This window comes from Lampetra fluviatilis, chromosome 1, assembly GCF_964198595.1.
Source record: "Lampetra fluviatilis chromosome 1, kcLamFluv1.1, whole genome shotgun sequence".
In the NCBI taxonomy this organism is placed as follows: Eukaryota; Metazoa; Chordata; class Hyperoartia; order Petromyzontiformes; family Petromyzontidae; genus Lampetra; species Lampetra fluviatilis.
This window is the reverse complement of record NC_136275.1, coordinates 2,828,832-2,973,010: the sequence shown is the minus strand read 5'-3', so window position 1 is coordinate 2,973,010 and position 144,179 is coordinate 2,828,832. Positions and strand designations below refer to the sequence as shown.

Sequence of the window (144,179 nt, the reverse complement as noted above, 5' to 3'; positions counted from 1 at the left end):
CCGTCATCTCGTTCCATGTGTTCTGCTGCGGCTGTCCGGCTAGTGCCGGAGGTTGGGAGCGAGAGCCTGGGCCCTATCCCCTACCCCTCTGACCCCAGACCACCTGCCCTATCTCCCACTTGCCCTCTCCTGACCCATTCGTCCCGCCCGCCGCCGCACCCGCGCACCGTAGGAGGTGTCGACGGTGTCGCGCACGAGCACGGTGAGTGCCGCCAGGCACTCGGCCCACGCCTGGCGGCAAACTTCGAGGAGCTCGAACGCCGCTCGGCTCTCGGGGTTCTGCACCAGCACCTGGCTCGCGGAGAGAATCTGGAGTGGGGGAACAGCGACGAAAACAAATGAACGATAGCCCCCAGGGCGAACGCGGTGGGCGTTCTCCCCCAGGGCGACTTCTTCACCAAGCCACAGCCTCTTTTTGGAGTCTCAGAAAAATGTGCGATGACCGGAGGAGAAAGTGACCGTGGGTGTGGTACCTGTTGCACGGTGGACTGGATGCAGTCGTCGAGGTGAGAGCACCTGATGCCAAGAGGCTCCGTCTCCGCCACGTGACGCAGCAGCCGGCAAACCTGCAAGCCGCACATTTCCGGTGAACGGGCCATCGTTAAATGTCACCGGTGGACGAGATGTCATTATACCTGGTGGATAAGCCATCATTATTCCTCGTGGATCCTGCAGAACACGAATCGCCGCGATCTGATGAGGTGTTAAAATGTATAGTTTAAAAGAACGATCTATTTTTACCATTGTAAAAATCGAATCAAGGGTATGACTAGTGCATACATGCACACATATGCTCTAGGAATCGAAAGTGCTTCATTTAATTCTTGCACAGACAATCTATCATGGGACCTTTTTTGCAAGTAACAAAGTATGAAAAATAAGGCAAATCGGTTTCAAAGGCAATTCATGTATAATCAGAGCATGTTTGTTTGCATGTTCGTCACAATTACCGTGTGCGCGGTTAATGCAGTACTTGATTGCTAGCAAAAAGATTCCTATTTGGTGTTTGAACATCTTAACACCTCCTCTGTTTTATTGCCAGGCAGGGCATAAACCTATTACGCTTGAAAACCCGGCGAAGTCCCCACTCAGCTCCACACCAATTAGGGGAGTTAGTGCCTGGAATGAGGAAGAGGGGGGAGCGATTGAAGTTCCACCCGGCCCACAGAAGCCATGGCGAAGCGAGTATCTGTCAGGCGAGCCGGCAGCGATGGATCCCCATCGTATTTGGGATATTTCACCGAAACGATGGCAATGAAAAAAAACGCAACCGCCAACACGGCAGAGGTCGCAACCGGGTACCCGATACCCGTACCCTACCCGATACCCGGCTACCCGTACCCGGCGTACCCGTTTGCGACCCTGGTGCGGCCGGTTACGGGTACGGGTAGACCGTGAGTCACTGGTGAGTAACCGTTTGTCACTCATTTCCCAACGTCTTGTCTCTTCTCACAATTCAAGTTCCTAGAATCAACCCACCCGCGCCTGCAACATGGCTTCATCCCAGAGGTCGCAATCAGGTACCCGATACCCGTACCCTACCCGTACCCGGCCAGGTACGGGTACGGCTGGGTACGGGTACCCGTTTGCCGACCGCTCAACGAGGGCTCCGGAGCAAGTCGGGGGGGGCGGAGAGGGGGGGGGCGGGCAGCGAGAATTTCAATTTGCCATGGATTGACGGTGGCCGAAACAGGAATTATAATCAGATCGATGGCAACTGAGACCGAGATGTGCAGACGGGCGCACGCCGGCTCGTCCCAGCGTCCCCACCGGCCTTGCCTCGCGAAACCAGCGTCTGGCGACCGTGCCCCGTGACCCCCGCGAGGGAAACCGGGTCGGTCAGGTCCCTGACGGATGGCGATTGTGATCGCGCTGGCCCTTGTCGACGAGACCGTGAGAATCGCACGCGAGGGAGAGAGACATTACGCAATGGCCGCGTACTCATTCGAAGCCGAGATACGCTCAGCTTTGAACGAGTACCTGGCGCAATGTGTGAATACGAGCACTGGGGAGAAAAAGACGGCCGGGCCGGGCGTGATGCTGGCCACCCCCTCGTGTACCGTGCCGCCAGGCCATCGTAAGGTGCTACTCGTTAACAGCACTCTTAAAGGCTTCACGGGGAATCGTTGTCTTCGTTTGTATACGAGCCCACACGCGAATGCGGGTCTCCGTGCGAATGAATACGGATCTAGGGCGTGACCCGAAAGATGCGGGCACGTGAGCGCGACGACGATGATGTTGTGCGATGGCGAGGTGAGCGAGCGAGGTGAGCGAGCGAGCACCTCGGAGAGGGCCTCCTGCCGCTCGGAGAGGCTGGCGGCCAGCTCGCGCACGGCGCCTGCGTGGCCCGTGGCGGCCTCCTCGGGCAGGCGAGCCAGGGTGCGCTCCCCCGGCCGTGATGACAGCAGACGCATGGCGCCCGCCACGGCCGCCACCTGCAGCTGGGACGGCGGCGGGAGGCCGGACACGGGCGGGAGAGACCGGGGGGGCACGGCGCGCCGGTTCAGACGAGGGACGCACGCAAGCGCAGCCGTGTCAGTCACAATACCACCCCCTCATTCTGCCGCGTCTGCTATGAGCACGGTTGGCCAGGTACGGTGCGAAAGAAGTTCAATGCGCATACAACAACAATACGCACCCCGTGCCCTTTAACAAAACCAGACCTTGGACGCACATTCTAAAGAGTCGGTGCTCACTTGATACAGCAATCGTGCTGTGACGGTTCCACCTGACGAAACGTCGTGATTTTATTTTATTTTACTTTTTATTAATTTCAATTTTTTACCTACGTGACTTTACCGAAAAAACCTAAGAATATGCTCACCTCCTGTGTATTTTTTTTTTAAGAACTTAAAACATTGCCTGTTCAGCCTGGCTTTCACAGACGACAATTGAAGAATCGTTGATCAAATCTGTGGTTGCAGCTCAACGCAATCGCTACTTTAATAAAGGCGCCTTTAAATGAATGAAGTTTGATTGCTCCTGGTTACAGAACCTCAGGCAGTGGTGGAAATTCAAGCTTGCACTCCATTGTTCAGTTTATCGGTGGTGTCATGGGAGGCGCGGAAAAGCGTTACAAAATATCTTCATCAAAAGTAGCAGAAACCTGTGACCGAAATTACACGTTGTTGCGAAAGCTGGCGAAACGTCGCTTTGCGCCTTTGCACCCAGAAGCAACTTCCAATTTGGCTATCGAGAGGGCGGTGACCCGGCCTGGAAAGAGCGAGAAATGTTCACGCTCGGTTAGTTGCGATTACTCACCAAATTACTGTACAATTTCAAATCATCACGCGACTCCTTGTGCGTCATTGTGCCGTCATCGCCAGACTCAGAAGCCAGAGCAAATTCCCGCTCGCATAAGCACAGAGGCAGTGTTTGTATATCCAGATTGTAGCCGGCGGTAGGAATTACATGTTCCCCTGCCGGGTCCGAGTACATCCATGGCACAACCACTGTTGGACTTCCCCCACCAGGCGGTGTCTATTTTGTCGACCTCGGAGGAATGATGGGACGAGTTTAACCTCCAACCAGGATTTCGAACTCACCGCCCTTCTACCACCCCGACAACAGAAACCAGTGCTACGAACTGTGCTACGAGCACGGCTAACATCAGCGGCGAGCAATGGCCGAGCCGGTCCATGAGCCCCCTCCTTCACCGACCCGTACTGACCAGCATGGTGAAGTATGGTCAAACAATCCCCCCCCCCCACCCACGATCGACACGGCGTGGAGAGGCATTCATCCAGCAGTGGATTGATAGAGGGCCTGTGGTGCATGCAGACGGGTATGACGCGTGCATGTTTGTGCATCTGCCATTGTGTTCGTATTTCTGGCCTTGCAAGCCCTACTTCTAAGTGACAGACTCCTTATTTTATTCATACAAAACCCTATTTTTATTCATATAAAAAAGCTTGTTTTTACAACAGTCTGCAAGCTTCTGCCCTCACGGAAATTAGTGAGTCTTAATAATAAGTATCGTCTTACTTGGAACCAGGCTGGAATATTACATGACAATGACATTTTCTTGAAAAGGGTGTAAGGAATGCACGGGTTTAACGCATGCCACGGATTACAGCAAAATCATTTACAAGCTTCTCGTTTAAGCCAACGTGGTGGATTTTTTTTTCTCTGTTAATTTACCGCGTGCGCTTTTCATTAAAGATCAATCGTCCCGTTCTGCGGCGGCGTTCTCAGAATACAACGCAAGCGTGTGCGAGCATCGTCAAAATCTCCGTCGTTAAATTGATATAAACGGGCTCGATAATTTTCCCGGAATGAGCCAATCTAGGACCGAGCGGTCCCAAGGCGCTCCCTAATGGCGTGAGTCACCGCCACCGCCGCCGCCACCACCACAGCCGCCGTCGTGTTAAGCGCTCCTTGCGATGTGGACATTTTTCCTGCGGCGGTGACGGCGACGCACGGCTGGGGCCAAACCTGTCTCTTGAGCTGATCCAGAGTCTGGCACGCGGCGATGAGAGTCAGCTCCATCTCGTGGCCGCGCTGGAACTGCTCCAGGGGAACCTGCAACGGCGGGGTCAGAGTCAGTCGGACGAAGACGGTGGTAGTCGCGTCGTCGCGCTTTTCGGATGCGCTTCCGCGCCCGTCTGGAATGCTCTCCCTTCGATATGAGGAAGCCACTGGAGCCGTGCACTTTTAAATAATTTAGATTGATAAAAAAAACTTATTTCGAACTGCTTGTTGTTGTGCTTAGTTTGTTGTCATTCGCCCGCACCTCTGATTAGCACTGTTGGTTACATGCGGTGCGAAAGGAGTTGAACAAATCTACATCATGGGACCTCCTTTTCCAATACCAAAATATGAGAATAGGGTTTTCCCCTTTTATCTGCCAACAAAACAGGTGTTAAGTTGTTAAAACACCAAACTGAAACCTTTTACAAGGAATCATGTCTGCATTAGCCACAATACTTGTGGTCAGAATGCAAAAAAAAACATTCTCTGATAATATACTGTTCGCATGGTCTTTTAAACTGATTGGTCCACACCAGAGACAGCTTTATTTACACCTACATACACTGTAACCTAGGCTTGCCAGAATCAGAATGTCTATTTATCCTGAAGGAATCCAGTGAGCTATAAAGTTTTTTTTTTCCACTGTCCAGATCATAAACCGACTGGGACATTATCGTGGGATGACGATCTCACAAGACCAGACGAGGGGAGATCGACATCTACATTCTATCATCTTGAGCGGTGGATTATTGTGGTGGATTATTATGCAACATGACGCCCTTGCAAATTAAATGCTCCATCTCAAGAGAATGTCCCGGTGAAATATTTATCTTGCAAAATTAACTCATGTTACATAATCGCTTAGGTTTACCACCTACGTTCAAATAAACTAAGGGACGTGTTCGCGTAAGGCGCGCTATTCGACCGGCCATTGCAATATCAATGTCCCCGGCGAAGACTTTCACAGATTTTCCAGGAGAGCCTCCTCGAAAGGAGGACGTCTTGGGGAGACCGGCACGGGGGTGAAGTGTACGGTTTATTTTGCTTAACGAGTCGCGAAAGCTACAGAGTGCAGGAAAGACCCCATTTGTATATGTAGGGGTGTCAGGGGAAGGATTCCCACCAATAGGAGGGTTAGTGGGAGGGGTTATCGAGGAGATATAAGGGGAGAACGGGCGGGAAGAAGGGGCCTTTGGCGGGAACGAGATTGGGACGGCTGGGGACAGGTGTGGATGGGAGAAAAGGATTAAAAGACGAAACCCCTGCAATCTTGTGTCGGCTCTCCTTTACATATACGTCAACCTGGGGGTCACCAAAATGCCAAAGAAATGACGTCGCACGAAGCGCAACGACGAAGCGAATAGAAACCAGCGCGAAAACCAACCGCATTTATGGAAGAAACAGAAAAAGGCGCGCCAACACGAACGGACGTTAAAGTCAAGTTAAAGTATAAACGTCTTCGCTGCAAGTGCAACGGATCCGCTCTATTTCCGAGCCCGCTACCCGATGAAGCTCAAAGCTGTCCGAGCGACGCGTCGCCTCGCGTTGGCGACGCGAGTTGGTCGCGAGGGGACCTTTAACCGGTTGGAATTTGATCGACACTTTTGGCAACGACTCTGCGAGGACGACACAACGGGTCGGTCGGTCGGGCGGCGGAGGAGGAGGAGGAGGGGGGGTTCACGACAACGACTATTTTTTTAGGCCAGGAACTACGACGCGGTCCCCTCGAAACCGACGGCGAGCCCTCGGCGCTCACCGCTTGCTCGACGGCCCCGGCGATCGCGTCGACGCGGACCTGCGCCTCCGCCCACAGCCGCAGCAGCCGGTCGCGGTGCTCGCCGCTCACGCACGCCGCCTCCGTGAAGTCGCGGACGCCGCTCTGCGCCGGGCCCAGCAGCAGCAGCAGCCGCGCGCGCTCCAGATGCCTCGCTTGCAGGCGGCCCTCGCGCAGGCCCTCCACGTGCGTCTGTCGGCCGGCCGCGGGGAGCGAGGGAGGCAGGGTTAGTGTGACAACGGCAGCCGGAGGTGCGATCGCGAGCGCCGGGGGGAATCGCGAGGTTGGATCGGTATTTAACCGGATAGGAATTGCGCCAGTGGCGCGGTACCGTGGCAGAGGAAACGAATCTCGGTGAAAAGGTTCAATTCTGTTTGTGACCAGCTTCTGTTTGCCACCCGAGTTCATTATCCCAGGGCTGTACACAAAGGTGGAGGGGCAGGGGGTAAGTTACTCCCAGGTCTCACTTCTAAGGAGGCTTCAGAAAGAGCCGAGGGGATGGCGCACGTGGTGTCCGCGTACATCATTTTACACTTGGCCTCCAGAAAAGCTTTTTAGCAAACCCTGCATCGTACACCCAGAACCCACACAGCCAGGGCCACTTTGTGGGTAGTCTACGGCAACTCTCTAAGTCCGGGCAAATTTCCACGGGCCGGGCCCAGCCCCAGCCGCGATCCCCCCCTGCCCCCCCCCCCCCCTCCACGCGTGCTGGTGTCGAGCAGGGCAACGCTCTGCTCCGCGACTCCTCCGCGAGGCCGTCGCATAGCGGCCTACGCCGACCTTGACCGCGTCCACGGCGCCGCACAGCCAGGGAAGAGCTTCGTCGCGAGCGTCCTCCTCCCTCCGGGCCCCGTCTGTCGCAGCCTGCCCGGGGACGCCGGCCCACGTGCCGGGGCCCGACCCCGTCACCGACGGCGCCGACGCGGGCCGCTCCTCGTCCCGCCGGAGCGTGGGGCCCCACGGAGGGGAGCCGGGTGGGCTCGTCGCCACGGCGGGGGACAACGACGCAGCCGTGCCGTCGGGCAAGAGCTGTGGGAGTCCGTGGCCAAGCGTGCCAGTCGGAGGAGGTGCGGGGGAAGGACAAACTGAAGACAACAAGAAGCAGTTCTAAAGAAATGGAGTTTGTCGATCTAAATGATTTTACGAATATCGGAAGGAAGAAGGTTTCAGACGGCCGCAGCAGCTCGCCTGAATGCGCGCGCGATGCGGTGGCCGTCTTTGTTGGACGGTTTGCCAAAAGCCGCTGCTGCTGCTGCTGCTGCGGCGAGGATGACCGTGAGAGTTCGCGTGACGATGGTTGATGCTCCTTGACGACATCAGCAAGGTACCGTGGTTCTCTTTGTGGCGAGCACTTTGCGTGTAATGAGCGCGACCGGAAGCCAACGCAGCTCAGCGGGCACTGAACGGACACGGTCGGATCTTTGCAGCACGGCCAATTAGTCGATGCAGCTTGGGATCTCCTCCCATCAGTATGCTAATGACAGGACCGTTAAGGGTTAGGATTTGCATTGATTGCAGTGCTTAATTCCACAGCGTTTCGAAGCACGCGTCACGTTAGAATGCGATTTGGATGATAATAATAATGATGATGAATAATTTTCGCTGGTGACTGGGTAAATACACCTTTGGAGTTAAAAGGCGCACGAATGCGACTGTGGATGAAGAACAGGCTAATTGAATGTGGCAACGAGCGCTGTGAAGCGTTCCAATCAGCGGCCGAGCCAACAGGGATGCAGGATTCATCTTCTTGGTTCTTTCGGTAAAGTCACGTAGAATGGAAATAATAAAAGAATAAAAATAAAACATAATAAAATAATTCTCACGACGTTTTGGCCACAACGCAAGCAGCCGTCCTCAGGTGAAGAACAGGTCTGTCGAGAAGACTCTGTCTGTTCTTCACCTGAGGACGGCTGCTTGCGTTGTGGCCGAAACGTCGTGAGAATTATTTTATTATGTTTAATTTTTTTTATTTTATTATCTCCATTCTACGTGACTTTACCGAAAGAACCAAGAAGATGAATCCCTGCAGTCACGAACGCTTTAAATCGACATTTAGGGATGCAGGATCCTTGTACGCTCCCTCGGGCCCTTCCGCTGCTCCGTCTTTCATCGTCCTCGCGACTAAACTGAAGCGGCGACGATTCATCCCTGGGCCGTGCAGCCCACCGCGAAAGCCCGAGTATGCTTGTCACGTCCCGAAATATGCACATGTGCATATATATGCGCTCGGGCTACTTAACGAAAATCGTTTCTGAAGAAAGTGCGGTCTTGTATGGAACTCACCGTGGTGCCGGTGGGGCCGCGGTTCCCGCCGCCGCCACCGCCGCCTGCCGCGTGGGTCGTCTCGGCGGCGACGATGTCGACCACTCGGCACGTGGCTGAGCGCACGCGGCCCAGCACGCGCTCTCGCGCCGCCCGCGCATCCCCGCAGCCGCCGTGCGACAGCAGCGTCTGCGAGCGACGAGCGCCACCGGGTCATTGCAAACACAATTTTTTTTTTACTTGCATAGCAAAGTAATTGGATTTTTTCATTTGCTATACAGCCAGATAATACGACAAATCGCTCAACTTTAGCCACCCAGTCGTTCGTAAAAGTCGAAGGCGGTATAGTACTACGGTAATAGAGCAAGTGCAGTATCACTGAACCGGAATTGATAGCTCGAAAGCATTTAGCGCGGGGCCCTTGAAAGTGCGGGGCCCGTAGCTACTACATATGTAGCTACTACACATGTAGCTACTACATTAGTAGCTACTACTACACATGTAGTAGTAGCTACCAGAGGTGTGGACTCGAGTCATGTGACTTGGACTCGAGTCAGACTCGAGTCATGAATTTGATGACTTGCGACTCGACTTGGACTTGCATAACAATGACTTTGTCCCACCTATGAGATGTGGACTCGAGTCATGTGACTTGGACTCGAGTCAGACTCGAGTCATGAATTTGATGACTTGCGACTCGACTTGGACTTGCATAACAATGACTTTGTCCCACCTCTGGTAGCTACTACACATGTAGCTACTTTTGCTCCTAGGATAATCCGGCGCTGCGGTTGCAGCGCGCGCAGCAGGCAACCGCACTTGCCTTGCACGCAGCAGGCAAGCGCACTTGCCTTGCACGCAGAAGGCAAGCGCACTTGCCTTGCACGCAGCGAGCATCATCATGGGGGCCTTCTCCAGCACATCCCGAGCGACTCCGATCCGCGCCGCCTGCCGCGCGTCCTTGAGATCCTGAGCGCCGGCGAGGAGGGAACGATTCTCACGAGTGAACGCCCCCCCCCCCCACGGCCCCCCCCCCCCCGACCCCGCAAGCCAGGAGAGCACGCCTGTTGTTGTGCGCACGTACGCTTGGATTTCTTTCGCGCCGTACGTAGCCGAAACCCGAGGCGCAACAAACTGACCGCAAGTGTTTTGGACCGTGCTCATCTCTGTCGGTCAGTCTTGAGCTCGTGGCGGAAATTCCACATTACAATTGCAGGGACAATTCATGGAACGGCCTGACAGCAGCGCTACCGATTTAACCGAGTGTAGGGAGGCGAAAAGTTGACCCTTGACAGGGATTTATGATCTGCCCACCGCAGGCCAAGTGCCACGCTGCCAACCAAGATTAAAATAATCATGCCATCATGGCCGATACAGTATATGCCACCACACCTTGCCAACTCTCCCTTCTGCGAGAAGCATCCTGCAGCTCCTAAACAGTAGAGACACGACCTCTGAGATAGCACATCTGGTGTTAGGCTGCCAAAATTTCGGAGACAGACGTCGATCATCATCATCACTATCATCATCGGTTAAGGTCAATCCACTGCTGGATGAAGGCCTCCCCAATACACCGTCTACTCTCATGATCTTGCCATGCATCAATCCATTCAGCACCAGCACACGAACTGCATAGATCCCTAATGGGGCGAAAGCAAATTGTGACTACGACGAATATGATTGCGATGATGATGATGATGTAGGAGATGATGATGATGTAGGTGTAGGTGATGATCATGATGTCGGAGATGATGATGATGATGATGTAGGTGATGATCATGATGTCGGAAATGATAATTACGATGATGTAGGTGATGATCATGATGTCGGAGATGATGATGATGATGTCGGTGATGATCATGATGTCGGAGATGATGATGATGATGTAGGTGATGATCATGATGTCGGAGATGATTATGATGATGTAGGTGATGATCATGATGTCAGAGATGATGATTACGATGATGTAGGTGATGATCATGATGTCGGAGATGATGATGATGATGTAGGTGATGATAATGATGTCGGAGATGATGATCATGATGATGTAGGTGATGATCATGATGTCGGAGATGATGATGATGATGTAGGTGATGATCATGATGTCGGAGATGATGATTATGATGATGTAGGTGATGATGATGATGTCGGAGATGATGATTATGATGATGTAGGTGATGATCATGATGTCGGAGGTGATTATGATGATGTAGGTGATGATGGTGTGAGAGGCACACCCTCTCCCGCTCGGCCGAGAGGTTGACGAAGGGCTCGATGGCTTCGGTGAAGTCGTTGAAGGCCAGCACCATCTCCGCAGGGCTCTCTGCACTCTCCAGGCCCTCCAGACTCTGCAGCACCTGCACCCAGCCACGCCGCGGTGAGACACCCTCGCCACGGCGTGTCGGCCACGCCACAGCGCCACCGCTCCCCAATGACAGGTGCACACAAGACAAAGATAAAGATCCCCCATATAACCTTAACAGACTGTAGGGGCAAGTGCTGTTAGCGAGCACCTATGAAGGCCAGAACGGTACACGAGGGGGTGGGTGGCCAGCACCACGCCCGACCGCCTTTGTCTCCCCAGTGGCGATGTTTACACACCGCACCAGGTACTCATTTGAGGCTGAGTCTACCTAGGGGAGGCCCAGGACCGGTTCAGATAATCGTTACCGGTGTTGGCCGTGAGCAGGAATCGAACCCGTGTCGCCGGGTTCATAGCGCAGCGTAGCGCTAACCGCTACACCACCGCTCCCCACTGCAGCACCTGCACCCAGCCACGCCGCGGTGAGACACCCTCGCCACGGCGTGTCGGCCACGCCACAGCGCCACCGCTCCCCACTGACAGGCGCGCACACGCACACACACACGCACACACGCAGGCGCTCGCACCTGATTGCGGAATCCGACGATGTGCTTAATGGCGGCGCGGTCGGCCAGGAGCAGGGTGCGTGCCACGGAGGAGAGCAGCAGGCGGGCCGCTCGCGCCAGCCCGGGCTGCTCCGGCGCGGCGTCCGGGAGCCCTGACCTCTGACCTCGATCCGAAGAAGGGTCGTCCTCCTTCTCCTGCCCTCCGGGGACACCTGCGCCCATCAGCTCCGCGATCCTCCTTCCTGCGAGCGCGCGCGCCCGAGACGCCGCCGAAACAAACTCCATCGGACACGAACCTCGCGGATAAACGACCGACGATTATGAGCGTACACTGGGGAGGGGGCCTTGCTTTACATGCCCATTCAATTCACCGCTGGATGAGGGCTCCGCGTAGGTGGTCTCCATTAGGAGATGCCACACGTGCCCTTGGCCGCAGACAGACGGGCTAATTGATGCGCGTCACTGGAAACTAATTTTACGTTGATTACCCGCGAAAAAATCCCGCCCATCCAAAATCGGTGGGGAAAAGAAAAAAAATCAAATAACAATCCGATCGTTTTTCTGCCAAGCGTGAGAAGCAGCTGCCTCTCCACCAACGCGAGCCTTTGGCCCCGATGCTCAGCAGCCACCGCTGCGTGGCGCCGAGGTATCAAATCAAATCGTCAGCGCATTTAGCGTTTGAGCCGCGGTCACGGCGCAAGGCTGAGCTCATTGTAAAACGTTGAAATTTGGACCACGAGCACCGGGCACACACGGCCCTTCAACGTCTGCTGCGACGCAGACGGCACGCGGTCGTTGCGTTTCATACGCCCTCAGTATTAGCCAGGACGGCCGCAGGGTTCGAACCATCACCTACCTCTGCAACAAGCCGACGCGTGAAATCGTCACTGCCCCACGTGTCCCCCCCCCCGTGACCCCCACGTGCCACCTCCCCCATGTCCCGCCGCCTCTGAACCCCGCCCCCCCCCACCTCACAGTGTCCCACCGTCCCCTCCCCCCCCACTTCCCCTCCCCTGTCCCCCCCCCCACTCCCCCCCCCACCCCGTCCCTCCCCACTTCCCCCCCAACCCGTCCCTCCCCACTTCCCCCCCAACCCGTCCCCCCCTCACTTCCCCCCCCCCACTTCCCCCCCCACCCCCCCCACTTCCCCCCCCACCCCGTCCCCCCTCCACCCCCGTGTCCCCCGCCCCCACCCCAGCCCCCAACCGCCGCGTCTCCCCGTACCCGCCCCGCGGACATCGGCACTGGCCCGCAGTGCGGCCGGCTCCAGCTCGTGTTCCTGGGCGGCCAGCAGCTCCCCGAGGCGGGCGAAGCGCTCCACGGCGTGCAGGAGGTCGCGCCCGGCACGCGCCGCCCTTGCCGCCTCTGACGCCGCCGCCGCCGCCGCCGGCGGCCCGGCTGCCCAGCGCCGGGCCGCCTGCCAGCTGACGAGGGTCGTGGTCTGCGGGGAGCGAGTTGCGTTGGCCGTTAAAGCGCGGACTTGTAAACGATGTTTATTTTTGGCCAGGTGAGGCCCGCTGAGGGGCCGTCCGTAAATGACGTCTGGCGATTTTGGAAGATTTTTGATCCCCCCCCCTCCCCCCCCCATCGTCAGGCGGCGTCACAAAAAGTCAGACCCCCCCCCTCCTCAAATGACGTCACAAAGCTCTGCCCCCCCCAAAAAAAAATGCTTCAAATCGCTTTAAACTATTGTCATTGTAGTGCGTATTTAATGTGGCGCTGCACTCTGATGTTGTAGGAAAAAAACATTTATTTTAAAAAAGTCTATTTAATTAAGTAGAACGTGTTGTCTATATTTATTTAAAGTTGCACATTTTGATGTGACGTCACATTTCTCACCCCCCCCCCCTCGTCCCCCCTAGGTGCGTGACGTCATTTATGGATGGCCCCTGAGCTACGTGTGTGGATCCATTTTTCAGGAGCGACCTGGCTATCACAAGTGAAGTGGCCTATCATCATCACACGTGGACATTTATATCGGACGAATTTCTCTAAAAGCGTGATGTTGATTCTAAACGTGGAGGGGAAAAATCGGAGGACCCGGAGGAAAAATCCACGCGACCACCTGGAAAGAAAGAGACATGCACACTCCAAATATACAGCAGCAGGTGTCAGGGTCGGGATCGAAGCCACGACCTCCTGTACACCAGGCGAGGTCGTTAACATCTCCTAGCCACCGTGATGATGATAAGAGAGACACACAAACTCCAAACATACAGCAGCAGGCGTCAGGGTCGTAATCGAACCCACGACCTCCTGCATACCAGGCGAGGTAGTTAACATCTCGCCACCGCCAGCGGTAGTGAATAGTGGGTGAGTGGGTGAGGGGGAGGTCCTAATCCATGGAGGTGCTGCCGCAGGGTTCTAGAGCTGTCGCGCTGGCTTTGCGATCCCCAAGTCACCGGTTCTACCGTCCGGCGCGGCAGTTGAAAGTTTCTTGAATCTCCCCAGGCACCTTTGTCCATCAAGCCAGTCGTGTAAACTGTCAACTGGGTTCGTCCTCGGGCAGATGATCGGCAGATCACGAGTAAGCGGGGAGTGTAAAGTGTTCGGTTTGTTTTTTTTCACCAAGGGGGCGAGGATTGCTGCTTTTTTTATTATTCCCATTGGATAATTTGCGTGCAATTCCCACGTGTTCCAAGATGTCCTGGCCAGTGTGAAATATTAGCCCAAATGCCATTCTGGAGGGGCTCTCTAAAGTGCTCCCTCTAGCGGAGCCACCACCCCCCCCACCCCCCACCCACCCTTGCGTGCCTGCAGTGGCGCGAGCGAGCGATTTCAGCGCTAGCGCCTTTAACTTCGCGGCGCCGAGTCTCCTGCAGGACGTGCCGCACCCTTCGCAGGGCTGCCCGCTTCTGGCAAAGCGAGCGCCACACGGCCGCAAGCTCCGATTGCGGTTCTCGGGCGCGGGTGGTGGGGGAGGGGGGTCAACTTTTCCCCGGCCATTCCTCCGAGGCTGATTGAAACAAAGTAGCAGCTTTCCCCGAGACCTGTGCATGGCATAGGAATGCGGAATATTTGAGCCCCCTGACGTTGACAACGGCCAGCAGAAGAGACTGCTGTTCCATCGCTCGGTTAGCGCAGGGAGACACCTGAACTCTGTGTGACCTTGCTATGTGTGAGTCTCTCTCTGCTTGTCTCTGTGTGTCTCTCTCTCAAATTTAGCAATCTTTGGAGGAACGTGATCAACCAGGTGGGGTGTTGACTGTTGTGTTGGCCGACTCTCTGTGTTGTATCGCATTATATTTCCAAGTTTACTACGTTTGTTTTCTCATTAATTTGTACCTGACGATGGTTGCTTGTGTTGCAATCGCAACGTCGTATTCTATTATTTAATTGAATTTCTTTCCACGTGACTTTACCGAAAAGAACCAAAGAGTAATTCCGGCGGTCACGAAAGCGTCGAATCTACTTTGACCTTACACACTTAGTCCACACAAAAGGGACCAACGCAAAAAAATATCTGACGCGTGGTCGGCTTGTAAAATGAAAGAGATGTCTATTTCACCCACCAGGGAACCCATATTTTGGTCACAGCACCCTCCCCTTCACCCCCCCAACACCGGGTCGTGAGAGAGGCAAGCAGCTGTCTACGCCGCGTCAAAGAAGGCGCGGATTTTACGGGCCTGAATGCCAGCCATTCCCCTGGCCTCGTCACACCGAGGCAGCAGTGGAAGGATCAAGGCAGGGCCTGGTCACGTGCGCGATCCCCTTACAGCGGCTAAAACCGGACGTGCCGCTCGCCCGTGTGAGTGTGTGTGAATCTAGGACACGTGGCGTTGTGGTGGTAGTCTCTGAAAGTGCTTGTTGCAGTGGTTAGAGCCTGGCGACACGAGTTTGATTTCTTGCCAGGTGAAATATGAGCGGTGAGCGATATCCAAAACTGACGCTAAGTCTCCCCGCGTTTCGCCGACCCACACTGTCCGGTGTGGTGAAGTATGGTCAAACATCTGACCTTTGAGAAATAACAACAAAAATGTAGACATTTGTAAATAACACTGTGTGCGGTCCTGAGAGGAATACATATAGTATACGCTACATTTTGGAAAATAGCTTTTCATAGCACAAAGGCCAGAGATGAGAAGATGCTAAGAGTTGCAAACTTTACACAATGGGGCCTTGAAAAAAAAAACATTTATGATGACGAATTTTTTTATTGACATATGGATAGTTACACTAACAGTCGCAACTAAGTACCAGACATACACCGTCCAGCAGACGATGACCTCCTCTCTCCAGCATGGAGAGAGGAGGTCATCGTCAGCATGGAGAGATGTTCTCATCTGACAGTGGACTGACAAAGCTACCGGTAAGATCACGACTAACGGGCTTAGTGTTATCAAATTATCAGAGGAGGCAGGTGGTATTGGTAATTTCATATTTGTACTCTCGTGTTTAGCACGCAATCAGATTAATGTCACGGAGCGATGCATCGGTTGATTACATTTTCATGATTACTCTAACCTTTTATTTTCTGAGCTTGTCGGCGGCTGGGTCTGAACGCAAGAACAGCTGCTGCTCATCCAAGCGCAGATCACGTTACGAAACGATGCGAACTTAGCGGAGTGCCGTGACTTCCCCAACTAATAAACATGCGTTTAAGAAAAAAAAATATGACCTTACTTTTGAAAATAACCGATTAAAGCGTGACGTTATGGGAGACAATTACTCTATTGCTCCATGGAGTAATCAGCAAATTATGAATGTCCTAAACAAACTCTCTCAACACTTATATACAGCAGTGCTGGTATGTAAGCCTCTAATTGGACACCATAATACGTCAAGTTCTATCCACTGCTGTATTAAATACTTCCCCACCATCTCGCATGGTCTAGTCACGCTGTACTGAATCTCGCTCCCACACGTGAACTAAAATTCCATCGCTCCGTCTCCGCGACGGGCGTCCTCCCGTTTGCAATCCCACCCTTGGCTAGGAGGAGTTCGAAGGGATTTGATGGACGAGAGCAGCGGCGACCCACGGAGGGAACTCTGTCCGAGAGGGCGTCCTCCGCGGAGATGGAGTGACCAGACTCGCTCTTGCACAGGAGCACGATTGATTGTTGAACCTTGATCTATATTTTTAAAAGGGCTTGGAGAAGACGTCATCCAGCTGCTGCTGCTGCTGCTGATGATGATCAAGTCGACTTTGCATGAGGAGTGGGACTTCCACGGTGCCTTCTCTCTGTGCGCATGCAAAAACGACCGTGCGGAGATTCATTTGCGCGAATGTTTTTTGCGAACATCGTGAACCGGTGTTGCTAACACAACGGAGACACCCCGATACCGTGGTTGTAGAAGTATCCACTGCCGCAAGCGTTTAGCACCGCAACACCGCAGCACCGCAACACCACCACCGCCACGTCCACGCAACTTGTGTCAATGAAAATAGCTGCGCCCTAAAATTGGACGGACGTTCTTGCAAGTTCTTCGCATCTGCGGGTCGGTTTTCAGAAATGATCCCCCCGGGCCTCCCAGAATGCCGAGAGGACGGGAGTGGTCTTGCGTACGCGCGGAGTTTGCGGTACGGCGACGGCGTCCAACTTCGCGAGCCCCTCCTGCACCTCGTCACTTTCACGAGTGGATTCAACATTCAGGAGAAGGGGCGCGAGATGCCGCGCCTCCACATCGGGAATAGACAAATGCGGTTCGGCCCCATCGGCCTTCCCGGTAAACGTGCCAACGTCCCGTGTTTGCCGTGGGCTACGTTGTATGCACGTTGAACTTCTTTCAACACAAAGAGCAGTTCGAAGGAAACGAGTGTGGCTGTCCAGGGCTATGTCGAAGGAAGCAAGCAAACTGTGCACCGCTTTCTTTGGACAAATACACATTTGTAATAACACGTGGAGACGCAAGCCTCACAACAACTAGTGGAGTTTGAACGATCATTAATTATGGTTGATCAGTTATTGGGGTCCAAAATGTGTGGAACTTTCAAAGCAAGTCAAAGTGTCGTCCCTGAGTCTATCCTCATCTCAATAGAGCATGGCCCTTGAGCCCGTGGTGGAAATTCCACATTTCTCTGACAGGGTCAGCATTTGGGACAGGATGACGACTATTGGCTTCACACAAAAGCGCTACTGAGTTTAGCTGCCGCGCATGAACAACAAAACAAAAGTCACAAGCTGGCTGAACAATCTGCCGGGAAATTTACAGCCGTAACTTTCACTCAGTCGCGAATATCAATCCGTGCCAACTGAATGAAGAAAACTGAACGGCTCTAAAACATTGATTATAATAACGCGCCCATGCCTCCTGGTCTGACTCCTAAAAGGTGCAAATCACTCGATCAATCGCAAACGCCGCTCAGCCGCCACGGTGAGCGCTCAGCGTACGTGGAGGTGACACCTCAAGCGCTTGCCCCCAACAAGCAAGCTCGTTGTCACCAAATATACAATCAACTCGGCAGCAGCTGCAGCAACTAAACTGCCAATTCCACACAAAACCAGCTGACAAATTCAGCCGGCGACCTCACCTGGAAAGGCGAAGGGAGTTTCTACTCACAAAGACAAAGATCCCCCGTATAGCCTGCACAGACTGTTGGGGCAAGTGCTGTTAGCGAGCACCTATGAAGGCCGGCACGGCACACCAAGGGGGGGGGTAAGCCAGCCACCACGAGCCGGTCGCCTTTGTCTCCCCAGTCGCGATGTTTACGCACCGCACCAGGTACTCATTTGAGGCCGAGTCGACCTAGGGGAGGCCGAGGACCGGTTCAGATAATCGTCACCGGTGTTGATAGTCTGAGTCGACCTAGGGGAGGCCCAGGACCGGTTCAGATAATCGTCACTGGTGTTGGAATCGAACTCGGGTGGCCAGGTTCGTAGTGCAACGCGCTACCGCTACTTAGAAAGGTGTGTGGGGTGGGGTGTGGTGTGAGCGTCACACACACACGGGGGGGGGGGTGGGGGTGGTGTGGGGGGGGGGTGCGCTCGAGGATAATCTGTGAGGGTCCAGGTGGAGCCACAAGGGGGGAGCCTCACCTGCGCCATCAACAGGGTGAGGATGTGCTCCACCGAACGCGTCTGCACCTCCTCCTCCTCCTCCATGGCCCCGTCTGCCTCTCGCGTCCTGGCTCCGGGCTCCTCTCGCCTCCCGTCGTGGGGTGAGCGGGTGGGGGGGGTGGTGATTGTGGGGTGGGAGGGAGGGGGGGTGAGGGGGGGGTGGTGGGGGGGTGAGGGGGGGGGTGAGCGGGGGGGGTGATTGTGGGGGGGCTCAACGGAGCCATGGGGCTGGGGGTGCCGAGCCCTGGCAACTGAAGTCTCACCACCACCCCCCACCACCCCCACCACCCCCACCACCCCCACCACCCCCCACCACCCCCACCACCCCCCACCACCCCCCACCACCCCCCCACCACCCCCACCACCCCCACCACCCCCACCACCACTGTCACTACCGCCGCCACCCCCACCACCCCCACCCCCACCACCCCCACCACCCCCACCACCCCCACCACCCCCCACCACCCCCACCACCCCCACCACCCCCACCACCCCCCCACCACCCCCACCACCCCCACCACCCCCACCACCACCACCACCCCCACCACCACTGTCACTACCGCCGCCTGTCTAACCCGAGGCCGCTAGAGGGCGCTGTCACTGCCCGGCGTGAGAAGCGAAGAGATGACTGACGGAGCGGGGGGGGGGGTATGAAGAGGGTTTCGGTGGGGAGGGGATAGTGGCTGGGTTGTGATTGGCAGATGTTAGCAAACAGCACGGGTTGGAGTTATCGTGTAATTGGCTCGTACGGTGATGGGAATTAGTCCAATTAGTGGCAATTTGTCATATTAGCGGTCGGGTGATGGTTGGGACTGATTAGCTAATGCGGGTTCACGGTTGGGTTTAGGGGCATTGGTGAGATTCGCATTTGCGTGCGTCCTACCGTGTACACAACAAGGTGGGGGTCCCCTACCGCCTCTCCCTCCCCGTGCCAGGCAGCGCCTCGACATCTGGGGTTCGTCTCGCGATGTCACGGGCGCAGCAGCAGCAAGGGCAGCAGCAGCAAGGGCAGCAGCAGCAAGGGCAGCAGCAGCAAGGGCAGCAGCAGCAGCAAGGGCAGCAGCAGCAAGGGCAGCAGCAGCAAGGGCAGCAGCAGCAGCAATGGCAGCAGCAGCAAGGGCAGCAGCAGCAGCAAGGGCAGCAGCAGCAGCAAGGGCAGCAGCGAGGGCAGCAGCGAGGGCAGCAGCGAGGGCAGCAGGAACAAGAGCAGCAGCAGCAAGAGCAGCAGCAGCAAGGGCAACAGCAGCAAGGGCAGCAGCAGCAAGGGCAACAGCAGCAAGGGCAGCAGCGAGGGCAGCAGGAGCAAGAGCAGCAGCGAGGGCAGCAGCAGCAGCAAGGGCAGCAGCAGCAAGGGCAGCAGCAAGGGCAGCAGCAGCAAGGGCAGCAGCGCACACGGGAGCCCCGTTCCTTCCGTTCGTTCGTCTCAGCCATTAAGCCCCAACTCGGTGATATCCCCCCCCCCCCCCCCCACGTGGCTTTGCTCACATCCATTGCAACGAACCCTTCCCCAGTACCCATGCCACGCGCCGCCCAAAAAAAATTACTCAATGCATTTAAAATTCAGTTGGCGGCAAGCAGGCTAAGGGGCCGTCCATAAATGACGTCACGCACCTAGAGGGGGGGGGGGGGTCAGACATTTGTGACGATGTGTGACGAGGGGGTCGGGTTTTAGAAATGTGACGTCACATCAAAATGCGCAACTTTAAATAAATATAGACAACACGTTCTACTTAATTAAATAGACTTTTAATAAATGTTTTCTCCGACAACATCAGAGTGCAGCGGCACATTAAATACGCACTGCTATGACAATAATTTCAAGCGATTTGAAGCATGTTTTTTTTTGGGGGGGGGGGGCAGAGCTTTGTGACGTCATATTTGAGGAGGGGTCTGACTTTTTGTGACGCCGTGTGACGATGAGGGTGGGGGGTAAAAAATCGTCCAAAATCTTGTTACGTCATTTATGGACGGCCCCTATTCGGAGCGCGCAGATCTTTTCAGGCCCAGATCCCACACCCCCCCTCTCCCCACCTCCCGTGCGGGCTCTGTTAGCGAGTTGACGAGTCGGAGGGGGGGGGTCACAGTGCCACTCTGGGGCCACTCGAGTAGGAGTAGCTGCAGGTGATGACGGGCGCGGCAGTGTCGGTACACGTGGTGGCTGCACACGTGGTGGATCCGGAGAGACAACGGTTCTCCCCCCCTGGACGGCTGGGTGAAAGTGGTGGCTTGGTGGCGAGATGGTGGTGGTGGGGAGATGGTGGTGGTGATGGTGGTTGGTGGGGAGATGGTGGTGGTGGGGAGATGGTGGTGGTGGTGGTTGGTGGTGGTGGTGATGGTGGAGATGGTGGTTGGTGGGGAGATGGTGGTTGGTGGTGATGGTGATGGTGGTGGTTGGTGGGGAGATGGTGGTTGGTGGTGATGGTGGTTGGTGGTGGTGGTGATGGTGGAGATGGTGGTTGGTGGGGAGATGGTGGTGGTGGGGAGATGGTGGTGGTGGTGGTTGGTGGTGGTGATGGTGGAGATGGTGGTTGGTGGGGAAATGGTGATGATGGTGGTTGGTGGTGGTGGTGATGGTGGTGATGGTGGTTGATGGTGGTGGTGGTTACAACCCCGGGGCAGTGTGCAAACTTTTCAGAGTTGAAATTTGAGAAGGAGCGAGGCATTGGCACTGCAGGAAGTAGCATACTGGAGGTGATTAATTACCTCCCAATGTGTTGTACGGATAGGGGCAAAACATGCCAAGTTTGGGCCCATTGTGAAAATAAAATACCATGTGTGCAATGAGACTCAACTGGGCGCGTTCATTGATAAAGGGAAAGAGGCGAATGAATGGGAGAATGCGTGGTTATATGGGACAAGTATGTGCTTTGCAGCCATTGTGCTCACCCATTTACTGGACGAGCGCCCGCCAAAAACCCTCTGTCCAAGGCAATCCAAAGAATGAACTTAGACCGACTACAATTGTACGTTGACCTCGGCCGTGCAGCAGCGAAGGCTCAGACGCACGACGCGACCCGTGGTTGGAAGTGCGCAAAGAGGCGCCGGGAGTGACTCGAGACGGGATGGGGGTGAGGGCAGTGCCGGATTATATCCTAGTAGCAAAAGTAGTTTCTACATGTACTACACTAGTAGCTACTACATGTGTTACTACATGAGCTACTAACATATGTAGTCGCTACGGACCCCGCACTTTCAAGGGCCCCGCGCTAAATGCTTTCAAGCTATCAATTCCGGTTCAGTGATTCTGCACTTGCTCTATTACTACAGCACTATACCGCCTTCAACTTTTACGAACGACTGGGTGTTTAAGGTTAGCGATATGTCGTATTATCTGGCTGTATAGCAAATGAAAAAACACAATTATTTTACTATGCAAGTAAATATATATTTTATTTAGGGCATCAGCTACTCGTGCACGGCATGCAGCGAGACGGATGTTGTTTTGTTGTTGTTTGTTTGTTACTTCGCACGGTCTCTTATAGAGATGACGATGGCTTGTGGAGGGCCTTCGTCTGCAAGTGAAAGTTTGATCTCTACATTGGGTCAAACTTAGCATCTCTTAATGTTCGACGGCTTGTGCATCAGATCTTATTTATTCACGATGCACTTACAAAAAAATCCGCAGACTACCTGCTGGATCTCCTCTCTGTTTCGAAGAACAAATGTGACATAAGGTCTTCGCTTATTTAGCAGCTTCACATTCTTTATTGCCGTACAAATACTGGAGGAAGGGCCTTTGCTATTGATGCCCCCAGGGTCTGGAATGCGATCGCCAATAAACTGCAACTTGGATCACTACCTGTGAGATCTTCACTCAAAACTGCTCTGCAGGAGTTGAACACCCCTTAGCTACCACTGCTATTCAGTGGCCTGAAATCAATTGTTTCGCTCCGGATGACCGCTGCAAAGTATGATCTTGTGTTTTGATTATAGTGTGCTGACCTTAAAGGTGCATTGAACATTTGTGATACTCCTACTGATGCTCCTGCTGTTATGGAGTGACTCATGCTGCCAGCTATGGCTGCAACGTTTGGTAGTACATGTTGTTTATGTCGTTTATTGTAAAATATAAATCACCGTTCCTATGACCACTGTCACATTGCTTTTATAGCTTTATTTTGGTGAATTCGAAAACGTTTTGGTTTAGCCATATTTGTTTGTTGTAGTACAGAGTTAGACTGATAACTTTAATTAAAATTGTCTTGTGGTTGTTATTGTTTGACTTGCACCCCATTGGGATGTTTGCACACAGCGTTGATATACTATGCTTTTTCTGGAAGATTTTGCTGTTTTTTCCTGGATTTTTCTGTTTGCGCGTAGTCACTTTTAGATGTTCTTGTTCATGGTTTTGTTTGTTGCGGTTGCACCCGATTCAAGTGCCGAATGGCTCACAGGGCTATACCAAATAAATTAAACTGAAAACTGAATATCGTGGAGAGCGAAGGAGGCAGTGAGTCATAGGCAGAGGGGGGAAGTGAAGATCTTGAGCCTGGGGGGAAAGGAGAGTGCGTGGGGGGAGAGTGCATGGGGGGGGGGGTGCAGTGAGATGAGAGGGTAGAGGTAGGAGAGTGTGTGGAGGGGAGTAGAGTGAGATGAGAGGGGAGAGGTAGGAGAGTGAGTGGAGGGGAGTAGAGTGAGATGAGAGAGTAGATGTAGGAGAGTGTGTGGAGGGGAGCAGAGTGAGATGAGAGGGGAGAGGTAGGAGAGTGCGTGAAGGGGAGTAGAGTGAGATGGGAGGGGAGAGGTAGGAGAGTGCGTGGAGGGGAGTAGAGTGAGATGAGAGGGTAGAGGTATGAGAGTGTGTGGAGGGGAGTATAGTGAGATGAGAGGGGAGAGGTAGGAGAGTGTGTGGAGGGGAGTAGAGTGAGATGAGAGGGGAGAGGTAGGAGAGTGAGTGGAGGGGAGTAGAGTGAGATGAGAGAGTAGATGTAGGAGAGTGTGTGGAGGGGAGCAGAGTGAGATGAGAGGGGAGAGGTAGGAGAGTGCGTGAAGGGGAGTAGAGTGAGATGGGAGGGGAGAGGTAGGAGAGTGCGTGGAGGGGAGTAGAGTGAGATGAGAGGGTAGAGGTATGAGAGTGTGTGGAGGGGAGTAGAGTGAGATGAGAGTGGAGAGGTAGGAGAGTGCGTGGAGGGGAGTAGAGTGAGATGAGAGGGGAGAGGTAGGAGAGTGCGTGAAGGGGAGTAGAGTGAGATGAGAGGGGAGAGGTAGGAGAGTGCGTGGAGGGGAGTAGAGTGAGATGAGAGGGGAGAGGTAGGAGAGTGCGTGGAGGGGAGTAGAGTGAGATGAGAGGGGAGAGGTAGGAGAGTGAGTGGAGTGGAGTAGTTAGATGAGAGGGGAGAGGAGGGGAGTAGAGTGAGATTAGACTTTTGACTTTTAAACAACTTTTATTGCCGCCAGCAGCAACAGCACTGGAGGCGATTTCGATATGAAATACACAAAGTCACCAGCAAACAAATGAAAATAAAGGTAGGAGAGTGAGTGGAGGGGAGTTATTAGATGAGAGGAGAGAGTGAGTAGAGGGGAGTAGAGTGAGATGAGAGGAGAGAGTGAGTAGAGGGGAGTAGAGTGAGATGAGAGGGGAGAGTGAGTGGAGGGGAGTAGAGTGAGATGAGAGGGGAGATGGAGGCGAGTCCACGTATTTGGGGTGGCGCATTCGGTGAAAGTTCGGGCTCGAGTCCAAACTGCACACTAAGCCCACCGTGCTATTTAATTTTAATTAAAGCCATAGCAAGACACACAGCACATTCGCAATACTTACAGAGCGTTCATGTAAAATTGTGAATTTGAGATGCTTAAATTACCATCGGCACATCGCCCACCTCAATTCCCTCTCATCTTCACCATTTTCTTTCAAACATTTATTTCCTAGACATCAAAGTCACAGAAATGTGGTTAAGTATACTGTACACCCATACCCAACTCCCACTTTCAAGTGCAGGGGGGAAGGGAGGGGGTCTTATAATCCGGGAGACGAAGCATTATCTGCGTCTTGCGTTCAGTGTGTGTTGTCCCTTCCCCCTGTACCTCCGATTCGCACGCGTTGGCTACGTACGGTGCGAAAGAAGGTCCGCGTGCACACACGTGCACACACGTGCACACACGTGCACACACGTGCACACACGTGCACACACGTGCACACACGTGCACACACGTGCACACACGTGCACACACGTGCACACACGTGCACACACGTGCACACACGTGCACACACGTGCACACACGTGCGATCACAAGTCCGTGGGACTCACAGGGCTTCAGAGTCGGGGGGTTATCATCATCATCATCAACGTCATCATCATCAACATCATCACCCCCAAGGGAAAGCTGCCCCGATCCGGGTTGTGAGAGTGGGGGGAGTAGCTCTGAAGGAGCAGCAGAAGTGAGTGTGTGTGTGTGGGGGTGTTATCGAGGGGAAGAAAGAGAGAGTGAGTGAGCGAGAGAGTGAGCGAGAGGTGGGGGTTTTACATAAAGCAAAGTTTAAAAAAACAATTACGAAATGATGAACGAAGCAAAGTGCCGACTACACCGAGCATCTTCTTGTTTCCACTGATCGTAAAAAAAGGAGTGAGTGTGTTGTGTGTGGGGGGTGTAGTAGAGTGGGAGAGAGAGAGGAGGAACGTTGCGAGAGAGTTGGGCCGAGGAGGGGTGGAGCGTGCTTGGAAGGGGGGCGAGGCTGCGAATGGGAAACGCAGCGCCACGCATGCAGAAGTTACGTGGTGGTTGTGGTATCAACACCATTGGCATCGGCAGCGGCAGCAGCATCATCATCGCCAGCAGCAGCAGCGGCGCCGGAGGGCTCGCGTCCTACGAGAATACTCAGCGTGAGTTTCCACATTCACCGGTGCTGATGTGTCTCTCTCCCCTCGCTCTCAAAACCGATGTGTCTATCTTTTTTTACGATCAGAGGAAACAAGAAGATGCTCGGTGTAGTCGGCATTTTTCTTCGTTCATCATTTCGTAATATTTTTTTTAAACTTTGCTTTATGTAAACCCCCACCTCTCGCTCGCTCTCTCTCTCGCTCACTCTCTCGTTCTGCACGCAGTTCTTCTCGCAGTCCGACGGCCTCCGACGTGTAGCTCATTCCTCGCTCTCAAAACCGATGTGTCTCTCTCAAAACCGACGTGTCTCTCTCCCCTCGCTCTCACAACCGACGTTTCTCTTTTTTTTTACGATCAGAGGAAGCAAGAAGATGCTCGGTGTAGTCGGCACTTTGCTTCGTTCATCATTTAGTTTTTTAAATCTTTGCTTTATGTAACCCCCCCCCCCCCCTCTATGCCCCCCCTCTCTCTCGCTCTCTTTTTTTCACGTCTTTTTTGTACTACTACAAGTGATGCATCTGCACGCAGCCCTTATCGCAGTCCAACGGCCTCCGACGGGTAGCTCATATCTGCATGCAGAGCTCCCCGTTCACCTGCCACCGAGCACACGGCCTCCTCCATCGCCCACTGCTCCTTGAAGGCCGGCACGGCGTGGGTCAGCCACACATGGCGGAACTCCAGCCCACACACCCTGGGGCTCCGACCAGAGCGCGGAAGATGCCCAGGCTGCTGGCCGGACGTTTCCCCTCCAGGGCCACCTTCCTTGCCCTGTATATGGCGAGCTTGGCGTAGCCGACGAGCACGTTGACCAGCCCCTGAATATGTTGGGATCCGTCGCCCTTCGGGTATCCAAAGATGAGGACCGTCAGGGAGAAGTGGAGGCTGAACCTTAGGAGGATGTTTCTCAGGACCTTGAACAACAAGTCCAGGCTCTTGCACTCCACGTATTGGTGCGCCACCGTCTCCACTTTACCGCAGGACCGGCACTCCGGGGACGTGTTGGTGAAGCGCGCCAGGGAGGCGTTGGTGGTGACGGTGCCGCGGGCGATGCTCCAGCTGAGGTCACCGATGCGGTTGTACGTCGGGCTGGAGTAGAGTTGCCCCCAGCGAGGCCTCTCCGGAGAGATGCAGGGCAGAGCTCTCCTCCAGGCATGGTCCTTGTGGTTCCTCAGGGTGTCCTGTTGGTGAAACGGGACCATGCAGGAGTAGAGCACCTTCCTCTTTACATTTGCGATGGCCACCTCCGGTAGGTCTCCCAGCCGGCACAGGTTGTGATCCGCCTTCGCTTGTCGGCATTGGCGATGCGGTGGCACGACGGAGAGCTCCTTCACTCTCGTCTATGTGCCTATCTCACATGGCCCCACCGCGTTCGCCCTGAATTTTTCATCGTTGTACATTTACTGAACGTTTCTTTGCGTTTTCGCATTTTTTGATGGCCCGGGACACTCTCGTAAACGAGACTCATCCTTGATGGTCTCTACGAATTCCTCACCTGGCTAACCAAACATTGTGAACGTGGACACACGTGCCATCCAGCTGCTGCATCCATCCATCAACTCAAAATCTCCCATTAACTCTCTCCCTTTCTCTCTCTGGCACGCTCTGCCTCCACCCCTCCACCTCTCCCCGTCTCCAAGCTTCCTCCACCGACCAGGGGAACCGGCCCGCCTGGGTTTCATTTGCAGTATCTGGCAGAGCCGCCGGGGCCCACCACGTGTCATTGCGGGCGAGGCCGTGACGCCAGCCGAGCAGTAGCAGCAGCAGACACACAGAGAGAGAGAGGGCGGCGGAGAGGGGTGGAGAGAGAAACTCATTGTGTTCAACACTCCACGCGCGGCGTCGTTTCGCATCAAGCGTGAAGTGAAGTGAGCGACGCGGCTGCTAACCGAACGGGAACGTGTTCACAGAGAGTTCACCTGGAGTTGGCACGTGTTCCACCTGCAGGTGACACGTGTTTCACCTGTAATTGTTTGGGGCTCGTGTCCTGTCGACTCTGTTTCCTGTTTACATAAAAAAAAACACAGTCGAGTTTGTACTCGCTTCATGCGGAAGATGCATTCGAAAATAAAGGGTAAAACCATGAACTAAACTTTTTTTATTTTCCCAGGTAAGGTCCAGTGAGCCGTGTAGTTCCTTTTCAGAAGCGACCCGGCCACAAATGATTGCTCAACGAAGTGGCTTATCGCGTGGACATTTATTGCAGCCAAATACTCTAAAGTCTGAAGGCACGTTTCTTAAAAAAATAACACGAAACGAAACCGCACGAGGAGACAGCTGCCTGCCGAGTAGCACACACGCAGCACACACGCAGCACACACACAGTACACACACAGTACACAGCACACACACAGTACACACACAGTACACACACAGCACACACGCAGCACACACACACGCAGCACACACACAGTACACACACAGTACACACACACAGTACACACACAGCACACACTGCACATACACAGTACACACACACAGTACACACACACAGTACACACACACGGCACACACACGGTACACACACGGCACACACACAGTGCACACACACAGCGCACACACATAGTGCGCACACACAGCGCACACACACAGCACACACGCAGTACACACGCAGCACACACACACAGCACACACACACAGTACACGCACACAGTACACGCACAGCGCACGCACAGCGCACGCACACAGCACACACACAGTACACACGCAGCACACACGCAGCACACACGCAGCACACACACACACAGTCCATACACAGTACACACACAGTACACACACACAGCGCACACGCACAGCACACACACAGTACGTACACAATGTTGTCCCACGTCTGACCGCATAGCCGCACATGAGTGAATTCAAACCGCGTACTTTAAAGTAAATCTTTTTTTTTTTGGTAGAAACAGGTTAAGCCACGTGTACGTGAATTCTCACAAACCGAACCCGCCTAAAGCGAGGGCAACCTGTAATTAGGGGTCGGCACGGTTTGAACCGACTCAAACTGGTTTCAAATTGAGCAATCCAAACCAAACCAGCGACGACTGAACCAAACCAAACCAAAACCAAACCAAACTAAGCTAAACCAAACCTCTTAAGTTGGCTTGAACCAAACTAGTTTGAGCCGGTTCCACCCTGTCCGAGCCAAACCGAGTCGGTTTTCGTAGCCCCAAACCAAACCGAACCAGTTCAAACAGAGCCAAACCAAACCGATTTGGTTCGGTTCAAACCGCGGTTTGGTGGTTTGAGCCAAACCGTGCCGACCCCTAGCTGTAATAGACCGGTTTGAGCCAAACCGTGCCGACCCCTAGCTGTAATAGACCGGTTTGAGCCAAACCGTGCCGACCCCTAGCTGTAATAGACCGGTTTGAGCCAAACCGTGCCGACCCCTAGCTGTAATAGACCGGTTTGAGCCAAACCGTGCCGACCCCTAGCTGTAATAGACCGGTTTGAGCCAAACCGTGCCGACCCCTAGCTGTAATAGACCGGTTTGAGCCAAACCGTGCCGACCCCTAGCTGTAATAGACCGGTTTGAGCCAAACCGTGCCGACCCCTAGCTGTAATAGACCGGTTTGAGCCAAACCGTGCCGACCCCTAGCTGTAATAGACCGGTTTGAGCCAAACCGTGCCGACCCCTAGCTGTAATAGACCGGTTTGAGCCAAACCGTGCCGACCCCTAGCTGTAATAGACCGGTTGCCATTCTGTGCACGTGTAATGGCTCTTCGCGTCAATCGACTGCTGGACGAGTGCCTCTTGCACGCCGTGCAGAGTCTGGGGGACTTGTTTGACCATACTTCACCGCGCTGGTCATTGCGGGTTGGCGAAGACCACGAGCGTGAACCCTCGGGAGCATTGAAGTTGAGTACAACGTCGCGTTGGGTGCTCCACTGCCCTCTGCTGCCCACACCGTAGCCCGGCCGCCCTGTCTCGTCTCATGGGATTCACTCCAAAACGCGAGGACTCACCAGGCTCGCTCAAGTCCCTGGATTGGCTTCTGATATTTGGTGAGATCTGGTCAGTTTTGTTGCCAGATGGAAGGGTAAAAAACCAATTATCATATTTTTTACTGGCAAATGAGGTTCCAATGGTGTAAATGCTTTACCCCGAGCTCTCATACTCTGATGGTGCATTGTCTTTGTGTTGTGCGCCTTTTGGCGTCATCTGATCCAACTCATGTGAGACTAGGCTCTAAGGAAAGCTGTCTCGGGTGTGGACCAATCAACTTCAAGGACAGTGCATACATTATCAGAGTTATGTTTGCATTATGACTGCAGGTATTGTGGTCTATGCAAACATGACTCCTTGTAAAAAAGGAGTCAGTTTTGTTGCCAGATGGAAGGGTAAAAAACCAATTGTCGTATTTTTTACTGGCAAATGAGGTTCCAATGGTGTACGTGCAGAACTGTTCACCCGTTTTAAATGTCAATCTTCTCCGAGCAACCCGTGGTGTGTGACCTGCATCCGTTCGACCAAGTGGGGGCCACCTTGTCCACAGTCAAGTGCTGCCCTCTCTGCTCTGTAGGAGGGCCACGACCCGAAACGACGGCTTATTTACGTTCTCATTATTAGGCAGGCATCGATGACGAATGTAGCGAGAGGGGTGTGTTTAGATTTTCGCCCGCGTGTGTGGATAAGATCTGCTTGCCGAGAGTTGAACGTGTGCGTGTGAGGGCTGCTGTATGCTCCCACAACGACATTTGACACCTCCCCCCCCCGTGGGTCACAGGTAAACACAGGTGTGGCTGAACCTGCTGGCCCTGCGTAGAAAGGACTTTCAACTGTTGGAAAAGCTACGCCCGGTGGGTTTAAAAACGATCAATAACAATTTTTTTTTATTTTACCAGGTAAGGCCCACTGAGCTATGTAGCTCTTTTTAAATTCTTTATATTAAGTGCACTTGCTTGCTTGCTTGCGCGCTTACGACCGTGCAAATCTTTCGGTCGTTTTTTAACCCACTTCCCGTGATCCAATCGAGCTGACATTTTGCACACAGACTCGTTGTGCGTGACAATTTATTTTCGTGAAAATTTTTTTCCAGAATTTTACACTTTATAGGAATTTTTTTTTTATATTTAATTACCAATTGCTTAATGGTGGCAGGCAATTATCTGACCCATAGGTGGCAGCTATCTTAAGCCAGAGGACGAGAGGACTCTAGCCGCCACGCATATAAAGGATTTATAGTTGAAAACTTTGTTTTTACGGGTTAATTTTTTCAGAAGTGACCTGGCCACAAATGATAGCTCGACGAAGTGGCTTGTCGCGTGGAAATGTCTAGCAGCCAAATGCTTTAAGTGCGTGATGTTGATTCTAAATGTGGAGGGGAAAAAACCTGAGGACCTGGAAAAAATATCCACACGACCACGGGGAGAACATGCAAACTCCAAATAGACATCAGGTGTCAGGGTGGGGATCGAACCCCTGAACTCCTGCATACCAGGCGAGGTAGTTAACAGCTCGCCACTGTGAGTTGGGGGTTGTGTAGGATTTAATATAATAATAATAATATATGTGTGTGTGTATAAAAATATAACTTTAACCGTGTTTGCAAAAATGCAGGCTCACGAGAGATGGTGGTGATGGTTTAAGGGGAGGGCCTTGATCCCGCAGTGGATTGATCATAACCGATGATGTTAAAAGTTAACGTGAACTAAAACACTGCGATGAAATAAACAAACTTCGAGTAGAACCGATCCCATCGCCGCGGATATTATTGACACCGGCCTTATCCAAAAGAAAACATAAGCTCAGTTTTTTTTTTGTGGAAACAGCTCTTTGGAGCGGAGAAAAAGAAAATAACCCTGCGGTGCATTTATCTTCACAACGCAGATCCTGCACCAGTCATCAACGCTCACGCACCGTGACCCAAGAGCACCGCCCTTCACCACCCTCCCTGTGCTGCCAGCTCGCGTACCACCCAGCTCCTTATAGCAACGGCGGGGCTAAGTTCCCCCCCACCTTTTTAAGTCATCACAATACAACTTAGCGATGGGCGTCGCAGCCTATCCCCGTGCACGCGGCGGGTGAGAGCCGGAGCAAAATGTGTGGCAGGCAGAAGCAGATTTCGCTTGCCGTTCAAAGTCTTTTCAACGTTGTCCGTGCAGCTATTGCAATGCCTCCTTTTAAACGGGGGTCAGTCACGCTGCGGGTTTGTCTGCTTCCCCACCCTTCTCCGTGCTGCCCCAATCTGCCCTCCCTCTCTCCCCTCCCTCCCTCAGGTTCGTGAGACGGCGGGAGGAGGGCTGAGTGAGGCCGAGCGGCGGTGTGGGCGGGGGAGGGCCGCCGCGACGAGCCCCTCCGCATGGCGGTGAGCCTGAGCGGCCGCCTGCGCCGCCTCTGCCGGGGCAGCGGCCGCGTGCTCGCCCTGGTGGTCGCGGCCTCCGTGCTGTGGCTGCTGTTCGACATGGCCGCGCTGCGCGTCTCCTTCGCCGGCTCCGAGTATTCCAAGTCGGAGAAGAGGATCCTGGGGGACCGGGACTCCCTGGACGAGCGCGCCAGGCGCCACCCGCGCTTCGGCTTCCTCCGCGCCGCGGGGGGCGCCGCCTCGACGCGGGCCGCACCCGTGCCCGGGGCGGACGAGCCGCGGCCCAACTTGGTCGACAAACGCTTCGGCCGCAGGAGGGGGGCCCCCGACCCCGCCAAAGGAAACGCGAGCCGCCCTCGCGAGCCTCCCGCGGCGGTGGCGAAATTGGAAAAGAGGCTCGTCGTGGCCCAGCGTGCCGGCGCGAACGAGGACGCGGCGGGGCGGCCCGGCGTCGTCGCCGCCGCGGCGCCCGCGAGCGCCGCTCCCCCGCGCCCGTCGTTCCGCGCGAGCCCGGGCCCTCCGCTTCCCGAGGCCGGCGCGGGCGCGAAGGCGGCGGAGATCCGCGCGGCGGGGGCGAGATCCGCCCCGCCGATAGAGACGGCCAGGCCGGAGGAGCCACGGGGGGCTCCGATCGCGCGAGCCGCGGCGGCCGTGGACGCCCAGCGGGGCGAGGCTCCGGCGAACGCGACTCCGCCGGTGGCGGCCGGACACGAGGCCGACGGAGGTCGACCGGAGCGCGTCGCGAACGGAGCGGCGAAGCAAACGAAGTCGGCGGGGAAGATTGCGAACGGAGGCGGCGTCGGAGAAAGTCGAATTGGGCGCGCGACGTCAAAGCTCATTATTGACGCACCGGGCGATGGGGGGGTCAAGTCACACGATGTGCCAAAAGCGCACCGTGTCGCCAATAAATCCGCCGACGCAGCTGGCGCGTTGACGACCGACCGCGCGCAGGACGCCGGCGTTGCTCGTGGCTTGAACTTGACCGCGACGGCAAAGCGTTCCGCAAATATGAAGAGCGCCACCCCGCCGCTCGCACGCCGGACCCGCCTAACGAACGGAGCCGTCGAAAGGTTGCTTACCGCTCCGCCGCTGCGGAGGAACGATTCGCGTTCGCCGGAGCTCAACCGGGCAAGTCGTGACGCCGCCAGCCCGGGCCGGGCGGCCGCCGGCCCACTCCACCGCGGGCACGCGGCGTCGGCCAACGGCACGAGCCGCGCCGCCGTGCCGGAGGGGCCACGGCACCGCCTGCTGGCGCTGGACGCCACGCTGTCCCCCCGGGACCCCCACGCGCCGGGCCAGTTTGGGAACGGAGTGACGGTGCGGCCCGAAGACCAGGAGCTCGCTGACCGGAGGTGGAGGGAGGGCGCCTTCAACGTGTTCGTCAGCGATCAGATCCCCCTGGACCGGGCACTGCCGGACTCGAGACCCCCAGCGTGAGCTTGTGCCTTTTCACGGACAAAGACAAAGATCCCCCGCGTAGCCTTTAGCAGACTGTTGGGGCAAGTGCTGTTAGCGAGGACCTATGAAGGCCGGCACGGCACACGAGGGTGTGGGTGGCCAGCACAGTTACAATTGGATGTGATGTGCCAGGTGCAGGAATGGTTTCCGATCGCCCGTAGACTGCAGACAATATGTGACTAGTAGCCACAGCCATAAGTGAGAGGAATACTGGATATGTCGTGCCATTTGTGAGATTAAGCGCTGGTTTTACCCGCAGAGGGTATTTGAAAAGTGCATTTGCAACGATAATTCAGGATGTTTAGCCACAACATGAACGGCCCAGTTCCACGACCAACTTGACATTCGTATGAAAAGTGAAATGTTGAGGGCACAAGTAAATAACGCACGCCAACTCCACGGGTTAGCATGATCCAACTTTTACCGTGTTGCTATGTCAGCGGTAATGATATTGGAATGGAAAGAAAATATTAATTACGGAAAAATGTCACAAAAAATCTGGTTAGAGTTCACTTAATTTTTTCACGAAGGCATGTTTTCTCAGAGCCCCCTAAGGGATCGTCCGAAACTCTCGGCAATCGAGGTTCGTCCCTCCTCGCGGACAGACCTCCACATCCCGTCATGTTTTGCTGGTCAGACGCTGCGAATTCTACAGCCGCGGGGCTTAATTTCACCCGCTGTCTGTCCACGTCAGAAATGTTTACCCGCGCCTGTTGTTTATGTTTATTGAGTTTTTTGAGCCAGCTGGCCATGATTGGTCAAGGACACCACGGCGCTCCACGCTCGCCATCCGTTATACCCGGCACACCACGTCCAGTACTCCCTTCGCCATAGCCTTGGCTACTCTGCGGTCCCGCTCTCTATGCCTACTCCAGTCTACAAGCGACACGGGCACGCTGTCGCCCTGGCACGCCGACCGGAGGTCACCGGTTCGATCTCCCGGCGTGGCCTTTTATTAAATGCCTCCACAACTCCGCCTAGTAGTGCACGTGGGTAAGTCACAGTTGATCGGCAGGCCATGTGTGGTGGGTTAAAGCGTGGGTGCCTCCCACCCATTGACCAGCATGGCAGAGCAATCTAGATTTTATTAAACAATTTTTACAAATTTCACCAGTTAAGGCACACTGAGCTATTGACACTTTTTGCAGAAGCGACCTGGCCCCAAATCATAGCTCAACTAAGTGGCTTACCATCACGTGGAAAATTATAGCAGCCGAATAAGTAACTTTCTGGACGGGCCCCCTGGAGTTCCCTCTAATGGGGGAGTCCCTTCCGCCAGCCAGTGTGTACGTACGTACACACGTCGACCGTGCTAATCGGTGGAGCGAGCAAGCATTCGCGGGGCCGCACCGTTACCGTGTCTTTTTACGTGCGCGGTACCGGTGACGTCTGATGAGAACTCCGTCGCCGTCCAGGTGCGCGGATCAGATGGTGCCCGACGCGCTGCCGGCGGTCAGCGTCATCATCTGCTTCATCGACGAGGCGTGGAGCACCCTCCTGCGCTCCGTGCACAGCGTCCTCAACCGATCGCCGCCGGGCCTCCTCCGCGAGCTCATCCTGGTGGACGACTTCAGCACCAAGGGTGACCGCCATCTCCCCCCACCCCCTCCTCACGGTGGCTAGGAGATGTTAACTACCTCGCCTGGTATACAGGAAGTCGTGGGTTCGATTCTGACCCTGACGCCTGTTGCTGTATATTTGGAGTTTGTGTGTCTCTCATCATCATCACGGTGGCTAGGAGATGTTAACTGCCTCGCCTGGTATGCAGGAGGTCGTGGGTTCGATTCCGACCTTGACGCCTGCTGTTGTATATTTGGAGTTTGTGTGTCTCTCATCATCATCATCACGGTGGCTAGGAGATGTTAGCTACCTCGCCTGGTATAGAGGAGGTAGTAGGTTCGATTCCGACCCTGACGCCTGTTGCTGTATATTTTGAGTTTGTGTGTCTCTCATCATCATCATCATCACGGTTGTAGTAGATGTTAACTACCTCACCTGGTATGCAGGAGGTCGTGGGTTCGATTCCGACCCTGACGCCTGCGGTATATTTGGAGTTTACTTGTTCTCTCTCTCCGTGGTCATGTGGATTTTTCTCCGGGTCCTCTGGTTTTAGAATCAACATGTATTTGGCTGCTATACATTTGTCACGTGATAAGCCACTTCGTTTAGCTGTCATTTGTGGCCAGGTCGCTTCTGAAAAAAGAGCTACATAGCTCAGTGAGGCCTTTCCTGGTAAAATAACAAATAGTTTAGTTGAGATTTTCCTGTGAATAGACTCACCCACCTCCCCCCACCCCGTCGTAAGAATCTGGAATTTTTCCACCGCTCGTTCGGGGCTGTAATCGGGAGGTGAGCACCGGCCTCGCTGCTCGTTTGAGAGAGAGGAAGTCTCTTCGCGGATTTTTTTTTACTTTGACGGCCGCGAGTCGGCGAGATGCGCCATCTGTGTCGCGGCGCGAGATGCCACTCGGAGGGAAGTGCCCAAGAGCATTGTACTACTTGCCTGTGGCCGTCTCTCATGGAATGCCTGGGCAGGCGTTCATCCAGCAGTGGATAAATCGTGGCTGACGATGGCGACGGATAGTTCAGTCGTGGGCGGCGGCAGTGGTAACCTTTGTGCCTCGCGGCAAGAAGGGCCTGGGTTCGATCTCCCGACTCGGACGCCTTTCGCTGTGTGTGGAGCTTGTTTGTAGCGTGTTCTCCTCCCCGAGTTCTGCATGGGTTCCCCTCCGGGTTCTTCAGTTTCGTAGCAAAAAAAAAAAGAAAAATCAAACACCCCAGCAACCTGCAAATCACGCAATTGGGATTACACACTTAGCAACATTGCCCCCTATTGTGAAAACTTGGCAGGACCCTCCTGAAACAAACATCTTTGAGATGCAGTGTTGCTTTCCCGGGTTAACAAGCTCGCCAACAGTAATACAATCTAGAGGGGCATATCAGAATCGGAATATTCATTCATTCTGGAGGAATCCCATGAGCTTATTGAAGCTCTTTTTCACAGACGTCTATTTAATTGATGGGCTGTTTGCGCTGCTCCAGCTGGTTCACTTGACGTATTAACCGCTCCAGTGTGCCGCGCATGCACTGTACCGCCTTTGAGGTTAAAACTTATTTGCGGTGCGTCTCCTAAAGCCGCTCGAGCTCGCGGGGGGGTGGGGGGGGGGTGTCGCAGCGGATGCTTGAACCATTCTCGCGATTTATTTTATCACCGCATCTTCACGTGCGGTAGCTGAAGTAACAGATCCTGTGCCCAGAGCCGATGTCTTTCCGTTCGTAGGGCAACAGTCGAGGAAACACATTCGCAGTTTGCGCTTCTACGCCAACCTGCCAACGCATCGTCCGATGCGTCGTTGAGTAGGATTATCGCTGCTACAACAGCTCCCGATGGTGCCATGGGGAAAAGGGGCCAGGGCTCTGACTAAATAACAATTCCTGGGGAGGGGGGGCATCCATCCATCCAGCAGTGGATTGACAAAGGGCTGAATGAGATGGTTGTTATTATTTCTACAAATAACCGGACGCTGCCACCCCACCCCACAGAGCACCTCAAGGAGAAGCTGGACAAGTACTTGGCGGACTTCCCGAAAGTCCGTCTGCTGCGACTCACCGAGCGGCACGGACTCATCCGAGCCAGGCTGGTCGGCTCCGCTGTTTCCACTGGTACCCACCCACAGCCGCAACAAAGACGGAGACACACCCCCCCCATCTCCCCCCCACTCTCCCCCCCCATCTCCCCCCCACTCCCCCCCCCCCCCCCCGTATAGCCAATGACGGACTCTTGGGGCAAGTGTTGTTAAAGTGAGCACCTATGAAGGAAGGCCAGCACGGCACGCGAGGGGGTGGGTGGCCAGCACCACGCCCGACCTTCTTTGTCTCCCCAGCGGTGATGTTTACACGTCGCACCACAGGTACTCGTTTGAGGTTTAGTCGACCTAGGGGAGGCCCAGGATCGCTTCAGATAATTGTCACTGGTGATGGCCGTGAGCGGGAATCGAACTCGGGTCGCCGGGTTTAAAGCGCAGCGTGCTAACCACCGTGCCACCGCTCCAGGCTCATAAAGATAAAGATCCGCCCTATAGCCTAAACAGACTGTTGGGGCAAGTGCTGTTAGCGAGCACCTATGAAGGCCGCCACGGCACACGAGGGGGTGGGTGGCCAGCACCACGCCCAACCTCCTTTGTCTCCCCAGTGGCGATGTTTGCATGTCGCAACAGGTACTCGTTTGATTATAATCGCCATTGGTGTTGACCTTTAGCAGGAATCGAACCCGTATCGCCGGGTTTAAAGCACACCATGCTAACCACCGCGCCACCACTCCCCACACACACGCACGCACACAAACACGAGTCTGCATGGGCGTTAACACGGGTCTATGAGCTGCGCCTGTCATTTTTAGAAAAAATTCGACAGCGGCGGCCATGTGCAGTCACTTTCCTACACTTTCAACCGTCATCACTCTTGACTCGTAAAACCTCGGTCCTCACACTTATGAAACATGTCGGTGCATGACCCTGTAGACCAAAACTACCGATCCCCGCTATGGCTTTGCCCGCGACCGCCGGAGTGCATCGTCTGCTGTACACGCTGCCGCAAACAATCCGCCGCCGTGTGACTCCTTTGGCGAATTCGGGCGAGAAAATAATTTCGGGAAACAAATCTGGAGGCGCCAGCGTCGACCACGACGCTCGCTTCGCTTGATCCGCACCCACGGTTAGCGCGGTTGGCTACGTACGGTGCAAAAGAAGTTCAGCATACGCACGCACGCACATCACAAACCTCTCCAACCTTGGTTGCACTCAAAGGACCCGTCGATGGCTACACTGCACATTACAGCTCCATAAGATGACCAGGTCACCCCCCAACTATTCTGTTCCTGCGTATGGCGATATGCTTCAGGAGCTGAATAGATGCCAATGTTGGGGGTCTGCTCGCCACGACAGGGCTTTGGGAGAGTGAGTTTCGTGTAGTTTTTGCTATCCCTCCTCCATTGAAGGAGCGCAGACTACAGTGATTTATTATTCGGTCCACAGTGTGGGTTGTGTGGCCTTTCATTTTCCATTCGTGTGGATGTGCGCTCTGATGCGGGGTTGATGGTTACACCACCGGTGTCTTTGAGGAATGTCAGAGCCGGGAGGTGCGATGTTTGGGTCTCATACGAGGTGTTTATTCTGGATGTCTGCCGTTGTTTGCTCTCTGTTCGCCAATTGCCAAACATGCTTATTTAAATCCAGAGGCGTTGGCGGGCGGGTCCCTCTCATGTCATGCGGTCTTCTTTCAAAGGGGTAACGCCTTGCTAATGAGCTTCGGAGGAAAAAAAAAAACTCGCCTACTTCAGGATTTTCTCCTTTTAAACGCAACTGGACAAACATTGATTCAGAACATGTATTGTCTGGGTATTGGTCACGTGTAGTTCTGCAGAAGCTGCATCTGTTATGTATGTATGCTGGACTTCTTCCGCACCCTAAATAGCTAACTGTGCAAATCGCTGGCGCCGAGGGGAAGGACAACAAACTTAAAACAAAAAGCAGTCTTAAAGAAATTAGTTTTTAATCTGAAAAATTTTGAAAGTGCGTGGCTCCAGTGGCTTCCTAACATCAGAAGGAAGAGCGTCCCAAGTGGCCAGCCAAAATCCACCGCTTGTGACGATGGCCGTAGTTCGCGTGACGATGGCTTATGCGCCCTTGGCAACGTACCGCGTTTCATATCGTGGCCGGCACTTTGCGCGCGAGTGACGAGCTGTCGTCGCCGCGCCCGTCTGCCGGGTGGCGCGTGCGAGCGCAGGCGACATCCTGCTGTTCCTCGACTCGCACGTGGAGTGCAACGTGGGCTGGCTCGAGCCGCTCGTGGCCAGGATCCACGCCAACCGCAGCCGCGTGGCGTGCCCCGTCATCGAGGTGATCAACGAGAAGGACATGAGGTACGAGCTCCACGAAAACGACATTCGTCGTACACACCACCACCCCCACTCCCACCCCCCCCCCCCCCCCCCGTTCGCTCACGATTAAACTGTCCGTGGAAACGTCCGACATCGATCGCATCGCCCGCCCGTCTTGCACAGCTACCAGCACGTCACGGACTTCCTGCGAGGGGTGTTCGAGTGGCCGCTGAACTTTGGCTGGAGGGCGACGCCGGTCGACGTCGTGGCGGCGCTTGGCCTGAAGAGAGAGGACCCCTTCCCGTGAGTGCTCGCAGAACGCACGCGTGGAGCAAGCGCCGTGAGTAGCGAGCGGCACCTAGGAAGGCCGCCACTGCGGCACACTGAGGGGGTGGGGTGGCCAGCACCACGCCCGGGGCGCAGTTGTCTCCCCGGTGGCGACGATTTTACACGCCCGTACCAAAAGTACTCATTTCAGGCTGAGTCGACCTAGGGGAGGCCCAGGACCAGTTGGAATCATCGTCACTGGCGTTGGTGGCTGCGAGCGGGAATCGAGGAATGGAACTCGTGTCGCCGGGTTGACCGGAGTTTGCGTGACGGCCTATGCCCCTTGACGAGATCGGCAACGTCTCGATTTCAGACGGGAGAAGGGCGCTTTTTAAATCCTTTATATTAAGTTCACTTGCTTGCGCGCTTACGACCGTGCAAATCTTTCGGTCGTTTTTTTAACCCACTTCCCGTGATCCAATCGAGCTGACATTTTCCACACAGACTCGTTGTGCGTGACAATTAATTTTCGTGAAAAAAAAATTCAAAAATTTTACACTTTTTAGGGAATTTTTTTTTATATTGAATTACCAATTGCTTAATGGTGGCAGGCAATCATCTGACACATAGGTGGCAGCCATCTCAAGCCAGAGGACGAGAGGACTCTAGCCGCCACGCATATAAAAGATTTATAGTGAAAAACTTAGTTTTACGGGTTAATTTTTTATGTTTTTGTGGGGTGGGTGATTTGATGTCCCTGTGCAATAAGCTGGGGAAGATTTTCGCGTCCCACATGAGCGGCGGTGTTTCCTCGTGGTGGCCACGAGAGGGCGGCCGTGGAACGCCGCGTGAACTCCGGGGACTAACCCCACCACCAACACCGTGTCCCCGTGCCCTTCCCTGCGTGCGTGGCAGGTGTCCTGTGATGGCAGGGGGTCTCTTTGCCATCGACAAGCGCTATTTTTACGAGCTGGGCACCTACGACCCTGGCCTCGAGGTGTGGGGAGGCGAGAATCTTGAGCTCTCCTTCAAGGTATTTGGGGCTCCGTGACAACAACAACAACAAAGTTTGTTTCCGGAAAGGGAGATCTGTTTGTGGGATAATTTTCGTCGGCCATGGTTGATCCGCTGCTGAATGAAGGACTTCCCCCCCTCCCCCCCCTCAGCTTCTGCCATATCTTGTGATCCTGCAGTATAATACAACAACAACAACAACTGACATTCACCACGGAGTGGCGGTGACGTCACCGCGGCGCTTGTGCCAGGCTACGTGCACTTTAAGTGTCGAACGCCCGCTGGCAGGAGATCGGAGGGATAGACCCAGGTGCCGTGGGTTGACTGCCTTAGATGACTGGCAGATGCACCAGCTGTATAATAAGCCAGCCAGCATCTGCACACGCGAGCTGATTCATCGCTCCGTCTCCACAAGGACGGGCCCCTCGAGCTATTTCCATTCCTCGGCTCAGATGCGTCTCCGTTCTTGACAATTGGCAAGTGAATATTTTATGGCGGAAAATTTAATTTCCCCCCCCCCCCCCACCAAAAAAAACTGTAATGACACGTACACAACAGGGGATCAAAAGTCAACAGCGAAACAAATGACTGAGCATTTACATAGCTAAGTGGATTAAAATAATTGTCATGAAGAATAACACATTGCGATTACTCTTGACATTCGTTCGGGTTCATAAATATGATAATAGCTGCTCCAGCTAACCGGAAACGTTCACTCTCCGAGGGGATATTTCCGGCAGCGTACATCGCATCCGAGCGTGTTCCGTGGACTCGTAACACGCTCGGATGCAACCAAGCGTGCGTCGGAGGGCATAACGGCGCTGCCGCGTGCACGCAACGAGCGTGACCTGCGGCAAAACGTGCGAACAAACGCGCTCTGCCAATCCACGCATCGCCTTTGAAACTGATGGGCCCTGCACCAGAGACAGCCTTCCTTATGGCCTCGCCTCGCCAGTGTTAGACCAGAGAAGGCCAAGAAAGTCCCCAACATCTTCTTGGTTCTTTCGGTAAAGTCACGTAGAAGGGAAATAATAAAATAATAAAAATAAAACATAATAAAATAATTCTCACGACGTTTCGGCCACAACGCAATTAGCCCAGCAGATACATAAATAGAAGACCGTGCACCACTCAACCTCCCCACCCCCACCCCCCCACCGTATTTCAGGTGTGGATGTGCGGCGGCGAGATCGAGATCGTGCCGTGCTCGCGCGTGGGCCACGTGTACCGGGCGGACAACCCCTACCCGTTCCCCGGCGGCGACAAGGTGGCCACGGTGCAGAGGAACCTGCGGCGGGTGGCCGACGTGTGGCTCGACGAGTACGCGGAGATCTTCTACGGCCGCGGCTACGGCAACGCGCTGCGCTCACGCGGCGGTGCCGGCGGCGGCGGCGGCGTGCTGCCCGAGGGCGAGTTCGCCGCTCGCTTCGTCCGCAGCTCCGTGGGGGACGTGGAGCCGCAGAGGCGGCTGCGCGAGGCCCTCGGCTGCCGGAGCTTCGGCTGGTACCTGGAGAACGTCTACGCGGACCTGCGAGCGCCGCTCGTGCAGGCCGACGGATGGGTGCGCGCGCCACCGACGGACGCTTCTGCGTCTTTTACCTCCCCCTCCCCCCCACCCCACCCCTCCTACCTCTACCACCCCGATACAAATACAAAGATCAACAACAACAATCGCCATTCGCCACTAAGTGGCGGTGATGTCACCACGACGCTTGTGCCAGGCCATGTGCACCTTGAGGCCACGTGAAGTGTCGAACGCCCGCTGGCAGAGAGGTCACGGGGCAGACCCAGGTGCCACGGGTCGACTGATAAAGATCGCAAGCACACACTCACTCACTTTCACACACACACTCACTCACTTTCACACACACACTCACTCACTTTCACACACACACTCACTCACTTTCACACACACACCCATTCACTTTCACACACACACCCACTCACTTTCACACACACACTCACTCACTTTCACACACAAAGACAAAGATCCCCGCCGTATAGCCTTCAACAGACCGTTGGGGCAAGTGCTGTTTGCGAGCAAGGCACACGACGGGGTGGGGTGGCCAGCACCACACCCGGCCGCCTTTGTCTCCCCAGTGGCGATGTTTTTACACATCACAAGGTACTCATTTGAGGCCGAGTCGACCTAGGGGAGGCCCAGGACCGGTTTAGATGAGCGTCACTGGCTGTTGGCCGTCAGCAGGAATCGAACTCGGGTCACCGGGTTTGTAGCGCAGCGTAGCGCGATTGGCAACACCACCACTTCCCCCCCCCCCCCCCCGATACGCTCGGTTCTCTTCCCACTCCTTTACAGAGGCCGCAGGGCCCAGAATCTCCCAGCAGCAGCAGCAAGTCCTGCGCTGTTGGTGATGGCGGTCACATCATCCGTTGCCGACGTTCCCATATCAATCCTTTGTGATCTGCTGCCATGCTGCAATACCAGTTATTCATCCAGCAAAGACTCGCCAAGAAGGGCCTTCCTGAGAAGAGTCAAGTCTTTCTTGAGTTAGTAAAGCACTACTACGTTTAGGAGCAGAGGCACAGTGGTTAGCACACTGCGCTATGAGCCTGGCGATCCGAGTTCGATTCCCCGGCCGCGGTCAACGTCGGGGACGAGCGACGTCTGAACCAGTCTCGGAATCCCCATTCACCAACCTCCACGTCCCTGGACGCTCGTGTGCGGACGAAAACCCCCACGTGACCAATATGGCATAGGTGGGGGGAGAGGCCTTCTAATGTTTGGGAATAATGTATTATTATTATTATCATTACGAAGTAGGCTCCTCAATATATCGAGTATTCCAGGACGCAGGAGAAAATAGCAGGCTGGGCGCCAGGCCGGCAGACCAGCTGGCTGGCCGGACACGTCCAAAAGACGACGTACATTTTTCTTCTCGGTTCTTTCGGTAAAGTCACGTAGAAGGGAAGTAATAAAATAATAAAACATAATAAAAGCATTCTCACAAAGTGAAACATAATAAAATCATTCTCACAAAGTGAGAATGATTTTATCATGTTTTATTTGTATTTTTCTTACTCACTTTGTGAGAATTATTTTATTATGTTTTATTTTTTTTTATTTTATTACTTCTCTTCTACGTGACTTTACCGAAAGAACCAAGAAGATAAATCCCTACAGTCACGAAAGCTTTAAATCGAAACGTTGCCCATTGCTAGTACGTAAGCGAGGATGTTTCCCCCCCTCCCCCCTTTCATTGTGGACTTTGGTGATGAAAACAAGCGAAGAGGTTTGTTGGCACTTCACATTGTACTCCTTTTGGAGAGCATCCTCGTGCGTCGGCTGGCATGCTCGGGCTAATTACTGCCATGCGGCTCAATTGCGGAAATGAAAATCGGCCCTCTGCACCCTCCGATTGCGATGGTAAGGCCGCCGTGATTAACTGCCGTGATTATCGCTCGTCACGCTCGGGGGGGAGGGGGGTTTCACCGTTTCTCTTTTGACAGGTGTGGAACGAGGGATCTAATCAGTGCCTGACAGTCATCAATAATAGCATTGAAGTGCACCTGTGCATTCAGACTGGTGGGGTGTCGAAGGTAAGAGCAACACGGTGAACTTGAAACTATGCGAGAAGAATTTCGATTTAAAGCTTTCGTGACTGCAGGGATTCATCTTTTTGGTTCTTTCGGGTAAAGTCACGTAGAAGGGAAATAATAAAATAATAAAAATAAAACATAAAATAATTCTCACGACGTTTCGGCCACAACGCAAGCAGCCGTCCTCAGGTGAAGAACAAGTCTGTCGGAAAGACAGCGTCTGAATGACACACCTGTTCTTCACCTGAGGACGGCTGCTTGCGTTGTGGCCGAAACGTCGTGAGAATTATTTTATTATGTTTCATTTTTATTATTTTATTACTTCCCTTCTACGTGACTTTACCGAAAGAACCAAGAAGATGAATCCCTGCAGTCACGAAAGATTTAAATCGAAATATACGAGTAGAGTCATCAAAGTGCTTTCTGATATGCAGAAAAACCTTTGATTGCGAGTAACTTGGTCTGCGAGTGTTTTGCAAGACCAGCAACATTTTAAAATAAATATGAAGTTGATAAACGAGCGAGGTATTGCACTACGAGTAGTTACGTGTATACGCTTTGGCTGCCGAGCGTCACGTGATCACAACTGATATACGAGTGCTTTGATTACAAACACGTTTCCGGAACGAATTATGCTCGCAATCCAAGGTTTTACTGTATAGTTGATTTGGTTGTTACGTAAAGTTAAATAATCAATTATATATCCATCCTTTTGTGGGATGTGTAAACACTGCTTGTAGGTATGTATGTTGAACTTATTTTGCCACCGTACGTTGCCAACCGCGCTAATCAGTCTGCCACAGAAATGTGGAATTTTAATTCTTGGGAAGAGGCCAACAACATAGCTGAACTTCGCAGCATGTTTATTTTGGCAGCATCGTGCCCTAATTGTATGCTGTGCGGAATTATGCATTTTACTGGGTGGAAACGGCATCTATTTCCATGCTTTTGATTATTGCAAACAATGGGTGATAATAAGAAATCATTTCGCGTTATTCGCCATTCAGTGAGCAGCATCTGACGGAAAATATCGCCTCTTGCGTCGGGTTTAAAGACACCGGTTCCGAAATCAAATTATTTTCCCATTAAACATAACAAAGGTCGAATTAATGCGATGTTGCTTCGCACCGTAGGTAAACACCGAGGCCTAACGGGCCCACGTAACGAGGCCGTTACATTATTTCACCTAAGAGTCGCATGTTAACGACGCGTCGTAACCTTCCAGTTAATAGCCGCACTCTTTCCCAGCTGCAGCAGTTTAACTACACGTGGTGGCAGCAGCTGCGGCAGGATGGGCTGTGCGTGGCGGCGTTGGGGGACCCTGCCACCGTGGGGCTGGTGGGCTGCCGGCCGGCCAGCGAGCCTCAGGCCTGGCTGCACTCACGCAACGAGCAGCCTCTGGTAAAAGCTCCCGACGATTACACCCCCGAGCTCTCATACTCTGACGGTGCATTGTCGTTGAGTTGTGCGCTTTTTGGCGTCATCTGGTCCAACACCATGTGAGAATAGGCTCTAAGGAAAGCTGTCTCGGGTGTGGACCAATCAACTTCAAGGATAGTGCACATACATTATCAGAGTTATGTTTTTTGTTTGCATTATGACTGCATTTTTTTTTACTGGCAAATGAGGTTCCAATGGTGTAAATGCTTAGCCCTAGCTCTCATACTCTGATGGTCTATTGTCTTTGAGTTGTGCGCCTTTTGGCGTCATCTGGTCCAACACCATGTGAGACTAGGCTCTAAGGAAAGCTGTCTCGGGTGTGGACCAATCAACTTCAAGGACGGTGCACATACATTATCAGAGTTATGTTTTTTGTTTGCATTGTGACTGCAGGTATTGTGGTCTATGCAAACATGACTCCTCGTAAAAAAGGTGTCAGTTGTGTTGTCAGATAGAAGGGTAAAATCCAATTATCATATTTTTTACTGGCAAATGAGGTTCCAATGGTATAAATGCTTACCCCGAACTCTCATACTCTAATGGTGCATTGTCTTTGAGTTGTGCGCCTTTTGGCGTCATCTGGTTCAACACCATGAGAGACTAGGCTCTAAGGAAAGCTGTCTCGGGTGTGGACCAATCAACTTCAAGCACAGTGCATACATTATCAGAGTTATGTTTTTGTTTGCATTATGACTGCAGGTATTGTGGTCTATGCAAACATGACTCCTCGTAAAAAAAGGTGTCAGTTGTGTTGCCAGATAGAAGGGTAAAAAAACAATTATCCGATCGTTACCTTGTTTATACGCCGTGGTCATCCAGAACAGACCGTAACAACGTGTAACGACGCAATGCCCGATCCATGAATACGAAGGAGACATTGCGGCGATGGTAACACTCCTCGACTCGTGATGCGGTCATCTGGGCTTGATCACCTGAATGTGAAATTGCAGTTGTTACTCTGCATCTACATCAGCCATACGAAAGAAGAAGACTGCTCCTGATGATCGCTACCCCCTACCTTATATTCACTGATCCTGACGATCGTTACCCCAGTAGGTTAAAGAGCCCGGACAGGCCCCCCCTCGTTCGTTCCCGAAATTTTTAGGCGCGTTGCGTTGCGCGTGTTCCGCGTTTTTTTTTCTCACCTTTTGAAATTCCCCGCTAGTATTCTGGGTTCTTTAATGGCAATAAAAAATGTTTGTGTGTGTATATATATAACAAACACACACTCTTTGGGAAGGGTCGTGTGAAAAGATAGGCCTCTAAACCAGGGGGGTTGTTGTGTCACGGGGGAGGGAGCTTAATTAAATTGGTTCCTGTCTGTACTGCGGAGATACCAACACCCTCCATATAAATGAGGTTCAGGGCTGCTAAACGAAACTTTTTTAACTACTTTAAGTATTTTTTATTTTATTTTACCAAAAAAGGCCCACTCAACGATGTAGCTCTTTTTCAGAAGCATCCTGGCCACAAATGATAGCTCAACAAAGTGGCTTATCACGTGGACATTTAAAGCAGCCAAATACTCCGAACGCAGGTTTGTAAATGTGGAGGGAAACACACTGGAGGACCCGGGCAAAAATCCACGCGATCACGGGAAGAACATGTAAACTCAAAATATACAGGCGTCAAGATCGGAATATAACCCATGACCTCCTGGATACCTGGCGCGGCCGTGGCACCGTGGCTACTGATCGTGCCCCACGCTTGCTTGAGCGGGGGGTGGGGGGAGATGCTTTGACAGTGACTTATAACGTTTATACGGTAAACAAATTTTGTTTTTACAGGCTTCATTAAAACCGTTTTCTTTTTGTATTCTGCTGGCCAGGCGAAGCACATTGTGAAGGCGTCCGTCAGAGAGTCTCTGTGCCTGGCGCAAGATGGGAAAGGCCTGAAGCTCGGCTCCTGCGACGTCCAGAACGCCTACCAAAAGTGGAACTTCGGCAGATATTTCGAGTAGCCCCAAGCGCTCAAGCGTTGTTGGAACGTCTCCTATCCCGTTACTTGATGGCTCATTGCCAGCAATATAAAAAAAACTAGAGACCAGCATGCCGGGGACAGTTTCCCCAGAGCTTCGCTACAAATGTCGTATAGTTTTACAATTATGGTGACGTCGGGCCCCAAAGACTGACATATTATGGCTACAGTGTAGCTCTAATGTAAACACTAATTCCAGCGGGCGTTCGTAGTTAATGAATGCCTTTGCTCCTGATGCATTCTTTGAAATTGCCACACAAGACCACTGACTGAGGTTGGCAAATTGGGCTTGAACACGTAGTCGTGAACGTTTCACGAAATGGGTGTGGGAAGATGGAACAGCAATCATTTAATTTAATTCGCGGGAATGCGGCGAGCGTTTTTGTAAATAGTGTAATCAAAGGGAATAGCAGTGTAGTTTGTCACAGAAGGCAGTGGTGTTCTTCATTTTGTAAACATTTATTCTCGCCGATGTTTCAAGTAGTAGTAACGCAAAATTTAAGAAAGGTAAACAATTTTTGTAGTGTTCCAGAGGATTCTCTGTGTGTTCTTCCGTTTGTCCGTTGTGCGCGGTTCCCAGGATCCTTTAACTTAACATGGTGCATTGTTTTTGAAATGTAAACGAGTTGCCCGCTGTCGTGAATGATGAGGTGGGGATGCGATTGGGTCTTCCGATGGCGGGCTCGTCAATTTGGCATGGCGTGAAATTCCTTGGGTGGGGGAAGAAACTGGAAAAGAATAAATAAATAAACCCGTAAGAAAGTATGTTGTACGATGTTGATATTGATGTTAAATTAAGTATAAGATTGAGCTACAAGACGCATAAAATGTAACGCCGACTCGAATGAACAATTTCACATTTTTATTTCCCCCCCCCCAACCCTCCACACACAAAATACACAGTGTACATTTCTGTCTCTCTAGGAACTCGTTACTCGCCCGCTAGTTTAAGTGAACACTATGTCCATATTTTGACCCTGTTGAATAACCTCATCAACTCATAGGTGAATGAAAATTGCAAAGAAAGTCAAAAGTGAATGGGGGGTGGGTGGCTGGGTGGGGCAGACGGAGGGTTAAGCACCATGGTTAAGGGTTATAGGTTGGACTCTGGTTATTATTTGATTGGCTAATGTGGTTCAGAGGTTTTGAGGTGGGGGGGGGGCTTCGGGATCTAATTGGCCAATGGAGCCAATGCCCGCTGAATGTGGACATCGCTATTTTTGGTCGCTGTTGGCGTCGTCACGGTATCCTCCTGTGCACGTTGAACGTCTTTCGCACCGTACGTAGCCAACCGCGCGGCGATTCGGGGGTGTCGGGTGGTGGGGGCGGTGGGTAAGGGAAGGACAACAATCATCCACCGAGCACAAAAGTCACTTTCCGGTGCCGACAGAGGCACCCCCTTGCCCAGGGATGCAACCCCCACCCCCCTCCCCCCAGTCCTCCACCCCCCTCCCCCCAGTCCTCCACCCCCCTCCCCCCAGTCCTCCACGCCCCTCCCCCCAGTCCTCCACCCCCCTCCCCCCAGTCCTCCACCCCCCTCCCCCCAGTCCTCCACCCCCCTCCCCCCAGTCCTCCACCCCCCTCCCCCCAGTCCTCCACCCCCCTCCCCCCAGTCCTCCACCCCCCTCCCCCCAGTCCTCCACCCCCCTCCCCCCAGTCCTCCACCCCCCTCCCCCCAGTCCTCCACCCCCTCCCCCCAGTCCTCCACCCCCCTCCCCCCAGTCCTCCACCCCCCTCCCCCCAGTCCTCCACCTCCCTCCCCCCAGTCCTCCACCCCCCTCCCCCCAGTCCTCCACCCCCCTCCCCCCAGTCCTCCACCCCCTCCCCCCAGTCCTCCACCCCCCTCCCCCCAGTCCTCCACCCCCCTCCCCCCAGTCCTCCACCCCCCTCCCCCCAGTCCTCCACCCCCCCCGCGCGTCCGAGCGGGTGGTCCACGTCATCAAGTCGAATTAAAAGGTGGGGGGGGGGGGTGGGGGGGGGAACGTTCTTTAAAAAAAAAAACCGTTAAAACAAACTGCCGTTTCACATCGTATACATATCCTAAACTCCTCCTAATCGTAGTGCAAGTAAACATTGAAATTGGTTTATAATCAAATATATAATTATATACTTTAATCGATGAGCACTTTTTCAACACCGCCACGAACTAATTTTTTGGCGAAATCCACACGCTAAACTTTCTCTTGAAACTGCTGCACACATTTTTTCGCTCTACCTTACTGCCATTTCGATATCGCAACGCCTCTCATTCGCGACTCGACTCCGTTGTCGTAAAAAGCTGTATTTTGAGACGTACATTTCCTTTTAAAATGCATTATTTGCAAGAAAAAAATGCAAAGAACGGTAAACATGAAAATATGACGCGCGCACGCACACTCGCACAGCAAGGGCATCGGTGCAGTGCCTACAATTAAAAACGACGCCGTCATTCATTGCCTTGGACAATTGAAACGTTTTAGAAACTTTGCACCAGAACCCTCGCGATCACCCCCCCCCCTCCCACCCTTCCCTCCGCCACCACGCGCGCGCCATAGCCGCTGGGGGTGAACTGGGCTGTGCGCAGGCAGGGGACACGCACAGAGGTGGCAGGGCGAGGGCCCAATGCTTCTGAAGAGCCACTCGAGTCATTGGCCGTGACCTCCGCGGCTGGCGAGGTGTCCGATTGCTTCAAAGTGTTGAGGGGATTCGGTCACTGAGCGTGATCTCCTTGCTGCTTTGGAGTGGGGTATTGGTGTTGTACAAATGACGGTCTTGGCCCATTTCCAAATGTGAATAACTATCCATAATAGGAACGATTCTGGCTTATACCTAAGAGGTTGATGGCTCGAAATAACAGCTTTCCATTTGCTTAGTTTCTAGAATGGATTGCAAGCGGCTGGCAAATTACAAAGTTCAAGCCAATTCCCTAGTTACAACAAACCATCGTTTGTCAATTATTTTCATCGCTTGCGAAAGAATGTAAACTAGACAACGCCGCAACAAATAGTGTGCTGTTTCTAGACTACAAATATCCGAAATCAACCATTCATGTCATGCCAAATAAATTAATTGCTTTGACAACGTGAATTCAGCTATAACCATTAACTGAAATATAAAAAATAATCCTTTGATGTTGCTTGCTCTTAACAGAATGCTCTTCAGTCAAAGAAAGAACCATTCCTCAATTCAATATTGAATTATAAATTAGTCCTTCATCCTTCAAGAATAAACCGTACAAAAGCCTAATGCAGATATTTTGACTGGTGCCACAAACCAAATTATACAAACTCCGAGTGTACCTTTTACACAATGGGACACAAAGCGAAAGCCTTGCCCACTCGTGCTGCGCTCGAGAGGAAAAAAATAAAAAGTGCACGCGGACAGCCGAGCAATTTCCCCGCAAGAGTCGATCTCTTGCGATACTGCACTGCCAGTACCTGAACTGCCGTAGTGAACACCGCACACCAACGCATCATCGTTGTGCCCACCAGCACCACACCACCACCAACCTCTTTCCCCCCAGGAGTCTGCGCGTCTCGCCATGCCCGGCCTGCGCAATCCTCGCGGCCGATGCGAACCCCGGCCAGGAGTCGCGCCTGCCGCAATTGTTGTGGTTGATGCACGCTGCCCTGCGAGTTCCAGCTTAGGCTGGGGTAGGAGGTTGCCCGCTCCACTCCCCATCACTCGGGGGGAGGGGGGGGGGAGACCTACACCCCCAGTGTCACGTTGCGGAGAAGCCACTGTTGCGAGCGGCCGCTGTTGCAGTCGCTGATCGTGGGCGCCTGGCGGTCTTCCTCGCCGGCCTTGTCCAGACACTGGTTGCTGTTCACGTGACGTAGCGTCATCTTCTGTAAAAGCGACAGTGGCAGAGGTTGAGGTGATGGGGGTTTCTCAAATGTGTTTTTCTTCAGTCGGCACCTCTTAAATGTGAAGTCTCTAGTGGTTGCGCTACTAAGAGACTGGTCCATGCCATAGGAAGGTGTAATGTCCAACACTGGTTCTGGTCCACCGGTAGCAACTAGCACCACCAAACACAGTCTGACGTTTTGAATGAATACTTTGAAAGAAAAACACTTTATGAATAATTGACACTTCATATGCAATGGTAGGGCATAATTAGCATTTTTGGAGTCAGCCTATTCCTGCTCAGATGATGGAATGGTGCTGATCACCATTGGGAGGACAGAGCCAGAGGTCCTTCCCACGCACCTCCGATTAGCACGGTTGGCCACGTATGGTGCGAATGAAGTTCAACATGCAGTACATACAAAATCCACGGTTCCATGGTGGGTGTCAGTATCTCCATAGGACAATCACTGTTGACTTCTCACAAAGTGGTACACAATTTTATCGACCCCCAGAGAGATGCAAGGCTGTTGACCCTCAACCGTAATTAGAACTCATGAGACCCCTGCCACAGTGCCAGCCAGCCAGATATAAGGAATGCACGAGATAACAAAGATCACCGATTTTGTAACAAGAAACATGAACTGAAGCAGCAGCATAAGAAGCATCAAAGTTGAAAATTACCAACAAATTACTCAATCATCGCCCCATTCCAGCGAAAACTTTCAGAACCCTCCTGAAAAAAAACGTCATGATATTCAGCGAGGCTTCTATGGACAAGCATCATCTATGTCAGTGTGAAATCTCTCCCGGTAGAGGGCCCTCTCGAACAGCCTAGCCTCCAGTGGGAGCCCAAGGTCGGACCCCTTTTGCATTCTAGGACCTTGCACGCAATACCTCTCCACCGACAATCTCACGGCGAGTCTCATGTTCCATTACAGTTTCTCTTCCGACAGCTGCAAACACGAAGAGGTCACGTGTGCTCACATCAATAGGAGACGTACGACTCCTGGCAAAGTGCACTTGGCTGATATATATTTTTTTTATTCTGCCAGTTTGTCACGATGTTTCGTACAAAGTTACTTGGGAGATGTTGACAAATGGCCCTCTGGCCATGAATCTGGTTAGGAATGTGGAAACGGTGGTAAAATATTCTGCAGGGACGAGGCATTTTTTTTTGTTAAGGGGAGATGTGTTTTTATTTTTAATGATTTATGAAAGCAGATAAATATAAGAACCTACGTGCATAAGAATGCACGTGTATCCGTGTTGGCAAGACTGTGAAGACAGTCTTTGTTTTCACCCATAGCAATGCTAATCGTGTTGCATGCAAGAAGAAGCTGTGTATAATTAATTATGACCTGCAAAAAATTGGCAGCAAAAAAAAGCAATACCTAACAAGCCGCTGGCTGGAAGTGGAGCTCAGCCAATGAATCATATCGTCCCCCAAAATCACAAAGATGCAAAAATGACATTCAAATGAAGCCAAACTCGAAAGTGAGCGGGGCTGATTAATTCACACCGCAGGCCCACGGGAGCGAGGCGGAAGGAGGCCGGCACGCACCTCGCGGTCGTAGTGCCACAGCTGGTTTCCCTTGAGGTGGTGGCACTTGAGCATCATGACGGGGCCACTGAGCCGCGACACGTCCAGGCACAGGTCGTCCGAGCGCAGCTCCTGCTCCGCCGTGTACGAGAACACCTGCGGCAGCGGCCGGGGGGGCAGCAGAGGGCATTGTCGTGATAACGACGTGGGAGTTCATTTGTTTGGGCGGCAGGCGCTCACCACACGCGGGGGCTGGTTTGAGTCACAAAATGAAGATGATAATGATGACACAGGGGTGTGCCATCACAAATTCACGTGTGCGGAATGAGTTGAGGGAAAGGGGACTGTGTGTGTGTGTGAGAGAGAGAAAGAAAGAGAGGCGACGCGGGAGTTGGTTGACCTCGATCTGTACCCCCTGGTGATCCGGGCTGGTCCTGAATTTTATGCTTCAAATTATTGCCACATTATCAGCACCAACGTGGCATACCAAGAATTGCTATGGCTTTTTTGTTTGCCGTAATTTTGTTCCTGCGAAATTTCATTGACAGCTCCACGAAGTCGTTTCTAACACGGATAGGGTGACGCATATCACACGTTTACAAATACTCCAAACCAAACAGCTGCTTAAGAAGCGCTTCATACGGATCATTATTGGAAACGATGGAATTTTTGTTTTTACAGACTGAAAAGTTCTCATAATTGACAGTAACCCTCCCCCCCACTATAAGTGATCACATTATGCGTTGTTTCACATAACCGTTGTCGATTAATCAGGGAACACATTTTATTGCAATTGTAATGCTTGGCATATGCATGAACGCACACATGGTGAAAACGGACTACTAATAGGGTTACTTTCCTTTTTTCTGGCAACAAAACTGACACCTTTTGCAAGGAATCATGTTTACATGGTCGATCACCATATGAGACTAGGCTCTAAAGAAAGCTGTCTCTGGTGTGGACCAATCAGTTTCAAGGACAATGCATAAATGATCAGAGTATTGTTTTTTGTTTGCATTTGACTGCAAGTATTGTGGTTAATGTAAACATGATTCCTTGAAAAAGGTGTCAGTTTTGTTGCCAGAAAAAAAGGGGAAAACCCCTATTAGTATATTTTGGTACTGGCAAAGGAGGTCCCATAATGAAAACGGACTACTTTGCGATGTGGTAGCGAACTTTACTTGCACAGCGCGCACCACCGCAAAATCCCTCCACCGTGTGGAGGGATTTGCCTCCACGTGGAGGAGAGAGGCAGCTCCCTATGGCTCCATCGTCAGATGAAGAGGCAGGCGATCCTGTTGCCCCCGTTGTCTGCATGACTCCACCAATGCTCACCCCAAGAGGCCTAGAATCAGCAAGGTATTCAATGATCTCTGGTAGGTGCTGTCTAATGATTTGAATATATTACGAGTTAAAATGTATTCAACTTATAATCATATGCATTTCTGCACAATTTATGCCATTTTCCCCCCCGAAATGTCGGCTAGGAATGCAACCTCTCATTTTAACATGATGTCTATGGGGAATTAAGAGTTCGTTTTAAGTAATTTACAGTTAAATCGCATTTTCCCAGGAACGCATTTCGAATGTATAGCGGGGGATTGCTGTACTAAAAACCAAAAATGTAGCATGAATATTAATATATTAAACACAATGCACCTAATTAATGAGTGAGAGGTTGGCTTCAAAATAAGGTTCACAACTTCCACAGATGAACAGCTTTCAGCCTTTCCAAATGCCGCAAAAGGCTGCCATGGTTTCAGCTAACGGGACCGCCAGCACATCGCTACGGAGCTTCTGGGAAATTCGTTCGTCTTTGACGTTTTGTGCGATCATGACGGCACCACTCCGTCGGAAAAGTCTGCCATTCATTTGAAGGTCGGAACACGGCAAGGACATCCCCGTTCCTGTGGATCGGCCTCACGTGCTCAATCAAACAAACACCAAAAGGCATGTGAATGAAAGGCAGAACTCTCTCCCCAACGGGGTCGTTATACAAACGAGAGCCACACAGATTACGTGCGGTGTCTTTTAATTCGTAGGCTTTCACGACAAAAATAGCACCGTGATTCATAATTCGTTGCTTTTTGTCTTAGATCGTCGTGTAGGTAAAATGTCAATTTGTAACGATAACCCCTCCACCACCCGATGGAGCTCATCGAAACAAACTGTCGCGCCGTGGGGGCAAACGCGCACATCGATTTTGTTCATCGAAGACGCGAGAAAGGTGAGCTTCCGTTAACAACTGAGGATGCTGGTTGTATTCACCAGCGAAACGTCATACAAACATCGTCATACAAACATCGTCATACAAACATCGTCATACAAACATCGTCATACAAACATCGTCATACAAACATCGTCATACAAACATCGTCATACAAACATCGTCATACAAACATCGTCATACAAACATCGTCATACAAACATCGTCATACAAACATCGTCATACAAACATCGTCATACAAACATCGTCAAGAAATGCTGTTTGCTTTTCAACAATCCGCACCTCCAATTAGCACGGTTGGCAATGTACGGCGCAAAAGACGTTCAACATACATGCGCACACATACGTTCCGATTTTTGCTGATAAACCAAATCAACTGGCATATTTTGCAGACGTGACAGCGTGATTTGATTGTTTCTCTCAAGTGGTGGGGGGAGGGGGGGGTTACAGTAAAAAAGAAAAACATTACATTTTCCCTACACGACGATCTCACCCAAAAATAAACTAATGATGAATAACGTTTGATATTTGCTGGTTGAGCACATGGGGTTGATCCACTAGACAGCACTGCTGCTGTTGGTGTGCTGACAAATACATGACTTTTCTGACGGAGTCATTACAGAATGATCACACGACAGGGCAACCCCGTGGTGATGTGTTTGGTTGGTTCCGTTCGCCGAAGCCATGGCAGACATTAAACGGCATGTGTCAACGCTGAAAGCTTCGTGTCTATTCATGGGAGTTGGGAATTGTATTTTGAAGCCAACGTGTGTGTAATGTCTGGTATCAGATGTGCTTCTGTGGCTGCCTGGAATGCTCTTTCTTCTGATATTAGCAAGCCACTGGAGCTATCCACTTGAAAACTCATTTCTTTAGGACTGCTTTTTACGTTTAGTTTGTTGTCCTTCCCCGCACCTCTGATTTGCACGGCTGGTTACGTTCGGTGCGAAAGAAGTTCAACATACATACACAGATTGTTAAGGTCTCCAGATATTAATTCTAGATTTGAAGCTTTCGTGACTGCAAGGATTCATATTCTTAGGTTTTTTTCGGTAAAGTCACGTAGGTAAAAAATTAAAATTAATAAAAGTAAAATAAAAATAAAATAAAAATCACGACGTTTCAGCGGCAACACAAGCTTCCGTCTTCAGGTGGAACCGTCACAGCACGATAGCTGTATCAAGTGAGAGCCTCCAGATATTACTGTTTACATGATAGTGCATGGCCTCTGTGCCTGTGAATACAGTAAATATGTTGAACTTCTTTCGCACCGTACGTAGCCGATCGCACCGGAACGTAGCTAACCGCGCTAATCAGTATACGGGATAATCCATGTATAGATACCACCATTGATTTTTAATGACCATCTTTCCGTTTCTTCTCAACAGTCGATTGAATGTTGTGAAAGCGATGGACGCTGTGGCTAACAATGGAGAGCGTTAAAATATTTACCGAGTGCATTGAGATTGGGGGGAGGGGCGTGGAGAGGCTTTGAAATTATTTGTACGTATTCTGCCTACGGCTTTTGCCGGCTACGATGTCGGTGAGTGGATCACCCCGGACGGCATTAATGCGGGTAAATTATGCCGAGTTAAACAAAACAAAAAATATGTCAAAGGGCCTGGAAAACAAACAGCTTGGATTAAGAAGAATTTGTTTTGTTTTATTAAATTCCGTACTCGGTTGTTAGAGCAATGGATGTCACTGGAGACAAAAAACAGTAAACAGAACCATTTAATTTCAACACGCAATGGTCTCCCCTTTTGAAATGCAAGGAACCTCAGCGACACATTTTAATCAAATCGCCCAATATTAATAGGAATGTGATTAATTATCGTCTCCATTTTTTTCGCTCGTCTTATTTCAATTACTAATCTGCTCGGCTTCAAGCGAGAGATGAAAACACCAACACGACCTTCACGAAGGCAACGAGCGAATCGACCAGAGTGTGCCGCGGGGAAAGAGGTTTGCGTGGCGTGTGCAACGTAGCGACGAGCAGCCCGCGAGGGCAATGCTGCGTTTGCGCCGGTGCAGCTCAGATGCCGGGTTCGGATTCCAGGTAGCCGAGCGAGCTGAAAGGCGGTCGATTGAATGGACTCGGCCTCTGGTGTTGATGGATGAACAAGAACTACGCAAAATAGTACTTTATTTTGTGTATCCCCCCCCCTCCCCCCGTGGTGATTAGTATTATATTTACGATTAAATTTAGATTTAAAGCTTTCGTGACTGCAGGGATTCTTCATCTTCTTGGTTCTTTCGGTAAAGTTACGTAGAAGGGAAATAATAAAATAAAATAAAAAAGTATTTTATTATGTTTTACTTTTATTATTTTATTATTTCCCTTCTACGTGACTTTACCGAAAGAACCAAGAAGATATTTACGATTGTTTACCCAGGAAAGCCTCAGAGTCTCAATACTCTTTTTCAGGAGGGTCCGGCTTTGTTTTCGCAGCGGAAGGCTGCGTTTGCAATGCGTAAATTATATTCTTAGGTTTTTTCGGTAAAGTCACGTAGGTAAAAACATTAAAATTAATAAAAGTAAAATAAAATAAAAATCACGACGTTTCGGAGGCAACACAAGCTTCCGTCTTCAGGTGGAACCGTCACAGCCACGACAGCTGTATCAAGTAAATGAGAGATTTCAGGAGCTACCACTCCGTTTATATAATGGTTGGAGAGGGGGGAAGGGCCAAGTACAGCACACTTTTTATTCATATGCAATCTCTCATTTACTTGATACAGCTGTCGTGGCTGTGACAGTTCCACCTGAAGACGGAAGCTTGTGTTGCCTCCGAAACGTCGTGATTTTTATTTTATTTTACTTTCATTAATTTTAATGTTTTTACCTACGTGACTTTACCGAAAAAACCTAAGAATATGAATCCTTGCAGTCACGAAAGCTTCCAATCTAGAATTAATGCGTAAATTGTCAGGCATTTAAAATAAAAAAATTGGACCATGACCCTGGCTCGCAACGAGGCCCTACCCGTCCTCGGATGATGTCGAATTCATCGTAGTCAAATTATTTCAACGCATGCTTCTCAATGTGGAGGGAAAAACCGGAGGACCTGGAGACTAATCCACACGACCACCAAAGGGAGAACTTGCAAACTCCATAAATACAGGGTCAGGAATGAACCCATGACGACCTCCTGCACACCAGGCGAGGGAGATAAAAACTCGCCACTGTGGCACCCCAGCATGGCCAAATCGGTGTGGAATTGTATGAACATGTTAATTTCCATGCCAAATACCGGTAATAAACTGCCTTTCCTCCAACACATAAATGAGTTTGTGTTCTATTGAGAGCAGTCGGTCTGTGTAACAAGGCGCCAGTGAGTAAAGCTGCAGACTCTTACCTGGTTCCCACCCATGCCATGACAATTGAAGATTCCAACTTTCTCATTTTCCTTCCTTCCCATGTTATCCAAGCACTGGTTTGTCTCCATGTTCCTGATCTGGATACAAAAAAAAAACAAAAAGAACCGCAAAGTATATTTTTCATAAACTTATCACATTAGATTACGATTTAAAGCTTTCGTGACTGCAGGGATTCATTTTCTTGGTTCTTTCGGTAAAGTCACGTAGAATGGAAATAATAAAATAATAAAAATAAAACATATTAAAATAATTCTTAGGTGGAGAGCAGGTCTGTCGAGTAGACAGCGTCATTCAGACGCTGTCTTTCCGACAGACCTGCTCTCCACTTGAGGACGGCTGCTTGCGTTGTGGCCGAAACGTCGTGAGAATTATTTTATTATGTTTTATTTTTATTATTTTATTATTATTCCATTCTACGTGACTTTACCGAAAGAACCAAGAAGATTATCACATTAGGGTAACCACACCATTGTCAACAAACCAGGAAATTGCGTTTTATATTTCATCCACATTCGTATGGCGTTTGAAAAATGCAGCTGGCTGCAATTGTATTGTTAATTTTGTAAGCCATTCCATGTCACCCAGGGGAGGTGGGGGGGGCAGGGGTAGCCGGGTGGAGAGCACTTGTGCCACCAGGACACGTGTAAATTTGACGGTCATCGGTGGTTTTTATTTATTGCACGCAGCTCTGACAGAATGCGAGCGTAGAAGCAGGTCACGAAGTTTGCGGCCGCGCATTTTTTTTTAAACGCGCTCATTTAAGCATGTCCTGAATGAAAAGCACGGCGATGTTGCCAAACGTATTACATTTGGGCGTTTTTATGTGAACCACTGTACGAGTTTCCGTTGTTCGCAATGTACCGGCGATACGGATTTTAATTCAGTCGGACAGGACAGGCCGGTAATTAAATCCAACAAAGTAATGGCTTAGACGGCCAGGTCACCCCGTGACATCGCTAAACATAAAACTCGCTTTGATCCACAAAAGTGACCTAAAAAAAAAAACCTTCTCCAGGAATCAAGTTGCGAGCCACTGATCCAGAAAACGTGGCCTCGTGTTCTTACAGCTTAAGTGCAAGCGTACACGGCCTGAGAATAAATAAGTAAATGGACGATTAGGTTCACCGCTGCTACCAGAATTGTATTACTCGGGGTGCAGCTTTAGTCGAGGGACAAGTTCACCGACCAGTAAAACCCAACCCCGCAGGGACCCCCCCCCACCCCCCCCGGTGGCGCTCCGTTATTCAGCGAGCGTTCCCCTCTCGCCCCATGCCCCCGACCCCGCCGAACCGACGCTTTCACTCGCACGGTCACTGAAGCAGCACCACATATCTCAAATCTCAAGTACATGTAACGGCAGTGCGAGTAGTTCAAAGGTGGCTGGAAGTCCCCGCTGGCGAGGGTGGGGGGGGGGAGGGCCTTTTAAACCCGAGCTCACCACGGAAGCCGTTCCCGCGGGAGGCCGGGCGGGAGGCCGGGCGGGCGGGCCGACACACACCGCCACCCCGCTGAGTAGCGCCGTCCGCGATGACCTCCGCGCATGTGATGCAGCACCCGCTCGTGACATCTCGCACATCAAGGCATCGTCGGCTGCCACGGCTTGCACCCACCCCCCCTCCCCCCCCTTTTCACCCACACTCTTGGCCACTTTGCCCAAACTCCTGAATCCATAACCTGCTGTCAAAGTCCTCCTATATCAATTATATCAAGTGCACGTCCATTAAATTGCCCTCAGCTGCTCCCTCTGCGATAGCTCCGACCATACGTAATTTATAATCTCCTTGCATTTGTTATCCATTCCTGCCACTGCTCTCTGTTTGTTCCACTTATCATGTGAAGCTCGCTTATTTACTATCTGCCGCCTTCACTCCCCTATCAAAAGGCAATGTCACGAGAGCCGTGACGAAATGTGGGGGGGAGGGGGGGGCTAGAGGTTGGGGGTGGGGGGGGGGCTCATGCTGATAGTGTTTGAGGCAAAAGTGAGTCAGGCTGTGTTGTTTGAATTTGGCTGCAGAGTTATTCCCCCCCCCGCCCTCTCCATCCATCCCTCCACCTCTGCTTTGTACCGTTATGTTCATGACGTGAAAGCAAGGCCTATTAAATTGGGAGATTTACTCACTGGCAAATGCCGCTCGGTCTATCAGCCGTCGGGTCTTCGAGACAGGCAGCACTCTCAAGCATTCACAAGCATTGGGCACGTGAGCAACACCTGGAGATGGACGGCTATGGAAGCCGAGAGTGTGTATTATTACGCTGGGTCATCAAGCAGTCACAATTGGTACGGCATGCCAACGAATGGCAGCTGTGAGATCCCAGTAAGCTGAGAGACCACAGCCAAGCATTGGTTGCCTATGAAACGTTGAAAAAGCAAACATGATGGTAATTATGGTTTCGTTTCCTACCAACAAGGTCATAAAAATTATAATACTCAGATTGATGCTCCTGCTGTTATGGAGTGACTCATGCAGCCAGTTATGGCTGCAAGGTTTTGGTAGTACATGTTGTTTATGTCATTTATTGTGAAAATTCCGTCACAGTTCCTATGATCACTGTTTCATTGCTTTCATGGCTTTATTTTGGTGATTTCGAAAAGTGTATTGGTTTAGCCATGTTTGTTTGTTGTAGTACAGAGTTAGACTGATGGCCTTAATCTAAGTTGCCTTGTGGTTGTTATTGTTGTTTGACTTGCATCCCACTGGGATTTTTGCACACAGCGTTGGTGTACGGTGTTTTTTTCCTGCAATATTTTGCTGTCTTTTCTTGGATTTTCTGTTTGCACTCAGTCACATAGTCACTTTAAGATGTTTTTGTTCATGTTTTTGTTTGTTGCGGTTGCACCCGATTCAAGAACCGAATGGCTCACAGGGCTATACCTAATAAATGACCTTGAACTTGAATAAAATAAATACACAATACACCACTGCTCAAAGTCAAAAGTCATCACCTTTGGCAGCCCCGAGCCAACAGTGGAAATCTCACATTCCCATGGTTGAGTTTATTGTGTCGATCAGACAACACTGTTGACTCTACATGAAAGGGAGTCATTTTACGAGCACCAAAAAGGATCAAGGGCCGAATCAATCCCCAACTGGGATTGGAAAGGGTAACCTTGTGATTGTGAATTATTCGCAGCACCCTCTGGCCTGGATTATCCATTATTGTTAATAAACACTAAGTAGCTTAATTGAGATGATTCCATTTATTATAGCACGTAATAAATGGTACAAATAATAAACTCGCCCATAATTGGGGCCACATTCGTGAGTTGAGATCCATTCAAATGTTAAGAATTGCCACTCCAAGTGACGCATCCTAATGAATCCTTCTAGGGATTGTCTCATGCGGATAGTAATTTTATCACTCATTGCTTCCAAAAAAAAAACAATTTAATTGACCTTCTCCTAATTACAATTAGGGTTAAGATGTATTAAGAGTGGTATTTAAAGTCGCATTAATCATTTGTAAATCTAAATGCACAACAGAGAGAGCCATATCTGTGAGCCACAGCAGAAATTGATGAATGCAAAATTAATTTTACCTCACGTGACAAACGGCTGTTGTAAATAAACAGCTTATGTGTTTCATGCAGCGTCGCATCAGTCATTACTTAACGGGTCAGAAGACAATTAACTGAAAGGCAAGGTCCCGTAAAATATTCAAGCCTTTTCACATTGATTTACTGAAATATTGTACGCCTGAAAAATCTTATTAGGGTCTGATTCATTCTCTTCTTCGACTGGTACTAAATCGATTATAACCCGTTTCCCACTTCTCAAATGGCCGGTAATCTCAGCTTGATTAATATTTAATATCTTCTGGTAGCGTGTGTCTGTGGGCCTACGTAACAAGGGGCTATTTTCATCATTTGCTGTGTCCTGCCGTGATGAGGGCCAGTGCGGGCGAGTAATTGAAATATTGGATGCTTCATTACACTACAAAGCGTTCTGCCCATCAATCATGATGAGCTTCTTCTAATAACAGAACCCAACATGAAACAGTTCCCTCACGGGATGGAGTTATTATTATTCTTGATTTTTTTTACGTTTGCTTTTATACATAACATTAGTTCATTCAATTACTTAAGTCTCATGAAACAATAAAACATTTAAATGCTGCCCAAGCTCTCCGGGGGAGATCGCAATTTCTCCCTTGGTCGCGCATGTACAGGGAGCGCATTATTTTTCCCCGCGTGTAAAACAGGTTAATAACCCTCCTCGGGATTTAATACGGGGGCCGGCAGCAAGTGAGATACACCGTTGCGCTTGGGACACACGTGGCGTTGCGCACAATGTGGATGTATGGCGTGTGCTTCTCTCCTTAATAATTCATGCGCTCTCCACCTTAATGTGGGTACTGTATAATGCGGAGGCGAGTTGTCAATAGTGGCACTGTGGGCTTAATCAGGCGGCTGCGATGGGTGTGTTGCGTGTGCAAGATGCGGTGGCTGGTAGTGGGATGGGCACCCAGAGGTCACCAAATAAGAGATACGTATGTGTGTATGTTGAACTTCTTTCGCCAGATGGCGAATGAGGGCCTTGGCGGTAGACTGCGTGGCAGTTGTGGGAGACGGCAGGAGGCAAGCGATGAACATGGCACCAATGCGATTGGTTGTGATGGCCAGTTGACCTGGGGGCACCACATTTACAAGATGTTAACTACCCTCACCCAATATGCAGGAGGTCATGGGTTAGATCCCGACCCTGATGCCTATATATTTGGAGTTTGCATGTTCTGCCCGTGGTCGCGTGAATTTTTCTCCGGGTGCTCTGGTTTTCCCCTCCACATTTAGACACATGCATTGAAAGTATTTGGCTGCTATAAACTTCCACATAAGGGACTTATCGTTGAGCTATCATTTGCGGCCAGGTCGCTTTTAAAAAAGAAATAGATGAGTCAGTGGGCCTTACCTGGTAATATAGAAATAGTTTTATAGTTTAGTTTGATCTAAACTGAGTGCACATATTGCAGGTCATAATAATAATATTTGCACTTACAAAGTGCTTGTTTAATATGCCTCATCGACGCAATCTCAAGACATTTCGATTTAAAGCTTTCGTGACTGCAGGTATTCATCTTCTTGGTTCTTTCGGTAAAGTCACGTAGAATGGGAATAATAAAATAATAAAAATAAAACATAATAAAATTATTCTCACGACGTTTCGGCCACAACGCAAGCAGCCGTCCTCAGGTGAAGAACAGGTTTGTCGAGAAGACAGAGTCATTCAGACTCTGTCTTTCAGACTCTGTCTTCTCGACATACCTCTTCTTCACCTGAGGACGGCTGCTTGTGTTGTGGCTGAAACGTCGTTAATCCAGCAAAACTTGGGAACAGGTCTGTCGAGAAGACAGAGTCATTCAGACTCTGTCTTTCAGACTCTGTCTTCTCGACAGACCTGTTCTTCACCTGAGGACGGCCGCTTGCGTTGTGGCCGAAACGTCGTGAGAATTATTTTATTATCTTTTATTTTTATTATTTTATTATTTCCATTCTACGTGACTTTACCGAAAGAACCAAGAAGATGAATCTCAAGACGCTCGAAGGGGCAGCCCACCAGTAGCAGCTGGCCCCTGTCCAGCGACGCAAGGCGACTCAGCACTGGCCTTCTTCGTCTGTTAGTTGGGAGCGATGATTTCTTGCCGCTGTGTAAAATCCCCATTGAGTTAGTCCATGAGCCCAGCTCATTTCACTTGTCGGTAACACCAGAGGTGGCAAAACGCAAGTGCTTCCAAAACGTAAGTGGTTCCATAATCCACAAGTGGTTTTACAGTGTTTTTGCGTGGGCCAAGAACGGTCAAATAATGCGATAACCATTTTGAAACGGGTCGGCAAGAAAACAATTAAAATCTCATCGGCCGTGCAAATCGGCGAGACTGAAATATTTTCACTCCAGGCAGGCACCGATTCATGCACTGGCCCACGGGTATTTTTTTCGTTTGTTAATCCAGCAAAACTTGGGACCATGAACGCCAGCGCACACGACAGCCTCCTCGTCGTTTCGAATGGCATTATCGGGGGTGGGGGGGGGGGGGGAGGTATTCGTTCTTTCAGGTCCGCGGTGAAGCAGCGGCAATCGCGTAAAGTACCTCGCCCAGGGAGTAGTAGTGCCGTGGGATCTGAGAGTCCGGGTACACGTTCTCCAGGTACCACGAGAAGGGCATGCACTTGAGCCGCTCCCTCAGGGCCTTCCGTGCCGAGACGTCGCCATATTCCACCTTTGTGACGCCTAGGAAACCGCGTGGAGAGTGAACGGCGTGGCGTGGTCGCAGAATGTGTTGTGCGAATGCATCGGTGACGGAATACTTGCCGTTTAATTCTTAATGGCGGGCAGGGGGACGGGTGAATAGCAATGCGGCGATAGATGGACACGGGCTATTGATCTTCAATGTACAACTCCAAAATACCGAGCCTCACAGTCATTTAAATTCAAATACACGAGGATGAATTTCTGTAGCTTTCTTTGCTGTTCTGGAGATTTATCACCAAGTGCATTTCAAAATGCATTATGCATGAGCCTGGAAGCGACATTACTCTGATGCACACTCAAGCGCCACCACAGACTGCGACCCTAACAGCCAACACTGCATCATGGCTGCCTGCAGTGAACAACTATGCATGTGGTGCTGTGTTTCCACATCATTAAGATTAACTGGTTTGCACTTTAGATGCCACCTTCTGTTTGGTTAAAGCTCGCACTCGTGTCAACGTGGGCCGGGTTCTTAAATCTCGGCGTGGAAATTTCACGCTCCTTTTGCCAGCGCGAAAGAAGCGCAATGACTGACGGCTCGGCTAGCGATCCGGAATCAGAATCTTTATTTCGCCTTGGAGAAATCCGACTAGCTGTAAAGCTCTTTTTTCTCACAGATGGCCAGTAGGGGCGGGTCAGAATATAGCCGCGCAGAAGCACTACGTACGACAAGGGAATGCACAGCGCGGGAATCATGTATCCGTATATTTCGCGGCTGTTTGCCAAATTTTTTTCCCTGCACTCTGGAAGTTCCCTCTCGCATTCATCTTTTGTTCGAATTGAAAAGTAAGAATTTGTGCATTTTGCGCGTGCATGTCTTTCGGGACGAAGAAAAGGCTGCACATGCTGCACATTAATCTGAGTAAAGGGGGGGGGGGAAAGACACACGCATTTCATTCGTTAACAGGATGAGACATTGTGTTCCGCAAAGCGACAACCAAACTGTTTGCAAACAATGGAGATTACTCAGTGCAGCAGGCAGCCACTGTGCTGGTGCGAATGAAATATTAATCAAAGCACCGCAGGTAACATGCCACACCACTGCTTGAAAGGCCGATTGTCAATAGAAATATGGGATTTCTGCACCAAATTCTTATCCGCCTATTGCCGCCAAAGGATTTAGTTTTGAAATATAAAGTCATCTGCACACATCAAAACACTCACGCCGCGGGATATATCAGCTGCAAACAGAAACGATTTAATGTGGAAGAACCAATAATCTCATCAACCTAAAATTACGTGGCTAATTGGAGAAATGGCATTGCTGCAAATCTTTGAAGTTGCTTAACTTAGCGTTCGCATGCAACACATTGCTTCTCCAAGTCAACCAACCAATTGAATTGCCCTGTAACCTTCGGGCAGTTATTGTGGTTCCAAAGAGACCACACGCGTCAAGGTTCAATATTTCTTCTGCGAGTTTACTGCCTGCACTGACACTCCACATGCACACACACGCACTTTACGAGCCTTTAAAGATGTGCTGATCCTGACCCCAGTTAAAAACAACCAAGGCAATTCTAACACAACCGATTAGCTGGTCTGCACCTTGCACAGGTTAATATGAAAAAATACACGGGCTAAATGCATTACATAACCTTATTCCTTTCAAGATTTAAGCTAATGATCAAATACATACTTACGTGCCAACACGGTTACTCTCATTCTGAAATAGATTAAAAAAGCGAGGACAGGCATTTGCAGGCATTTAACATTCACCACAATCAGAATCTTTATTGAATCTCGATTTGAAGTTTTCGTGACTGCAGGAATCCATACTCTTTGGTCCTTTCGGTAAAGCCACGTGACTTTACCGAAAGGGAGGCAGCGTATAAAATAGAATCTTGATTTATGCTGGAGGAATCCGATGAGCCATGGAAGCTCTTCACCGGAAGACAAGCGAGAAAGAACACGCGGAAAAATCACCCGCGGGAAACGCCATCAAAAGAGTCTCACCGGGAGAGATGACGTAAAAGAACCCCTTGAACTCATCCATCCACACCTCGGCCAGACGCCGGTTGTTCTTGTTGATCACCTGTCCCGTGCCGCCGGGGAAGGTGTACGGCGTGGCCTTGCGGAACACGTGGCCCACGTGCGAGCACGTGACGATCTCCAGCGAGCCGCCACACTGCCAGATCTGTGCCGCCACGCGCACGCACGCACGCAAGCACCAACCACCCCGCCTCGTGACATGACCTCGCTTAAAGGGAGGCAGCGTATAAAAGCTCAGTGGGGAGTGGGGAGTGGGGGGGGTCTATCAAGATGGGAATCAAGCCCCCAGGTTGCCCGTCTCCGCTCTCTTGTGTTGTCACGAGATGGGGGAGGTGGGGACGGGGCAGCTCAGAGAGTGGCCGCACCGTGGAACGCGTCTGAACACCGAGTCACCGACAAACCGGGCAGCGGCCAGATGCGGAGTGGTAATAGTCGGGGGTTAGGGGGGGGGGGCAGACAGCGCTGTCTCTCAGAGGTTGCAAACGGGGTTCGATTCCTTACCCGTACCCGTACCCAGGGTCGCAAATGGGTACCCGTACCCTACCCGAAATGAGTGACAAACGGTTATTCACCAGTGACTCAAGGCCTACCCGTACCCGTACCCGGCCGCACCAGGGTCGCAAATGGGTACCCGGGTACCTGGGTATCGGGTAGGGTACGGGTATCGGGTACCCGATTGCAACCTCTGCTGTCTCCTCTTAAAGGCGGGGGAGGGGGGCATGTGAGAGGACTATGTAGAGTTTTAACCGACCCAGTAGGGCCACTTTGTTTCAGAATCAGAAGATGTATTTACACCGGAGGAATCCGATGAGCTACAAAGCTCTTTTCCACAGATGCCCAGTAGGGACGGGTCAGAACTTTACAAACAACGAACAATACAAAAACACGAAAGGAGTTCAAAGTATTAGAAAGGTTAACAAATCGCTTAAAAAAATATACAAATGAAACTAAACATTTTTTCTTTCTTACCAGGTAAAGCCCTCGAAGCTATTATCTTATTTTTTCGAAGTGACCTGGCCACAAATATTAGCTCAACGAAGTGGCTTATCACGTGGACATTTATAGCAGCCAAATACTCGAATGGGGGAGGGGGGGGGGCAAATGTTAAAACAAATCGAGTCATCGTACTCAGAGCGAGACAACACGGTACGATTCGCTTACGAGGTGTCCTCAATACAACCACGGCTCAAGACGCAATTCAATGAAGGGGAAATTGAGGGCTGGCAATGAGTGAGAGTTTGATCAAAGGGGATGAAATGGGAGATCTGTCTTTTATCCCAGTAGCTCTACCGTGCAAATATAAGCGGTTCTTGAAAGATCAGAACGTACACGGAGACACCACTTAATTTGTTTGGCAGGAGAAGTGTAAAAACCTAGTTCTAGACCAGCCCTAGCTACCCCATGAAAACGGAGTAAAACAGATTCTCTTGCACTATCCATGAGAATTATCCACATTTCTACTCAAAACCCAAGTTCTACCAACACCTGTGCAACAATATCAGCATCTCATTGGCCAACAGCCGCTAGATCACAAAGAACAACTCACATCGCATGTACCAGCAAAGAAAAGTTGGCGAATACGTCACTATGAAAATCACTAAACTTTTAAAACGGCATTAAATTACAGCCGCGCATAAATACCCTCTTTATAAGGGCACTCGCAAACACTTGCGATTCAATAAAAACCGACCTTTTTTAATTCTCTCTGCCTCTCAGAACCTACGACGCACAGTTTAACTACTAATTGCATCAACAAGCAAAAGTAAATTGCAAAATGTCAAGTCAATACAGTATTTTACCTTAAGGCCTGCCTTAAGCAACCGGTGATCTTTTAAAATAAACACTTATTGATCGAATTCTTCATTGACTGATACAGCAGCCCATAAACATTGACTCAACGCTGCAACATTGCCGCGGTAAAAAGGGTTTATTTTAATTGGTCTGTGACCTTTTTAATCCTCAACGGTTTTAGAACAATATGCAATGAAATCCGCACCGCCGGGGATTCTGCCCCATGCAACCTGAACCCCGGGCAGACCTCCATCAGCGGACTCGGGGAGCGAGCGTAAGACCCATCACGTGGCGAAAGCGGAAAAACGCAAATGCCTTCACGGTGACCTTATTTCGATTGCGCGCGTGTATTTTTTTCACTCTCGAATTCAAAGCATTGTTTTCACTCCGCCGGAACATAACAGCATTAAAGATTAATAACCATCCCGCAAGTAAGACGCAGTTACCATCTGGGCTAAACAAAAAAAACGCTTGATTTCATTTCGGCGCCGGGCCAAGAATGAAGAGGCCGCTCTCCCCCGAAGAGTTTCCCCGCGGCCAAAGCGGCAGCAGCCTGCGCCTTCCACAGGAACGGTGGCGCAGAGCTGGCGTGCCGCTGGCCACTGCCACTCTCCGCATGCACGTTCGTATTTAGTTCAAGTTCAAGTTAAAGTTAATTTATTAAGGTGTGAGCCATTCGGCTCTTGAATCGGGTGCAACCGCAACAAACAAAAAACTAAAACATGAACAAAAAACATCTTAAAGTGAATATGTGACTAAGTGCAAACAGAAAATCCAAGAAAAGACAGCTAAATATTGCAGAAAAAAATCACCGTACACCAACGCTGTGTGCAAAAATCCCTGGCCGGCTGACGGTAGCAGCAACTGACAAGAGGTATCATTTAAAACGTATTATCCATTCACTTTAGGAAAACAGGGCCACCCTATGCCATGTCCCTCGCGGGGTGGGGTGGGGGTGGGGGAGTTTGACCATACTTCACCACCACGCTGCTCAGGGAGGCACTCATCACCGGTTCAGGGATCACTCCTCGTTCATGTTGAAGCCCTCGCCAGGAATAAGTCAGGACAGGGAGTTTATCGCGCAGTGCGCAAACCACCGCCGGCGCAGCTCTCTCTCTCGCGCCGTTCAGAAGTACGCCCCGCGAGTCAAACCAGTGCCTTCGCGTCACAAGAGCGCTGGGACCACATGAGTAACTCCCCGTGGAGACTGAAATTAAATGTATCCTGGGTTAAGGATAATGAATATGGGCAACAAATAACGGTGAACTGCAGTGATTCTTTGCATGACCTGTCATAAAAAAATACCTCCCTTCCAAGAGCTGCCGTCTCAATCTGCAGGCGACAAGCCCTTTCTGACAGCTTAAAAGCAAGCGATGTCAATTTCCCTCTCAGAAACAATGCAGCGGCATCGTTGGGAAGTGGACCACTGACACGTTAGAAGCATCCACTCAAGGAGTGGCCTGAAGGAATGGCAATCGGATGTTATGCATTCAGGCAGCGCTATGGAAGAGAAAAAAAAGACAGCAATAATTGGTGGTTGACATTAAAACAGATAAACAAATACTATGACTTTCAAGGGCAAACGGTAAATCCCCATGGAGGCGGTTCGAGCGGCTTTGCAATTACCTGCGTGAAAACAACCAGGGATTTCTGGTAAAGGCAAGTGGCAACCAGCGAAGGCAAAGCGTAATCAAGTGTGCCGCGCTTTATAAACTCCACGGCTCTCCGCGCTGCACCTGGGGGACTCGGCGTCATCAGGCCCGCCGCTAGCCTGCCACCCTCGCCGCTGCGCGCGGCAGAAGACGAGGCTTCGAACGCAACGTCCCTGCGTGCCCTTCAGCCTCCCTCCAGGCCCGCAGAGAGCAGCCGAGGGCTGGCTCGGCACGCGGCGGCATCGCTGGCCACTGGGGCGCGCGCGGGCGGCCAAGCTGCGATGACCGTGAGCAGGGCAGCCGCCCGCAGCCCGCCGCACGAACAAGTCTCCACGCGGTTAAATTTCGCATTAAAGCTTCTTTCGTGACTGCAGGGATTCATCTTCTTGGTTCTTTCGGTAAAGTCACGTAGAATTGAAATAATAAAATAATAAAAATAAAACTTCATAAAATAATTCTCACGACGTTTCGGCCACAACGCAAGCAGCTGTCCTCAGGTGGAGAACAGGTCTGTCGACAGACGTGTCAGTGGATCTGTTCTCCACCTGAGGACGGCTGCTTACGTAATATGTTATTTTATTTTAATTTATAATTTTATTTTTAGACGTGACTTAACCGAAAAGAACCAAAGAATAATTCCTGCAGTCACGAAAGCTCCTAAATTAAGATTGCTTACGTGACTTTACCGAAAGAACCAAGAAGATGAACCCCTGCAGTCACGGAAGCTTTAAATCGAAACTGTGTGACCGTTTCACTCCACGTACAAATTGGCTTCATAGCTACAAATGAGGTGTACAGAATATATGTGCAGATAATGTAAAGCATGTAAATTCCAAGCCGATAATTGTTGTTGTTTTTCTTTTATATTGACAAAGACATTACCTTTCAATACACGCCATTCTGTAAGTAATGAGTACAAATGGACTTTCTAAGGTTGACTGCACAAGTATAATTTACTAAAGTGCCTGTTTATCATTTGTTTCTTTCGGTTAAGTCACGTGACTTAACCGAAAGAAACAAATAATAATTCCTGCAGTCACGAAAGTTCTAAAATTAAGATTGCCTGTTTATCCATTTAATTTGAGAATCTTTAACCTCATTATCCTAAAATACTTAGCATGTTTCCTTCACAATAAATTATTTTTTCTCCAAGTTATTAACTTATTTGTCCAATAACAATTTCAAGTGAACACTACTTAGTTGTTTTCATATATATATACAAAGATCCCCCATATAGCCTAAACAGAATGTAGGAGCAAGTGCTGTTAGTGAGTACCTATAAAGGCCGGCACAGCACACAAACACCACGCCGGGCCGCCTTTGGCCTACCGAGTGGTTATGTGTATATCTGAGGCTGAGTCGACCTAAGGGAGGCCCAGGACCAGTTCAGATAATCGTCACTGGTGTTGGCCGTGAGCGGGAATCGAACCCGGGTGGACGGGTTCGTAGCGCAGCGGCTAACTGCGACACTTACCGCTCCCCACACATACACACCCACACGGTAAGCGGGATGGGAAATGGCTTTGCATGCCACTCCGTTCGCTTTACGCTTGACCAGCTTTGCAGTCCAATAATGCTGCGTCCCACGCCCAGATAAAATGAACAAACTTGGCTGCTTTTTCTTCTTCGTAAATCAGACTTGCCAAGTGCACTTTCCGTTGATGGACACCTGAAAGTATACGGCGTAAGTGTGGACACTTTCGCACGTCGTCTATAAAAGCCATCTGAAGCCAACATCTTTGTTCCACTGAAGTAAAGATTTGTTCATGTGTACAAATTACTGCGTAAACCCCCCCCCCCACAACCCCAGCCCGCGAGGTGCATTTTAAACTGTCCGAGTGCATTTGAAAACAAAGTGCCTGTTGCGGAAGCACTGACCCTGAAAGACATTTCAAGGTTCTCTCCTCCCCAGATGTCCATGCCAGGATCGTAGGTGCCAATCTCCTGAAAGTAGTCACGGTCGATGGCAAACAGCCCTCCTGCCATGGTCGGGGTCCTGAACGCGCCCGCAACAGAACACACAAAACACGCACGCACCCACGCACGCACGCACACACGAGCGCGAGCGCAACAGAGATGATATGTCACTGCAGTAAGCATCACGGTGAATCAAACACGCATTTACCACCGCTCACCTGTCGAGTGCCCAAATGGCATCCTCAAAACCGTGAGATCAAATCCAGGTTTGGGAACTGACTCGGACCATCATCCTCCTCGGGAGTAAAATTCAACGAGTAATATTTTGCGAGAAGTTAACGGTGCGTTTTTCATGGCAATGTAGAATTTCGATGTAAAGCTTTCGTGACTGCAGGGATTCGTCTTCTTGGTTCTTTCGGTGAAGTCACGTAGAAGGGAAATAATAAAATAATAAAAATTAAACGTAATATCAAATCGATGTAAAGCTTTCGTGACTGCAGGGATTCATCTTCTTGGTTCTTTCGGTGAAGTCACGTAGAAGGGAAATAATAAAATAATAAAAATTAAACGTAATATCAAATCGATGTAAAGCTTTCGTGACTGCAGGGATTCATCTTCTTGGTTCTTTCGGTAAAGTCACGTAGAAGGGAAATGATAAAATAATACAAATATAATCCAATAAAATATATCGATGTAAAGCTTTCGTGACTGCAGGGATTCATCTTCTTGGTTCTTTCGGTAAAGTCACGTAGAAGGGAAATGATAAAATAATACAAATATAATCCAATAAAATATATCGATGTAAAGCTTTCGTGACTGCAGGGATTCATCTTCTTGGTTCTTTCGGTGAAGTCACGTAGAAGGGAAATAATAAAATAATAAAAATTAAACGTAATATCAATTCGATGTAAAGCTTTCGTGACTGCAGGGATTCATCTTCTTGGTTCTTTCGGTAAAGTCACGTAGAATGGAAATAATAAAATAATTCTCACGACGCTTCGGCCACAACGCAAGCAGCCGTCCTCAGGTGAAGAACAGGTCTGTCGATAAGACAGAGTCTGAATGACACGTCCTGGGCTTGGAGCATCTATTTAAGCTGGGAGGGAGGAGGAAGAGCGCCTTGACAAAATAATTTGCATATCAAGAGGAATTTTAGCATATTTATGTAATATTATACTATGTATTATTCTACCCACCCTACTGCATTCTACGTGACTTTACCGAAAGAACCAATGTAGAATTTCCTTCACTGCCACGGGGACCACCATTACGAGTGAGAGTTGAACCCTGAAAGTTTTTGAACAAAGACATGTTTGACGGACTTTTGACTCCGTGCACGAATGCCCACACCAGCACGTGGCAGTCACAAACGTGGCAGTCACACACGTACACTTCGGACGGGAAACGTGAAGAACATTTGAATATACATTTCACCGATGACATAGATGACACAAATATAATACATCATTCATTATCTTCTAAATGTAAAATTATCAAGGAAGCAAGAGTTGTACAAAATTTGATTTTTTTGTATTACCACATGCTAAACAACGTTCCATTTCTACTGTAGCAAATTATGCCGAGCAATAATTAAAAAAACAATTACTATACAGTGCTATAAATTATGTTAACAATATGCAATTTCCACCAAAATTATCCTTCCACAAATGTCACTTTTCCAATTTGCAAACCTCCCCTAACCTTTTTAGGGAAACATTAACACCCCCCCAGCCTCCTCGTCGTTAGACAATTTTCATTTCAGTAAAGGACTCCTTCATCAGATGAAACCTTTCGCGTCTATCCGATAACAATCAATTCTGAAATTACACTGCGGATGTAAAAGGGAACACAAGGGGGATTCGAAATCACAAATCGCTCCCCCTTCACCACATCTGCCCCACGGCAGCTTGGAACGCAGAAGGTGCCCATTGTGGAAGCCAAGGCCCCCCTCTCTCACGGCGAGCTTTTTTTTTAAGAGCCCTCCAGCAACGCCCCCTCTCTCCACAACCCCACCAGAGTCGCGCTCCATTCACACTACTGAACCATGTAAGTGTTGAACCATTTCATTTTTCAACAATGCATCCATCAAGTGGAATCTGTCCAAACCCCTGGAGCTCACACCACCCACCCCCCCTTCTTCCCCCCCCCCCCCCAACTTACTGCGACTCTTCCGATCTCGCGTGAAGGCTCATCTGTTATTCTGGGCTTGAATTTCAAGGCGAGTATCTGGCACTCAAAAATAAATAAATCTATCACTGCATATTCATCGCTTGTTGCCCAATTGTCTGATGGCAATCGTGTAATCGTCCGGCGATTTTATCCATTAGGGGTGATTCAGTGTAATGATAGTGCGTGCGTGAGCACGTGCACATTCATAGTTTGCCTTTTTTGGGTGGGGGGGAGGGTGGTGGGCTGGATGCTAAGGGAGTAAATTAAATAGAGCTCGGGTTGAGAGTTCACGCCGGCCATCCATTACATACAGTAGCGTTCCGATCCCATATTTCAAAGGCGCCGATGTGGCGGACGGTCACTCCCTCCCATCGACCCGTGGCCGCTTCTTCTCCGCCCGGGCGTGTGTTTCACGGCAACCAAACTACCCTGGGAGCAGAGAGAGGTGGTGGTGGGCTGTGAAACCCCTGACAAGCCGAGGTGTTTCCAGCAACCCGAGGACCGCCGAGACCACCCGACTCGATCGGGGGTAATTATCTCATTCAGATAAAACAAAGGAGGGGGGGGTGGTGTGGGGTTGGGGGTGGAAACCGCAGAAATCAATCTCACGAAGGGGATGGCTTTCTGGACTGCCACTGCCACGGCGCTTGCAAGTGCGGATAATTAAGGATGCTTCGTAGTGCACCACCAAGGTTTAAAGTTTACGGCGTATTCGTGGAATTCTAATAACCGGCAAACTCGCCATGGTTGCTTCGTTTACATGGTGTATGATATTCGTTGTGTGGAAAATATACATCTTTCATTGTTTGGTAGTTTTTTTTTATGTGGGTGTGTACTTACTTTGAGTGCCATTCAAATTAGCACACCGATGAACAGATTTTTGCACGTGGAAAAGTTTTCATCGTTGAAGACTTTCATTTTAAAAATAACCCAGCGTGAACGAAGAAATCTTCGTGACCTTGAAAGCAACAACTACCGAAATCATCCTCACGAGAATATTTACCCTAGTGTGAAAACCCGCAATGCACATCATTAAAATCAAACAAATTACTCGTTTATTCGCATCGTGTAACTGTCAACATGTCTACAACAAATAATATTAATGGCTCTTCTTGGTTCTTTCGGTACAGTCACGTAGAAGGGAAGTAATAAAATAATAAAAATAAAACATAATGTTTTATTATGTTTTATTTTTATTATTTTATTACTTCCCTTCTACGTGACTTTACCGAAAGAACCAAGAAGATGAATCCCTGCAGTCACGAAAGCTTTAAATCGAAATATTAATGGCTGTTGCTGTAACATTTCCATCTCTCTCACACACACACACGCGCCAACTACAACTCCACAGGCCCTTATCGGCTATATGCTAATGAGCTTTGTTGATGCGTGTAAACGGCCGAACCGATTTTTAACCATTCTTCACCGAGCTTAGGTCTGATGGCATGTGCATGTGTGCCTGTGTGTGGGGAGCGGCGGTGTAGCGGTTAGCACGCTGCGCTAAGAACCTGGCCAACATGACTGACTATTATCTGAACCGGTTCTGGGCCTTCCCTAGGTCGACTCAGCCTCAAATGAGTACCTGATACGGTGCGTAAAAACATCGCCACGAGGGAGACAAAGGCGGCCGTGCGTGGTGTTGGCCACCTATCCCCTCGTGTGCCGTTCTGGCCTTCATAGGTGCTTGCTAACAGCACTTGCCCCTACAGTCTGTTAAGGCTATACGGGGGATCTTTGGGTGTGGGGGTAGTGTAGTGGTTCACACGCTGCGCTACGACTCGAGTTCGATTCCCGCTCATGGTCAACACCAGTGACGATTATCTTAACCGTCACTGGGGAGACAAAGGCGGTCAGGCGCGGTGCTGGCCACCCACCCACTATTGTGTGCCGTTGCCGGCCTTAATAGGTGGCTGGCTAATAGCACTTGCCCCAACAGTCCGTTGAGGCAATACGGGGGATCTTTGTCTGTGTGTGTGTGCGAACAAGGCAAGCTGTTTACTGATGGCCAGAAAAACGAGACCTCCCTCGCAAGCGGCTAACGATAGCGGTTCTCGTCAGCAACACACCAGCGCGGATTCCTGTGAGCACTATAATTAGAATGCTGCACATGAGGGACTTGAATGAGAGCCACTTTATCTACACCAACCACACGAACCACAGTTAATTATTATACTCCCACGGGTTTCTTACCCAGACATTTCCGACACAGCCCCTGTCCGCACAGATAAGTCACATATGTTTATAACAAAGCTACCCTCCTCCCTCGTGAATGTTAAAAAAAGGTCACCTGTCAAAATAAATTGATTCATTCATAGCTTTCTTTATTGATGTCAATGGGTGTGGATGTATGCGATTCAACTTAACGCAAGATCACCAGCCGTTTCATTGCGAAATAATTTTTTGGGCGTTTTTTTTCTCGGCAAGTCTGCTCGAATGACAGTAAAGCAAAGAAATCCAATACACGGCTAAACATGCCGAAGAACTCTGCTTTGAAATAAACGCTTCAAAGCGGAGCCCTGTGGAACATCCCTCGCATGTTTATGTTTAACAGGCCGGTGTTCGCAACTGCACTACGGAGTGTATGGCAAATGCCAAACCTCATCTGTATTCATGGATTCCTTCGGTGAGAATCACAGTGTCAACAAAATCAAAGTGCACACTAAGAGCGGTAGATTCTCGTGCACGGATTGCAATTGAATATTTACATTTATCGGAGTAAAATTAGAAATGTTGACCGATAGTCACCACGTCGGGGGTGTGTTTTCTTTAAACGTATTCCCGCAGTTTGACGTTGAAGGTAAAATATTAAGTTCGGGCACCTCTTCACAGCAACATTTCAATTGCACTCATCTCTCCTGTGGCGGTCCTGATCCAATAGAGGCAATTAGACACCACCATGGCAGGGCACCAACCATTCCAAATGGCAACTTCTGCTACATTCTGACAATATGGTAGCCAATTTTATATACCCCCGGAGAAGGATGATGAGCTGAGTTGGCCCCCTGATCAAGAAGTGACCTCGCGACATTGTGACTGTGGTTCGCGCATTCTGGTACACTCAAAACTGGCCGAAAATTGTTTAAAATAATAATCTCACACCAAAATAACTTTGGATTGTACATTCGTGTCTTCCCATGCTACTCGCTGTCCATCTACAACGTATTCTTAAATTAATAAAAGTAAAATTAAAATCACGACGTTTCGGAGGCAACACAAGCTTCCGTCTTTTTTTTTATTTTACTTTTATTAATTTTAATTTTTTACCTACGTGACTTTACCGAAAAAAACCTAAGAATATGAATACTTGCAGTCACGAAAGCTTCAAATCTAGAATCATCTACTACGTATTGTGCACAACGTTGCATGCGCCTGCAACATTTCTACACGCAAACATCTGACCAAGTTATTTTTGTATATATCTGTCACAAGCACTTAGCTGCACTCGTGCACAGAACCTCAGGAGTTTCAAGTAAGTGTAAATCTGCAAGTGCAGGTTGCAGAAAATATTAAATTATTGTAACATAAAAGCTGTCTGCAATGTACTGGGTGCAGATTAATGCACACTACACATTGTCACCAGTCAGTTTGTTGCAAAATGAAGGGTTGTGTAAGTACAGCTGATTGCCTAGTTCTGGGATTTCACTTTTGGCATTCGTATTTATTTCTTTTTCAGCCTTTCTGGATGGAGACCAATGTCAGACTACCATACCTGTCGACCCCTTATCAGTGCACTACCTTATTACAGACCAACTCAGACCCTATTGGTCACCCCGTTCCCATTATACATCTCAACGTTCGTCCTACAATGTTCCATCACAAGAGAGAAACACAAACAGTCAAATTGTTTTTTTACTCAATTTCCCTGGACAAGAAAACGTGTAAACTGTATGGGTTGACAAGTATGGATTATCTAGCTGCAGTAAGTGCCTCTGCAGTAGTCCTGAACACCAAAAACACAAATATTCCACAGTTTGGTAAAACTTTGTAACTGTATGTTTAACGGAGACGCCTTCCCGAACGGACATTAACAGAACGTAAGTCCAGTATTGTAAACTAACTGGAAATGATATCCCTTGATTATTGTATACCTCTCGAGTGCACACGATAAAATACATCTTTACCTCACCGTACGTCCTTGTAATATAGACAATCACGACAAATACTGTAAGACTAAAACATCTAAGCCAGGGGTTGGCAAACACAATAACGAAAAGAGCCATTTTGTTTGAATTCGGTCAAAAAAAATAAAGACCTCAATAAATCTTGACTTAAAGCTTTCGTGACTGCAGGAATTCATATTGTGTGGGTCTTTCGGTAAAGTCACGTAGATAGGTTCAAAGAAAATAACAAACAAAAAAATACGACGTTTTGATGCCAACACAAGCGGCCCTTTTTCTGACGACGACCGCTTTGGGTTGCGATCGAAACGTCGTCGTTTTTTTTCTTATTTTCTTTGAACCGATCTACGTGACTTTACCGAAAGATCCAAAGAAGAAGACCTCGATATTTCAAGCGCCGCAATGCACGTGGTGGATACGAGACAGCGATCCTCAAAGAACATCACAAAGCCGCTCCTTGGTGAACTGCATGCAGCTTCGGAGCCGCAGGTTGCCGACCCATGATATGGCCTATAACTAACACATCCGCATTAATCTATCATGCCGCTAAGCTTAAAATGGTACATTTGTAATGGACAATTACCTTTACTGAATAACATTACCGTATATTCACAAGTGTTCCGCGGTATTTCACTTATATTTACCTAAATACAAGGATTAGCTTAAATGACAGAATGATGGCTCATGACTCAACTAAGGTACTCAAATTTGGCAGGTTGGATGTACTGTGGCATTGAACCAGATTTAATATAACATAGGATTGAAGCTTTCGTGACTGCAGAAATTACTGTACAAATTGGTTTTATTCGGTAAAGTCACGTATGTAGAAATAAAATATTTAACTAAATAAAATTACAATCACGACGTTTCGAACGCAACACAAGCGATCGTCATCAGGTGGAAATGGGGCAAGACACACAGCAAGGGGACACACACAGGGGGACACCAAGCACACAGCCCACACAGAGAACGGTAAACTGCACGGAGGAAAACAACAACAACAAGAAGAAGAAGATGGGAGACGAGAACTCAACAAACCTTAGAAACATCACGTGATGCAAAACCAGTCGGCCAACAACACAGTCAGACACTAACCTGGTTGACCACGTACTTCAAAAGACTGCTAAATTTCGCGTTCAACTTCTGGGCTGAACATACCAACGTAGAACAGATACGAGGTATCTCTGCTCCCTTGTACCTTGTTGTTGTTTGCCTCCGTGCAGTTTACCGTTCTCTGTGTGCGTTGTGCTTCGAAACGTCGTGATTTTAATTGCATTTTATTTAGTAAGATTGTATTTTATTTCTACATACGTGGCTTTACCGAAAGAAAAAAACCAATGAGTACAGTAATTTAACATCTGAAGGATTTTAGTTAAAGTCCATTTTCGTGTGTTTAATTTGTCGTCTTTCCCCCGCCCCTCCTATTAATTACATTGGTCAACACACTTTTTCTGGCACAAGGTATTCCAACGGTTTGTAAGGTAATTTGGGGTGCTGATTCCAAATCTGGCATCAGTTTTTGTCTATCACATCAGGTTTTTGAGATATCAAATATTGCATTTTCAATAAAAACTGCAGAAGAAAAATATTAAATAAATGTGGATATCTACATAAAATGATATTATAAACACACTATCCTAAAAATACAGCACCATATTTTAACACTAAAGCAGTCATTGACTCGCAACAACTTGCAATCATAAGTGACAGAGTTAATTTCGGGTAAAATCAATGAAATGGGGTATGCCGATAGCATAAAATGAGATGTGATAGAGCAAATCTGAGATCAGATTTGGAATCAGCACCCTGAAATTAGTCTAAAACAGCTGCAAAAGTCCAGGCCAGAAAAAAATGTATTTTTTTTTGTTGACCAGTGTTATCAAAGTGGGCTACGTACATGTATGCGTGCACAACAAAACGTGGCAACACAACCACGGCCACACACAGCAAACAACCGCAGACACGTGCACAGACACCCACACGCCGCAGCGAGTGCTCAAACAGCCACAATCATAAACCAATCGAAACCACAATCACACAAAAAAAGGGCGCAAACGCAACCGCACACGAAAACACCAACCGTGCAAAACGCAACCGCAAGCGCAAACACAACGACACCAACAGCAAACACACACACAGCTGCTCAAAACACAACTACGGGACACGGAGGACTTTCCACGCGTTATCCGCGTGTGAGAAGCAATGGTAAATTCACGGTTTCATTCGTACAATTGTCGCGGAAATTTACGCAATTCCCGTACGTAAATCCCGCGTGGCAAACGGAAGCGCCAAAAAGCGTGGCGGCACTTTCGGCGATAGGACATCGTCAGTGCGAGGGCCGCCAACACCGCCGCCTGCAAGGCTGGTGTGTTTCACGCGGTGTGTATTCATGGGGTTCCGCGCTAAAGGCCACCAGGGCCAGCCAGTGGCCTCTGCGAGGGCCGCCAACACCACCGCCTGCAAGGGTGGTGTGTTTCACGCGGTGTGTATTCATGGGGTTCCGCGCTCAAGGCCACCAGGACCAGCCAGTGGCCTCTGCGAGGGCCGCCAACACCACCGCCTGCAAGGGTGGTGTGTTTCACGCGGTGTGTATTCATGGGGTTCCGCGCTAAAGGCCACCAGGGCCAGCCACTGGCCTCTGCGAGGGCCGCCAACACCACCGCCTGCAAGGGTGGTGTGTTTCACGCGGTGTGTATTCATGGGAGCCGCACTAAAGGCCACCAGGGCCAGCCAGTAGCCCCACGGGCCTTGCAGTGGAGAACACTGGCGAAGGCGTTCGGGACTCGAGGTCTCAGCTTGGAGATGTGACTCTCTGTCCGTCATTCCTCCGAGAGCACGAAATTTGTATTGCTCGGTGGGGAAGTCATCTGTGGTTGTCTCCGTAGAGAGGCTGGTCTTGCCGAGAGAATGTGGAATTTACACCGCAGGCTCCAGAACCACCGACAGACAGGAGCACGGCACAGTACTTCTTTGTGACAAGGGACATTTCAGTCCACAAGTTTATGGATATGTAACCTGGCAATTGAAATCTACACGCGTTTATGTCCCTGCATAAATAGTAACCGTGAGATCACCAATAAGATGTTTCCGCTATGTACTGGACAACTAACCCACGTGTGTGTGAACACAGGAGACACGTTGTCCTGCTGGGCAGCTTGTGAATGGATCATTAGCTTAACCAAGCACGGGTAGCCAGAGGCATGATAAGTTCAGCAGGGGATTAATAAAAAATCATCATTCATTTAATCCACATTTTAAATATATGCTTCCCAGGAATATATAACTGTTTAAAATTACAAGATAAATTCCCACGTTAACCACCGCAAAGTACTTACATTACATATAAATAAAGCAATATATTTTGCGAAATTCTCTTAGAAACTGATGAACATGTTATAAAATCCAGGTTGATATACAACGTCTCGTTAATAATAATAATACTTGTAAGCCAACTCTATATCGATTAACGAGCCGTGAAATTTCACGGGGTGGCTCGGTCACGGATAACCTACACATTCAAAGTGGCGGCGGCGGTAACCCCCCATGGAATTTTCCAACTAACCCCATGTCCCCCGCGAAGATAGCTACAGCGATCACCTTGAACTAATTACGAAGCAATTCGAACAAACTCCAACGACTAAAGCAGAAAGGCCCCAATGTACTTGGCGACTCTTTTTGTTGAGTGCGCGATGTTGCTTTAATGACGGCATTCCAACATCGAAATCGCTCTCACATCTACGAGTGCAGAACGCGTCCACCGTGTCACGATTTCAATTAATTTGTAAATATTTTACATTTTCATTATTTTGCAGAAACGGTAGTTAAACGTATCTCCTCTACTGGAAGTCAAAGGACGTGATTGACGATAGAGCATACCAATGAAAAAATATTGCAGGCGGCGTTAAAAGAAAAACACTTGATTATTTTATTCTTTAAACGCATTGCTAGAAAAAGTAATATCGTATAAAAAGTGGATAAATATGTTACAGTTCCCCAAAAAATACCAATATGTTTTAAGTCATCCCGATGTAGAGAGAGTCTATCCGGTGAAGGGGTGTTTTGATTTGACACTCGAGTCAAAGTTGCCACATCACACGGCGATCCCAATTCAACTGTCACCTGTCGTATTTCTGTTCCGTCACCCTCATCCACAATCACGCATCGCCTCCGCCGCACAGGCAACGAGGCAACGCCGTGCAAATCACGAACATATTTTCATGCCCCTTCAATTTTTTCCGACAGAACATGTAAATATTTAAACACTAATATCTCACCGCAACGAACCATGGGCGGCAGGTCACGTCTGCCCGAGCACAAAACTACGTTACGTTGCGCCGCGCTGCTTATTTATTTACAGCGTTTTCCCCCCACCCCCCCCCACCCCCCCCCACCCCCCCCCCACAAAACGTACGACTCGTTGCCGAGATTCAACGTCTCATTTACAATGCGGTCATGCTGATGCCGCTGGGTCGCACGCCGTTAAAACAACAAACGACGAGGCGCCGTCTTTGACGACGCGACAAAAATAACCGAGCGCCGTCGGTGTTTTACGCGTTACGCTAAGAAGGGGGGGGGGGGGGGGGGCTAGGATCGCTGCGTGTGCGCTTCGCCCCGAGAACGCGCGGGTATCCGCTCATCGCGGTCCTACGTGCGCTGCCATCCTCTTGACGGGCAGCAGCGTTGTTTGTTCGAATGAAAGCAGGGAGACATCGCGAGTCTGCCGGTCGGCGCGACAGGCGAAACAACGTCGAGAGCGCCTGGCCCTGCCCGTAAAAGCGTCCGAGGGTGCTCATCTCCACTGGTGGCCATAAAGATCCGGCGGTGGCAATTTTCTCGCGAGCCGGGATGGTGGTGGAGGTAGCGGCGAGGGTTGGCGGATTGCACAAAACGTCGCGAAACTCCCTTTCCTGTGGGCTTCCAATTGCCGTAGCCTGGCTGGGTACAGCAATTGGACTCATCGCCATCTATTGGGGATAGAGCGTTGCTCCCTTGCACGCGTGGGTTTTCTCCGGGTGCTCCGGTTTCCTCCTATTTGCATGAACACTCGTCTCTTGGTCGAAAACATTTTAAAATAAAAATGCCCAATGCAGGACCGTCCTGCAAAAGAATCCTTGGACTCAGTGTGACTATTCCTGGATAAATAATAATTATTATTATTATACAACATTGCAAGCCCATCTCTTCATAGGTCGCCCACTGTTGACGTCTCGCATATTTACCTATCCCAGATGGATGATGGGCCGAGTCAACCCTCAACCAGGATTTCAGCTCGCAACTGGTCCGGTTGCAAGTCAAGGCCACAATCGCGCAAACACCAGCCACGCGGTGGTGCACCGGCGTACACGCGTGACACACGTTACATTTGAATACGCTTTCACTCAGCACCTTTGCATATCAAACGCGACACATATTGCATGCAAAAATAAAAACCAAAATGTACTTTGAGTATACTCTTCAGTGCAATGGAGGCCATCAGCGCCACATCACCGCATTCTCCTTGCGACAGCTAAGACTGCGACCGATGAGCGACCCCCCCAGGCACTCACCTCACCGGCAGCGTCCGGTCGCCCTTTCGCCGGTCCATCTCTCGCTGGGGCACCGGGTACCAGCGGAAGTTGAGTTTCCAGTTGAAGCCACCGTACGTCATGTCAGATCCGGTCAGATACTCAAATGTCTCGTCACTGATGACGTCGATGACGGGACAGACCACTGCCCTCCTGTCAATTCACAGCGTTCCGTGTCAGCCGGGTTGCACGCGGGACGTTAAGAGCTCTCCGCGCGTCAAACATCATCACGGTGGCTGCCACCAGCTGCTTGCATTGAATGGATGTTGCAGCCAAGCGCTTTATACACTGCGTGTGTGTGTGTACGCATAGCGAATATGTGTGTAGGTATGTTGAACTTCATTCGCAACGTACGTAGCCAACCGTGCTAATCGGAGGTGCGGGGGAAGGACAGCAAACTAAACACACAAAAAGCAGTTTTCAACAAATGAGTTTTCAATCTTGATTTTAAAACGCATAGCTCAAGTGGCTTCCGAATATCATAATGAATATATAGAGAACTAAGCTTCAAATTAGTAACAGGGAAAAACTATAATTTATATAATGCACAATAATTAAATATTGATTTGACGCAGCAATGAAGAACGTTCCAAAAAATATTAACAATTCATGAAAGGTGAACATAGACTCCACACTTGCATAGCAGGTGTATTGGCCTATAACGGGAGTAAATTAACCCATGGCCGATGATTTTATGAAGCCACTCCTCCACACACTGGTTCACATTCAAAAGCTTGACACATTTGTCGCCAAAACCGTCGTTGTCATCATCATAAGCCATGATTTATCCACTGCTAATGAAGGTCTTCCTTGAGCCGTCACCATCCTTTCATGGTCTCGCAATGCAAATGATCCATCGAGCAAAATTCATTGGTACTTCATCGCTCCCTCTCTGCAGTGGGCACCATTCCTCGTTCGGCTCCCACTCCGTCGCTAGTCTCTTCTAGCGATGTGTTCTGCCCGAGCCCACTTATTTTCCTTGATGCTCGAGTACGCGAGCTCCCTGTGAACCTGACGATGCTGACGATGCTGCATGTAATCTCCAAAGACAACACCGGTGGTTGGTGCTGAAGCGGTAAATCATTTGGCCACGTTTGATTCTGCACCTCCGATTAGCACGGGTGGCGATGTATGGTGCGAAAGAAGTTAAACATACATACATCCATCCATACGTAGATTCACGTGACACTTTGAGTCATTACCTGTGTCGGGTGGAGGAGGGTTTAGACACATTTTTCCACGACCTAACCAAGAAACCCAATTATGAATCTAAATACTGGTCGTGAAAGCGTGCACATACACCTGGTCTATATGATTATGTCTTTAGATTGCATATTAACACAGTGTTTCATCGGTGCATATTCTCCGCGATGATCAATGGATTTGGAACATGGGCATTGCCAAAAAATATGGAACAAAAGACAAGAGGTGTACAGGAAGCAGGAAAATACGAATTAAAGATGACGTGCAATTCGAGAACATATGCAAGACTACTCCGGCTGCCAAAACGCTCCGATGTGGACTTCAACAACACTCCCGACGTGCCGTCGCTTCACCCCGCTGCGGTGTCACCACACGCGTACGCATGCGTGTAAAAAAGAACAAACCCAATTCGTGGCACGGACGCGAAGGGCTTTGGCCTAAAAGCACCGGCTCCTTTTGAGCGCGAACAACGGCGGGCGGCCGCTGCGCCGGCGGTGGCGGCGCACTTCTCACCTGTCCTCCTTGATCCTGGCCAAAAGGGGCTCCAGCCAGCCTGTCGTGGCCTCGCAGTGCGCGTCCAGAAACGTGATCACCTGACCCTGGGCGGCGGCCGCCCCCCTGAGTCGGGCGCGGATGAGGCCCGAGCGCTGCTCCATGCGGAGGAGCCGCACGGGCGTCTCCAGCTTGCGTACGTAGTCCTCCAGCGGCTTCTTCAGGAAATCTGTGAGAGACGTTCACATCATCGTCGTCGTTATCAATCGTCGCCACTTAATATTTATACCGCGCCTCCCATGCAGGACTTCTCGAGGTGCTTTGGGCGGCAGGGAACGCCCGGCCACAGCCCTCCCTGTGAGGCACAAGCTCAAGGCACCACCGGCCTGTAAGTGGGCATTCGTTTGCCAGCAGGGGGGCTGTGTTGCAATGCGGCATTTACCAATTAATTCATTTGTGTGTGCAATTTATCACACTCGGCAAATTTGGACCACCATTTTGGCACGCATGGCCTACGCTTTTCCGAATTGACGTCAAGGGGATGTTTGACGCTCGCCGTGAAGCAGGCGGTGTGTACCGCGGGCCAATAACGTGCAGCATTAACCAGGGCGGGCCACTGGGCTCGAACCGCGGGGGCTATGCAACAAGGAAGAGCTCGAGGGCAGTGTGATGTGGTCACCCCGAGATGGCCTGTGAACAGTGAAATTGCTTGCAAGCAAAAACGGCTTAATTCCATTTTGCACACTTAACCCGAGCGATCTCGCCGGCTGTAAAAAATTAAATAAACTGAGCGCAAAATATAATAACAATTATTCACGTGAATATTTAATTGCAACAAGATTTATGAACATGCGGTAGGTAAGGTCAAAGGGTGGCGATTACAAAAGCACTCGGGAGCTTGCAACCTTACGAGAAATAGTAGCAGTATTTGTTTGGTCACGTTCCAACTTTTTTTGCCATCGCGGCAAATAATAACAAAACAAAAACTGGGACAATTTAGTGTTATACAGGGTGACCCAAAAAAAACGGGCCCCAACTCTAATTAGGCCCCGTTTCTTAGTGTTTTGTCCGAATGAAATGAAACTTTGGTCATAACTAGTTTATTATATTCAAAACATCAAATCAAAACACTAGGGTCTTTGGCCTTTTTTTCTCCGTTCTACAGCATGTGCTCTAGATGGCCTCCATTTAGCTCCGTGCATTTCTTGAGGCGCAGCACGAAGTTGTCCATGACGTTCTTACAGACTGAATTGGTAATGGCTCTCATCTCCTCCCTGATGGTTTCCTTGAGTTCCGTGATGGTTCTGGGTTTCCCTGCGTAGACTCTGTCCTTAAGATAGCCCCAAAGAAAAAAATCTGGGGGGCTTAGGTCCGGGCTATGGGGTGCCCACTCAAAATCAGTCTTGAGACTGATCACTCGGCCTCCGAAGTTCTCTTTCAGCCAATCTCGGGACAGGTTTGAGGTGTGAGAACTTGCTCCGTCTTGCTGGAACCAGAACTTGCTCATGAGCGACGGGTAGAGGGTCTGGAGCTCACTCTTGAAGGTTTTGAGGACCTCCACATACCGCTCCTTGGTGACTGTCACTGCTGCGCCAGATTCTTCGATGAAGATTGGTCCGATGATGCCTCTGGCCGAGATTGCAGCCCACACCGTGCACTTAGGAGAGTGCAAGGGCTTGGTGGCTACTTCATTGGGTCTGGAGGACCCCCAGAAGACATTTGTCTTGGAGTTCGCCTTTCCGTCAAGATGGAAGTGGGCTTCATCTGAGGTCCAAAGGAGGTTAAGGAAACTTGGTGTCTCCTCGATCTTCTCGAGCATCTTGACTGCCATAGCGCTCCTCTGCTTCTTGTCTGAGGCTGTAAGGGTCTGCAGCGTCTGTATTTTGTATGGGTAAGCCCTGATATCGTTCACCAGCACTCTCCTGCAAGTCTCACGGGACATACCGAGGGACTGACTTCGCTTACGCACAGAGCGTTTCGGACTCTGCTGGAGAGACTCTCTCACACTTTCGACCAGCTCGGCTGTTCGCTTCTTGGGACGTCCCGAGTGGCTTGGACGGTTCTCACTGGCAGCGTTGAGGTTCTCCACGGTCCCATACTTCTCGAAGTGGGCCACCCAGTTCTGAATTCTGCTTTTGGATGGAGCCTTTTCACATTCGAACTGACGCATGAAACTGTCCTGGGTTTTCTTAAACGAGCCTGTCTTGTAGTAAAATTTAACACAGTGTATTCTTTGTCCCAGCTCCCACTGGGGTCTTGGTGTACTCACGGTCGTTGATTCTGCCATGTCCTGTAAAATAAGGGCAATCGGTGAATAAATAAAGGAGATATCACATAAAGTGTACACGGGGCCCGTTTTTTTTGGGTCACCCTGTATAAGCCACTGTGGGAAAAGCATTGGCACAATTCTGTTTTTGCACTCAAACCCGCACTGCTGGTACCAAAGAGACTCCTTGCACCCCTCCTTCCATCTGCCTCTAAAAACCTGCTGCACCATCCACTTTCCATCTGCCCCGAAGCCTCCACACAAATCCATCTTCTTCCAGGTCACTTTCTTTGTGATTTAGTGAGCAGCTGCTCGCTTTCCTGCGTGGCTCTGCACATCCCTCATCCTATCAGGCCGACAAGCCCCCTCAGCCACCATCCATCACTCGGCCCAAGCAAGAACGCACGAGGGGAAAGGCGAACGCCTCATTCCATTCTGCGGCCCAAGTGGTTCTTGACGATTTCACTTCTACATTCTGACGGTTTGTTACTAACGGTATTGAGAGGGGCCAAAAAATAAATAAACAGCTGAGCAAGTCAGTCCAATCAGGGGGCCTCCCCGGTGACTTTAAAACGCTCAGTGGCTTAAACGTCTGTAAAATACTCCGGCAAGGACTACACACGAGGTCAATGTTATATATTCCACTTTGACGAGTGGAAAAATACAACGCACGGCTGTTGAACGTCTCTCCCGTGCAAAACCACCTGCCTACTCAAAACACAGGACAATTGGTTATGGTTAGAAAAATTCGGATCCAGTAATAGTGGTGGTCAGGGGCTATTGCAACAGGCTATGAATCCCAGCACCTGAGTTGAATTCCCGGTGATGGCAAACATCAGTGACGAGTGATATCTGAACAACACCTAGCCCCGTCTCCCCACCTTGTCTAAACTATTTTATTTATTTTACCAGGTAAGGCCCACTCAGCTACAGAAGTGACCTGGCCACACATGATAGCCCAACGAAGTGGCTTATCACGTGGTAATGTATAGCAGCCAAATACTCTAAACGAATGTTTCTAAATGTGATGGGAAAAATCGGAGGACCCGGAGAAAATTCCACACGGCCACAGGGAAAACATTCAAATTCCAAATGTACACGCATCATCAGGGTCAGGATCGAACCCACGACCTCATGCGTATCAGGCGAGGTAGTCAACATCTCGCCACCGTGACATCAAATTAGACTGACCAGTGTGGTGGTGAAGTAGCTCAAACCACCCCAAAGACACAACATTGAGAGGCCTTTCAAGAGAGTATTCACATCAAACCAACTCACTAAAGCACCAGATATAACGACAAAAAGAAAACATTGCAGCGCACAGATTTTTCGCGTAAATATTGGCGCACATTTGATTAAACATTTTTTAAAGTATCTGTTAACGTTTTTCCTAGCAAATAAAAATGTATGCATTGCTTTTTATTCCTATTGCTGATGCACACGAAGCGAGTTGAATTACGAGCAGATGTTGCCAAACAACCAACATTTTCTTTTCATGCGGAAATTCGTTCTAGTGTTCTCAAGTGGAGAAAAAAACATTAACGAGCAAATCGGATTAAAAATCTTCACACCTTTCAAGAAAATATAACTTTTAAGTAACTAATTCGGCCGCATAACTTGCTCCTCTTGAGGACGGCACAGGGTGATGGTGACGATAAACAATTTAGTAAGAAAGCTATTTATGCAGGATACCACCAAATGGAAATATCCTTTTATATTTTCTCAAGAAGTCCTTTCATATTTTTTAATGGAAACTGGGCAGATAGGATCTGTCTGTCTTTGCTCGTGTATCATTAAAGACATTGGACCGCACACAGCACAATAAGCTGCTGGAATCGCGCAAGGACAAAAGTCTAACTCTGTTTCAGAGAGGTTAGTGCCCCCTACTGATAACGCCTGATCCCATTACGAGTCAGGAATTTGGGGTTTTCACGGTGGAGGGGTCGCCCTATCCAAGTCGAGCTCACGACTGATTCTGCGTAGCGACTGGAATTGACGGACCCCTGGTTGCGGCGTGGAGTAGTGACAGACCTAGACGTGTCCATTGCCCGGGTCCATTCCCTTGACGGGCCAACTCAGTGAAGGGTTGTTTCACTTTAATGGTGAGCTTGGTGTGGGTGGTGCGTGCCTGTGATCCGGCATTTTGGAGGCAAGGGATTGGTGGAGCGAACATTGGTGAAGATCGCAAACCAGCCAGGAAAGATGAGATTACGGCAAAGCTAGAGCTTGGAATCCATCTGTGCAGAGTTTTTAAACGTTGTCCCCTCGTATGCGCAAGTTGTCCCTGGGTTTCTGTGGCAGCCACTCATTCATGGAATCAGCCAAACGTCCCGATGGACGGCTCGCTTGAATAATAATAGTCCTATGTATATACTGTGTCGCTAAAAACTCAACGTATTATTGCATCACAAATGCATGCCTCGTGCCCATGGTTGAAAGAAAACCCTTGAGGGAACATCAATGGTCAAAGATAATGTGCAATGCTTTCGAGAGCCCTGAAAATTAGTGTTACAACTGGAACACAGATGTATCAGGGTACCGTATTGCAAAACAAAAGGTCCATTATATTCTATGAAACAATTTCAAAGTATTCTTCTTCTATTCTTATCCTTGCGTCCATAGGCAAGCGTCTCTGCGTATCAAAGCTCTTTTTCAGGAGGCTCCTGTCAGGTTTTCGGGTTACTCTTTGGTTCTTTCGGTACAGTCACGTAGAAAGAAAATAAATTGAATAATAGAATACGACGTTTCGATGTAGAACAAAATTTGAGAGAGAGACAAAACACAGACACGGAGACACACACACAAGCAGAGAGAGAGAGACACACACAGAGACACAGAGAGAGAGACACAACATAGACACAGAGAGAGAGAGACACACAACATAGACACAGAGAGAGAGACACACAACATAGACACACAGAGACCCAGGTTTTCTGGTGTTGTTGCTGCTGTGTGTAATCTCAATTGAGTAATTTGCAGGTAAACTTTCAGCACTGGGATGCTTGACCAATACTAGTTATATTGTACGTGTGTGTGTTTGTTTGTTTTTCTAGCCATGGAAGGATACCCAGAACAGCTGAGTGAAAATCCACGCAGAACAGGGAGAGAACAAAAATTAACCCGTAAAAACAAAGTTTTTCACTCTAAATCCTTTATATGCGTGGTGGCTAGAGTCCTCTCGTCCTCTGGCTTGAGATGGCTGCCACCTATGGGTCAGATGATTGCCTGACACCATTAGGCAATTGGTAATTAAATTTAAAAAAAAAATTCTTAAAAAGTGTAAAAAAATTTAATTTTTTTTTCACGAAAATTAATTGTCACGCACAACGAGTCTGTGTGCAAAATGTCAGCTCGATTGGATCACGGGAAGTGGGTTAAAAAACAACCGAAAGATTTGCACGGTCGTAAGCGCGCAAGCAAGCAAGCAAGTGAACTTAATATAAAGGATTTAAAAACCAACTCCGTCAAGAAAAAACGGCGCCCGAGTCGAGAATCAAACCCAGGCCCTTCTGCCCGTGAGGCACGAGTGTTTTACAGCGCGGCGCCCTTGCCCGCCAAAATCTCTTTCACGATTGCAATAGACCGACCGTTTAGTTTCATCGCAGCCTTTTGAGATTGCACGCCGGAGAAGGGGAAAAAAAACAAAATCCTCTCGTCAGATTTGCAACAAATGTGGTCTGCCGACAGTTTATCAGAACAATTGGTGCCTTGAAACGATATGGTGCCCCAGCCCATAGGTCAAGGACAAGGTCAGAGTCAATTTTAAAAATGTCAGGAATCCGAGGCTTAAATTAAACGTGCGCAAGCAAATAAGCGGGAATAATGAGCCATTGCTTCTAGCGGGAACAATTTCCGCATAACAAGAAATAATGAAAGGAGATCTAATCATCCTTTTAATTGACCCTCCAGCACACTATAGCCTCAGACGGTCGCAAAGCTGTGGCAAAAACTGGATTGTCATCACATATTTATACTCGGCCTGGAATGGCAGTTCAATCTAAAGTGGCTCAAGACATTTAACCATCATTTAAGCCACAAAACGGTGAAAGTGCCCAATAAAATACCCTTCAGAGCCAACGTAAGAGTCATTTTTTGCTGAGCTGTTTCAATTGCCAGTCAGTCGCTCAGCTGTCATCACACCCTCAGGATTCAATGAGCAAATTTCCCCATGGAAGGAATGGACGTTTGGCACTCCGTGTGACAATAATGCGAATCTCGGTGTCATGATGAAAATGGTGACATATTTTACATGAATGGCAGCAATGGAAAATGCTCACAAATACAATCAACGTTTTTTTCATTATTTTTTTTTTAAGCAAAACCTTCACAAAAAAACGCATCTTGTAATTATTAGAACGCACGAGTCGTCATGGGCAACTGCACCACCATCACCTTTGGGTTAAAATGCGCATCGTGCAAAGTGTGAGCCTTATATAAGATAGAGAAGATAAAAGGTGCGACCCTGATATTTCATGCTTCATGCCACTGCTGGAAGAAGGGCATCCATGAGAGAGACACTCCCACGCCGGCCACATGTCTTGGAAGAGGTGGGAGAAGCCGTGCTTTGCCCCACCACACGTGGACTTGCCGATCGACTGAACTGTGACTACTGAACTGGTAAATTATATATACTCTTTGGTTCTTTCGGTAAAGTCACGTAGGTATAAAATATAAAATAAATTAAATCAGGTGGGACAACCACAGGAATAGACAATCAGCAATTGACAATCAGCAATTGACAATCAGCAATTGACAATCAGCAATTGTCTCTTGCTGTGGTTGTCCCACCTGATGACGGACGCTTGTGTTGCGCCCGAAACGTCGTGATTTAATTTATTTCATATTTTATACCCACGTGACTTTACACGAAAGAACCAAAGAGTATGGATCCTTGCAGTCACGAAAACTTCAAATCTAGAACGAACTGTGGTGTACCCATTTACACTGCTTGCTTAGCCTAATACAGTATTCATTTCCTGTTATTGGAAAGTGTGAATGATGATAATGGTGATGAAGTGTTTTGCAGGCAAACTGTTTCTACACCACTGCCAACCGATCCCTTGCGGGTTTTTTTTCTCTCTCCAGAACTTTCATTACTACCACGTGCTGCAACATTACTTATTTTCGCTCTGTAAACAGACACCCGAACATGCATTCATAATGCAAAACAGCCAACAACAGTCAAGTAATAGCAGGTCTGAGTTGGCGAGCCTCCACATCAATCTGCTCCACACTATCTGATGGACACGTGGTGTGTGTGTGTGCGCCCGACCACCCAGTTGTCTATCGTCGCCATCTCCGTTCAGCAGCACGTGGCGACACGCTGATTGGCCGGCACACTCGGACAGCGAGATTTGGACCTCGCGGATTTGCGGTCAGCGGCCCATTGGCCTGGAGCTCGCTACCCACTCACTCACCTACTCACCCACCCACTCATCTACTCACCCACTCACTCACCTACTCACCCACTCACTCACCTACTCACCCACCCACTCACCTACTCACCAACCCACTCATCTACTCACCCACTCACTCATCTACTCACCCACTCACCTACTCAGTCGTCCATCAGTCTGGAACTCACCACCCACTCACTCACCTACTCACCCACCCACTCACCTACTCAGTAGCCCATCAGCCTAAAACTCACCACCCACTCACTCACCTACCCACTCACCTACTCACCCACCCACTCATCTACTCACCCACTCACTCACCTACTCACCCACTCACTCACCTACTCACCCACCCACTCATCTACTCACCCACTCACTCACCTACTCACCCACCCACGCACCTACCCAGTAGTCCATCAGCCTGGAACTCACCATCCACTCACTCACCTACTCACCAACCCACTCACCTACTCAGTAGTCCATCGGACCTGGAACTCACCACTCACTCACTCACCTACTCACCCACCCACTCACCTACTCACCCACTCACTCACCTACTCACCCACCCACTCACCTACTCAGCGGTCCATCGGCCTGGGACTCACTGCCGCTGTGTGATGTTCGAGACACCTTCACCGACAATTTACCAGGTCAGTAGGAACAGACAGAAGTGTTCAATAGAGATAACAATATATGCATTTTGTGCACTCGTGATAACCCAGGCTATAAGAGCTGTGCCTTTATCAATGTACCTACTTACTCTTGGATCGAGTAAATTATGTTGATTCACTCTTCAACACACCGGTAGGCTAAAGTAGTGAACTATTTGTCCTTTGTAAACGTGACACATTTTTTACTATTTGGCCGTGTCGGGTGGTGGAGGGTTACGACACATTTATAAATAAGGCGATCTGACCCATATTATGAATCGTACTCAAAACGAGCATTGGGAGAGTGTGCATCTCCATCGTGGGGACAACGCTCCCTCGTCAAGGGCGTCGATCACCTCCATACATTATTTTATTTAAGCCCTGGTTTGTCAAAGCCCGTGGATGACTGCATCGGTTTCTAACGAATCAACCCTCTTTTCCTTATTTTACATTCATAGAGCGCCTGTAGAGCTCAGGGCGCTTTGTGACAATAACATCGCGTGATCTTGATGGCAAGGGGCGGTGCAAGGGCCGAGGAATGAGTGGCCGTAACAGAGGGCAGCAGGGGAGGGACGGGAGGGAGTGGAGGGGTGCGCGGAGGGAAGGGGAAAGCAATGGGCGATGGTGAAGAGGTGGGTGAGGCTTTGAGAGAGGAACGGAAAAAAAATTAACCCGTAAAAACAAAGTTTTTAACTATAATTCCTTTATATGCATGGCGGCTAGTCCTCTCGTCCTCTGGCTTGAGATGGCTGCCACCTATGGGTCAGATGATTGCCTGCCACCATTAAGCAATTGGTAATTAAATATAATTTTTATTTTCCTAAAAAGTGTAAAATTTAGGAAAAAAAATTTCACGAAAATTTATTGTCACGCACAACGAGTCTGTGTGGAAAATGTCAGCTCGATTGGATCACGGGAAGTGGGTTAAAAAACGACCGAAAGATTTGCACGGTCGTAAGCGCGCAAGCAAGTGGACTTAATATAAAGGATTTTAAAAGGCAGCAGACATCGTTGCTGCTCGCAGCAGCAGACATCGCGGCTATCGCGATTTTCACCTGAAGACGGGCGCTTGTGTTGCGTTCGAAACGCCGTGATTTATTTTGTTCTATTTCTACCTACGTGACTTTACCGAAAGAACCAAAGAGTATGGGATTTCTGCGGTCACGAAAGCTTCAAATCATGGTTGAGAGAAAAGAGGTTAAAGGAGGGGGACTGCTCAATGTACGGGGGGGGGGGGGGGGTTGATTCCAGTGGTAGGGTGCAAGGAGGGAGGATGGAAAACGACATTGGATACGGGGAGACAGGGACAGAGAGACACAAAGAAGTCTACAGAAAATGGGCATAACTGGTGCAGTGGTTTTTTTTATTTTGCTTTATTTTTCTACCTACGTGACTTTGCCGAAAGAACCAAAGAGTATGAACACACCGCTTTGCGAGCAAGGCCGGCGTGCTTTGTATCAGAAGGTGCCCCTTTTCCTCCCCCCTGCCAGTGTAGATCTGTGCTTATGTAAGACGTGCTTAGACCGGGGTTTACTGGAATTGATACGGATATGTCTTTTCTAGAATCCGATTGATATTATGTGCGCAGTCAACGGTAGAATAAACATACACGAATTCACATTTCATTCGGTTCTCTGTGACATTTGTGAACAAAGCGTACAGTATACATATATGTGTGTGCGATAAGAGGCCAAGAGGTCTAAAGTTCCTCAAATCAGTTGTCTCCCTATTCAAATAGAAGATTTATCAAGGCATACTTCCGTGATTGAGGCATTTAATTTCTGTATAAACATTTAGGCAATAAGTCCGCGAGTTCTCTCAACAACCATTCCCACTTCATTGATAATATCCACAATTACTCTATCGGGTTCTAAGGCTTTTCACTTTTCTTACTTTTCATTTTCAAACCGTGACAGGCGGTGGTTATCTCTTCAGATGTGACATTGGAAAAATCCTCCTCCTACTCAACCAAAAATGATTAATTTCCTTGGGTATATGATTGTTTTGCTCTAAAGATCCGCAGAGAATTCCTTAACATTTTTACGACTATCTCTCTCTCTCTCAAGCCCTTTCTACGGTTCAATCCTCGTCTCTTCGGGCCACGATTTATGAATTAATAATAATCAACTTGTACCGTGCACAGTAGTCGCTCACTCTCGTCGAGAGACAGCAGAGAGTGGCTTAGAGGGTGCAAGGTTGGAACCAGAGACAGCTGAAAGGTCACAGCCAGGCGGTGAGCCGATGGCAAATTCCTCCCCCCCCCAGTCCTCCCCCAACTCCTGTGGTCCTCTATGTCCTGAGGCGTTATTGGCCAATCGGTGGATGATAAGCGAGAGGAAACCGGAGCTTCCGGTGAAAAGCCATTCGCGCTTGGGGTCGGCGTTCTATCCCACACAGCAGCGGGCCCCAACCTTGTTGGCACCAGGGACCGGTTCGTGGAAGACAATTTTTTCACGGACCGGGGGGGGTTCATCATTGGGTCTTTCCCCCTTTTCAAAGAAGCTCTCCAGCGACGTTTGTTTTTTACTCATTGTGGCTACTAGGGGTTAGCAGCTTGTGGGCTCACCAAAACTGTGACTGAGACAAGTGCGCGGTGCGGGAACGAGGCGTGGACGGAAGTGGTCAATAATAAAATAATGGGGTGGGCCACGCACGGACTCACCGCTCTCACCTCCTGCTGTGTGGCCCGTCGAACAGGTGGAGTCTATATTTCAGAATCAAAATCAGAATGTGTATTTATACTGGAGGAATCCGATGAGCTATAAAGATATTTTTTCACAGATGTCCAGCCGGGGCACGGGGTAAGAACGTTACAACAACAAACGGTACAAAAACACGATATGAATGCAGAGTAGAAGAAAGGTTAAACAAATCACCCAACCACAAACAAATACAACAACTAAACCATCCCCATCCTACCAGACAAAGCCCACTGAGGTATTAAATTATTTTTCAAAAGCGACCCGACCACAAATGATAGCTCAACAAGGTGGCTTATCATTTGTACTTTTATAGCATCGAAATCATCTAAATAGTCTAACCGCATGTTTCTAAATGTGGTGGGACAAACCGGAGGGCCCGGATAAAAAAAAAATCCACGCGACCACGGGGAGAACACGCAAACTCCAAGTATACAGGCGACAGGCTCAGGATCGAACCAGGCGAGGAAGTAACATTGATCACCGTGGTGCCCCTTAAATAAATAAAGTATACAAGTTCATATTCTTAGGTTTTTTCGGTAAAGTCACGTAGGTAAAACATTAAAATTAATAAAAGTAAAATCAAATAAAAATCACGACGTTTCGGAGGCAACACAAGCTTCCGTCTTCAGGTGGAACCGTCACAGCCACCTGAAGACGGAAGCTTGTGTTGCCTCCGAAACGTCGTGATTTTTATTTTATTTTACTTTTATTAATTTTAATGTTTTACCTACGTGACTTTACCGAAAAAACCTAAGAATATGAATCCTTGCAGTCACGAAAGCTTCAAATATAGAATTAATATACAAGTTCAAATGACATAATCAATTCACAAGCTTTGGAAAGGCCAGGGAATGGCATCATGACCCCCCCCATGGGAAGGGAGCACCACAACATGCGCAATCCACCAACCCTCGTCTCTACAAACCAGTGGAGGTCAATCATTGATGTACCTTCTTTGTGCGTTCATGATCACATTGCTTATTGTCAGATCTAAAATCATGTTTGCGTTGAGCGTCAGTCATTTGCTCATTCTTTTCCCAATTATTAATCTAGATTTGAAGTTTTCGTGACTGCAGGAATCCATACTCTTTGGTTCTCTCGGTAAAGTCACGTGGGTACAAAATAAATTAAATCACGACGGGCCCTTGTGTTGCGCCCGAAACGTCGTGATTTAATTTATTTTGTACCTGCGTGACTTTCTTCTTGGTTTGTTCGGTAAAGTCACGTAGAAGGGAAGTAATAAAATAATAAAAATTAAACATAATAAAATACAATTCTCACGACGTTTCGGCCACAACGCAAGCAGCCGTCCTCAGGTCATTCTTCACCTGAGGACGGCTGCTTGCGTTGTGGCCGAAACGTCGTGAGAATTGTTTCATTTTATTATGTTTTATTTTTATTATTTTATTACTTCCCTTCTACGTGACTTTACCGAAAAAACCAAGAAGATGAATCCCTGCAGTCACGAAAGCTTTAAATCGAAATTCTGCGTGACTTTATCGAAAGAACCAAAGAGTATGTTTTCCCAATTATGTTACAGGAGTTCTATGTATGCAATATTTCACTTGATATTTTAATAACTCTTCACATATATCCATTTTTTTACGTGAATTTTGTGACGATAAGAGTTTCTTGGGCCAGGCTGCGTGAATGTAAAAGTGTAGAAAAAAAGCAATTTGTAGTTTAAGAAAAAGTTGCACCATGTTTTCTTTAGCTCGCCACTTATTTGGCACTATTCCATTATACCGTTCGTAGCAAAACACAGGGTACAAAATATACATGTGAAAAACAGCCAAGAAATGGGCAACACACTCAGTGAGTCTATTCGCAGTGGCACTAGAAACATCTTTCTGAAACAAAGTATAATCATGAAAAGCAACTGAAGCAAAAACACTTAAACGTGCTTATGGATTCAAAACATGGAACTCTGACAAAGTACATGGGAGCAAAAGCTGAAAAGCGCACAAAGTAGTGTGTCGAGATGCATGCTGGGTATTGCACTGAGAGACAAAAAGCAACACATGGATAATGTAACAGACTCAAACTAGAGACAACATACCGACTCCTCGGGAAAACTATGTAGGCTTTCAGCAGAACACATCGCTAAGGGATAGTTGCAATTACGCGTGACTGGTGTTAGAAAGGCTGCCAAAAGAATGGTAATGTCCAAAGGAGACCACAACCGTGGCGACGGAGTGATGAGATTAGCTCGTGTGCAGGTGGACTGTGACAGTGGCCCCTCTCATGATCTGGAGAGGGCATGCATCGAGCACTGGATAGAACACGGCCGACGAAAATAGGACCCTGGCAGGGATCATATTCTCTCCGCGAACGCCCGCTGTTTTGTCGACTGCCCGCGAAACGGTCGGCATTGTATATTCACTGTGGGTGGCAATGTTGCTCAAGCACAATTAGTACCCGCGTGAGGAAACCGACACGACAGAGAAGCCTTTTGCAGAGTCAACCGCTTGACACAGCGTACGAACTCGGAACCCTCCAATTGTGGGTTTGAGCAAGCGTTTAGGTACGTACGTATAACTTATTTTGCACCGTACTTAGCCGACCGTGCTAATCGGAGGTGTGGGGTAAACGACTTCATCTGTGTTGGTATTCTGAGATATGTGGCTCTTTTTCAGAAGCCACCTGGTCACAAACGATAGCTTAACAAAGTGACTAATCAAGTGGGATAAACACATAATGTTGATTCTAAATGTGGAGGGAAAAACACCGGAGGACCTGGAGAAAAATCCACACGGCCACGCGGAGAGAGAGAAAGACGCGAACTGCAAATATACAACAAGCATCGACAGGGTTGTGATTGAACCCACAACCTCCTGTATACCAGGCGAGATAGTTAACATCTACACGAGGCGGTGACGCGGGCGGCACGCCAGCCTTGGGGCTAGGCCGGTTGCGGGGGGGGGGGGTGAGGGGGGTGAGGGGGGTGAGGGGGGTTGGGGGGGTGTGGGGGGGTGGGTGGAGTGGGGGGGGGGAGTGGGGGGGGTTATGGGGGGTGGGGGTGGGTGGTATTTGGGGTGTTGGGGGTTGTGTGGGGGTGTGGGGGAGTGGGGGTTATGTGGGGTGGGGGGAGTGGGTGGAGTGGGGGGTGGGGGGGTGGTGGTATTTGGGGTGTTGGGGGTTGTGTGGGGGTGTGGGGGGTTGGGGGTTTTGGGGGGTGGGGGGGGGTGGGTGGAGTGGGGGAGTGGGGGGGGGTTATGGGGGGTGGGGGTGGTATTTGTGGGGGGGGTGGGGGGTGGGGGCCGGGCCCACCTCTCTCGCTGGCGTCGTCCACCAGCACGATCTCCGTGAGGAGGTGTCGCGGGGAGCGGCCGATGACGCTGTGCAGCGTGCGTAGCAGCGTGCTCCACGCCTCGTTGTGGAACACGATGACCACCGAGGTGGCGGGCAGCCCGTCCGCGTACGCCTTCGTCTTGCACCTGGGCACACCGGGTTTGCAATGCGGGGCGTCGGCGAGGTCAATTTTTGTATTTTATATTTTTTTGCTAAAAGGGAAAAATTCATGGGCGGACAAGGCGCAAGAAGATAAAAAAAAATCGATAATTAAAGTAAAGGTCAAGGAATGAGGTGCACCACCTAAAAATTAACTCGCGTTTTTGTTTCAATCATTTTTTTTTATTTATAATTACAACTCAACACGAGCCCGACACAAAGCGGCTATCACGGGGCGAACGAACGCCCGAGGTTGGGCGCTGCGGGGCTTCGTGAAGGGGGAGAATTGGGCTCACTGGCCCACCCAGGTTGCGGGACCACAAGCGAGGGCATGAAAACGTTGAAATGGGGAGTGGGAAAAGGGTCGGGGGAAGGACAACGAATGGGACAAAAAAAACACAGGGGACAGGGCAGAAGAGGGGAAGGGGGGGGGAGAACCGGGGGTGGGGGGTGAGAAGGGGGACATTTTTACAAACTAAGTTGCTATATTTCTACATTCAAAAATAATACAATTATCGAATGCATGGTTTCCATGGGACAGCCATATGCCCCTCCAGCCCCCACCCAACGTGATGTGCCATGAACAACAGATTTGTATTTTCGGCGCATGATGCATGGCATGTTTGAAAGGAAATAAGGGAAGTGCCTAATCTAATTTGCTATTGCAGCCATTTCCAAGATTTCACTTGAGACGTTATCTAAACTCACGATGTTCACAAGGACCATGACCCCCTCCCAGACAGCATTCAGCACTGCCGTTGCCTGGGCTAGCAGCAGGGTGGATCAACCAGAGCAGCCTGCTGGCCCACCACCACTTTTCATTACAATAATGCTTACATGAATAATGAAAGAAGTCATCAAGGTATATTTAAGTTTCAGTTGAGTAAAAAAAAATTCTGCCGTGTAATTTCGTTTTTTGTTGTTGTTTAACGTTCGCAATCAATGGAGTGAATGCGAATTTGAATGAGATCGTCCCTACGCCCCTTCTGGCATGCGCTTTTCTCGGTGCCCTATCTCCGATTAGCACGGTTGGCGACATGCGGTGTGAAAGAAGTTCAAAGGGCAAACGTACGCGCACACGTACGTAGTACTCTCATTGGGCCAATCCGAGCGTCCAACGGAAGTGACGTCACAGAGCACCACAAAGCACCAAGCCAAATATTACACCATTGGAACCTCATTTGCCAGTAAAAAATATGATAATTGTTTTTTTACCCTTCTATCTGGCAACAAAACTGACACCTTTTTTTAGGTGCGCCTTTTGGCGTCATCTGATCCAACCCATGTGAGACTAGGCTCTAAGGAAAGCTGTCTCGGGTGTGGACCAATCAACTTCAAGGACAGTGCATATATTATCAGTTATGTTTTTTGTTTGCATTATGGCTGCAGGTATTGTGGTCTATGCAAACATGACTCCTTATAAAAAAAGGTATCAGTTTTGTTGCCAGATAGAAGGGTAAAAAAACAATTATCATCCAAATATTACAATCGAATTGGGTCATGACAATAGAGCAAAACCAGCCTCGGTTTGCAAATAATGTTCCAGGAATTAATAGCCAGCCCATAGCTGATAATGCACTCCAGATGAGACAAAACACAGCTATTACTCGACTGTCCTGATCAATGGGATGTTCATTTATCCACTCAGGCATATGTATTATTATGTGGCTATGGTTAGAAAGCAGCACCCTTTGTATCGTATTTCATGTTCAGGATCAGAGGGAGATGTACGGAACTGCTTATCACAACGTCCTGCCATTGACACGAACGCTTATTTGAAAGCCAAGCGATATCAGGAAAGACAAGTTACAATCTGAGTGAAGAAATAAAAAAATGCTTTAAGAGGAATAATGTAATCAACCACACATAAAACATTCATCGCAGGTCTTTTTGTGGCGCTTTGATGCCATTCAAGAAAGGAGATTACAATGAAATTCCCCAAAAAGTTGCGTCGGAGTTAAACAGAGGCATGCCATGCAACATTGAAATTACAAAAAAAAAGCTCATGACACAATGGTTTTAGATTATTCAAATTAACTCGTAGCATTTAAATACATCATCAACACTTACGACTTACCCTTAGGTTTTTTCGGTAAAGTCACGTAGGTAAAAAATAAAATAAAAAAATTACTAAAAGTAATAATATCAATAAAATAAAGCAATCTTTATTATTTTATTTTATTTCTATTCTAAAATAATAATATATTATTATAAAATAAAATAATATATTATTATTCTATTTTATTTTTATTATTACTTTTAGTAGTAAAAAAAAAATTACCTACGTGACTTTACCGAAAAAACCTAAGAGTATGAATACTTACGACATATCTAGGTGGTGAAGGTAAAAGAAACATCCCTGAAATCCCTTCCTCGTGCTATTGCTGGCAGAAGGAGATTCCCGCTTGATGGAGCTCGTGAGAGACCCTCTTCCACCCAGTCCAAGTGGAGGGGGGGGGGGTGTACACGTGGCCTCCCGATCGACTCACTTTGGTGTACCCAATTACACTGCCGACCCAGTGACGGATTATCGTAGTAGCAAAAGTAGCTACATGTGCAGTAGCTACATGTGTAGTAGCTGCATGTGTAGTAGCTGCATGTGTAGTAGCTACCCGTGTAGTAGCTACGGGCCCCGCACTCTCAAGGGCCCAGCTACACGTGTAGTAGCAACATGTGCAGTAGCTACATGTGCAGTAGCTACATGTGTAGTAGCTGCACGTGTAGTAGCTGCGGGCCCCGCACTTTCAAGGGCCCCGCTCTCAATGCTTTCAAGCTATCAATTCTGGCTCAGTGATTCTGCACTTGCTCTATTACTATAGTACAATACCGCCTTCAACTTTTATGAACGACTGGGCCTTTAAGGTTAGAGATTTGTCGTACTACCTGGCTGTATTGCAAATCAAAAAATAAAATAACTTTACTATGCAAGTAAAAAACATTTGTGTTTATTTATTTATTTAGGGCCCCTCTATAACATACTACAGGCCCCGCACTAGCTTCATCCGGCACTGTGCCGACTGCATATACAATTGATCAAAATACATTTTCATCCATTGGAACACAAATGTATGAACCCTGCAGGACACAATTATACAATCAGCGAAACAATCCCTTCAAATAAACACCATCGCTGCGTTGATCTTGAGCTCCTCTCGAGCCAACGTGAACAATTTCCCCACCACCGCAGAGTGCGCACACGCCAATCGCACAATGTGTGCGCTCCGAGGTTCTCGCCGCTTGGGAATCATTTCGGCCTCACTTTGGCTCAAATCGGCCGCAGAGCCATGGCGCTGCATCGTGTCGAGCCACTTGGTCTATTTAGCAGCAAAAAGAAAATTGATCAAGAACACGTCGATGGATCGAGCGGAGCTGGAGGATGAGTGAGCGTGGCGAGGGAGGCTGTTTAAATAAATAGCTCGACGCATATGTACCCACGTGTGTTGAACTTCTTTCGCACCATTAGTCACCAATCGTGCTCATCGGCGGTGCGGGATGACCGGATTGGAGAGCGGTGGTGAATACAGATCGACGCGCAGCAACGGGACGGACGGACGGATGGACTATTGGACGGACGGACGATTGGACGGATGGAAGGGCAGCACGAGAATTCCAAGGGCGTGGGAGGCTGAGATAGATGGATGTGGGGAGATGATGCCACGAAGCCATGATCAGTAAAAAAAAAACCAGCCCCAATCTTTGGGGGGGGGGGGGGAGAGCATCAAGTGCCACGCTCGTGTGCTGCCGTAACGCGGCATGAGTTTTAGGAAGCAACGCGCCGCACCGCGCCCCCCCGCCGCCACCGCCGGCGGCTCGTGATAGATACGCCGCGTGACTAAATTCGCATTATTTTGTCGTTCCGTCTCGCGCCGTGGTATTTCCAATATCAGCGCTATCAATGGCTGAAATGTTATCACTCATTCGAGCAAAAACGAATGAGTAACAAAGTGCTTGCTGCGCAGTGCTCCGAGCGTGGGTGGATGCCGAGGCATGGGGGTAATTCCCGCACGGGGATGGCTTTTCTGCTTGGCAAACGAGCTGTGCTCCACTGTGCAATGTGTAAGACCTTGAAATATTAATGTTTAGGTTGACCATTATATCGAATGTAGTCGAAGTAGCATGGCCTTTTGTCAATGGACAGCTGGATAAAGGGCCTCCCCACACCGTGCAGGTGATCATGGAGGTTGCTTTGAACATACTTCACATTGCTGGTCAATTTGAGCTGAAAGCAGGCAGGTAATAGATGTGAGAGATTAGAAGTACAGTTCAAGAGTGGATTTTGCTCCGCCGCCCACAACATAGCATCCACAGCCTGTAATGACTAGTATGCAAAGTTGTCGGCCATCCAAGCACTATCCAGTCTCAACCATGCTTAGCTTCCGAAATCTGATCGGATAGGGCACATTCAGGCAGAATATGGTCATTGGCGTTATCTTCTCACGCGCGCACTAAACAGGACTCTTAACCTGAATATGCTCATCTATATACCAATATGGTGACACATTGAATATCATCGACATATACTTCCACGTGCGTACATGTAGCGTCATACGTGTGTGCGTATTCACACGTACAATCTGTGTATGTGTACACAAAGATATCCCGCGTAGCCTTTAACGGACTGTTGGGGCAAGAGCTGTAAGCAAGCAGCACCTATGTGGCCTGCACGGCAGGGGCAAGCAGCCAACACCACGTTCAACTGCCTTTGTCTCCACTATGCTGATGTACTCACTTAAGGTTGAGTCAACGTAGGGGAGGTCCAGGAAACGCCTCGAACACCCGCCACTGTTATTGGGATGGAATCAAACTTAGGTCGCCGGGTTCGTAGCGCAGTGCGCTCACCGCTGTGCCACCGCTCTCAACGGTATACGTAGACACACAGACGCGCGTGCGTGCGTGCACGCATTTAACGCACGCCAATCTGAGTTCATTAAAATCCCATACCTAGTTATGAACGTCAGAAGTTGCGAATGCCATGGCGGCTGGGAATAGCTATTTAATTGTCACCAAGGTCCGAACCCTGTCAGTCACCATTGTGACGGACGCACACGGGCAAGAGTGACTCCCCGTATGCACCGAGTGTCCATCACGATGCAGGAGGCGCCGATGATCTGGCTCTGCAATATTCCCCCTTGCCTATTGCTTTTGCAGAGGGGGAAGGCTAAAAATGCTTTTGTCGGGGAAGAAAAAAAAACACGGCGACACGGCATTAATAATGTATAATCCGTCACCATAGCATCGGCAAAAATATTGCCTTTCCCTGTACGGGTTCCGTCGCCACCATTATCGGGTCATTATTTCAGCGTCACTGAATTATGATTATTACTACGACATTATTATATTTGTTGTTTTATCATTATTAAATTTAAAAAAGCTCATGTTGCTGCCCCGTGCCGGGGAAATTTACAGGAAATGTTTCGACGCGGATTTGGATCATCGTGACAACTTCTGTTGCCTGCACGAGGATATTCCTGACGTGCGCGCAACAATGAGTTTGTTTTGCCACCATTAAAGCAACGGGGTGACTTTCTCTGTCATAACAAATCACGCCCTAACAAAGGCAATAAAGTGGTGGCTAAATGAGCACATTATTTACAGTTATCTATGGGCATTAAAAAAAAAGTGCCCTCAAGTGCCACTTGAGACAACCAACAGGCTTACCAAGCTGCCCTACTTCTGAAAAGGATATCTGTGGGTCAATTTACACCATGTCCATGGGCAGGCCACGTGGCATTTAATAAAATCGGTACCCTACTGGCGGGCAATGAGTACTCCCCCATCGTGTTGTTGTTCTGTTTGTTATTCATAATCAACGTTTATGGGTTGAGATCGCGTTATTTATAAATGTGTCGTAACCCTCCACCACCCGACACGGCCAATCAGTAAAAAAGTGTCACGTTGACAAAAGACAAATAGTTCACTGCTTTAGCCCACCGGGTGTGTTGAAGCGTGAAACCACAACATTTACATCATCGGGCGAATTGCCCGATGATGCTGGATGCAATTACCAGCGAAACGTCGTACTCAAATTGTAAATGTTGTGGTTTCACGCTTCAACACACCGGTGGGCTAAAGCAGTGAACTATTTGTCTTTTGTCAACGTGACACTTTTTTACTGATTGGCCGTGTCGGGTGGTGGAGGGTTACGACACATTTATAAATAACGCGATCTAAACCCAAAAACGTTGATTATGAATAATATTGGTCGCGAAAGCCTACGTGTTAAACTGTACTGTTTGTTGTTGTAATGTTCTGAGCTGCCCATGCTGGACATGTGCAAAATAAGTATAACCCGTAAAAACAAAGTTGTTCACTATAAATCCTTTATATGCGTAGCGGCTAGAGTCCTCTCGTCCTCTGGCTTGAGATGGCTGCCACCTATGGGTCAGATGATTGCATGCAACCATTAAGCAATTGGTAATTAAATATAATATTTTTGTCCTAAAAAGTGTAAAATTTTGGGGAAAAAATTTCACGAACATTAATTGTCACGCACAACGAGTCTGTGTGGAAAATGTCAGCTCGATTGGATCACGGGAAGTGGGTTAAAAAACGACCGAAAGATTTGCACGGTCCTAAGCAAGCAAGCGAACTTAATATAAAGGATTTAAAAAAGAGCTTAATAGCTCATCGGATTTCTTCCTGTATAAATAAAGATTCTGGTTGACTATGTTGGGTGCGATGGCAGTTCGACACACATGCATACGGCAAGGTCAGCGCCAAGCCCGGTCACGTGTCCTCCCAAGTGGCGATGTTTACACATCGCACCAGGTACTCTCATTTGAGGTCGTGATTTAGGGGCCGTCCATAAATGACGTCACGCGATGTTGGACGATTTTTGACCAATCCCCCCCATCGTCACACCCCCCTCAAATATGATGTCACAAAGATCTTCCCCCCCCCCCAAAAAAAATAAAATATGCTTCAAATCGCTTTAAACTATTGTCATTGTAGTGCGTATTTAATGTGGCGCTGCACTCTGATGTTGTAGGAGAAACAAATTATTAAAACGTCTATTTAATTAAGTAGAACGTATTGTCTATATCTATTTAAAGTTGCGCATTTTGATGTGACGTCACAATTTTCAAACCCCCCCCTCCTCGTCACACATCGTCACAAATGTCTGACACCCCCCCCCCCCCTTAGGCTCGAGTTAGAGGTGTGTGCATTTCTCCAAGAGTCAACCTGGTAACTCAACCATTGCCCAAGTGGTGCAGCATGGGTATATCTGCCACTGCGCGCGGAGAGAGATGCCAGCGAGGAAATACGTCTGGTGTGCCAATATGCGCGGGGATGTGAGCCGACCCAGTCACAATAATAAAGTTATTACTTCTGATATAATGGCCTCTTCTCCAAGGGTATCATTTGCAAGTCAAAGTGCTGCCTGGGTAATAACCCAGAGGGTGCAAACATACCGGTGGCTTTCCAAATGAAATTATCAAAACCGCACAACTTCCATTCTGCCCTTTTTTTAAAATTTCACTACTCATCACCAATGGCTGTCTTGTGATTTGGTATCGTCGACAAAGACCACGCACCCTTTTTTGTTGGCTAAATATGATCACGTTTCAGAGGATAATCATTGATACAATCACTGCTATCATTTCTGGCACAGGTCTGTGGCCAATTTAATGGGTGGACACATGGTGTGTGGCAGCCTGGGCTTCAACAGAACCCAATTAGACAATGGGCAAGCTGGCATATGGACCTTCCATAGCTGCAGGGCAGCTTGTAAGGTGTGCAGTACATACGGATGGGGATACATACAATGATCCTACCAAGGGGTTTGTTGGAATCAAAACGGTGCCACATCCGTACTCAATTAATTCCATTGAAACTGGCATCTGTGGACGACATTTCTAATACACTACAGATGGGGATTTCCATTGATCACACGTAAATGATTGTAAAGATTTGTAGGTTAGTAAGCTTTTTAAGCGTACATCTGTCACTGTTATTATTCCAGAAGCCTCTCTCGCAGCACGCCTTCTAAATTGGCCGGCTTTGGCATAAAACTGGAGGTCCAGATTCTACTGGGATCCTTGGTGTAATTAGCTCTCTGTCGTTTGTCCGCACTCAGTAAAGCTCAAGGTTGCCGTGTCCTAGCTGCCAAACGAAGGACAACTTTCGCAGCCGTCACACTAAATCAACTCTCACAGGGAGGCTTCAGATGAACCCAATCCAGGCAAATTTATTCACTGCCAAAAAAAGCAGCCCCGGCAACCAACAGCCAAAACCAGATGAGGCATAAAAAAAACCCCACCGCACTTCCACTCACTGTATGCAACACAACGCTCGCTATCGCCAATACAGCTGGCGCATCTAACTCGCTACGCAAACCTGCAATAACCAAATACCGCAGGGAAGCAATCCGGATTTGGCCTTTATTTACCACGTGAGAAAATATTTACATTCAATTAATGCTCCCTCCGCGGCTTTATTTTTTTTATTTTTCATGTATATAAACAGTTTAACACGTAGGCTTTCGCGACCAATAACACGTCGGCTTTCGCGACCAAATTCAGCGATGCAACCACCAGATCTCCATTGTTGTATCACGCCTGTTAAATACGTTAAAACGTGCGATGGCATTTGTGATTAATGTCGCCCTGCTTTTGACCCATAGTCCTCCTTGCAGGAAGAGATATTGCATCGCAATGGGCTTTTACCTGGTTATAAATAAAAGCGGCTGATTGATTTATACCCGGGGATTTTTTTTTTACTCTGCACAAATACACCTGAAACACTTCAGATACGCCCGCAGGCACAGCGCACACTCGTAGCCTCTCAAACGGGGCCCCCTTTAATTAGATCCCCGTCACCTCGGTCCCCCCCTCATAGTCGGGCAGGCATCGTGCCCTTTGGAGCCCTCGCCGCAATGGAGGTTAATCTTAAAAACACGGGTAACGAGGTCGTCATGTTACGAGCTCTGTGCTTTAAACATCTCACAATTACGCAGTCTTAACAATGTTCGTCACAAGCTGTCGTCGTAAGAATGTGGTGACCCGCTTCATCGTATTTACAAAATACTTGGCAAACACCTGCCAGGTTTTTCAATATGAACGACAGATTTTTTTTTTGTAACTAATATAACGGTTAACATCTGTCCGACGGCACCCTCGGTGATGCTCATTTTGTCTGCCCCCCCTTGAATGAATCTACGTTGAACTTCTTTCGCACCGTACGTAGCCCACCGTGCTAATCGGTGGTGCCGAGGCCATGTACTGAAATGCCATCACTCTTTTGACTATGGCATTATCTGGTTTCGTCACCACACCTTGAATTACGGTCTTCAAATTACAAAGGGAACTGGTAATAATGAGAATGCCTACCAATAAGTCAGCATTGGACGATGTATATTTCAAATAGTTTGAAAAGATTGTCCAAGATACATCTGAATGTCTAATCTGGTCTCTTGATTTATTACCTGATTAAACAAAATTAACTTGAAGCTTGAATCGCATTAATCATGTGTATCATCATTTTCGGCTGCGGTCAATCCACTGCTCCATGAAAGCTTCCCCAAGCAGTCGCCATCTCTCATGGCCTTACGAAGGCGACAATGATCAAGAGTGATTGAAATCTGAACTTAATACTGCAGCGACTCTCATTGATGTAATTGAATTTCCAAAACATTTTGGTGAATACAATAATACTGTCGTGCAATTTATGGGAGTCTATGCGCTTGGTGGCTGATGTTAAACTGTGGGAGGAGCATTAATACATGAAGCGATAATTGACCTTTCTTTTCATTACACTTACCCTTGGCTGATTTCAGTGCTTCAATTGTTCAGATATTGAAAACGATTGCAAAAACACATACTCTACGCACAAAAGCCCACAAAACGATTTGCAGGCATGCAAAAATCAGAGGCCTTACACGTACTGTAAATAAGAGTACGTAATGTTACGGGACATAACGATTAAAGCATTAGATGGCCCACATAAAGCTAATGATGGGAAAATGTATAATAATTACATTTTATATAGCTTCATGAATACAATTGCCTCTCAGAACGCTTTGCAATAATTTCCATATTTAAATCAAAGAAGGGGCTAAAACCCCACCAAATCACCTCGTGCACAGGATTCCCGAGTGCAGAAATCAACAAAATTACATGTAATAGTCTGGGTGACCGTCAATGAACACTATGCATTAATTCAATAAATACTGTACTCCAAATTATATTTAGAGATAGCGGAGCACTTTGGTGCACTTGAATGTGGAGAATTTTGAGATTGGGTCCTATTCAGTTATTTAGATATTTGGATACTTATGAATCTGAATTTCATTGCATGTTATCTCCCTCACTTGGGACGCAGACGGGGTCATGGGTTCGATCCCGACCCTGACAATGCCCGTTGTATATTTGGAGTTCGCTGGTTTCCTCTCTGCCCGTGGTGGCGTGGATTTTCCTCCGGCTCCTCCGGTTTTACCACCCACGATGTATCCCCACATATGACGATACAAGCCACCTCGATGAGTTATCTCGTGTGGCCAGGATGCCTCTGAGAAAGCACGAACAGCTCAGTGTGCTTTACCTGCTCAAATAAAATAGAGGTAGTTGCATTGAAAAATGTATTTTCCGCAAATGTGCCGTCCTTAAAAAAGAGTGTTCTACAGTGCGCTTTTTGTGGACTGACGCACAACAAAGAGTAGTCAATACTTAAAAAAAAAACGAATGGCAGGCTTATACTGCAGTGGTGGCCACCGTCCCAGTCTTCATTGCAATTTCATACCAGCGCTTTAAGATTTTAAGTCCTCTCTGTCCCAGTTCCAGCACATATGAACGGCACATCACAACGGCTGTCAGTTCGTCGTGTAAATTACATAGCACGGTTCGTTCGGACGCGAGGCTGTGTCTGCCAAAGAGGAATTCTTAACGAATGCATCAATGCATTATATAAAAAACGTTAATCACAATCGCGCAAAGTTATTGGAACAAATATTATTAATTAGCGTCGTCCCGGACAACAAGAGGCTTTCATTGGAATTATGTTTGTTATTTGTCGCTTGTTTCTTCTTCAGATAAAAAAACAACCCAGTATACTATCTTATTCTCTTAATATAATTCCCAGTACCATTATTTGGTTCTTTCGGTTAAGTCACGTCTAAAGATAAAATAATAAATTAAATTAAATAATAGAATACGACGTTTCGATTGCAACACAAGCAATCATCAGGTACAATGAAATAGCGACATAAAATCTAACCAGAAAACTATAGACAGACACATTAGCAGACAGACATCACCAAGATACATAGAGAGAGCAACACAGACAACAGAGAGAGGTGATCGTCTCTGTGGGGTGGCCTTAAATAGACAGAGGAGGGCGGACGCAGAGAGAGGGAAGGGGGTTAGAGAAAAAAATCAGCATATCAATGAGTGGACAACAAAACGTGGTGCTGCAAGTGCGATGACACGGCAAGCAAGCCTGAAAATCAGGAGAAGGACACACCAAAATTAAATAACCTAGTAAAATATCGAAATGTAATGTAATACAACACAGAGGGTCGGTCAGCACACAATTAACGCATAGCCTGGTTGATTACGTATTTCAAAGATTGCTAAGTTAGAATTGAAGTGTGAACATTCCAAAGAGAGGACACAGGCAGAGAGAACAAGTAATCCACTTCCCAGTACCACATTTACTAAATTAATGCACAGTGTACGTAAGCAATGTCTTCGTTAGCTCTATGTGGGGGCACGTACGCTTTAATCGTCAGAAGTTATGCTCACACTGCATACACTTTCATTATAAATAAAGATGCGTAAATAATTTGGGGGAAAGACGCGGCGTGTATAATTCATAACGTTTTCAACATTTTATATTTCAATCAAATAAGTTGTTTTGCATTTTACAATTAAAGCTGCATTATGAAACATTCATATATATATCTCTCTTTCGCGAATAAGACACCGCGGTAGATAATGAAGCTATTCAAGGTAGACTGCTGTCCACTGAGATTAGGCTTCGAATGCTCCGACTAGACTGGATCGCAGCTCGCAGATAATCCACTTTATTGACCTTCATAAACACAGACGCGCAGGCATTTCACACTGCCTGCCAAAATGACAGAGCCTGGACATTTAATGCCATCACAGTAATACTTAACTTGACAGACTAATGTTTGCAGCTTTCTATAAGGAACAATGGGCGTTATGGTTTTGTGATTGAGTCCCAAAAGAAACATTATCCAAAACATTACAGTGCCCATCTGGTGAACTGATTGAGTTTTGCTTTTGATGACCCAGTCATGAGCATCAATCAACCGAATCGCATATGACAAGCAGGATGAAAGCATGCTGCTGGACATCCTTGTTTATTAAACATTCGTGATTAGGATTACAAACGCTTCATCTATAGTGGCATCATATGAAGGCCTGTTTATATTCTGAACATATGTAGTGACGTATATTGGGTCACTACAGCGTTGAGCGCCAGCTCCCGAGAAAAGAGTGTGCAACTGTGCGTGTTAGAGCCTCTCTCTGGCACCAGAGTAGGTATGGCATGGAAGGGGGCCCTAAGGGGCATGGTTCCGGTGACAGTCAGAAAGAGGGCAGTTGAGGACGTGACAGTCTGGGTAAAACCCGAGAGGGCACGTGACCAGGACAGGATAATGAGGGGGGGGGGGGAAAGGTGGCGAGATGGACACGTGATGTATGGCCCAGAACCTTCTAGTAGGATCTAGAAGGGGGCGTGGCCGAGGGCAGAGCCAGGCCACGCTCAGGGGCATAAAAGGGAGGTCGTGAGAGCCGATCAAGGCTGTCTGATGGAATGGAACCCGTCGGCGCTACGTCTCTTCGGTCCTCGGTCCTCGGTCTTCACGCTCGGCATCGTGGGTCAGGCAGTGTGTTACTAACTAACCCGGTTATGTAGTTACCCCGTTGTGGTCTAGTTAACAGTGGTAGCTACCACCTATGTTATTATCCTGTGTACGTTATGTAGTTACCCTGTTGGGGTCGTAGAGGAAACGTGTTGCCTCCAAGTTCAAGTGTGTGCCTCCGTGGAACCCACTACACATATGTATGTTGAACTCATTTTGCACCATGCATAGCCATTCGTACTAATCGGAGGTGATAGGACACAGCAACATCATATTACTTTCATAATAAACATCGCATTAAACATAATGCATATTTAAGGTTCCCTTAATGTATGGCTTGCCACTAAAAGTGCACTTCCTGTTCTGTGCACAGCCGATTGCGCATAAGACTCACATTTTTCTATGACGGGTGGAAGTACAATAAGCCAAAATTTGGCCGAGGAAAAAAAACTAGCAATGGTGATTTATATTCCTTAATTCCATATCATGAGCCCGTGTCACTGATAATGCATTTCTGCTAAGCAGGTATCTGCTGAGCGCTAGAGGCAGCATCATCGCTCGTGCAAATCTAATCAATGGTCATTAACTTACCCAGGGTTTTATTAATTTACGGAAGACAATGTAGATATAAATGGAAGTCTTAAATGACAGGCGAGCTCCAATAGGCTGGATGAGCGGCGGCACTGCGGCAATACCACAAGCAGCATTATACTTTGCGGAATATATATTTATTAATCTTGGAAATCTCGCAGTTCTATTCTTTATTCCAAAAAATCCGGTACAAGTGCTTTTAAGAAAAAAAAATAACAAAGGAAAAGATTTAATGAAATATGACAGCGAAAAAGAAAACTCAACCTGCATTTCCATCTGAATTTTCAGATCAGTGTTCGATTAGAAAGCGGAGTAGTAATTACATACGGTATTGCGATTGTAGATGCTGCAACGGACGATACGACGGGCAAAACCATGCACACGCCGTGCACGCTAACGGAGGGTTGAATACAAACACCTTGTGAAAATTAAACTGTGATTTTAGTTTTGGTTTTTTTTTTCTTTTGGTAACGTGTGGGAGGTCTGCGAAGCTAACTAGAAACGTTGTCCTTGCCGTGACGCTGCGCGTGCTGTGGGTCACGCTCCCCATTACAGGCAGCCTCCCCTTCTGCTCCACCCTTCTTATCGGCCGTTCTGTTGCTCTATGAATGAACACAAAAGGACCTTGAGGTTGAAAAGTCTGGCTATTCTGAGATTAGCCTCTATATATATTTTTAAAAAAACACCGTTATAAGGAATCGTTTTGAGCGTCTGACGTGTTGAAGGTAGCTTGAGAAAACCCAACGAAAACAAAACAAAAAAAACTTCGCGCAAGAATGACACAATAGATTTGATGAACAAAAATTACCCTGTTTCTTCGCTGCTGCTGCTGCTGCTGCTACTCAGGCTGGGTTCAGATACCAATGCATACTTGGCTGTTCTCTGCTCTGCCGTACAAACCGCCGCGGTGTCTAAATTCACTTAGTGCATTGGAGGGGCGTGTAAAATTAGCGGTGTACAAGCAGGTTTGTGTTGGTAAAAAAAACACCCACCGTACACTCTGGCCATGCCGACCCAAAACCCTTCAAGGTACGCAGCACATTAAGATGCTGTAACAGAATGCCATGCGCGCGCGCGCGTGTGTGCTTGTGTGCTTATTTTTGGCAGGGCTAGTCTACTGGCTAAGAAAGCTTCCCATCAGAAAACCCATCACCTCCATGGCTCTTTAGATTGGCTGCCACTGCGCCCAGCTGGGTCTTTTAGCTTGGCCCACACGGCTAATTGTTCCGTGTCAGAATATTAAATGAAAATGATGCAATATGACAAAATACATTCTTGCCCGTGCATGAAAACAATCGACATTAGCCGCAGCTATTTATATAAATTCTCGCAAGGGTTAAATAAAACTAAATACAAAGAATATAATTTTAAGTAATGACGTGTGGAGGGTGAACTTACCTTGTTATTTTGTAATTACTAGTAACTTTGACTTATCTTCATGTTTCTCCTCCATATAGCCCTGAATGCCTGAGATTAACATTGATGTTTTTCAGTTACAAACCCGTTTACCCTGCTGCTGTAATTTCTCATCATTCGCAATGTGCACACAAATTCACATGTACACAACACTAAATAAATAATGAGCACCGCGCACAAAATATTCCAGGCACACGATAAAACAGTCACACAACCGACACAACATCGACACTATTTCACAATGCTATGCATCACGGTGGATTTCAAATAGCATTGGTGTCTCACTTAAATATGAAACAGCTCTGAATAGGAATATAACTATGTTTGTACATTATTTCCAGTGTTCTCGAAGACATCAGCATTATGGCTACCTGATTAAAGTGTTGCTTAATGGACCACTGTTTTAAGTGAAGGCCGACAGATGAAGCTACAACCACTTCTTTCTCTCCGGCGGATATTCGAGGTGAAAGGGGTAATTCGGGCATTATTACGTTCGCACACGTTTAAGCGTAGCTAAGCTCTATGAGTGTGACGCGATATTGAAAAGTAAGCGTTACACGCAAAAGTGGCGATAACACTTTTATCAGCTAAAATGCATAAAAATTGGTTACTCGCAAGGCCACAGACACGATCTTTGGAAGGGCACTTTTGATTTACATTTTCTTTTTCAACCCCACTGGCTTCCCACACATGGGTATGCGTGCGCAAGGATCCTCGACATAAGCCAGCCAAAGAGCTCATTCAGAGTGCACAGCCGAACGCTTTTTGAAGATAGCTCAGGGCGCATTGGAAACAGTCGGCAGTTAACATGAGCAAATTTAGACAATTTGTAGGGAGAACATTGGGGGGGTTGGGAGAGAAGGAGGGAACTTACATTATTATTATTAAAGAAAAAAAGTGATTTCACATTCACTGTAAAGTTAAATGGCAGCAGCGAGTTTCAAACAAAAGGGCTCTGATAAATCGAATCAGACACCACTTTGAGTAATAATTCAGGAAGTATTGTGCCGCTGGGGTTGGAGATGTCTCAAGAATGCGACGCACGCTCCACAAGGTTACACGCCTGTCGACCTTACAAACGATGAAGTTGAAGACGACCAAGAGGGTGCAATGTAGAGTAAATTGTTTACAGTTTCCAAGGGAAATATGGATTCACAACGGCAGATTGACAAATGGCAAAAAGGACCCAAAAATGAACATGATGACTGCTGCTGAGCCGCCAATGCTTCAAACACGCCACTGAATTGTACCAGAATTTGTGAGTGCACAAGCGTACGTATCAAAGACCGACCTGTACCGGTGCGGAACAAATATAACTGAAAATTAGAAATCAAAAACCTCTGCCAATGAGAACATTAATTTTTCAAACAAAATTACAGCGAGGCCTATGACCAAAGCATCCTGAATGCGCCCGACCTCAGCGGATCTCAGACGCTCAACAGCGTTGCAAATGGACAGCGTTTGGATGCGCCGACCACAAAGCACAAAGCAGGTTGCTATAGCTATGTTGTGGGAAACAGAGGCCAGTGCAGAAAAATACATTGTTGTACTGCACACCTATGGTCCCATATAATGCTCCCTGCCTTCACCAAGCCGTGCTTATCAGTGTGATGAAGTATGGTCAATGAAACCCCTCCACAATCCACAAGGCGTAGGAAGGCCCTCACCCAGCACTGGATTGATTGCACATGTAATGGAAGGCCCCAAAGTACTTACTTATCACGCTCGGATGTGTCGTGATAAACAAGTTGAACATCTTGTTTTTTAACGCGTGGTTACCCAGTCACATCAGCTCTAGGGCGTTACCTAGCTCACTGAACAGCAATTATAAGTCAATTAACATTAAACGGAATGTGTCTCCGAGAACGTACATTCACAGTGCACGTGATAACATTTTATTTAATTAAAAAAACGAGCACAAACTGGTTGACACGGTGGTGATACAGTTTGTATCGGCGTAAATCTTTTTTTTTTATTCCACGAGTAAAGTCAAGGTCATTGTGCCTCTCTCTGCTCCGAGGAGCAACGAGGCAACAGTCTACTCCATTGTCAGCCCTGAGCCAATGACGAAAATTCCACATGTCCATGGCAGGGCACAGTGCCGGTTCGATATTCGCGGCGCAACAGCCGATACTAAAACTAGATTTTTTTTTTTATATTACCAGTTAAGGCTCACCATCTCCTTTACTGGTAGTAACCTCCTGGTTACACCAGCCCATAGGGGATTATTTTGTCCGTCCGTCGTGCAGGGAGGGGCTGAGTGGGGAGGGTGGGGCTGGGTGGGAGGGGAGGGGCTGTTCACCCCCGTGGTGCCCTTATCAACGTTTAACCTACTCACGCCGGCTTGTGCACGCCCTCACAGTCGGGCATATTTGCGGAATACACCACGCCGCCGTTGACCCTGGCCATTGACCGAGCAACCCAACGTTACTACCAGCTCCCTCCGCAGGAATGTGTTTCAGAAGCAACCCGGCCAAAAAATGGTAACTCAACGAAGTGGCCCATCACGTGGAAATGCATGGCATCCAAAAACTCTTAAGAGCGTGTTGATTCTAAATGTGGAGGGAAAAACCGGAGGACCCAGAGAAAAATCCACACGGCCACAGGGAGAACACGCACACTCCAAATATAGAGGCGCCGGGGTGAGGATCGAACCCACGACCCGTATACCAGGCGAGGTAGTTAACATCTCGCCACCATGATACAATGGCACGGTGTTTTCAATCCCCCCCACCCCCGCCTCTGTTCACCCAGCAGTATAAATAGGTCACACCGCAGTGAGACAATCGGCAGGTCGTGAGTGGCGGGGTAAAGTGCGGGTACTCCCGTCTCCTCCAAGATGTCTGGCCGGAGTGGAAGAGTAGGCCAAAAACTCTGTAAGAGAGGCTCGCTGGAGTGCCCTCTCGCGGGGGTCCTTCTGCTAGCGGTGGAGCGAGCAAGCAATTGCAGCGCTGCACATTTGACCTATTGCCACTGTTGACGTCCGACAACGTAGCGCTCATTTCACGGATTCCGGACGAACCATTGGCAGAATCGACCGTCGACCAGGATTTGAACTCGTAACCATCAGACTTTGAGCCACGTGTTCCGGCCGCAGCACCATCTGCTGGCTCAACGGCCAACGAGGCAGCGTGGATTCAAAAGTAAATCGGGGTGTCATAAAGGTCGGTTGAAATCAGAGGCGAGCTTAACGCAATCCGTAATTACAACAATCGGTTTTCAAAACGTACCCGTCGAGGCGAACGTCTGGAAGAGACCTGTTTAGCGCGATCTTGTCGCTGACCAGCAGGTTAAACTGATTGATTTTGAACAAGTCCCTCATGTGCTCCTCTTCCACCTTGGGGATGTGCACAGCCTTGCCCATCTCCCCAGGGCCCTCTCGGGGACGGGAGATCGCGCCTGCACACACGTGCAGAGCACAAGCAACACACACGACACACACGTGGATTACGGGCAGATCACAACCCCAGCGTCAAGACGCACGGGCAAACACACAGAGGAGTACGGGACGGACAGCGCAGCAGTCGATTTTTGCGGCAGACTTTTTTTTTTATTGTTCTTGCAATTCCCACTATCTTCCTGCACCATAACGCTAACTCGTGCAGGCCGATAGGAAGCAGGTGGAGTCAGCAAATGTGGGAGAGAGAGAGAATGTAATTACTCTTGACTCATAGCACTATAATTGTTCGAAGAACACGAACCAAGAGTTTATGCTTTCTTTTCATTTCCGCACTCTTCCCAAAAGATGTTTTTAAACGAAATAATAAATTCCATAAACGGCTACAATTAATAAAGGCTACATGGAAAGACGGTAGGTTATTTTTTTTACGTTGTACCTGCACCAGTATCGCTACACATTGAACAGGTTATTCGTACTCTTAGTTTTTTCGGTAAAGTCACGTAGGTACAGTAAATCTGGCTGTGACGGTCCCACCTGATGACGGAGACTTGTGTTGCCTCCGAAACGTCGTGATTTTTATTATTTTATTTATATTATTACTTTTATTAATTTTAATTAAAATTTTTACCTACGTGACTTGACCGAAAAAACTAAGAGTATGAATCCTTGCAGTCACGAAAGCTTCAAATCTAGAATCAGGTTATTCGTATTGTGAAACCCATCTTGGAAACACGGACACCCGCACTTCCAAACACACGAACAGAGCGATGCACAACGCAACATTGATAATAATGCCGTTCTTCTGGTGATATGCAACATGTCACACTCAATATCTCGTCGGCTTCAAATGCTCCATATATACTTGACAGACCCACCGAGATGTCACATTTATTTTTCAGGGGACGTCATCCCTCTCCGACGAGAGCAGAGTTTAAAAGAAAAAAATGTTTTCATTCCCATTCAATTGTTGTTACAATCGTTATAATTGAGTAAATTTGAATCGTGGCACCAATGAGCCTATGGCTGCCACGTGGAGGACGGTCGAGTTGATGTGCCCTCTGTAACAACCACTGTGAACACCCCCACAGCACACGAGCCAGCCATCACGGTGCAGTGTCAGGTTACACTTAACCAAGGCTTATCTGAAAATGGTGTCATTAATGGTTCCACTGGTCTTTGAAGTGCACTATTCAACCCTTAATACATTATTACAATTACAAGTAAGGCACATGCTCCAGGATATCCGTGCCACATGGATGGTCTAATTACGAGTCAATGTTTCTCATTAAAGGGAAAGTCTTCAATTAGTTGGAGGGGAATTCAAATCTAGCAATTTTATAACGGCCGTGCATGTGTGTGTGTGTAGCGGTTTGTGCGTTGCGCTACGAACCTGGTGACCCAAGTTCGATCCCTGCTCACGGCCAACACCAGCGACAATTATCTGAACCGGTCCTGGGCTTCCCCTAGGTCGACTCAGCCGCAAATGAGTCCCTGGTGGCGGTGTAAAAACATCGCCACTGGGGAGACAAAGGCGGTCGGACGTGGTGCTGGCCACCTACCCCCTCGTGTGCTGTGCCGGCCTTCATAGGTGCTACTCGCTAACAGCACTTGCCCCAACGGCGCGTTAAGGCTCTACGGGGGCTCTTTGCCTTGTTTGCCTTTGTTAAAGACTCAGCGGCAAGGGGTTTGTCGTAAGCGCATTCTGCAATGTACTTGGAGAGTCTCTGAAGCCGGCGTGCCGAAAGGAGCTTCCCACGTTCCCGTTTAAAATTATTTAAGAGAATAAAGGACATTCCGTAAGCTCTTTTAAAATATTAATAAAATGGTAATGGCAAGCCAACCTACTAAAAAATGATTTCTCCCTCATGCATAATAAAGCTGTCCATTCAAGTGCTAATCATATTCTTTAGAACACCCGACGCACACAGCGCATACATTTTACAATAAACTTTCCTTTTTATTTCAAAACACGATATTTGGCACCAAAGCAGCGGTTTATTTATACGCTCGAATTGCAAATAAAGCGAGACCATTAAGGTAGCACACGTCAGAGGACAACATGTGTGAGAGAAGAACAATGTGAAAGGCATGGGCACCAGGAATGTTGCCATGTCGGGGAATAGCAGCTCCCTGCTATTTAATGAGAAATGTTATATTTCAAGCTAGAGTAATTCAAATTACATGTCACATGATGTGTGAGCACAATATTACACATTTTCAATAGGTACACGCTACATTTTTTTCTTTCTCTGTGATAATGAAATACACAACATCAATTTTGTAGCCACTACAACGTAGCCTAAGGGGGATTTGTGCTCACTCAGAGCAGGGAGTCACCAATTTCAACTTGAAGCACGGGGCTGTACATCAAGCAACGCATCAAAAAGCATTGGTCACAATCAAAAAGAGACGTGCACACATCATAGCAATGTGCCTGGAGATATTAAACATGTGCAATGTTCGCCAGAACAAAAACACTAGACAATAATAATGTACAAGTATATAAAGAAATTCACACGTCGGTTAATTTAATCTTGAGCACAGGATGCTGAAAGTCCGTGCAAACGAACTTCCCATTCAAATTTTTTGTTTAGAGAATAACAAAAATGTAAGCTCTTTTGAAATATTCATAAAAGGGTAATTCCAGACCAGCCTAAATATTATGAAAGGATTGCATCATATATAGTGTTGTATTAATGTTGCGAGCATCTACACTTGTTTCAAACACTTACGCATATTCTCGAGGACATGAAATGCATAAGAGGTGAAAGTGTTTTTTTGTTGGTATAGCAACCCTGTACTTTCACAATAAGCTGTCCAATCTTTTCCCATCCTGCCACTGTTTATCGCTCCTGTGGTGCCCAGCTTACCGGTTACCGCCACCAAATTTGGCTGTTAAAAATCGATCACAGAAACCGGTACCAGCAAAGTGTAGTGCAGAGTGCTTGCACAGGTTGCACGCACTGTGAGCGTAAATGGTGTGTGCTATCAGCAACCCTGGTTATGACCGTGAAATAGAACCAAGACCTATATTACATGCGCACGCACACAACCCCAACATTCTCGCGCGCGCACGCACACACACACACAAACACTGTAAACGCTCACAAACCAAAGGAAAAAAATGTTTCGGGGCGTTATTTGTTTGTTACGTTATTCTCTTGAAATTAGTTGACGTCAAAAGGAGAAAGTGGGGAAGTGGCCTGCCTTCAACACTGCACTAAAAAGGCCGGTGATTGAATTCAAGTTTACAATGCGACACAAATGTCTCCCTTCACTGCAAATCAAATATCTGACCTGCGTTTTATTTATTCTTGGGTTTTTTTCGGTAAAGTCACGTAGGTAAAAAATAAAAAAATAAAATTAATAAAAGTAAAATTAAAATAAAATAAAAATCACGACGTTTCGGAGGCAACACAAGCTTCCGTCTTCAGGTGGAACCGTCACAGCACGATAGCTGCATATTACTTGATACAGCTGTCACTTGATACAGCTATCGTGCTGTGACGGTTCCACCTGAAGACGGAAGCTTGTGTTGCCTCCGAAACGTCGTGATTTTTATTTTATTTTTATTTTACTTTATTAATTTAATTTTTTTACCTACGTGACTTTACCGAAAAAACATAAGAATATGAATCCTTGCAGTCACGAAAGCTTCAAATCTAGAATGTGTTTTATTTAATTGTGATCATACACAAATGCCAATGCAAGCACTGAATATATTTCTATTTTCAAATCATAATAATACAGCCTTTTGTCAAACCTCCTCATGCTGTATCAGTCATGGAGGTTATTTGACCATATTGCAGGACGTTGTTCAGTGCCAGTTAATGAACAAGGAAGGGGGGGGGGGGGGTGACTGGTTCAGATACCACTGACATTAATACAAATGTATTTAATACAAATTAAAATAAAATACGGTACATAACCAGGTGGAGTGGTGGTGCGGTGGTTCGGGCACTGCCCTCTGAATTCGGAAGAATAAATCAGTGGGGAGTGATATCTGTGGTGAGTGATATTTGAATCAGTCCTGGCCTCCCCCACCCCCTTTTCGCCAATCCGCCATGACCAGCATGGTGAAGTATGGCCCAAACAACCCCTACGCCTGATGCATTGTGGAGGAGGCCTTCACTCTATAGTGGATTGAGAAAGGAGTTGTAAATTACTATGACAGCACGTATAGGAATAGACGCTCCTTGACCAATGTCGGTTAAAAATGTCCCCATAATCCCTTTCAATTTTCAGGTGATTAAAAGTAAGAAAAGTCAATTTCAATGTAGTATAAGCCGGTTATGAATATATGACCGTGCAATCCCCCCCCCTCCCATCCTCATCGTAAGCTACCGTGTTTATTAATCTATAATTGAACTACTGCTACATATAGATTCCTTCGGAGCTTTGTTAAAATAAAAAATAAAATATAGGAGCCAGGTTATGCAAGAAGGATGATTCAAGAAAGCGCCTCGCAACCAACACACGCACAACATGGCAATGAAGACAGCATGTTGTGCATTACGGCTGCCACTACCCAGGAGGACTCGATGCATTTGACGTGATTCAGGGTCACAGTTTCGCGAAGGCTGGTTGTCCCGTTCATTTGTACAGTTTTTGTTTGCTCCAGTTAGCCTAAATATAACATCAGCATATCATTTGCATTAGTTTAAAATTACCGAGTATCGCACTGCACAATTCGAGGCATGTATCATAAAAATTGGTGTGGAAATATTTTTTCTCGCCGAAATGATACATCTTTACAGGACTGCACCCTTTCGGAGCATGTCCACAATTGAGACGGCTGGGGTAATGCATTCATGAAATTTAAACAATTTAGCAGATTGGGCCCGATACCAATCCGTCAGAGCAGGATTAAAATTAATATGTGCTGCTCCGCTGGCTGAGCTACGTACGTTCTGTATCCATCAGTGTCCCAATTCTCCTGTTTGTTGGTGGGCCCGAACCAGAAAATTCCACGCTGCTGCTGCTGCTGCTGTAATGGGGATTAGTCGCTCCCATAGGACAATCATTGTTAAATTCACAGCAGATTTTGCTCACCTGGTGATGATGCTCAATTTAACCGAACCCTGTGAAGTATTCAGATGAGCTTGTATGTATACATTTTGAACTTATTTCGCACCGTATAAGGCCAACGTACGCTGTAAAATAAGTTCTACATACGTACAACCGTGCTCATCGGAAATGCGGGGGGAAGGACAACAAACTAAACACCAAAAGCAGTTATAAAGAAATTAGTTTTCAATCTAGCGTTAAAAGTGCATAGCTCCAGTGGCTTCCTAAACATACTGACCTTAGCTGGGATTTGAACTTATGTTCTCATGATGATGAGGAGCCCTCCTGCTCTCCACGAACATAACTTAAGTGGCAAGGAAAACCCCACCGATGCAGAGTTGCACGTGATCTTGGCCTTAATTCAGCAGGCGGTCACGGATATAATTAATTTGGTAGACTTCCTGGAAGTACAGTCAAGCTGATGCCGAAGATGATGATGATGCTAATGATGCTGATAGCGAGGTTAAAGCACGCAAGCTTTAAAAGCTTTTATCTAATGATATAATTGTGGCAACATTGCAAAAATACTGAAAAGTATTTAATTTACACCCATTGGGAATGGATGTTACCCACCTCTGACACTTTACTAGTGTAGTGACTGACTCAGAGACACTAAGAGTAAGTAGGAGGCACTCTGTTTATTAACACGGCCTGACGGTGACACTTTAGTAACTACGGTTCCCAAGTCAGGACAGCTGGTAGACTGCCTGACTGGCGACGCCGAGATGGTGAAGACTCCAGCAGCACGACGGGGGATCCCACTCCACACGACAGCCCCGAGCTCCCCTCCCGGGGGGGCCCCTCTTTTACTCTCAGCGTGGCCTGGCCCCGCCCCGGCCACGCCCCCTTCTGGAACCTTCCAGCGGGTTCTCGATGTGCCTCTTCCATAACCTGTACCCTAGATCCCTCTCCGGTCTATCACGTGGCCTGCTGTCAGTCAGGGCTGCTGTGAACTAAGATCCCCTTCCCTGCCAGAAGCCAGCGCTATGCCGCTACGTGACAAATTCTATGTCACTACACCAGTATTGCGAAATGACTCAATATTTCATTTGTAAAGCGCGATAGGTCCCAAGAACGACTTATTCCTATATAGTATGGACTATATCATGTTTATATCTCCTACCATCTACGGATAGGGTTAAAGTTTAGAAATAGCAGTCTAAAGTTTAGTATTCGTACACAAAACACACATGTCCCAAGTCTGTACAAAAATAACATCTGACATGTTTGGAATGCACGATAAAACACAATTCAAATGCATTGCAATTAATGGATAAATACTTACATTGTTGTGTTCTGGGTGGTAAACATAGCATGCGTTTATATTTTCTTTGGGAGTAGAATATTGTAATTATGCATATTCTTGCTACTCCACGGAGGACTAATTACGAACATTTTGGACCAGTCGTTAAATATTCTGCTCAACGAGATGATGATGATGACAAAGATTATGATATTGTTGATGACCTACCACAAGCTCACTGTATTTAACAGCTGACTGGGACAGTCATAGCCGGAGGCAGTACGCCTACTGTATTAGTGAAAGCATAGACCAAGGTGGAATATCACTAAGGACTAGAAAACATCGGTGGATAATGAACCACCATCATCCCCATCAGCAACGGTCAATCCAACGCTGGATGAAGTCCTCCCAAAGCTGGTGCCATCTTTCGCTATCCTGCCATGCAAATTATGCAACACTAAGTCTAAAATCCACGGCATAAGGAGCGGCACCAATCACTCTTAATAAACTGGCGACGATGAACAGATTTTTTTTTTAATATATTTATTTTGGCACGAACACTGAAAACCTCCAATATTTACACATGCAAACATACACTTAAACAGATCTGTTCCTAAGGTCCCCTTGGCTGTGAAAAATGCAATAAAGAAGCATACGAGTATAAAGCGAAGCCACTGGCCACCATCTGGCACAACGCAACGCGGCGCCGTTCAGTTAGTCTCTGCCATGGAAACATTTAGCCGCAATCCCCGCAAGCCAACTGTGTTTGTGTGAAAAATTGACATTATGAAGCTAATTGGGCACATTTCAAGCATTGAGGGAATTATGTACAGTGTGTCATTATAAACACACACACACACTATATTTGTGTGTTTTTTTTTTATTACGTTTGTACTTTTCAGCGACGACTGATAATATTTTGATGAACGTATGCAGCCCACACAATCCATTAGCATTTGATTTTAAATGGCCTTCAAGGTACCTTTCTTCTTAGCAGTATAATCACACCAAATGCTACATGATAGGCATATAATTTTCAGCATGGCCAATGCAGGAGGGACACCATCTGCAAAATCCCACGCTGCCACAGGCAGATTCATTGACGTAACATAATAAGACAATTTAGCAGCGAGCCATCCAATATTTAGCATTTAATTTAGGTATTTGGAAGACCATGACAGGAACGTAAACAGATACGTAAAGTTTAACACGTGAAGTAGACTTCGTGTTTTTCTTACTTTCTTGTTGTTATATCCTCCGCACGCTAACATTCTGACTTGTGAAAATCTGTTGAATAATTATGAATGTTTTCCTCATTCACGTACAGCAAAGCATCGCATTAACGAAGCAACGCTGAATAATTAATGGCCAGACATTTACGTCACACATCCTGCCTTGTCGTCTCATCTCTTGTGTTAAATCTGATCTAAAAAGTTTCCGAGGCTTGTTTACGAATTGGGGCCGAACACAGATAAATGGTTGACAAGCTGAAAGAAGTGAAATGGGCCGGAGGTCAGTGATCCATATTTTCATTTATATTACATCATGATGTGACCCCCACGTACGAAATAATGTAACAATAGCCTATTGTTGGCAGTCACTGTTCTGGTACGAAAGCTGTTAACATAATATTTTATCACAGCGCTCAAAATGCTTTCTCGATTACAAGCTCTAAAGAGCCGCATTACACACACAGGTGCGCATGATTCAATAAACACAGCAAGTGATGTGTTACAGATTTAAGTGAAAACCATCCGAGCAGCTACACACAAGCACACACACACAAGCTCCTGCTTTCCTGTGACAGACACCCTCATCCCCACCCCACGGTAAAAGGGGATCTATCTGACACGTGAAGGCCATATGCGGCCGAGAGCTACAGCGGCACGTGAAACTGGAGCTGCAATGAATCAGAGCTTGCCTAATACATTTTCCCACACAGCTCCAGATGGCTTTAACACGTCATGTAGCACGGAGCCATCTCCCCAACTACCGGGCCGGTTGGACACGCTCACTAAACCACACATCATGCAAGATTCCCTACAAGCCCAGCCGCACGTTCAAATCGTGGAAAGGTTCTTGCAGCATCAAACTCGACGAGCGGACGAAAATTGGAATCGGGAAATTGCCAGAATTACGGCACAATGATGATGGAAAATTTTGGGGTAATAGTTCGAAAAATAGTCGCACGCTTTTCTCGAAAATTTGCACTCTTTGTGTCATGATATTCCACGTAGGAAAAAAAATATCACAAATACTTGATGTGTATGTTGCCCAACTGTCATATTATTCGTGATATATATATTATTGAAGGAGAGACATTGTGGCGAGGAAAAACGTAGTTGGAGAAAACAACAATGCTTTTAAATGTCCATCGCATTAAACAATTTAAATTATTCACACAGTTTGCAAATTATCCATCGAGCCTAACAGCCAATGGCACATCGGCGAGGGGGAATCATTTGTAGTTTCGTCGGCTACAAGGCTGCATGAAATATGTGACCTCACAGGAAGCTCATCCCAGACACAGCACGCATCATCTGCATGCACATCGAGCCACGATCGACTGCGAATGTACGGAACAACTTACTTATCTTTGCACAACGTGCATAATTTAAAATTCGGAAACAAACATTTGGATCCAAATTGCCAATATTACAATGCAAATTCCTGACACGCAGACAGATGGTGCTACCTCCCGAGTAGTGGTAAAAATGTGATTGATACCGCATCCTGGGCAATAAAGAAAAATGTTTCAAGCTTTATCACGGTGTATGCATATGCAATGGCAAAGATAAAATTCATAGGTTAAGCTTTACAAGCACTTTACGCATTCCCCACCCCACCCCACCAATCTTTCACGAGACGGCTCATTCTGTGAGAGAAAATAAAAAGAGTGTCTGCATGAATGGACAACTTCAGGGAAAAAAAAAGAGACTTACAAAACTTGCTGCCAAGCGAATACAGAGAAGGCTGTCACAAACAATAGCACGATCCCCAATCGCTCCCGAAATGTAGACGATGCATTGTGCCCGAGATCGTCGGGCGTTATCTGCTGTTTTGACCTTGTTTTTAAAAATCTACTTTGAACTCTTGAGGGTTTTTTTTTTACTCTTAGGTTTTGTTTCTCCGGTAAAGTCACGTAGGTAAAAAATGAAATAAAAAATTACTAAAAGTAATATTAGAAATAAAATGAAATAATAAATCACGACGTTTCGGAGGCAACACAAGTCTCCGTCATCAGGTGGGACCGTCACAGCTAGCTAGAAAAAAACAAACCTAAGAGTATGAATCCTTGCAGTCACGAAAGCTTCAAATCTAGAATCTGAGGGTTTTATTTACGACAAAAATATATATATTTGAAAAAATGCACACACAGTGACTCACGAGAAAAAAACAATTGCACAAGATAAAACACGTGTCTTCATAAGTATGCAGTACATTCATTTAATACATTCTAAATTTACATCCCGTTTGCCTATCCACTATTGGACGAGAGGTTCCCCGTGCCATGTCATCCACTTCAAGTTGATTAGCCATACTTCACCTTGCTGGTCAATGCAGGTTGGTGAAAGACGGAGAGGGGGGGGGGGGCAGGTCCGATTGATGCATCACTCGTCACTAACGTTAGCCGTGGCCCAGCAATCGAAATCCGGTTGTCGGAGTTCGTTGTGCTAACCACTGCGCCACCGCTCCACCGACTCTGTACGTGCTACTTGCGCTTGCTTACATTCCATCTCTTCTCATTTGACTTAACGAATTCAACCTCCGCTGAGATTCGAAATCGTTAAATTGTCCAACATACATTAAAACACAATGCGTTAAATTTGCTAAATCAGCGGCAATTTCGAAAACGTTACTCAATTTGCCAAACCTCCCCGTGTGGAGCCGAGATGGGTATCAAATTAATGAACTTCAAATCCCCGCTGCGACTTCTATTGTTGTTGCCGGTGACAATGATGGTTTGAGAAATTCGTACAAACTGTAAGCGAGCGAACATTTCTCCTCCGTGTCGAATACGACCTCTCAGGATATGAACGCTAAAGTGAAGTAAAAAAAATCGCTGTTAATGCGCCACATGCATAATACACGCAAGCACACTTTCACAAGACACACCGTGACGTTTACACCAAAATCCACTCATGGTAGTTGCTATATTAGGACGTAAAATGTGCAAGCACCGCATGATAATTTAACGCACTGCTGTGTATGTAGATATAAGGATATTGCGGTGTTTTATACATGTTCCCAAAACCCTCCTGTTTCATTTTCGAATTGCAAGTCAACTTTGTTGTGAACACGTATGTAAAGTATGACGGTGTTTTCTACACGTTACATTTGCTGGATGATGAGGAGTCCGTGACCTTAAAACGGAGACACGCTAGGGCACTGTATACTTTCATCAGCCTCAGAAATTCCGTCCACATACATCGCAGTTGAAATGTTTCAACACCAGCCCATTGAAGTTTCATAACACTCAGGACATGCTTTTTTTTCCTTTAAAGACCTGTCACATGGAAGAATCATACCAAAGTATAGACAAGGAAGTGAAGAGTTGGCGCGCTACATCCAATATCCAATTTTCAAACCTTTTCGACTGGCCCGCGTAGACCTGCTTTATATAAATCATGTAATCATTACCTACTAAGGCAAGCCGCGATCATAAAAAAGAGATAAGTACTGCTATCTTCCTGATAGATACTACAGCCATTACATCATCACTATATGCCATTAAACATTACCGGTGAGGCAATCCTCTAAGCACGTGACACACATCGCGGGTTTGCTCGAACCCTTCGGCACTGCCCCGGAGTTCATCTTACCAATCCCTCTCGCGAGTTTTTTCAAGCTCGCAACTTTTCAAAACTACAGCCAAATTACTCATTCAACAAATCTGTTACATTTTTAAGTATTCCTACGACTTGGGTGAAACTTTCAAAATGTGTTCTCTTTTTATATATATACAGTAAACACCTTGGATTGCGAGCAAAATTCGTTCCGGAAACGCGTTTGTAATCCAAAGCACTCGTATATCATATTATTGATTCTTTCGTTAAAGTCACGTGGATTTCACACCTGATGACGATTGCTTGTGTTGCAGTCGAAACGTCGTGAGAATTTAATAATTAGATATTTTTATTATTTTATTATTTCCATTCTCCGTGACTTTACCGAAAGAACCAAGAATATGAATCCCTGCAGTCACGAAAGCTTTAAATCAAAATTCACTCGTATATCAGTTGTGATCACGTGATGCTCGGCAGACAACGCGTATACGCACTACTCGTATTGCAAGACCTCGCTCGTTTATCAAATTATTATTTATTTAAATGTTTTGCTCGTCTTGCAAAACACTCGCAGACCAAGTTACTCGCAATCCAAGGTTTTACTGTATAAACAAGACTACAAAGTGAGGGTAGAAAAAAATGTAATGTGAATGTTGGAGGCAGAAGAGAAGCCCAGACCATAAGTCTTGTTTTTGAGAAAATGTTTTAAACATTCAGCGGTGCACACTGTGCAGGCTTTGGTGACAGACTGTTGAAAATTGGAGATACCTTGCACAAGCTGTTTGTCCCAACCCTTTGAAACATCGACAGGGCTGCCTGCCACTGAATACTCTGGTGGGCATTTGCATAAGCATTTCAAGGGAAACACGCTGACAGAAACGCATTGAAGGAGTTGCTGCTCACATCGTAGGCTCCCGAAAAATAAATAGCAAAACGCACTTAAACGCAGGATTGTGGCCCATTTGAATTTGTGAAATCAACAAAAAGGATTGATGTGTGGTTACGGGTCGGGGTGTAACATTTATTTTATATTTCTTCACACCGTCTGTATGATTTAAAATACTCGTGCTTTCTTGCAAGCTTTGGTAAGATTAAATATCGTCCGTACACACCAATTTGTACACACGAGAAGCGATCAGTAGACTTTAGCAATGCAAAGTTGAAGATAAGCAGATTCACGCTAATTTGTAATTTTATTTTCAATATTTTCAATAAAATTATCACGGTGTGTTATGTCACGTAATTTGTATACTGAGCAGAGCTTCAAATAAGGACAAGAAGTGCGATTGTGACATTTTTATTACATGCGCTAATATATGCACACATGCGATTACATATAATCTGGTATTTGTTCGTTATATTTTTGACATAATGCAATTGCATCAAGTAGACAAACGGGCAGAGACAGGCTCGGCCAGAGGCACTGTAAGACTTAGTTTTTATTTTCTGCAAGGTTACATGTGGCGAAAGACTGTTTCAAGCTACGGCAGGCTTAGCAGTAAATTGGACCCCCATCAGAGCCAAACCCTAACAGCTGTGGCAGGACCTGCCAAAAAAAAAGAGTTCTCCATTTCAGCCTGCGTTATCTCACGCGACCTAACGCATCGCTTCAGCGGTAATGTACATTAACGGACGAAACTGTGAAAAGACAGGTGACCTACGCGGCGCAACGGACGGCGTACCGATGGCCATGCAAAGAGAAATGTAAAAGGGTATGTTAATGTCGACATATGCCAATGTCAAGGCTGAAATGTCACACCTGTGGCCCAGCCGAAGGGAATGCAAAGATGACATTTTTAGATGCTGCTATAAAGAATGAGACATGGAAAGCAATTTCGCTCTCTTCTTCGTTGTTAATGTTCGTGGCTAGTCAGCCTTGGACTGATCGTAAGGAATAGTGGTCAAATTGAATTCTAGATGGCAAAGATTATAGAGGTTAAAAAAAAGCTTTCAAGCTCCCCTGAACAGAATATCCTGAAGGCAGAATGTTCCTTCTGATCTCGTTGCTGCAATCGCTACACTCTCTCCAAATAACTATTCAATTATCATCGACCAACACAAAAAAAAGAGTCTCATGTATCGCTGCATTGTTAACAAAATGTCTATATTTCTTAATTAAAAGAGATATCATAGAGTGCCGGGCTGCATTGTTGCTGAAAAAGCTACAAAGCGCAATCAAATGAGACTCTGCGGTAGTCGCTAAGGGTGGAAATGGTGCATCGATTGATTCATATTAACTCTTGAAGTTCACGATACATACATCGAATATGTGTAAGAATCGACGATTTCAATGCATATGGCTTATACGAAATTGATTCATGTCACACCTGCAGCCACTCGAGGTGGTTAACATTCACCGACATAGGAAGAAATTACAGATTTTTGACTGTTACTGCAACCATGAATTGTGCCAAATCATCAAATCGGCGAATGGGTGAATTGTTCCACCTCTGGAAGTCACAGTGAGTTATTGTATATTTTTATGGACAGCCATTCCGAGAAATAACATTTATTGGTGACATGGAAAATGCTCAGTCACAAATATTCTGGGGCAGGATAAGTCTAGGACAGGCTCTGATTTATACTGACAATTTAGTCACTACATAAAGTCATAAATACAAAGGTACTTCTTCTTGCACCCTCGGATTTATCGCACACCATCACTAATAACAAATGTACGGACATGAAAGCAACACACTATTGTTCTGGAAAGGATTTCGCATTGTTTAGTATTATACAGAGTCTTCAAAGTAACGTCCTTATTTCTGTACAATGTGAAATCGATGGAGTAAATCACAACCGTTCATCAACAACTGCTGGTGAGAGCCTCCACACTTCGTGGCAGTTGTGGATTTTGTTTGACCATACTTCCCCACGCTGATCAGTGCAGATTTGTGAAGGGGGTCCCCCATCCAGGACCGGTTTTAAGAAATCACTTGCCACTGATGTTAGTCATGGCTGGAAAGTGAGCCAACCACTGCACCACTGATGCACTGAGAATAATGCAAGCAATGCATGAGTGTAGTGTATGTAGATAACCCGTGCTTGTTCGTGACTGTGTGCAGATCATGAAGGGAGCCTTTGTGCAAAAGAAGTTCAACATAAATACACAGCGCGCTGTGCTACGAACCCAGCGACCCGAGTTCGATTCCCGCTCACGACCAATACCAGTGGCGAATATTCAAACTGGTCCTGGGCCTCCGCTAGGTTGACTCAGCCTCAAATGAGTACCTGGTGCGGCATGCAAACATTGCCGCTGGAGAAGCAAAGGCGGCCGGGCGGGCGACTGGCAACCCACCCTCGTGTGTGCCATTCCAGCCTTCATAGGTGCGAGCTTACAGCACTTGCCCCAACAGTCTGCTAAGGCTGTACGGGGGTCTTTATCTTCATGCAGATTAAAAGCGTGATGAGCTCTGAGTGACTGGAAACATTGCCTCCAATCAGTGCAATTAAATTGCAAATGATAAAAATCAAGAAGAGTAGCCCAGGGTGTATGGCAAAGATGCCAGCTAGGATGGGTTTCACTGTTGCAAAAACACCTGCAAGCAATGCAAATCGTGAAGTCCTGCCACCGTCCCATTGTTGAAAAAGAACACCTGTACAGGCAGCGTGAATGGAACGTATGCTTACGGGTGTTAATGTGAACATGGCTGATGATGGCAGGCGATGCTCATTACTCACATAAGTTGTTATTATGAGCTTTACCAAATGCTCAAAAACACCTGCAAGCAATCCAGCACAACACATATTTCATTGTACTGTATCAGCCATTTAGTTTAATTAGACCCTTCAAGGCGCATTTACATACAACCCAAGCTCTTGCGTGAAGACAGGAACGGCGGCGGTGTCAAATTCTATGACAAACGCGTGTTAACATAATTAGTTCCATGTCAGTGTTTTTACCATTTACAAAAGAGTATTCATACTCTTTGATTCTTTCGGTAAAGTCACGTAGGTAGAAAAAGAATAGATCACGACGTTTCGATCGCAACACAAGCAACCGTCATCAGGTGGGACAACCACAGCAAGAAAAAAACTGCTTGTGTTGCGATCGAAACGTCGTGATCTATTATTTTTCTACCCACGTGACTTTACCGAAAGAACCAAAAAGTATGGATTCCTGCAGTCACGAAAGCTTCAAATCAAGATTTAAGAGAGTATTCCTCAAGCAGATTTTTTTCCCTTCCAAAACGAACGGTGACAATCCGAGCGATACCCTTTACACGGCAATGCGGGCAAACTTTGCGTTGCGCAATCCAAGTGCTCGGCGCATCACCGCGGAAGAGCGGAATATAAACGCAAAGTGTCGACAACAGAGCGACGGGATCTCGGATCCAGGCCAGGGCACCCACCGTTAAGAACAGGAAGAAGACCCCGGGGCTTCTTGTCTTCGCACTTGTTGCACTCGCTGAAGTAGAGCAGCAGAAATCCGTCGAGCAGCACCCACACGAGCGACGTGGCGAGCACCACTTTGCAGTAGGCGATGCGCCGCATGGTGCACCGCAACACCGCCACAGTGGCGGCGCCCGGGCAGCTCCCCACCGCAGGTGCAGAGCCCCCACGTCCCACAGCTCCCCGCTACGCCCACCCCACCCCGAGGCAAGAGCGAAAGCGGAGAGATTCACGCTCGTTGCAACTGCGCCCACACCAAAGATTACAAATTTGCGATTGCAAGAAGACGTCGTGCCGCTGGGTATTGGTAAATGGCTTCGTGGTGTTGCTCTTGGTGCATTTGTTTTAATGCCAAATATTATGACCTCCACGTGCAACCAACATGGCAAAGCAGAAGGCCAGACCGCCCCGCTCCGTTCAATCCCTCCGGTTTTTGCGGAACAAAACTGCACTGTGTGGTGGTGGAGACCCACAAAGTGACTTCATATCATTAGGAATTGAAGGCAACGGGCGCCAAGGTCACAGTCTGGTTATAGATCGCGTCATAACATTGCATTACGTGCCGTCCACATTTTCAACTCGGGAGGCACGGACGAAGCTGGTATTATTTCTTAGACCTAGAAGAAAAAGAAGAAAAGTACATATATTGCACGAGGTCAATTTACCGTAACCTGCCACATCAACGATAATCAACATAGAGCGTGCCGTATGCATGGCACGCCTTGCAGCATCGTGGATGGTTTGAAGTAAATAGCTCCTTTGACAATAATTTTTTTGAAGAAATGCATCAAAATGTAAATAATAAATGCTGCATACAGTGACTTTCTGCATAAAAAATTGAGTATTTCAATGGGTACCACCGTTTCACGCGAATTCTGTGTTGCCGGAGGGGGTGCTTGTAACATTATGCAGGACTTGGGTAAGGTGTCACTAAGGAATTAAGATGATAATAAAAAATACAGCTAATGTCCAACAATAATAAGATCCTGACATCATTATTTTGGTAAATGGAATAATTACCATGAAACAAGGGACCTTGGCCAACATTTAAAATTACATGATGTATAATCATTTAAAATGTAAAATACAAACTGAATATTTAACCAAATCTGAAACAAATACGTCATTCTGAACAAACGTATGATGATAAATGCCTCGGAGTGAAAATGCATAATTTTTTTTTTACAATTAAAAATATGCTTTGAAGCCAAATAATTTAAATCAGGCCTTTCACAAAAATGAAACGTTATACGTGATGGCAGTGCTCATGAACAAACACGTGCTATTTTTGTTTGCAATTCCATTTTACAGCTGCTCAGTTGGTTGTATTGACAATGCGTTACTGCCGAGCCAAAATTCGTGAACGAACGCGTGTGTGATGCGCGCTCAAGGTTTCACGTGAACGTGTATAGATGTGAAGAAACAAAGGCATTCAAGTGTAATTGTGCATCTTTAACAAAAGTTGTTAAGATCCTTTGTATTTTAATTGAGAAATGGAATGAACATTTTTTTTTTTTTACCCAACTTCAAATGAACAGCATGGAATTAAACAGCGACAGCTGGAAGTTGGTGTTAGTATTTATGTTATTTTTCTTCACAAGTTATGCATATCACACATATAAGAAACGTTGAACAAGCTAGGCGGTGTGAACACAACAATGCATTCTATGACAGACAAAAAATATATTACTCTAGTATATCATGTATTCCATGGTACATGTAGTATACAGTGTTCTTATGCCCCTGGGTGTTTTGTATGGCCCGTAATTTTCGTTTCGCAACTCGTTAGTCAGACTTCCCATTGCCTCTGGGTTCTGAGCATGCGGTGCTAATTTAGAGCTGAAAAATATTACATCACGAAAATGTCACAAGTCAACTGTAAAAGCACTCCCGCCTCTCGTTTGGAAAGTGCTGCCAAGTAAAACGCCAAGCATACAACCAGGTTTACAATTCCATCACCAGTGAGAGTGTTCTCATAAACAGATGTAGGCAACAATATGGCTGCATCTGCTGCATGCCTGAAATTTTCATGGGAGGAAATGTTACTTTTTATTTGCAAAATTCACAGAATAAACTGCAAACTGTGACTTACTTATTTTATACACAACTCGCCAATATAGTCTCCAATTTTATACTGCTGCTTACGATAAAGGCATCTTTATTAGTTTCAAAAATCGTATGATCTACACATTTATCTTCTTGGTTCTTTCGGTAAAGTCACGTAGAATGGAAATAATAAAATAATAAAAATAAAACATAATAAAATAATTCTCACGACGTTTCGGCCACAACGCAAGCAGCCGTCCTCAGGTGGAGAACAGGTCTGTCGAGAAAAAAAATCTACACATTTCTTTGGTCAATAAAAGTCAGTGTCTCCTGAACCAAGCCAGTATGGGGGCATTGCTCTATGGAAATAATTGTCAGTCCTTAGACAACCACTGATGACTTCTAACCATTGACTCAGGTGGGATTATCGGGTGCAAATACTTCTTCTATCAAACACGATTTAGTTGACTCGGAATTTAGCTGCGATGACTTGCAAACCCACCTGGCCATTTATTAATTCTCCACCTTGTATTATTCGTAACGAATAATACCAAGCAAAGGTGGTGAGATGTTAACTACCTCGCCTGGTATGCAGGAGGTCGTGGGTTCGATTCAGACCCTGATTCCTGTATATTTGGAGTTTGCATGTCCTGCCCGTAGTCTTGTGGATTTTGGCCTCCGAGTTTTCCCTCCACGTTTAGAAAAACGCGTTTGAGAGTATTTGACTGCTATAAATTTCAAATTCTTAAACGACTTTGTTGAGCTATAATTTGTGGCCGAATTGCTTCTGAAAAACAGCTATATAGCTCAGTGGGCTTAACCTGGTAAAATACAGTTTTAGTTTAACCGCATGTTCATGGTTATAGCTCGGGCATTGCTAGAGGTAAGTGCCATAATGACTTAAAAGCAAAGTTTGAGTCAAAAGTGGGGAGTTATAACCAGGAGGGTTTTTTTTTCCTTTAACAGGCATGCATTTTCTTGGCCAATTTCCCCCAATCCACTTCATTAAAGTCGACTGAATAAGTGATGCCAGCAATTTGTGGAGGAGGGTAAAAAGCCTACCTGAAAACCCCCTGCACAAAAGGTCAAATGTGGCTTTTCTTTTGCCACAGTTACAATTCGCTAAGGACACCACCAAACTGCATTGTAAATCATAACGGAGCCGATGCCAGGCTCACAATAATTAGAGCAGCAGAGCTGGCCATAGGGTGACACTCGGTTTACAATGTGAGGTCCGGCGAGGCGGAAGTGGCGATTGATGGACCCTGAATAAATGGCACCATAATTTACGAGAAATACTACAGCAAGTATTAGGCTGCTGACCTCTATTTTAAATGTTGGATGTCATCCTCTCATTTTCCAGGCGTTTTCTCTGGATACTGACATTTCCTCCATCGCGCATAAGACGAATAGATTGAGAGATCGGCCCAAACAAACCCAAACAAGATTGAGAGATTTTCCTGGAGAAATTAATGTATTTTTTACCACATTATAGAGCAGCCGGCGTTTCACCTGGAGAAGCTCTTGAGAGAAGAACCACCAATGTATCTCCTACTCCCTCGAGTCCCCCCTGCCTCATTGAGCTTCCAATCATCCTCCTATCACCCTTGGTCCACCATTCCCCTCCTCCGCACCCATTTCCCCTCGTCCCTCCTCCACCTCTCACTGCTTGCAAGCTCTCATCTCTTTTCGATTGTTTTACGATCAGAGGAAACAAGAAGATGCTCGATGTAGTCGGCACTTTGCTTCGTTCATCATGTCGGGTTTTTTTCCATTGCTTTGCTTTATGTGCTCCCCCCCCCCACCCCCCCTTTTTAAATGAAATTTTCCCATTGTGAAATAAAATCAATCTGTGCTACTTTCTTCGTAGACACAAACATCAACACGAAGAAGCACGCTCTGCTCTTCCTCCTTACCCCTCTCTCTCTCTACCCTCTCTCTCTCTCTATCCCCTCTTTCTCTCTATCCCCTCTCTCTACCCCCTCTTTCTCTACCCCCTCTCTCTCTCTACCCCCTCTCTCTCTCTACCCCCTCTCTCTCTCTATCCCCCTCTTTCTCTACCCCCTCTCTCTCTCTACCCCCTCTCTCTCTCTATCCCCTCTCTCTCTACCCCCTCTTTCTCTACCCCCTCTCTCTCTCTACCCCCTCTCTCCCTACTCTCTCTACGTTCCCCCCTGTTTTCAATGTAATTTTTCCCCCTCGGTTCGCTTTCATTCATCTGCTCCATCTGATCCCACACCATCGCTCCCTGCCCCCTCCCTCTCTCCCCTCCTCTCCCTGTCCCCTTGGTCTCCCTTGTATCCCCTTCTCTACCTGCCCCCCCCCCCCCCCCAATAGTCCTTCCGTCCGTGTTCCCCTCGGTTCCTCTAGTCCCTGTTTTCCTCCTCCTGGTCATCCACCACCGCCACCCTCTCCGATTCCGTGATTTGCTGAGGGGCGATGCCCTTCTTCTTCATCATCATCCCGCTTCTGATGCTGCTGCCTCTCTCGTTTTTTTACGATCAAAGGAAACAAGAAGATGCTCGGTGTAGTCGGAACTTTGCTTCGTTCATCATTTAGTTTTTTTTTTCAATGCTTTGCTTTATGCCCCCCCCCCCCCTTTTTAAATGAAAGATTTCACAAAATATTTCACGCTCTGCTCTCCTCCTTCTTACCCCTTGCCTCTCTCTACCCCCTCTCTCTACCCCATCTCTCTACCCCCTGTTTCCCTACTCTATGTCTATGTCCCCCCTGTTTTCTATGTAATTTAGTTTTTACTACGACTCTCACTTCGCCTCCCAACATTACCAACGCAATCCACATCACACGAACACCGATGTCTACAGTTTACTCGCCAACTACGACTGCGGCGATGTTAAATCATCATCGCCGCTTTTGTTGTTGTTACAGCAGCAGCAGGAGCAGCAGGAGCAGCAGCAGCAGCAGGAGCAGCAGCAGCAGCAGGAGCAGCAGCAACAGCAGCAGCAACAGCAGCAACAGCAGCAACAGCAGGAGCAGCAGCAGCAGGAGCAGCAGCAGCAGGAGCAGCAGCAACAGCAGGAGCAGCAGCAGCAGGAAGATGAGGACAGCAGCAGCAGGAGCAGCAACAGCAGGAGCAGCAGCAGCAGGAAGATGAGGACAGCAGCAGCAGGAGCAGCAGCAGCAGGAGCAGGAGCAGCAGCAGGAGCAGCAGCAGCAGCAGGAATATCAGGAGCAGCAGGAGCAGCAGCAGCAGCAGGAGCAGCAGGAGCAGCAGCAGCAGCAGCAGGAGCAGCAGGAGCAGCTGGAGCAGCTGGAGCAGCAGCAGCAGGAGCAGCAGCAGCAGGAGCAGCAGGAGCAGCAGCAGCAGCAGCAGGAGCAGCAGGAGCAGCTGGAGCAGCTGGAGCAGCAGCAGCAGGAGCAGCAGCAGGAGCAGCAGGAGCAGCAGCAGCAGCAGGGCTCCGTGTCCCCTCGCTCTCGGGAGCCACTCACTGAGGGAGGGGGGGGCAGCCAAACGTCGTTCGCCTGTGACGGGTGACGCGACCGGCAAGCCCACCACGCAACTCGGCTGCGTGTGCGGTTCGAGGGCTCGCAAGACCACCACCACCACCAACAACAACAATAACACCAACAATAACTCGCAACTAAAACTAAAATAACTCGCGGAAAATTTAAAAGTAGGAAGCCGTCAAAACCTCCACCCCCCAAACAAATCACAAGCCAACAACCACCACCCCCCTTTTAACTTACCTGGGTTACAAACCAGCGGAGCGGACTCAGCTGCCAAGGCGACGTTGTTGTTGGTTGTTGTTGGTTGTTGTTGTTGGTGGTTGGTGGTGGAGTGCTGACGAACAACAACAAAACTCCTACAGAGACCTCCTCCTCCTACTCCACACACGTTCGAGCGGCGAGCGACAGGAGAGCGCGAGACTCGGCAGCAGTAGGAGGAAGGAAGAGGAAGACGAACAAGCCGGGCGAGGAGAAGACACACTGAGGGAAGAGCTGAGAGGGAGAGCCCCTGGGGGGAGAGGGGGAGAGGAGAGAGGGGAGGGGGGGGAGCCCCTGGGAGAGAGAGGGGGGAGCCGGCGTCTCTCCACGCCGCCGCTGCCGCGACTCCTCCTCGCGCTCCCCCTCCGGGCAGCGAAGAGCCGCACCGCCCCACGGGGGGTGGAGGCGGGTGGACGCTACTAAGTACGAGCACCCCCCCCCCACTCGCCTCAACGTCGGGGCGTGGGCGTGTCCAAGTCGCGAAACGGCATTGTTCATTGGCTGCGGTGTTGTCACGTGATGAGACGAGTCCATCTCGAGGCAGGGAGTAGGGGGGGTTGGTTCTAGGCGCGTGAGACGCGCGCGTGCGCTGGCGACAGGCGTGGAGTTAGCGGAGCCGTTGCGGAGCGGTGGGAGCCCCGCTTCGTCGTAATCGCGGCTCCCGCGATGACGACGAAGCGTTGCGATTGAAGGGGTTGCGATTGTTCATCCGTGGAGCCCGCCCGCCGGAGCAATGGGCAACAGCTGGGACGTGCAGCTGTTGACGGCCACGAGACTTTTAACAGAGCGCCGGGGGTGGTGGTGGTGGTGGTTGCAAGCAGACTGACTAGCCTTGCTGCTGCTGCTGTTGTTTGCTGTGATGGGGCATGGTGGATGGAGATGTGTGGAGACCGGGTTCTCGAGTCCAAGGGACCAGGTACTTCATAGCTCCAGTGGGGGGGGGGGGGGGGCTTGGTTTGGTTCTCAATCGCCTCCCCACGCCCCCCACGCCCCCCACGCCCCACCGAGTGATCCGTCCCTGCCCACTGGACATCTGTGAAAAAAAAAAGCTTCATAGCTCATCGGATTTCTCCGGTAATAAATAAATATTCTGATTCAGAGATGCGGCCTCCTCCATCCCCAGGTTTGTGAGGGGGGGTGGGGGTGAATAGCGGTGGGGTAACTCGCGTCTCGAAACCCAAAACCAGAAGCGAATTCGTGCAACTTAATCGGACCTTCGCATAGCTGGATGAGTTAACACCGATTAAAATGTCTCATCCTAATTGAAACAATCACCCCTGTTTTAACACGAGAGGCTTTACGGGAAGAAACTTTCGAACAAAAGAGCCGTCGGTGCAATTCAACAGAAGACACGAGCCGATAAGGGGCAATAATGTTAGCAAGGCGACATTCGGATTATAATCACGCGAAACAAACACGGCATTCCAAGATTTTGCAGGGACAACTTTTGATTTAAAGCTTTCGTGACTGCAGGGATTCATCTTCTTGGTTCTTTCGGTAAAGTCACGTAGAAGGGAAATAATAAAATAATAAAAATAAAACATAATAAAATTATTATGTTTTATTTTATTATGTTTTATTTTTATTATTTTATTACTTCCCTTCTACGTGACTTTACCGAAAGAACCAAGAAGAGGGACAACTTTCCCACGCGTTTTGCTGTTTATCATGAAATGGCATCTCTTGCAAGGCGCATCCCCCCCTCCCCCTCGTTTTTAAAGTCCCCACTGTTGTATCTCGGCCATAAGCAATCCCATTCAATATTAATGACCGGAGCCTGTGGAACAGTAAACAATGCGCGTGTGAGGACATTTCATATCCCGCTGGCAGAGACATGACCCCCCCCATGCACGTCCCTCACCTCCCTCTACGTGTACGAGTCGTACCTGACGTGCAGACAGATGTGTCTGTAAATAACCCGCGCGTGCATGTATATAAACCTGCGTGCGTGCATGCTAACCAGTTAGACTCTTCATTCATCACGGAGCCGTCACTCCGGGCATCAGAAAACCTCCCGGTTTGAAGCTCCAGAAACGTCTTCTTGGTTTTTTCGGTAATGTCACGTAGATGGGAAGTAATAAAATAATAAAATAAAACATAATAAAATAATTCTCACGACGTGGCCGAAACGTCGTGAGAATTATTTTATTATGTTTTATTTTTATTATTTTATTACTTCCCTTCTACGTGACTTTACCGAAAAAACCAAGAAGATGAATCCCTGCAGTCACGAAAGCTTTAAATCGAAACTCCAGAAACGTGTTCGTCTTCGTCTTACTCGCCAACTTTTCTGAAATCTCACTGAAGAGCCAATGACATTTGGTGATTCGGTGTTAAACAAAGCCTTGCTGCCTCTCGCTGATGAGATCCAGGAGGTCGAAACCGAGGCATCATTGCCTTGCTTAAGTGCCTCCATTATATTTGTGCCAAATAGGCTGATTGGATGTAATTTTCGTTGTGTGTATGTGGGCGTTGTGCGTGGAGACGGAACGGAGTTCTGATTATGTAGCTCAATGAAGCGATGGATTGGCGTCACAGCCTTCCCCTCATACACACAGCGGGTGCGATAGCCGGAGCAGAAGGCACAGAATGCACGACAGACAAGAGCTAAGCGCATCGTTTTTCATTCCGTGTCGTGTTTTTACCATTTGTCTAAAGTTTGTTTAACATTGACAGTGTCGTTCCCATGCACATCTCACGCGTCCATCACGTGGTGCACGTAAGCCCAGAGCACACCTCTCACGCACAGACGTGAGTACACAGCGAGCACAACAACAACCTCAAAGACACCCCAAGACCCATCCCCCATCACCCTCCCGACAGACACCTTGACAAGCACACAGCACAGAGACATCGTGTTAATTGGCACACAGACACATCTAAAAACACACACAGAGAAGCACACAGCACAGAGACATTGTGTTAGCTAGCACACGGACACATCCAAAAACACACACAAAGAAACAGCACAGAGACAGCGTGTTAGCTGGCACACAGACACATCCAATGACACACAGAGAAGCACAGAGACATCGTGTTAGCTAGCACACAGACACATCCACAAACACACAGAGACAAGCACACAGCACAGAGACATCGTGTTAGCAAGCACACAGACACATCCAAAAACACACACATAGACAATCACACAAGAGTACACATCCTTACAGACAGACCTCACAGACACAGGGGCATAGGGGAGCACAACTCACAGACGCACCGAGAGCACACACCTGGCAGACGCACGGAGAAGTGCATCTCAGTCACACGGAGGCGTTACGAGTGCACACATCACAGACGCACCGAGAGCACACACCTGGCAGACGCACGGAGAAGTGCATTTCAGTCACACGGAGGCGTTAGGAGTGCACACATCACAGACGCACCGAGAGTCGGCGTACTGCCCTGGGGCTGCTTCGTCTCCTCCTAAAGCGTCGGGGAGTCCCACCCGGGTTTTGCCGCTGATTTATTGTGCTTGTCGCTCGCCTAGTTGTGGAAATTTCTCAACGCCAAAAGGATTGCTAATAAATTAACCTAAAGGAGTGAACTGTTGTATTCCCAATGCAACACCCGTGAGGTTCTGCGAATGCTGCGGTCACTCCGTTGTATCCGTTGCGCATATTGTGTTTAACTTACCTCGAAATGCACCTTCAGGTTCTTGCGGCTGTAGATGATCGAGTTTCAATGAGAGTGTTACTTATTTAAAGAGAGGGATGTACGCAAATCAGAAGCGAGCGTGTGTTTGTGTGTGTGCGTACTCGGTGCCGTTCACCAAATCCTAACGTTATCGCCGACATCAAAGCTTCCGTTCGCTGTATCGCATTTAAGAGAATAGCTGTATATATATACTGATATACAATGCGCGGTATATCACATCTTGCCGTTCCATGTTTAATGTTGTGACCCGAAAGTCCCGCTCTGCATGTCACTTGCAGAGAGCGCGTATAATGCAGCACTTCGACATCAAACGGGCACGGCAAGAACGGACTCGTCAAATTTCGATTTAAAGCTTTCGTGACTGCAGGGATTCATCTTCTTGGTTCTTTCGGTAAAGTCACGTAGAATGGAAATAAAAAAACATAATAAAATAATTCTCACGACGTTTCGGCCACAACGCAAGCAGCCGTCCTCAGGTGGAGAACATGTCTGTCGAGGAGACAGTCAGATGTCTCCGCGAATGCGTTGTGGCCGAAACGTCGTGAGAATTATTTTATTATGTTTTATTTTTATTATTTTATTATTTCCATTCTACGTGCATTTTGGCGTATTCGAGAGAGGCACTCGCCAATGTGCGAGACGACCCCTCCCGATTCGCAAAATCTTCGCCAAATTTCTTCACGGGCAATTGCATTCGCGGAGACATCTGAATGCACAATGACACGCGAAGGGACTTCTCGCATTTGCAGTGTCGCGGAATTTTTCAAGGGGGATGGCTTCCAGGGCCCACCGGCATTGGAGGTGTTCAATCGATAACAGCGGCCAGTCAATCGCACCGCCGCTGGCAGCTGAAGGGGAAGTATGCGGGTCCATCGGGAGCTGTCACAGCCCAGGCAGCCTGGCTTTTCCCAACAGGGCTTTTGCTTGCGCCCAGCGCTTGCTTGCCTGCACGGGGGGCCTGAATTGTGTATCACCGTTGCGTACAGAAGACACGCATTCGTTAATAAAGAGTACACAGAGATGACCTTTATTTACGATCGCGAAACAACCCTTTGAGACCGGAAATCGTCTAATCTCCAGAGACCTGGGATTAAATATATGCAGAGAAGCAGGCAACGTGTTGGCAAAACAAAGCAGGGAACACGCTCGTTCGAAAACATTGAACACCGTCGTCATTACCGGCCATGATCTATCCACTGCTGAATGAAGGCCGCTGCCAAATCGTCGCCATTCCTCATTGTCCCCGTGAGCCGATTTCGTAGCTCCTACGGTGACGCCTTCTGCTGTCATTCTGTCATAAGTCTAGACCATCGAAAATCGTCCTTTTGTGTGATGTGTCCTGCGCAAGACCACCTATTGTTGTGTC

At 48.3% G+C, this 144,179-nt stretch overlaps 2 protein-coding genes across 2 annotated transcripts; one reads left to right on the top strand and one right to left on the bottom strand.

Annotated features, from left to right (window-relative positions):
• The first annotated feature begins 24,959 nt into the window (after positions 1–24,959).
• On the top strand, positions 24,960–47,966 carry LOC144951373 (polypeptide N-acetylgalactosaminyltransferase 5-like). Its single transcript, XM_078881641.1, has 11 exons — positions 24,960–25,193; positions 31,405–32,923; positions 34,364–34,530; positions 36,492–36,611; positions 38,733–38,868; positions 39,010–39,129; positions 40,009–40,126; positions 41,276–41,668; positions 43,576–43,665; positions 44,914–45,066; positions 46,934–47,966. The coding sequence occupies exons 2-11, from the start codon at positions 31,488–31,490 to the stop codon at positions 47,063–47,065; spliced, it is 2,865 nt and encodes a 954-aa protein (XP_078737767.1). The 5' UTR covers positions 24,960–25,193; positions 31,405–31,487; the 3' UTR covers positions 47,066–47,966.
• Positions 47,967–49,603: 1,637 nt separating this feature from the next.
• On the bottom strand, positions 49,604–139,544 carry LOC144951291 (polypeptide N-acetylgalactosaminyltransferase 13-like). Its single transcript, XM_078881527.1, has 12 exons — positions 139,139–139,544; positions 133,345–134,001; positions 117,726–117,894; positions 99,483–99,649; positions 85,220–85,427; positions 83,486–83,656; positions 71,614–71,731; positions 66,257–66,437; positions 64,143–64,282; positions 58,037–58,135; positions 52,472–52,606; positions 49,604–50,909 (listed from the first exon to the last, which is right to left on the bottom strand). The coding sequence occupies exons 2-12, from the start codon at positions 133,484–133,486 to the stop codon at positions 50,769–50,771; spliced, it is 1,671 nt and encodes a 556-aa protein (XP_078737653.1). The 5' UTR covers positions 133,487–134,001; positions 139,139–139,544; the 3' UTR covers positions 49,604–50,768.
• Positions 139,545–144,179: the final 4,635 nt, after the last annotated feature.

What these genes read in the sequence shown, in the direction of transcription:
- LOC144951291 (XM_078881527.1), bottom strand. Translation starts at nt 133,486, where the DNA reads ATGCGGCGCATCGCCTACTGCAAAGTGGTGCTCGCCACGTCGCTCGTG. An exon ending in CCAGACGTTCGCCTCGACGG is followed by an intron (nt 99,650 to 117,725) that starts GTACGTTTTGAA and finishes CGGTGTGCCCAG; the next exon opens with GTGCAAGACGAAGGCGTACG. An exon ending in GACCGGACGCTGCCGGTGAG is followed by an intron (nt 71,732 to 83,485) that starts GTGAGTGCCTGG and finishes GGGCGCGTTCAG; the next exon opens with GACCCCGACCATGGCAGGAG.
- LOC144951373 (XM_078881641.1), top strand. Translation starts at nt 31,488, where the DNA reads ATGGCGGTGAGCCTGAGCGGCCGCCTGCGCCGCCTCTGCCGGGGCAGC. An exon ending in ATCAACGAGAAGGACATGAG is followed by an intron (nt 38,869 to 39,009) that starts GTACGAGCTCCA and finishes CGTCTTGCACAG; the next exon opens with CTACCAGCACGTCACGGACT. An exon ending in AGACTGGTGGGGTGTCGAAG is followed by an intron (nt 43,666 to 44,913) that starts GTAAGAGCAACA and finishes ACTCTTTCCCAG; the next exon opens with CTGCAGCAGTTTAACTACAC.